We start from the raw sequence: 106,443 nt of genomic DNA, 5'->3' as shown, positions 1-106,443 counted from the left end.
CATGGAAGCTGACGAGGTTTCTCCACGGCTGCCATTCAGCCTGTACCTTCAGGCCTGGAGGATGACGACTCTGCACAAAATCAGATCCTTGGTTCCCAGTGCCGCTTCTGTTGACTTTCATGGAGGTTGACCCTGGGAAGTCTTCCTCCTCTTACCTTCGTGACCCATCAGTCACTAAGACTGTCTGAAGACTCAAAGTCAAGAGGCCACCAGTGCCTCTCCATCTACCTGCAGGCCCACACTGGCCCCTTTCTTCTCTTCTTGTCCCAGCCTCTACACCCCAGCACCCTTTTCCAGATGATAAATCTGCACAAGTTGTCCCTGGTTAAAACCTTCCAGTTGCTCTCAAGCCCACATCCCCATCACAGCCTACGAGCCCCTTGCAGTCTGATCTTTGATTATCTTTCCACCTATTCAGAGCTACATTCCCTCAGCACATCTTGTCCTCTGGTCCCCGGCTCCTGCTGTCCCCTCTTCCAGGCACACCTCTCCCCTGTTGTCTACTACTCTGGCCAACACATTGAGTACCCTCTGATTTTTCAGGTTTCTGCTTAGGTGTCCTTCCTTCCTCCCTGTCCCCCAAGTCTGGACTGGTCTATGCCTGTGTTTTCATAGCTTTTTGACTTCCAGAAACACGCATGGGGCCTGTTTACTGGTCAGGCTCTCTACCAGTTCATGGGGAAAACTTTTCTGGTGGAGGGGGGGTGTTGAGAACAGGAGAACTTCAATGCCATGTGAACTTGTCCTCAGGGAGACAGGAAGTCATAGGGAGCTTTTGGCAGGGGAGTGGCATGACTCAGAGCCCCACTGGCATTGTGTCTCTCCTTCCTGCCCCAAGTGGGTTTTCCCAGAACATAATAGTCCTAGTTGCAAATGCTTTTCATGTAACCATCAATGGCCAGGAACTCTGGCTGAGAAAGAGTAGGTGTGCGATTGGAACAGGTAAAATAGGGTAGTAGGGCAAGGGAAGACATTGGGAGAATATAAAAATCCAGATTTGATTTTTAAATGGTTCTGGGGATTGAACCCAGGGCTCCACACATGCCAAACACACTACCACTGAGTTACCCTCCCAGCCTCATCTTCCCCCAGGGAAGAGAGGGAAGAACCCAGGCACTAGGGCTGGGAGCTTGTATCCCAGCTCCTGAGTGTCAAGGCTGTAACTGGAGAAGACTGTGTCTAGTGAGTTTGCCTAGTTGCTCTGCTAAATTCTGTTCTGTGTTATGTAGGAGCCAAAACCAGGTGGCAGAGAGAAGGGGACTTAGCCTTAATAGAAGGCCTCTGGGGCTAAAATCTCGTCTAAGTTGGATCCCCCTGGTGTCCCAGGACTTCCATACTCCCGAAATGCTTTCGAAAACCACCCTCCTGGCCAGGGCAGATAACACCTGTGGGGGACTGACCATGGCTGTGGCCCCTGAGGGGCCTGAGTTCAAGTCCAACAACCATCATTCTCTGCCTGCCATTTACCCTCCAAATATCTCCTGGGTCCAGATCTTGCCTCATCCTGTTATGAATGACAGAGTAAGGTCAGGTTGATCCTCAATTTCAGAGACCTTCTCTGGTGGGGACAAAGACCCAGACATAGACAGTGTGAACCTAGGGCAGGCTGTGGTTTAATGAACACCTATTCAGGACCACATGGCTTGGGGAAGGCTGGAAAGTCTTCCTGGGGAAAGTGGTTCTCCAGAGAGCTTGAAGAATGTGCTGGAAATTGCCATGAAGCCAGTGGCAGGACATATTAGGGAGAAACAGGAACTTGTACGAAGGCCCAGAGGCAGGAAGTAGACTGGTGACATTTCGAAAGAGTGCTACACCAGTCTTGCAGAGGCTGATTGATGGGAGAGGCTGTTTTAAGGGACATGAGCCTGGAATAGCCTAGGTTAGATTAAAGTGTCTTGGCAGGAGCAGAAAAAGAGGCTGCCTTCCTGGAACTTTGATAACCTTTGGGTTGGTCCTAGTCTATAAGGCCCAGGCCTGCCTCAGAGCTCCTCTGAGACTTTCCTGCTCTTCTGCTGTTGGTGCCACTGTTGGATCCTCCTGGGGAGCGTCTCTGTCCAGAACTGCATTCGGGCCTCCTTTAGCTTTTGCTTGATTCGTGGCACCAGGCCAATCTCCAGGTATTGCTCCGACTTACTGAATTGGGGCCAAGCAGGTAGCCCTTTGCCATTGGGGTCCCTGGGAGACAGGAATGAATGAGAACCAAGGCCTTTTGTGCTGACCCTCTTGGGGGCAGATCTGAGTGTCTCAGTCCCTAAATCTCAGGTTCAAAGCCAGTCATGCTCATTCACTCACCCTGTTCGGGCGAAGTGGGTCCACTGGGCCATCATGGTGAGGCTCAGCTGCTTCTCTTCCTCTGTGGCCTCTGGAAAGGCTGGGGGATGGGGGAATTAGACCTGGATCAGGGTCAGAAGGGACATGGAAGGAATCCAAGGGTCTCTGCAGCTGGCTGGAGACCTCTGTCCCGACAAGCCCACTCTGGAACCTTGGAGCACAGCATCCCAGGAATTGCATGTCTGTCTGTCTGCCTGCCCGTACCTAGGAGGGAGCGCTCATCCATGAGGAAAGGACCCCCAAACATGAAGGCACTCTCAGCTCCATGGTCAGCCTTGACCCAGGCTGGTTTGATCTTCACAAAAGAACTGGGTAGATGCTGGAACTCATAGAAAAATACGGAGCCACCAGAATCTGTAGAAAAAGGGCAGGATCGGAGTTAGGTGCCCACAGCATGATCAGGGCTTGCCTTTGGCTGCACAAACTTGTGAAAACATCAATCTTAATCATAGAAATGATGAAGATAACATGATTAGCAGCAAGCATTACTGAACTACTGCTAGGTGTTGGGTCCCTGCTCCATGAGCTATAAGTGTGATCAGTTATTTAATCTTCATAACAATTTTGAATCAGATTATCCCAGTTTTACAAATGAGGAAAGCCAGGCACAGAATAGTTCAGTATCTTTCTGGAGGTCACTAAGTTAAGAACTTGGAGCTATTTTAGAACTGTGTCAGGGAATGACAGCCGGGCTTGATGGAAGCAAGATGTCTCCCAGGAGAAGCATGAAAAGAAGACAAAATTATTCATACGTTGAATTAACCCCTGAGGATTGTGAAGAGCCCTTCTGGGTGACCTTTGATGAATCACTGTACCTCTCTGAGCTTCTGTTTTCTCCTTTGCAAGGTATCCTGCCAGAGATACCTCTCACTACAGTGATGCTACATCCCAGAGAGAGAGAGAGAGAGGGCTTTGGGAGTGGCAGAAGGGTGTAAGACAAAGGGCATCAGGGTAATGTTACCTGTGATAACCAGCTCCTGGGCTCAAGTAGGGAGGTTGGGGCAGATGGTCAGGGATAGGCTTACCCTGGAGATTTCTTGAGAAATTCAAGGTGGGAATGCAGAAAAGGATGTCACCCATCAATTCCTGGAAGCTGTGGCGTCTGGCTTGTGCATCTGAGTGATTGTCTATATATTCATCTATGATGGTGAACATCATCTCAGGGGGCACATCCTGGGGCAAGAGGTCATGCTCAGGCCTGCTCAGTTCCCATAACTGTGACAGACCTTCCCAAGAAGCCCTATGTTCTCCAGCATAAGTTCCCTCAAATGCCAGAGCTCATATTCCAGGGGTCAGCCACCTGTCTCCCTGCTTCTCTGGGAGTTCTAGATGGTGTCTGGGTAGGATAAGCTCAGGTTTGGAGTCAAATCCTAGTCCTGTGGCCACTGTTTGACGGTGTGACTTTCCACAGGGTGACTGAGCCTCTCTGAAAGGCCGTCTTGGCCTGGCAGGTTTGTGAAGTTTCCAGCACAGAAGAGTAGACATGGACTTGGAGTGGTTGGGATAACTGGGAAAGTGACCAGGGCTGGGGTCTGACCCTAATTCCATCTGGCATGTAACAGCTTAGGCTCTGGGGTTAGACAGAGCTGACTCAAGATCTGTCTCTTCCCCTTATCTACCATGAGCTTCAGTTTCCTTATCTGTAAAATGGAGATAATAAAAGTCCCGACTTCACAGACGTGCTGGGATGAATGAAGGACATGGATGCCTATCCTTGTGCTCAGGATAGCACAGTCCCCAGCACACAGGATGTTCTACTTATTAAGGAGCAGTGACAGTGACGACGACGATGATGATGATGGTGATGATGATTTTCCTTTGAGAACCACATTGACTCATGTCTAAGGGGATCCTTCAGTGGAACTAAAATTCAGCAGTTGGGTCAAGGGGCTTGGTGAAGGTTGGGTATCTGTGAGGGTGAAGGGTAGGAGCTGAGACTGTGCTGGATCAGATACCTACCAGCTTCCTCCCCCTGCTTCTTGCTCACCAAATCAGTCAAGAAGCGTCTCAAGATGGCCTTCGTGTCCTCCTGGCTCATCTGTTCCATCTTATCCAGAATACCCCAGGCCTGTGGGGACAACCAAGGCCCTCTCAGTACAGCTGGACCACAGCCCTCCCCATTCCCAGCTCTGGGCAGGGCAGGAGCGTGTTCACAACCCTGTGTCCATACACTCATTATGGACAAACCCACAAGTCCAAAGACCTCAAAAGATAAACCTCAAATTGGTGTGGGGGGTAAAGGTGACTGGGAACAGTAACATCACATGCAACAGGCAGTGGTTGATGGTAGTACCACAGAAAATGAGAGAAAGTTTTTCAATATTTTTATGGAATAACATTAAGACTTCCAGGGGCTATAGCAGGAGCTACAGGCAAAGTTAAAAATGTCAGATGTTAGCCTTATGTAAGTTATAATTTAGAGCACTGAAGACTGAATCCCTGGGTTTAAGTCTCGGCTCTGCCACTTACTAGGTACACAACTCAGGACAAGGTACTTAAATTCTTTGTGCCTCAGTTTTCTAATCCGTAAACAAAGAATCATAATAACCTACTAGTGTGGTTTGGATCCAGAATGTGTTCCTGAAAGCTCATGTGTCAAAAGCATGATCCCCAAAGCAGCAAGGTTTAGGGTGAGGCTTTAAGGTAATGATTGGGTCATAAGGGCTGTGACCTCATCAGTGGATCAACCCCTTTCCTAGTTCATTGATAGCGGAATGGATTATTGGCAGGTGGGATCTAGTTGGAGGAAGTAGGTTGCCGTGGGTCCTGGGAGGGTTTATCTTTCCCCTGCCCCTCTCCTCCTGCTTCCCAGCTTCTGCTTTCCTCCTCCATGCCCTTCTGCCACGATGATCAGCTTCACCTCAGGCTCAGAGCGATGGAGCCAGCAGCTGCCTATGGACTAAGACCTCTGAAACCATCAGCCCCCCCCCCCCAAACTTCTCCTCTAAGTTGTTCTTGTCAAGTATTTTTGTCGCAGTGATAAAAAACTGACTAACACACCTGCTTCCCAGGACTGTCATGAAGACTGAGTGTGTTAGTGTACACAGTAGCCCGGACAGAGATTAAGCACTATGGAGATGTTAGTTATTAAAATTCATTTCATTGCTACTAGGCTCTTTGCTAATCTTGAAAGAATAAGAATGAAAAATTCACAGATGAGCACACAGTGTCTTCTAACCCTCAGATCAGAAGGTGATCTTATTTGGAGAAAAGGGTCTTAACAAAAATACTTAAATTAAGCTGGGTGTGATGGTGCATGCCTGTAGTCCCAGCTACTCAGGAGGCTGAGGCAGGAGGATCACAAGTTTGAGGCCAGACTTGTCAACTTGGAGAGACCCTGTCTCCAAATAAAAAATAAAAGGGGCTCAGTGGTAGAGCACCCCTGGGTTCAGTTCCCAGTGCCACAAAACAAACACCCCTCCCCCCAAAAAAGGGTAATTAAGATGATTACAGAGGTAACCATTAGGGTGGGATCTCATTGAAAATAATTGGTATCCCTGTTTACATAAAAATTTGTACACAGAGGCAGACACGTACAGAGGGAAGACTATGTAAAGACAGGGTGGACGGCAAGCCAAGGTATGACCATGGCTACCCACCCCAAGCTAGGAGAGAGGTCCTGAGTGATTCTCCTTCACAGCACTCAGAAGAACCAGGGAACCAGACTTGATGGCACTTTGATTTCAGACTTTCAACCTCTGTAACTGTAATTTTCTATCATTTAAACCATCCATATTGTGGCACTATGTTATGCAAAGATATAACAATTTTGAAAGAGAACAAAGGTGGAGAGTCTATGCTTCTCAATTTCAATAGTAAGTGAGATAGTGTAGTAATGTCATAAAGATAGACATATATATTAATGGAATAGAATTGAGAGTCCAGAAATAAATCTTTATATTTATGGTCAATTGATTTTTAAGCAGGGGTGCCAAGATAATTCAGTAGATAAAGAAGGTTTTTTAACAACATGGTATTAGGACAGTTGGAAAACCATATGCAACAAAACCTCTAAAATCATATTCAAAAATTAACTTCAAATAAGTCATAGACCTATATGTAAGAGCTAAAATTATAAAATTCTCAGGAGAAGACATAGGGCTAAATCTTTGTAATCTTGGATCAGGCAATCCATCTTTTTAGACATGCCACAAAAAGCACAAGCAACAAAATAAAAAATATATGAACTTCATAAGATAAAAAACTTGAGTGTTTCAAAGGATACTACCAAGAAGGTAAAAAGACAATGCACAGAGTGGAAGAAAACATTTGCAAATAATGTCTGATAAGGAACTTGTATCCAGAATATGTAAAAGACTCTTACAACTCGGGGCTGGGGCTGTAGCTCAGAGGCAGAGTGCTTGCCGAGCATGCGTGAGGCACTGGGTTCGATTCTTAGCACCACATAAAAATAAACAAAATAAAGAAATTCTGTCCATCTTTAGACTATATATATATATATAATATATATATATATATATATATAGAGAGAGAGAGAGAGAGAGAGAGAGAGACAGAGAGAGAGACAGAGAGAGAGACAGAGACTTACAACTCAACAACAACACCAACAAAAGACAAATAATCCAATTTTTAAAATGGGCAAAGGATTTGAATAGACATTTCTCCAGAGAAGGTATAAAAATAGCCAATAGGACTGGGGATAGAATTCAGTGGTAGAGCACTTGGCTAGCATGCATAAGGCCCTGAGTTCAATCTCTAGCACCACTAAAAAACAAAGGCCAATAAATACCTGAGAGGATACTCAAACATCTTTAGGAAAATGCACACTCTCTTCACACCCACTAGGGTGGTTGGAATAAAAATGAGAGAATCAAAACAAGCGTTGACAAGAATGTAGACAAATTAGAACCCTCATATACTGCTGGAGGAAATGGAAAATGGTGTAGTCACTTTAGAATACAGTCTTGCAGGTCTTCATATGATCAAATATGTTTGTCATATGACCCAGCAATTCCACTCCTACATATATAATCAAGAGAAATTAAAACATATGTGGGATCATGTAGATGTGGTTTGAGTGTCTCTGTCTCTCCACCCTGCCCCTCAGGTTCATGTGTAGGAAGTTCAGTCCCCAGTATGGCAATATTGGGAAAGAGTGGGCCTTTAAGAGGTGAGGCCTAGTTATTGGGAACATGGGGGCTGTGGGGAAGGATTAACATAGTTCCTATGGGACTCCTGTTGAGTTCTTGTAAAAAACCAGTTGTTATTAAAGAGCCCCTCCTCTCCTGTCTTGCATGTGATCACTCCTACCATTGTGTTGTAATCTGATATTAGTAATCCAGCCATGGGGCCATCATCAGAATCTGCACCATGTTGTTTGGACCTTCAGCCTCCAAAACTATGAGCTAAATAAACCTTCTTACAAATTACTCAGCTTCAAGTGTTTCCTTATAGTGATGGACAACATATTTGCACAAAAATTTATGAATAAATTTGTGTAGCAGAATTATGCACAATAACCAAAAGGTGGCAACAACCCAAGTGTCTATCAACTGACAAATGGATAAACAAAATGTGGTATATGGTATCCATATAATTGACTCTGCAGCCATAAAAAGGAATGAAGTACTGATACATGCTATCACATGGATGAACCTTGAAAACATCATGTTAGTGAAAGAAGTCAGACACAAAAAGCCACATATTTTATGTGTGCATTTATATGAAATGTCCTGAATAGGCATATCCATAGATTTGACAGAAAGTAGATTAGAGACAGAAAATAGATTAGTGGTTGCTAGAGGTTGAAGGAGGGGGAACGAGGAGTGACTGCTAATGGGAACTGGGCTTCTCTTTAGAGCAATGCAAATATTCTGGAATAAGATAGCAGTGACTGGGGTGGGGGTGGGAGTGGGGTTGTGGCTCAGTGGTAGAGCGCTTGCCTTGTATGCGTGAGGCCCTGGGTTCCATCTGCAATACCACATAAAATAAATAAATAAATAAATATGAAGATATTGTGTCCATCTACGATTAAAAAATATTAAAAAAGAAGATAGCAGTGACATCAACTTTGCAAATATACTAAAAACTAGACTAAATATACTAAAATACTAGACTTTATAGGAGTGAATTTTTGTGGTATATAAATGATATCTCAATAAAGCTCATATTTTTAAAATGATGATCTGTAAGTGCTGGTAAGTTTACTAGGAAACTTGTGGATTCAAGTTGCTGGTGGCAGTGTAAATTGGTGTAGAAATTTTGGAAAGTGCTATGCCAATGGCATTATGTAAGAAGTGGAGGGGTTTCCATGAGAGGTATCGATTACTTTCCATGGCTAAAGCTTTTACCATGGATATTTAGTCAACACTGAGTTTGTTGAAAATTTTACAGCTGTGCTACTGTGGATGACTAAGGGGCGGGGGTGATCAGCTCCTGCCCCAGATGTAGGGAGCAGCCCTCAGATTCCCTGAGGCTGAGAAATGACCTCAGCTTAGATCCTGGGCATAGGCAAGCTTGGACAGGTCTTGGGAGTCAGCCAGGTTGGCACTCTGTCATTTTTGTGCTCACAGCTGCCTGTCAATAGTGTGACGGCAAGCTGTCTGCCAGAGTCTGGGACATTGACCCGGAAACTTGTACAGTCTTTGTCCTTGAGTGTCAAGAGAACAAGAACCTTTCATGCTGTTAGCAATACCCCTCCTGGGGATTGATTGCAAAGGAATAAGCAAGAGGACAAAAGCTGTGGACATGAAGGTGTTCACTGCACTGTTTGCTGCAGTAGCGAAAACTATAAGCTGCCCAAATGCCAAAGTGAAGAAACAAGATGAGACCCTTTCTTTGTGGGAGGTTTGCGGCCATTAAAAATAATTGTTGGGCTGGGGGGTGTAGCTTAATGGTAGAGCGCTTTATCTAGCACGTTCAAGGCCCTTGATTCCAACTCCAGCACCACAACAAACAAACAAAAAAGAGTTCTGCAGAGATGAGTAGACAAGTGAGAATGATATAATAAGACGCTCAGGAGGAAAGCACATGTTGATATTTTGTGGGGAGTTCTGTGTGCAGAATGGACTGGAAAGTACATGTCCCATGACTTGATGCTGTCTGAAATCTCAGAGTCTTAGGTAGTCAGTCTCTCAGGCATAGAGTCAAACTAACCAGTCTCACAGAGTCTAATGTAGAGACAAGATCCCAACAGGAGAGTGTTGTGGATCGGAATTGCCCAGACCACTTTGTACAAAAGCTTGATCTCCATAAAGGAAATATATGCCTTATGAAAATGAAGCTTAGTGACCTTGAGAGAGTCCCTTAAACCTTTTGAGCCTCAGCTTTCTTACCTACCAAATGGGAGGAAAGGAGCGCTCAGTGCACAGGACTGTTATGAGGACATTGGGGTAGAAGCAGATTGGCTGGAAAGGGACCTGAAGGGCATAGGTGCTGGAGGACACTCACCTTGGGAATGAGCCAGCCAAACTCATGATTGTTGACACCCAGGAGGAAGGGCACAGAGTGGAATTGCCGCTCATTTATGAGCTCCTGGGGACTTTGGGGAAAGAAGGAGCCATCAATGGTGTAGGAAGAGACCAAATTATTCTGCAGGAGAAAACAAGGCAGGAGGCCCCTGAGTCAGGACCAAGCCTCAAAGGATGGGAATCCTAAGGGCCACCCAGATGCATGTTTGAGTGACTGACCCTTGAGGAGATGGAGGGTCCAGTGGGGAGTAAGGAGACCTGGAGCAACTACTGCTTCCAAACAGATGTCTTCCCTAGCAGCCAGGGCCTACCCTTGGGGCTGGGGTGGACCCTCATCTCCTTCCTCTCATGATAGCTGCCCCAAGTCTCACCCCAGATTGGTAACTTCCCCTCTGCTCCCATAGGTGCTGGACAGGACCTTTTCTGTGCTATTGTCTGGCACCATCCCCCAAGAGGCTGCATACCGACAGGCTGGTGATCAGCTCCTGCCCTTTCTTCTGCTGAAGGCATTGTACCAGCTCGGCCGGGGAGTCAGAGTTGCAAGCCAAGGAGCGTGCTACATTCTGGAGAAACACATGTCACGCCTCCCTCTCAGCCCCCCCCATCTCCATCCTTCCAGTCTACTCCTTCTCACACAGAGGGGTTGTGTTTGTAGAATACTGGGCTGTTACGTTACAGATCAGGCCCAAGCCTGGCCAGATACCTGCCACCCCCCCTGAGAGGCCCATCCCTGCTCTGTGTGGTCCTCAGTGACATCAAATGCCATTCCTTGTTGAGGGAGGATGGAATGAGTGCCCTTTGCCCCTCTGAGAACTGTGTTCTTTTCTGTGTTAATACAGTTTGGGTAGGGAACAAGGACCGGGGTAGGGTGCGGAGTGGGAGGAGCTCCATCAGGCCACAGTCTGGGGATGCAGGGGGTGCCACGATTGGAGCAGGCCAGGGGTCAGGTAGGAAGTGAGGCTGTTAGGGACAGCTTCAAGGGAGACAGGGAAGGACCTAAAGTTTGAGGTGGAGAAAATCTCCACGGTGAGGCCATCGACAGGAGGCTCCTGTTGTCCAGTTAAGAGGCACTGTGCCCAGCTGAGGTTCCTGAATCATCTTGCACCAGGGGTTAAAGTATTCAGCTGCTCTTCTACCTTAGATGAGAACTGGAGCTAGGCGAGGTTACTGACCCAGCCTCCCCTTGTCCCTGACTCTATTGCTGGCCTTGCCCTGCCTCATCATGGTCTCTCTTGCCTGGGCTCTTCCTTGACCATCTCCCGGGCTTCCTGACCTCCAGAGTTGCTCCCTTCAGCCCATCTTCCACTCCAAGTAGTTCAGACTCATCTTTGCCCTGCTTCTTCCTGTCCTCTGGATCAAGTCTAGGTCCACTGCATGGCCTGTGAGGTCTCTGCAATGCCTCCTATTTCTCCAGCACCTTTACTTCCTGCTCTGTTCCCTAACATGTCCTATTCCCTACCTGATGGCCTATTCCCTACCTGATGGCTTCCTACTTCCAGGACCTCTCACTGTCTCACACCTGCAGCCTTTGCAGGTGCATGCGGTTCCCCTTCGAGAACTCTCTGGCTTCCCCTACAACTCCTTGCAAGGCTGTCAGTGAGAATCTGGTTCGGGGGGGGGGGGGGAATCTAGAGGCTGAATGGAAATCTCTCAAGCAGCAGGGTGACTGGGAATGGAGAGTTCCCCAAGCACCCTTGGGGAGAGGTGTGCTCCCCAAGATCTCATCCTGGGGAGGGGGCCAGAGATGATCCATTTAGGGGTGGCCTCCTCCAGGAAACCATGCCTGACTGCCCAGCCCATGGAATACAGTCATTTCCTTTGAGCCTCCACGGGTACTGTGTGTTATTCATCCTGGTTTGTTCCTCTCTGACAACAGGGAGCTCCCCATCAGTGACCATCTCTCACTCTGAGACCTTAGGACCAGCACACATGGAGTAAGAGAGTAAAGAAAATGCAGACCTGAGCTTTGGGCCATGGGTTGGGTTCCATGAGCCCTGGAAGAGTGATGACCCCACTTTGTGCTATGGCTCTGTGGAACAGCCCTGTAGCCATCGGAGACAGGACCTGGATGCAGTGGAGAAGACTGATGACTATTAGAAGAGCTCAGGAGCTGAGAGGTATGGGGCTACAGTAGCTCTCCCAGCCTGGCCCCAATTGCTTGCTCCCTGTGATGACTCACGAGTGCAGAGACGATGGCACCACCAGCAGATCCACCAAAGATGGTAACACAGTTGACATCACCCCCAAAGGGGGTGATGTTTTCCTGCACCCAGTGTAGAGCAGCCACCACATCTAGGAAGCCCTGGTTGCCAGGCACATGCTTGTCCCCAGTGCTAGGGGGCAGGATGGGGCAGTAGTTAGCTCAAACTGACTTCCCAGACACATTTTCCTTGGCCATTGCAGATTTGCTTTGAATCAGCCACCAGGATCATGAACCTTCCTCTGCTCCCAAAGTCACCTGGCTATGAGCCTTGCTTGGCACCTATACACCCAGTATGTGGTGTGGACAAGCCTAGCAGGGCAGCCAGACAGGACTGGCTCTCAAGTGGCTGCCTGGGCTTGTTGCTCTTTGCCCCCAATCCCTTCCGGGACTTTGGCCCTAGCCCAGGAAGCCAATATCATTTGTCCTAGGGACCAAGTTCAATGTACAATTCCAGCTTTGGCTGGGCCCATCCCCAGAGTAAAGCCTCAGGGAGATATCCTCCTCTGCCCCAATCATCAGGGTTGCAAGGCTCTCCATTCAGGCCCTGGACATCTATTCTAGGTCCTTAGTTCTTCTCATGAGTTGACTTTTCCAGGGCAGTCAATGCCTTCTGCCAGGCTATCCATCTCACCTGAAGAAGCCAAGGAGCCCAAGGCGGTACTGGACTGTGACTACTACCACATCCCCATAGGCAGCCAGTGCTGATCCATCCTGGGACGTGGCAGAACCAACAATCAGAGAGCCTCCATGGATCCATACCATGACCTGCAGAGATAACCATGGAGCAGTGACCCCCAGCTTCTGGGACCCAGCTGCCCAAGGATTAGCTCAGGGCATTCTCAGGACCTCCGAGGTGGTTTGGGAATAGCTGGGAGCAGATGGGCAGGTGGGCAGGGTGGACACGGATCTCTGGGCTGTATACCGGCCTCCTGGTCTCTGAAGTGGTCTCAGCTGGGCTGTAGATGTTGAGGACCAGGCAGTCCTCAGAAATAGAGAAGAGCTGGTGTTTTCCATTGAGTGTAAATCTGCTGTTGTTCATTCTTTTCACATCCTGCAGGCACCTGTGGCCAAGGATGAATCCGAGGGCCAGTTGGTCAGCCCCATAACCCCTGGAAGATAGACCCCTGCCAACCTGCCTGCTTGGCCACCCCTGCCTGGGCTACTCACATGGGGGGATCAGTGCTGGCATCCCGCACGCCCTCCCAGGGCTGGGCTGGGAGTGGGGCTGAGAACCGGAGAGGGCCCAGGGGTGCCTGAGCAAATGGGATGCCCAGGAAGACATTCACCAGGCGATCTGTGCCCTTCACACCCATCTGCCGGCCTCGCACACGGCCCAGTGGGGTGTCCACTTCAGGACCAGTGACTTTGGACCCTGAGGGCAGGACGCAGAGGCCATGGGGTGAGTTTGCAGGGTCCATGAGAGGATGGGGTGAAAGATGATCTCTCAGAATGAAGGAAACAGCACCTGTTCTCTCAGCACCTGTTCCTCCAGGCTCTGTGCTGAGCACTGCCACGCAGCACCATAGTTAACCTCCCAGCAGTCTGCAAGCTGGGCCCTCTGATTACCCCTTTGAGTACCCCCAACTTCCTCCTTTTGGCTTGTCATCGTTATTGCTTCCCTCCACACCAAACCCGACTTGCTGTAGGGCCTTGGGCCTTGGGCCCACTTGTCCTCTTGAACCTCAGATTTTTCATCTGCTAAAAAAAAAGTTCTAATAATCATGTCTTTATTTTCTATATTATGTTTGACATCTGGAGCCTTGATGACCTTGGAGGGACTGCCTCTCCCAGGGTCAGCCAGTTTCTAAAGAGGACACAACATGTTGGGAAGCAAGTTATTCAATAGGAGCTTATCCAGAGCCATACCCCAGCCACCTCCTCAATGGACTTTCATAATCCTGGCCACTATCCACTAGCCCTGAGCACTCCAGGGCCAGGGACCAGACAACTTGGGACAGAGCCTCTATGCTCTAGACTCTGCTGAAATTATTCAAACTAGCCCATCCCAAGCCTGCTTAGCCCACTTACCTATTCCAGCTTGAGGAAATAATAAAGGTTCATGTCCATATTTTCCTTTCACTTCCTCTGCCACCACGGGTATGGTGCATCTCCTATTTCTAGGCAACAGTGAATAAACTTCTTTCTTTGTGACAGCCCTTTGCACATCTGCTTGTCTTACCATACCCAACTAAAATAAATCCTGAGTCCCCTTAAAACAAAGGACAATTGTGTCCCTGGACATGGTGCTCTGGGGATCACATACACAGCAAAGACAGAGCCCCTACCCATATTATATGCACACACCTAAAAGCTGTGCCCCTTCCCTGAGCTGGCCACCCACTCTTCCCCATCCCTACTCACCTCCCTCCCCTCCTCACTTGGTCTTCCTGCCAACCCAGACATTTCCACTCCTCAGACCCAGTGCTGTTCAGTGTATCTTACCAGTGGCCGTGGTAGTAAATGCCAGAAACAGAAAGCCCACCCATACCAGGGCACTGGACCCAGAATTTACCACTGTCCTCATGCTCCTCACAATGGATTGTGGGCAGAAGCAACAGAACATAAAACCATTGGCACCCTGACCTTTGGCACCATTGATATTTAAAGGGCGATGTTGTTTAAACCTCCATAGTCCATCCCACTTGGCTGGTGACCAGCTTCATGTCTCATGCTCTGATTAAGCCAGGGGCAGAACTGGGAAAGTCCCTTGCAGAGGACAAAATATGATAGCCCAGCTATGTTCAGATCCCAGCTCTTACTCTACTTCCTATTTGCCATGGGCTGAGCTGCTTTCCTCTGTAGGTTCTTCTGCATGATATTCTTTGCCTCACTTCAGGCCTGGAGCAATGAAGTAGACAGACCATCAGAACCTCTCAAACTGATTTTAGCTGTCATGCCCTGAAGATACACATGGGAACCGAAGCCTCTGGCCAACAGCCATGTGAATAAGCCATCTTGCAAGTGGATCCTGCAGTCCCAGTCAAGACGTCAGATAACCACAACTCTTTCTAACTACAAGCACATGTGAGACGCTGAGCAGGCTAAACCATCAGGCTAAACAGTTCTGAATTCCTGACCCACAGAAGCTATGAGAAAGTAAAATGTTTTTTGCTTAAAAACAACAACAACAACACAAACAACTCAGCTCTCCCACCTCAGTGATCCTCACAAGACCCTGTGTGCTCCTCAAGATGCCCTGAAGGAAGGGTGGCCAGTGATTTGGAGTGCAACTCTGAATGGGCCAGTAGGCCCCTGGGTAAGGGGTTTGCTGTTCATTCTTTCTGCTAGGGGTGTGCCTGAGCCCTGATGCCAGGTGGAGGAAACTAATTTGATTTTTTTTTAGAAAATTTAGGTGAAATTTTAAAAGTTGACAATTGAGCTGGGCGCAGTGGCACATGCCTGTGATCCCAGCTACTCGGGAGGCTGAGGCAGGAGAATCACATCACAGGTTCTGGGAAATTAAGTGGCACCCTATCTCAAAATAAAAAATAAGAAGGGTTGAGGGTGTAGTTCAATGGTACAATTCAATGTCATTTAGTGTATTCCCAATGTTATGTAACTACCACACTTCTCTAATTATTAAAATCTCATCATTCCAGCAAAACATCCTGTAAGCTAATAAGTAATCATTCTCCATTTCCTCTGGTAATCACCAATCTGCTTCTGTTTCAGTGGATTTATTTATTCTGGATATATTATATAAAAAGAATCATATGATGCATGACCTCTTAGGTCTGACTTCTTTCACTTAGCATAATGTTTTATATTGAGGTTTATCCAAGTTCTAGCATGTGTTAGTATTTGTTATAGCCAAATAAAATTTCATTGTATGTGTTTTAGTTCATTTTCTGTTATGATAATGAACCCCCTGAGTCAGACTAACTCTGTAAGAAAAAGAGATTTGGCACTGGGAGGTAGCCCAATGGTAGAGTGCTTGCCTAGTATGCATGAGGCCCTGGGTTCAATCTCCAGTACTGCCAAGAAAACAAAAATACACAAAAAACAAATAAACAACAGAGATTTATTTGGTTCAAAGTTCTGGAAGTTTAGAGGCATGACACCCACATTATCTTGGCTCTGATGAAGACCTAGTGATATATAGGACATGCAAGAGGCAAAGATCACATCTTGAAAAACAGAAATTCAGAGAGGCTGGGATCTCGCAATTCCTTCCAAGGACATGCCCCTAACGAACCTAAGGAGCTCACACCAGGCTCTTGTTACTGACAGCTCTCTTTTTCTCTCTTTTTCTTTCTTTCTTTCTTTTTTTTTTTTTTTTTGGCACCCAGGATTGACCTTAGGGGCACTCGACTACTGAGCCACATCCCCAGCCCTATTTTGTATTTAATTTAGAGACAGGGTCTCACTGAGTTGCTTAGCACCTTGCCATTGCTGAGGCTGACTTTGAACTCGTGATCCTCCTGTTTCAGCCTCCCCAGCAGCTGGGATTACAGGCATGTGAATAAGCCTCTTAAGCGCCCAGCTCTACCTCTTAAAGTCTGTCATCACCCATTGCCACACTAAGGACCAAACTTTGAGTATGTGAACTTTTTTTGTGAGGGGGGGACAAACAAAATTCATACCATAGCATTCCATCCGTGGCCCAAAAGTTCATGCCCTCACAATGCAAACACATTCCTTCCACCCCCAAGAGTTCCAAAGCCTTAACTTGTTCCTGTGTTACTAAAAAATCCAAGTGTAAAATCTCCTCTAAGATTCAAGGCAAACTCTTTCAGTTCTGAGCTCCTGTTAAAAAAAAAAAGTCAAAAAACAAAACAAGTACATATCTCCAAGATGTAATGGCAAGACAGGGAGAGGATAAATGTCCCTTTTAGCAAAAGGAAGGAATTGAGAAGCAGAAAGGAGTAAATGGCCCACAGGAAGTCTTAAACCCAGCAGGATAGGCATTAAATTCTAAGAAGTCTCCAAGTCTGGATCTTGTGCTCATCGCAGCAGGAGTGAATGGCTTTGCCAGTCCACATGGCTACTCTTATAGTTGCATGCTGATGTCCGTGGCTTTCCGAGGCTGGTGTGGCATGCTACCTTTATGGGTCTCCACTTTGGTTTCACTTTCTCAGCTCCATTAGGCATTTCCCCACTGGGGAGTCCCTGCAGGGACTCTGACTCTGCAGCAAACTTCTGCCTAGTTTCAAAGGGTTTTCTTTGAAATCTGGAAGGAAGCTATCATGACCCTATAACTTTTGCACCTTGAATGCCTGTAGAATTTGCAACGTGTACATCACAGAGATCTGCCAAGGGCTTGAGTGCTGTGGGGCCTACTTAAACTACAGCTACAGTGGCAGTAAAGCACATCATCAGACAGTTGGAATCCTGAGGTGGCCTTGCCCAGTGAATCTGTAGAGAGCAACCCAGTACTTTCCCCCAACCTGACCCCGGTACTGGGAATTGAACCCAGGGCTTCATGCAGACTAAGCAAGGTCTCTGCCACTGAGTCACACCTTCAGGCATTTTTATTTTATTTTGAGACAGGATTTTGCTGGTCTCAGATTTGTTATCCTCCTGACTCAGCCTTCTGAGTAGCTGTGATTACAGATGTGCACCATGTCCTCAACACAAAGGAGGACCTAATCCATGGGGGAGACTGAGTTAAAGTACACTTAGCTACTCACTTGACAAACATTAAATAAGTGCTTGCTTATCCCCAAACCTGCCAGGATATAGGCAACACAGCCTGGGCTCAGGAGCATATGCCAAGTCTGACTTCCTGGAGGAAGGAGTGTTAGGGGCTCAGCCTCAGATGTTCCCTGAAAACTGTCCTTGGCCCCTGCATTCCAGTCTTGCCTCCCATAGGCTCCCACAGCCCAGCACTGTCTGGGTTCCTTCTCAGCACCTTTGGGGAGCAATCAGCATTTATCCAGATGTGAGTAGTCAGCATTCTGAGAGCACTGCTTCTCTTTAACCTCCACCCAACCAGCAAGCCTGCTGTGGATTTAGTTTTCCTTCCAGTGCACTCTGCTCCAAGCCATCACTCCAGCCCCTGACTGGGCAGATGCTCTCTCTGCCCTGATTCTCCTGATCTAATTCATAGCTGGGCTGTGGGGCTCCTCCCACTCAGAGGTGTGTTACAAGCTTCTTCAAGTCTGCTAGACAACATAATGTTTCTTCCTAATCTGGAGTCTGCAGTCCACCATGGCTGGGTGAAGGTCCCAATGTGCTCTGCCACTTAGGGTACCATCTTATAGAGACCTGGTATTGAGGGTAGCCAAGATAACATTAAAAACATGAAATGAAGAAGCATCTCAGGAGTATATCTGTGTATATGTGTGTGTGTGTGCTTTTGTGTGTACATGTGTATCAATATACAAATATATAGTGAAAGAGGGAGCGAAAAGAGGGCAGAGAAAATGGAGACAGAGTCTCAAAGTCCAGGGAAGCCAGGCATAGTGGTGCATGCGTAATCCCACTGGCTCAGGAGGCTGGGGCAGGAAAATTGCATGTTCAAAGCTAGCCTCAGCAACTTAGTGAGGTCCTGTCTCAAAATAAAAAATAAAAAGGACTGGGATGTAGCTTGATGGTTAAACACCCCTGGGTTCAACCTTTACTAGCAAACCAAACCAAACCAAACAAGAACCAAAAAACAAAACAAAAGTCTAGGGAAATGAGATACTGCTACATACCCATTCAATATAATCAGATTTAAAACCCATAAAGAGGGGCTGGCGATGTGGCTCAAGCGGTAGCGCGCTCACCTAGCGTGCATGCGGCCCGGGTTCGATCCTCAGCACCACATACAAACGAAGATGTTGTGTCCACATACAAACGAAGATGTTGTGTCCGCCGAGAACTAAGAATAAATAAATGTTAAAATTCTCTCTCTCTCTCTGTCCCCCTCTCTCTCACTCTCTCTTTAAAAAAAAAAAGTCCTCAGTTAAAAAAAAAAACATAAAGAAACTGATGGTGAGGATATGGAGCAATTGGCACCCTCATATATGGATGGATGGGAGGTAAAAATGATATGGTCATTTTGGAAGACAGTTTGACAATTTTTCAAAAGTTAAACGCACATTTATCATATGACTCAGCAATTACTTTCAGGTCTTTTAAAAATATTATTATTATTATTTGTGGTACTGGAGATAAATCCAGGGATGCTCTACCTCTGAGTTATATCCATAGACCTTTTTTTTTTTTTTTTATTTTGAGGCAGAGTCTCACTAAGTTGCCTAGATTGGCCTCAGATTTACCGTCCTCCTGCCTCAGACTCCTGAGTTGCTAGGATTACAGGTATGCACCGCTGTACCTGGCCCTTTCAGGTCTTTACTGCCCCCCCCAAAAAAAACCCCCAAAAAACGGAAGCATGTGTATACACATAGTCATGTCTAAAAATGTCCAGATCATTTTATTAAATAGAGGCCCCAAATGGAAGTCACTCAGATGTGCATCAACTGGTAACTGGATAAAGTGTGGCAGATGTGTACATGCAAGGCCACTCCCCAATAAAAGGGAAGAAATGTCACTTGAATCTCAAAGTCATTATGCAAGTGACACAGTCACAAATGACTCCTGTGCTATGATATTCTAGAAAAGGCAATCTTTGGCAACGGAAATCGATCAGGCAGTTTCCAGGGAGCAGAGGTCAGTGTGATGACGAACTGTGAATGGGCATGTGGGAACATTTTGGAGCTTAAGAAACATGTGGTGTCGGTTATAGTCTCCTACATTTACTCAAATTTACCGAACTTTGTAGCTCAAATGGGTGAATTTAATTCATGGAAATGATCCACAATAAAGCTCTTAAAAAGAGCTACTGAAACTACTGAAATTCTGAAAAATACTCTGAGGACCCACTCTGGGAAGCATCCTGTGCATGCTCAGAACTGAAAACCATACAGGGGCATGTTTGCAGCAGGAGCACAATGAATGTTTTCAGCACAGAGTGGAAGGATTATGCACCAGTCCCTGTACACTAAAAGGAACTAAAAGGTCTTTTCACCTCTGCAGAGATCCAGTCGGCCCAGGCTTACCACTATCCTCGTCTGCCCCCTAGTGTCCAGTATGGGCAACACGGTAATCTTCATCTTCGTCCCTAAAGGGCATGGTGCTCTGTGGTTGGGCTTAAATGCACTGGGTGAAAGAGGGAACTTAGTTCCTTGGGAAAACTGGTGCCCCATGGAGGCAAGTTGGAGATAAGGAGGGTATAGGGAAAGTCCCAGGGTCCATGGAGTGAGGGACACAGCTTTTCCATGACAGAGAGAAAATGCTTTGGAGGAACAAAAAGGCATATTGAGCTTCATTTGGCACTTTTGATTACTGAGATAAAAGATGAGAGGGTTTTTATTGGAAGGGCCAAAAAAGTTTAGGGACATCAATGAGGTGAGAGGGAAAGTCAATCATGTGGATGCCATAGTGAGTGGGGGATGGTCAGGAGGCTGCAGATGAAATTCTGAAAGATTCTGGATGGACAGGCCCTCAGGGAGCCAGTGACAAGAATCTCTTCTGCTACCTGTCTGGACCTCCTGGCATGTCAAGGCCTCTTCCAGGACATACCCCACAGGGAAACATCTTCACAGCTGTGTTGTGATTGTGTCAGTGTGGGGCTCTCAGTGTCTGCAGAACCACAGAGAATAAGAGGCAACTTCAGGACCCCACCTGGCTCTCCAGGATGCATCCAGCTGGCCCAGGCTCCAGAAGCCAATGGAAAAGCCCAGTCCTGCTTCTCATAAGTATGGGGCCAGTCACCTCCTTGGGACAGAAATAGATGGGTGTGTGTGTGTAGATTTAAATGTTAATGATGAATGACATTTAATCTCTAGGGACAATAGAGGGGCCCGCCTCAGTGGCTAAGATGTATGCCTTGCAAGTTTGTGTGCTGCAATTTATATACTGAAAAAACAATCTCCAATATGATAAATCATTAGTATTGTGATAAATTGGAATTACTAACTGTATAAAAAAGGCCAAGAGAGATTATTCGCCACTTCTGCCAAGTGAGGATATAGTGAGAAGGTGCCATCTAAAAACCAAAGCAAGACATCCCCAGACAACAAATCTGCTAATACCTGGATTTGAACTTGACAGCTTCCAACACAGAGAGCAATAAATTTCCACTGTTTATGAGCTACTCAGTTTATTGTGTTTATTTGTTTATATTTTGGTAGAGGTACAGTGATCAAACCCAGGACCTTGACATGTTAGGCAAACACTCTACCACTGAGTTACATCCATGGCCCTTTTTATTTTGTTTTGAGCTCGGGTCTCCCCAGGTTGCCCAGTCTGGACTTGATAATTCTCCTCCTCAGCCTTCTGAGTAGCTTGGATTATGGGTTTGTGCTACTGTGTCTGGCTAGATTATTATGTTTTTGTAACAGCAGCTGGATGGACTAAGACACTGGAGCTTCTGATGTATAGGTTTTCTCTTAGGCTTTCTGAGATATGAGAACATGGGGGACTTGCTGAGAGGTGGGCAAGGGTTTCTGAAACCTAGGTCAGCACCACTTCATAAAAAATCTCTCTCAAAGTGGGAGGGTATGGAAACTTGCAGGAGAGGACAGAGAGGGTACAAAGAAAGAGAGAGGAGTAGGGAGGAAGGAACTCAAGCTCAGTGGGGGGGGAGGAAGGTGGGCATCCACTGGGCTTACCCGTCTGTCCACAGCTTCCTGGGGGGATTTACTGAGTGTGTCTAACAAAAGAGGACTCATGGCAGCCTGGGCAATGAACATGATGAGGTGAATTCCTCATTAGTATTGGCTGAATGGATGAATGAAGAGTGGATGAATGGCTACATGAACAAAGGGGTCAACCCTGGCTCCTTGGTGGGCATATGGGCACTACAGACAGATCCCATCTGCACATAGGCCTTCCCTCCCTCCCTGAACAGGGAGCTAGAGATCTGTGTGCTTCACCTTATCTCCCTTTAGTTCCTGGATCTTTTGAGGCAGGGTCTTGGTCCAGAACTGCAGCCTGTGGGCCTTCAGGGCCTTGCCCACAGCAGGCTGGATGTCCAGCTGCAGGTACTGCTGGTCCTGGTCGAACAGTGGCCAGTGGGGTAGGTCCTCTCCGTTGGGGTTCCTGTGCACATGCCCTCCCAGCAGGGTCAGGCGAGGGTCAGTCTGAGCTCTGTTGAATTCAGACCTGACCTCCCATCCCTGTTTAGGACTGGCCAGGCATCCAGGCAGGTGGGGGCTTTGAGAATGGGTAACGTTTTCCTGATGTAGGAAAGTAATGGCCTCTCACTAGTGTTGTTCTCCACAGGGCAGGGCAACCTGGTCTGTTTGGCCATTCCTTGTGAGAGGCTGGCTCTTATGGTAACCCAGCACTACGGTTCACTCTCCCGGCCACCATGAGAGTGCACCCACAAAGCAACCTCTTTCAGAGCAGGCCTTCATGTTGGAGAGGGAGCTAGGATGTGGTTAAGGCCACATGTGTGTTAATGAGATCACCTCAGACAAGGGGAGCAGTGGAGGACCTGTGCCCCGCTGGGAGGCTGAGTGTGCAGGTATCCTCACCCATTTCGAGCAAAGTTGGCCCAGTACTTCATCATCCTCCTGCTCAGCAGCTCCTCCTCCTCACTGAACTCAACTGTGGAAGGAGGAAGACAAGGGTCCAGGTCCTGGCCAACCCTGTTCACTCCTGTGCCACATTCACAACCCCAGCCATAGCCTGAATCGATCCAAGGCCCTTCTATTATAATTGGATGTGAAGTGTCCCCCAAGGCTCATCTGTTGAAGGCTTGACCCCCAGCTGGTTGCACTGTTGGGAGGTGCTGTAAACTCTATGGATGTGACCTAGGTGAAGAGGTGGGTCACTGGGGGCATGCCTCTAAAGGTATATTTTGTTCCTGGTGCCTGTATGTATTTCATTCTTTCTCCTCGTGACTGTCACGATGTGGGCAGCTCTGTTCCACTACTAACTCCCTGACAGGATGTCCTGTCTCTCCACAGACCCAGAATCAATGGAATCAAGTGACCATGAACTGAAACCATTGAAATTGTGAGCCAAATAAAATCTTCCTCCTTTAAGTTGAGTATCTCAAGTATTTTGTCACAGAAGGCTTGACTAATACACCTTCCCTACCCCAATATCCCTGGGGGACAGCCCCTCCCCTTGTCCAGCTTGCCCTTACTCATTCCAGCCTCTAGCTGAATTGTTCCTGGGCCATCTGGATCCAGAGGGCCCCCTTTTCCTTCTAAAACTGTAAGGTCATCTAAGAAACAAATATGCCATTTAAGTACCTTCCTCTGTACCCATTATGGACACCGTGGTTGGGGTGGGGCAGGTTGAGGGAGCATAGGCTGGAGTGGTGGGGCTCAGATTCTAATTAGGGACATCTTTTGAGCTGTGAGTTGGTGAACACCTGATTCTCTTTCTGAGCCTTAGTTTCCTTGTGTGGACCCCACTGGTACACATTTTCTGGAGAACAAAGACTCACCTTGCTTGCCCCGGAAAAAGGATCTGAAGATAAAGAGAATCTCATCACCGTGGTCGGCCTTCACATGGGGTGGCTTGATGTCCTTAAAAAAGTCAGGTCGATGCTGGAACTCGTAGAAGTAGACAGAGGCATGGGAACCTGGGGAATGGGGGTGGTCAGGCAGTGATAAGGTGACCCCTTACCTGGAACTCCCTTCTGAGTCACCCTAGGTGACAAAATACATAGGTCCAAAGCCGACTTTAACCTGGACAGTGAAATGGGGAACCCCAGGGTAGAGTTGAGGCCATTGAAGGGCCTTCAATAAATCATGGCCTTGGACTCTCTAGCTGTGTGATTTTGAGCAAGTCACTAACTCAGGCTCCTTGCCTATAAAATAGGATAGTTGTCTGTCACTTATACTATCCCTCAGGATTTGCTGAGATGAGGACTATCAAGTGCTTGGTATCAGGGGCCTGATAAAGACTAGTTCAGGATCTAGACATCACAATCTTCCTGTTCTCCAGACACCAGAGCTCTAAGTTGCCCTAGGCCATCAGGAGTCAGGTACAGACATACTCACTCTGAAAATGTGCTACTTGGAGTGCAGGGATCACAAACATTAAGTCCTCCATCATTTCCTGGAACTGGTCTTGAAGAGTATCTGGGTCTTCATTGTCCCCCATATACTCCTCCATCAACAGGTCACCAAATTCAGCAGGCAACATCTAGCCCAGAGGGATCGGGGAGAGTCCTGTTAGGCAGGCACTGAGGAAGGGACACAGTAGCTTAAGGGTGGAGAGATGGAATCTGGGATGGGTCAGGGTATAAGGCAAAGCTGTCAAGCTGTGGGGTGATCCCACTCACAAATGCACACAGAGATCAACCTTTGTTGCCGGAAGTTGCCTCATGGGAAGGATATCTGGGGGTATCCTCTCAATATTTTTGGTACTGGTGATTGAATGCTTTACCACTGAACTACATCCCCAGCCCTTCTTATTTTTTTATTTTGAGGTAGGGTCTTGCCAAGTTGCTGAAGGCTGGCCTTGAACTTGGAGTCCTCCTGCTTCAGCTTCCTGAGTCACTGGGATTACAGGGATACTACACCTTGATCAGCACTCTCCATTTTTTTTTTTTTTTGCAGGACCCTGAGAGTCTCACCATCTGTGCTGCTCTTCTCTGCAGAGCAGCCTGCACAGTCCTTCTGTCTATTTTCTTCTGGGGGTGAGCGGTGCCCATGCTCTGGGTGGAAAGGGGAGAGTGTGTTTTATAGTTCAGATTGGCCTGGAACTTTAAGATGTGTTTCCCCAAACACCTAGAAACTTGGAGCTAGGTCTCACCGAGGGAATGACCCAGCCATACTCATCATTGTTGACTCCAATGATGCTGGGGACAGGTTGAAAATCAGTAGAAGTCAGAAGCTCCTGGGGGTGCCTGGGCAGGAAGACCCCATCTACCACACCGGGAATGATCTTGAAGGCCTGAGGGGGCATTCAAAGTCATGAAGCACAGTCAGGTCCTAGAAAACTTCTGATGTCTTCTGAATGCTTTTCGCTCCTGTCTGGCCAGGAAACTCATAACTGCCCCAGGAAATCCTATTCCTGGTTTATTACACCCAAGCCTCATTTCCAGAATACCTGGGTGAAGTAACTGTTCCAGGGAGTTGGAAGGGCACCCAAATCATTCTGCCCCACAGCTATCAACCCTCCTTCTTCCACACCCATGCTCATTAAGCCTGACCTTGGTAATAGCCAGCATTTCCTCTTCGCTCTTGCCTCGAAGGCAGCTCATTAGAGCCTCTGACTCTACCTGCCCACAGTCAGACAGGTTGGTCACCATCTGTAAAGGCACCAAAAAAGTGCTGGATCATCCCTTCAGGCAGGGAGTGGGAATGTTGCCCAAGGTCTCAGCTGGGTGCAGGCACCACCAATATCTCAAAGGTGTGGATTGTTGCAGGTGTGAAATTGTTCTAACCTCCCTGAACCTCAGGTATCAGCCAGAGGAGCCATCACACATGTTCATGTGGTTCAGGGTACAGCTTTACAGATCATAGAACATATTCAACCACTGTGAGGTAGAGGTGTGTGGATTCTAACTCTTGAACCCCTCGCAATCCCTGGATAGGTAGCACTTCCCAAGGTTCCTCAACTGTTGTCTTCAGTGAAGAAAGAGGAGCAGTGGCTCTGAAGGTGAGGGATGAGGCAGTGGGTCTGGGCTTTGGTGGTTGAGGGCACTCACTGTAGAAACCGCTTCAGATGAGCTGGCAATGAGACTGGGCAGCAGGGCCACCCCACTCTCCATGATGGCACCATGGAAGAGTCCTTGGGACATCGGAGACACCACATGTGAGGACACACTTGTGCCACCTGCAGACTCGCCAAAAATGGTGACGCGATCAGGGTTGCCTCCAAAGTGGGCAATGTTCTGCTGGACCCAATGTAGGGCGGCCACTTGGTCCAGGTAGCCCCAGTTGCCAGTGGCATGCTGGTCTCCAGTGCTGAGAAATAGCAAGGATGATGATCACTGGATGGTCCTCTGTCTACTCAGCCTCCGTCGACCAATCCAGCCCCAAGCTCACCTGAAGTAGCCCAGAATACCTAGGCGGTACTGGATAATGACCACCACCACATCCTCAGTGGCTGCCAGAATAGAACCATCGTACATGGATGCCATGCCTATAACTAGCGCACCACCATGGATCCATACCATCACCTGGAAAATCAAGAGATATACCACATGGCTCCCACCCAGCCCAAACCCCTCCTGGGCTGCCTTATAGATTAAACACTGCTTTGAATTATGCAGCTACCCACACAGACAAAACTCCAGCAGACCTCATGACCTGGGCCATGGGTCAATGACCTAAGTTCAATCAGGAAGACCAGATCTCCCATTGGTACGTGATACATCCCATGTACCAAAACCTGGATCTATTACATCCTGAATCTTCTGCAAATTGGAAAGAAAAGGGGTGTCTACTTAGAATTTCCAAGAAACATTAATCAAAATTCTTCTCCACAAGAGCTCAAAGACAATCCATTGCTGTCATTTTTTTGTGTGACCTTAGTGTAGTCCTTGCACTAAGGGGGTCTCCTGGGAACAACTTGGTTGAATGAGAATGGTGTCCATCCAATGGCCACAGTCTCTGACCTCTGGGAGTAGCCAGGGCCCTTTGAACACAAGCTTAAGTCAGGGCCCACTGGTATAAGAGGCCTTCTTGGATCTGACAGTAAGAGGTTTCTCCTCATTGTTCATACTGCAGTAGGGCCCAAGCTGATCTTGTTCCTTCTAACCTTATAGAACAAATGTACTCCCACTCCCCTGTCAATCACATCCTGACACTCACAGGAAGGTTAGAGCCCTCATGGGCATGAGCAGGCGTGTAGATGTTGAGATACAGGCAGTCTTCTGACATGGGGATGGAAGGCAGGGTCAGATTCAACAGCTTCAGAGACTGTGTGTTCATTGCTTGGGCATCCTGCAGACACCTGGTGATCAACCATGGTAGACAGTCAACCCAGCGTGTGAACAGTGGTCAAAAGCAGACTTGGGTTCAGGTTTCTTCCAAGAAACCCCCTCAGGGTCCCTGTTACACCTGATGTCCTGTTCATACTGGATTTTTCTCTAAAGCCCCTTCCCACTGAGTTCAAGGCCTCTGGCTGGGGTGGGAGGGGGAAGCCAGGATGGAGTCCAGACCTCCAGGGAGGCCTCAAGGTTGTTAAGCACTTGCATCCAACTCCTTCTGAGGCTGGGCAATCATGACTCTAGGGGACTGTCTGGGAAACACTGGCTGCCTATGTTGACATTCACCACTTAACCCTGTCCCCATTCAGGTCTGGAACAGTATAGATGTCCCCAAATGGGTGGTGCCAGAATGGATGGAGTTTAGTTTCCCATAGAACATAGTAGGACAACCCACAGACCAAGTCTAGACTCTCAGGGAACCACAGAGTCTTCAGGTGTAAGCACATGCATCTGTTACTTGGCCACTGGCACCTGGCCCTGTGGGCTGGCATAGAGAATGCAGGTGGCAGATCCCAAAGGAGCCACTACTGCTTCCCTCTTCAGGATTCTAGAGTATGTACTGCTGGAGTCAGGGTATTTTATAGGTTCTTAGAGCCAATCTGACCCTCTCCCAGACACATGTACGTACCTTGGTTGCAGAGAACATCTGGCATAACATGAGCTGGGACAAATTATCTCCGCAACTAATGTTCTCTGGGTGCCAAGGCCAAAGACAGGATCCTAGGGAAGTTAGCAACTTCAACCCTCTGAGCCTTAGCACTCTCACTGGAAGAATGCATGTGAGAATCATCCCAATGCAGAGGAAAATTGTCTGGGCAGTGTAAATGAAGGAGCCCAGGGCTAGGAGTACCCATCCCCACCCAGCCCTGAGGTTTCCCAGACCCCTGGAGAGCTTACATGGCTGGGTGGGAGGTTCCATCCCTCACACCACTCCAAGGGTCAGGGGGCTCAGGGGCTGCAAAGCGCAGTGGTCCTACAGGTGGCTTGGCAAAGGGAATTCCCAGGAAGGTGTGGACCCCCGCATTGAAGCCCTTCACATGGACGAGGCTGCCCCGCACCTGCCCGGTGTGGGTGGTCCGGATGGGGCTGACTGAGACCTGGCCTGTGGTCAGAGAGATGCACTTCAGACTTTGGTCTGCTTAATCAGCTGTTGGCCTATAGTACTGTGGCCTGGTTGGCCTTCCTTAGCTCAATCTTGTGGAGGGACCCTGATCTGCAAACAATGGCTTCACAAACCTTCTGCCTGTCCCACTGTGACCCTCCACAATTACCCCCTGATTCTATTCTGATGACATGGCCAGAATTAGTTTATCCATAGACACAGAGAGCAGATTGAGGGTATGTAGGGTAGGGTTAGGTTCACATTGAGGGAAAGAGGTGAACTTTGAGTGTAAACTAAAAACCACTTATGTGTGTCATTGAATGGGTAAAATGTATGGTGCAGTAATTATTTTTCAAAGTTGTTATTAAAAATCTCTTTGCAAATTATGAAACTGATGTGAATTTTTTTTTGTTACTGAGGATTAAACCCAGGGGCATGTAACAACTAAGCCAAATGCCAAGCCCTTTTTATATTTTATTTAGAGGCAGTGTCTCACTGAGTTGCTTAGGGCCTCTTTAAGTTGCTGAGGCTGGCTTTGAACTCACTATCCTCCTGCCTTAGCTTCTCGAGCCACTGGGATTACAGGTGTACCACTGTGCCTGGATTAAATCTTGATTTTTAAAGAAAAGACCCTACATTATTACCATTCTAATAAATTAGAACATTTGAATAGATATTTATTTATAATGAAAACTGACACTGTTGTGGAAATACCTTTATCTATTTACCTATCTCTGTGTATATCATATAAATATTTGTATCATTCTTCCTCTTCTTTTTTTTTCAGTAGGAACTCAAGAAAAATTTACCCATGATGTGATAGCTGGGGTTGCTTTCGAACAATGGTACAAAGGACAGGGTGCATTTCAGATAATCTAGGTTGTGACAGTCCAGATACTTGTTGAAAGTGGCTGATGGATACATTGGGTTCATTAACTTTCCTCTCTGGCTCATATGAGGCTCATCCCTCTGTGCTGTGTAGCTCTTGGGCAACCACATCTCACTCTGTGCCTTAGGATACAGGGAGGTGTTCAGTAAGGCCACTGTCCCCCTGATATTGTTGCCACCTACAGAGGCTCCCACCTCTTGCACCTTCCCTTCACAGTCTCAAGTTCTGCCTCTGCAGAAATTGGCAGATCTGAGCCAGGTTCCATTAGAAAAAACAAAAGACAAGAACAACCTCAGGGATCTCCTTCTGCCCTTCCCAGGGTGGATCCTAATGCATCAATATGTGTCAACTGCTGGAGTTGAGGCTAGGCGTGGCAGCCACGTAAAGGCTCCAGAGAGGACAATCTAGTATCATCTTTCTGCTATTGTTTGAATGTGGTTTGTTCACCAGAGATTCATGTGCTGGAAGTTTGATTCCCAGTGTGGCAGCATTGAGGAGGTGGGACTATAAAGGGATGGGGTGTAATAGAAGGTGATTGGATCATGGCTAGGGTTAGATCTCACAGGAGAGCATTAATTCTCTGGAAAGTGAGATTGGATTGTTCTAACAGGGCAGCCTGGCCACTCTCCAGTCTCTTGCTTTGCTCCTGCCATATGATCTATCTCATAAACACTCCTGCTATATCATGTCTTTGCCATTTTATGACATAGCTACAAGGCCCTCTCCAGAGGTAGACCAGAGCCAGGCAAAGTGATGCACTCCAGTAATACCAGAGGCTTGGGAGGTTGAGGCAGGAGTTTTGTGTGTTTGAGACCAGGCTCAGTAACTTGGCATGAGTCTGTATCAAAGTGAAAAGTAAAGGGGCTAGGGATTTTGCTCAGTGGCAGATCACCTTTAGGGTCCATCCCCAGTAGTGTCAACCACAACAGACCAAAAAACAAAAACAGAGGCAGACCAGAGAGGGCCACCTGATCTTGATTTTTAGTATCTATAACTGTGTGCAAAATAACTATATTTTATTTATAATTACCTTGTGTTGGCTATTTTGTTATAGCAACACAAAGCAGTCTGAGACAGAAAATTACTACCAAGAGTGGGGTTGTTACTAAAACAATACCTGAAACTATGGAAGTGGCTTTGGAACTAGTTAACAGCCAGAGGTTGGAGGAGTTTGTAGGAGCAGTCAAGAAAAAGTTTTGTGTTGCTGGGTGCAATAGTGCACAGTTGTAATATCAGCAGTTCAGGAGGCCGTAGCAGGAGAATTGCAAGTTCAAAGCCAGCTCCAGAACCAGCAACTTAGTGAAGCCCTAAACAACTTAGTGAGATGCTATATCAAAATAAAAAATAAAAAGGATGGGGATATGGCTCAGTGGTTAAGTGTCCCTGGGGTTATACCCCCTGTACAAAACAGAAGAAGGAGAAGGAGAAGAGGAAAAAGGAGGAAGAAGAGGAAGAGGAGAAAGAGAAGTCTTATACTGCTGTAAATGAAGAATTATCAGTAATCCTTGTGAAAGTTCAGATAACAAAGAGACTAGGAAGGAGCTAGAACATCATAGAGATTGGTTAAGTGGTCATATTCAGAATGCTGATAGCAATGTGCTTAGTAAATGCAATCCAAAGGAGGATTCAGAAGGAAGTGGGAACCATCTGTGGAAATTAGAAGAAAGGCTCCCTTTGATCACTGCAAAAACTTGGCTACATTGTATTCATGCATAAAGATGTTATGAAAGGGCAAATATAACATTGATGACCTAGAAGATTCAGAGAACAACATTTCTGAACAAAATATAGAAGAAGCTGTGTGGTTATTTTTGGTCGTTTTAAGTGAGATTTGCAATGATAGTTGGCAAATGAAAGCCTACCTTAAATTATTGGAAATTTCATACCTGCTCACCCAAAGAGCAAAATGAGAGATTGGGTGAGAATATAGGGGATGGGAAAGAGAGTACCATGGGTGGGAAGGAGCCAGGCTCTTTGCTTCAAAACCATGGGAGAGAAGGCCTAAGGCCTACACATAATCTTCCAGGTGCCCTTGCATCAAGAGCCCCAAAGACCATGGAAGGGGCCCCAGCATTGTCTCAGGATTCTGCTCCTTGTTTCCTAGCAAAATGCTCTGGGTCTCTCCAACCATGGTTCATGAAAGCCCAGCCATGACTCCTGATACTGCTCCAAAGGGAGCAAACAACAGAACTTGGTAATGCCCAAGTGGTGCTATTTTTTAAGTGCAGAGAATCCAAGGGCTCTGCTGTCTCAACAGCCTCCCCTGGGGTTTCAAAGGAAAGTTCTGGAGGCCCTGCTTATGGGAGTGGAGTCACGGCAAAGACTGCCTAGTGAGGCCATGAGAGTGGGACCACTGCTCTTGAGACCCCAGAAGTGTAGAGCCACTAGCAGTGTGCAATGCCAGCCTAGGAAATCCACAGGCCATGGCATGCAGCGCAGGAGAGCAGCCATGTGGGCTGCAACCAGCATTACTCCCGGGGTGGGGCTGCCCAAGGCCCTGGGGACCAGTACCCTGCCCTGTTTCTAGGGGGCTGGGCTTGGAGTTTGGGGATCTAGTGTCTTATTTGGTTGTTTTAAGACTTGCTGGGAGTCTGGGAGCCCTTTCTACTTGCTATTCCTCATTTTTGCCACAGGACTATCTGCCCTGCCTGAGCCTGTTTCAAGGCTGTATCCTGAAACCATGTAACTTGTTGCAAGTCATTTGACTTGAGTTTCAGATGGGACTTGGGACTTTGCACTTTGTAGCCATGCTGGTAAGGTTTCAGCCTTTGAGAACTATAGGCACGGAAAGACTGCATTTTGCATTGAAAGAAGGACGTGAACCTTGGGGGGCGGGGGCAGAATGATATGGTTTGCCCCCCAAAGGATCCTATCATAGATGACTGGTCCCCAGTGAGGTGGTACCTTTCAGAAATAGGACCTAGTGGTTGGCTCAGGACTGCCCTGTGAAGGGATTAATGCTAGTCTTTCAGAGTGGATTATTAGATCTCATAGGAGTGGCTTAATTCCTTTGAGGTGAGTATAAGTTTTTATAATAGAGCAAGTCGGCCTCTTCCCTGTCTTAATGCTTCCTCTCTCACCATGTGATCTCTCTCCTACAAAGTCCTACTATGTCATGCCATTGCCACACTATGACATAGCTGAAAATCCCTCATCAAGATCTACCAGAGAGGGTCACCTGAGCAGAGATTTTCAGGCTTTAAAACTGTGAGCTAAATAAATCTATTTCCTTTATACATCATCCAGTGTCAGGTCAGTTATACTGTTTTAGCACCCCAAATCGAGCTAAGATATGTTCCAAGTCAAAAGGCACACTCCTCACGCACCGCATGTCTGTAATCCCAGTGACTCAGGAGGCTGAGGCCAACCTCAGAAAATTAGCAAAGCCCTAAGCAACTTAATGAGATGTTGTATCAAAATATAATGAAAAGGGCCGGGGGACATGGCTCAGTGGTAAAGCAACCTGGAGTTTCACTCAGTACGCAAAAGGGGCATGGGTGGTACGCACCTCTTCCCTAACAGGCTGCCTACACAGAATTCCTTACTGGGTGAAATTTCTTTTCATGTAATGTACACAGACAGCAGTCCCAGATGCCTCAGGTGTGTGTTGTAACAGCAATGGACAAAGTCTGCTAAAATGTCCCTGATCAGAGACTTGTTAAGTCAACAGCACATCATCCTTTCCGCTCGATGGTGGAGGAAGCTGCACCATGTAAGAGTGTGAGGTGCCTCCTGTGTTAGGAAGGGGAAAGCGTGGTGCCCCAGAGGGTGAGTTGTGGTCATGTAGATGGAAACCAGGCATGAGAAAAAAATCTCTCTCTCTCTCTCTCTCTCTCTCTCTCTCTCTCTCTCACACACACACACACACACACACACACACACACACACACACCGTCCTGGACATTGTGTGTAAGTCCCTGAGACCTTGATGGTTCCTGTGAAGGAATCAGGACTGGTTGGGACAGAAGAGGGTGTAACCCAAATCTGTGCTTGTGACTTGTTAATGATTATTTCTGATGGATGAAGCCAAGACAATATTTATAATGGCAGCCATCAGTGAAATTGGGCAGCTCTCCTTGTCTAGAAAGTCCTAGTGACTTTTGAGAGGAGCCTGGTCAACAGCAGGGAGATGGGAAAGACCCTTTGAGGGTGTGTCATGGTGGAGAGGTGAGTGTGGACTCCTCCTGGGCGTAGTGGGGAGGAGTAGCAGGAGATAAGGGGGCTGCACATTAGAACGCTTTTATGGAGAAGATCAAGCCAAGGACAGCCCAGGCATCCTGCCAACCTTGCCTAACTTCTGATGAGGGCCTGGATGCTGCCTGTAGGCTCAGAGCCCCATCACCTTTGCCCTAATGGCCAAACCATTCCCCTTTTTTGGTCAGGTGTATAAGGTGAGAGGAATCCAGTGACATCCCAGATCCCCTTTAGGACACAGTGCCTGGGACCTTCTGTATTTCTCCCAAAGACAAATAACCTTGCCTGGAGCCTCTTTGAGATGGCCAGGTCACCCTCTGGCCAAAGGCATGACCTAGAGCCAAATGGCAGCAGGAAGGGGTTCCTAAGTGGCTGTTTTTCCCATTGGCAGCTGGAGCTCCAGCACAGCCAGCACTCAGTGTCCTGAATGCCCGTCCAGAGACAGGGAAGTTGGCCCTGCTCTTCTGGGTTCCTCAGTCTCCCCTCATACCTTGCCTTCTCCTTGGTGTTGGTGACAGGAATTCTGACCCTGTCTGCACTTCAGGGGAGTCACCCTGGGCATTAGATGGAGCTCAGGGTGGCTGCACATTCCTCTCTGAACTGTCCTCTATCATTTCCACCAGCTCCCCCATGTATCATTTCCACCAGCCTACCCTCCTGCAGCCTCAGTCTCTTCCTCTACACCATTTGGCTGATAGGAGGAACACAGAGTCTGACACCCCAATCCCTATGTGAGCCTTACCCTGACCTTGGAGGAGGAGCAGCAGGAGCCCACAGGCCACGATGCCCAGCTTCCCATGAAGTCTGTGCAGCCACATGGTCATTTTCCAGGGCTGTTTCTGTGCTGCTGTGGTTGCTCTGCTTCAGAGGTCAGCACAGAGAAGGACCTGGGCCCAGGTGGAGTTTGGACCCTACAGGGAGGAGGCAGAGCAATGAGAGGTATCCTGCAAGCTGGGCACTGCGGGAGAGCCACTCTGAACTCGCAGAGGTCACAGAGGCATTGGGTACCAGACAGGACAGGGCTGCACTCCTTTGTCAGCTCCCAAGGTGCTGCACGGCCGCTGTAGCTGCTCTGAGATCTCAGGAACCCATTCCTCACCCCCGGAGTTACTAATTTATTGTCCTAGCAGCCACTGACTCTTTTAGTCTACTTTTTTTCTTTTCCTTTTCTTGATTCAAACTTTTCCATCCAAAGTTTTCCTCCCGGTTCATATGTTGACAAGAACAATATAGAGAAGGAAAAATTCATTTGAGGCTCATGGTTTCAGAGTTCTCAGACCATAGAGAGCAGGTCCATTGCTTAGGTCTCAAGGAGAAGCTGAATATCATGGTGGAAGGGTGTAGTGGAGGAGAGCTGCTCAAGACATCATACCAGGAAGCAGAGAGAGAGAGAGAGAGAGAGAGAGAGAGAGAGAGCGCTCCACTCAAAAAAGACAAAATACATACCACTAAGCCCACCCCAGTGACCCACCTCCTCCAGCTCCACCCTCCATGGCTACAGTTACCATCCAGTGAACCCTCATCAGGGGATTAATCAATGATTGGGTTAAGGCTCTCATAACCCAATCATGTCACCTCTAAACTTTCTGGAATTGTCTCACACATGAGCTTTGGGGTCATCTCCTCTCTAAACCATAACACTGGCCCATGAGGGTGTTGGGTGGAGAGAAAGGAGTAGTGGGCTGTAATTGGAGGAGACAGGAAGGCTTCTCTGAGGGGAAGCAAAATGAAGACCCCCACAGGTGAGAAATGATGACCTTGGGGGATGAGGGGACTGCCTGAGCAAACTGGGCAGTGTGACTGTGCCCGTGGTACTGGGAAGTCCTTCTTCCTCTCAGCATTCATAGTTTCCTGAGTTCCCTCCAAGGTCCTTGTAGTCCTGGTCTGAGGGTCTGTGTAAACCTGTCCCTATTCGGTCCTGGCTGCTCTGTTGAAATACACTGGTGACTGCAACTGTGACACTTCTTAAGAGCCCACCCCCTTGGGCTTGGGATAGAGTTCAGTTGGTCTTGCATGTACAAGACCCTGGGTTCAATCCTCAGCACCACCAAAAAAAGAAAGAAAGAGAAAAAAAGAAAGAAAGAAAGAAAGAAAGAAGAAAGAAAGAAAGAAAGAAAGAAAGAAAGAACCCACCCCCCTCTACTTGCTCTGTCCCTACCCTGTGGCTTCCCCTGAGGACAGCTCCCTCTGAGGTTGAATTTACTGTTATTTATGCACCTGATAAATGCTCTGAGGACTTCCTGGTTCTAGCACTGTGGACTTGGAGGGCTCTCTTGGGCATCTGGGGCCACTGGGAAGACAGACCCATAACCAGGAGATGTCAAATCTTCTGGAATCCTGCAAGGACATAGGGAATGCAGCAGGAGACAGGAGTGCCTGCTCTGCCTGACTTCCTGGAGGAAGGGGTGTGGGCTCCACCTCAGATGACTTCAGTACCTTCTCCTAACAGGCCTTGGCTTCTTCATTCTAGCTTGGGTACATTCCTACATGCCAGGATAGCAATTGGAGTCTTTCTAGGAGTGATAATATGCCCAGATGGCTGTGTCCTGGGGCTTCTCCTTGTCTTGATTCAAAGTTTTCCATCCAATGGACTGTGGTCCAAGCCACTGTCCCAGCTCCTGTCCAGGCAGATGCTTTCTCTGTCTGTATTCTCTTGACCTAATTTATAGCTGGGGCTGTGGAGGTTGAGATATTCCAGCTCCTTCCAGTTCATAGTCATGTTATAAGCTCCTTTATGTCAACTGGGCAACACAGTGCTCCTTCCTAACCTGGACTTTGCTGTCTACCTCTTGGTGAAGGTCCCCAAGCTACCGAAGCTAACAGTAAAACCCTGGAATGAAGAGTCTTAGAGTATTAGGACTTGTAGGGGGTGAGGTGGGGTGGAAAACTTACATATATATATATATATATATATATATATATATATATATAACGAGAGAGAGAGAGAGAGAGAGAGAGAGAGAGAGAGAGAGAGAGAGAGAGAAAAGAAGATCAAAGTAGAAGGTAAAAATCCAGGAAAATATCTGTAATGACAGATGGATGCTACAGGCTTAAGGTTTAAGACCCCATAAAAGCAAGTTTTGGTGAAAATATGGAACATCTGTCATCCTCATATCTGTTTGATGGGATGAAAAATGATATAGTCATTTTTGAAGATAGCTAGACATTTTCCTTAAATGTTCAACCCAGAGTTGGGAGTAGTGGCACATGCCTATAATCCTAGCAACTTGGTTTCTAAGGTGAGCCTTACTTAGAAACTTAGTAAGTCCCTCAGCATCTTAGGGAGACTCAGTCTCAAAATAAAAAATAAATACATACAAAATAGATTGGATCTGTAGTCAGTAGTGAAGCACCCAAGGGATAAATCCTCAGTACCCCCCATCCCCCCCAAAAAAAAAAAAAAAAAAAAAACAAGAGAAGAGCACATGTCCACAAAGTGATTTCAGAAAATGTCCACACAAGTTTTATGTAAAAAGTAGCCTAATCCAGGCTTGATGGTACACTTATTGCAATTCAGCTCCTCAGGAGGTCAATGGATGAGGGTTGGAAGTTGGAGGCCAGCCTGGGCAAGTTAGTGAGATCCAAATCAAAATAAAATAAAAAGAGATAGAGAAATACCTCAGTTTTAGAGTGCCCATGGGTTAAGTCTCCACTAACAAGGAAGAAAAAAAAAGGAAGGAGGAGGAGGAGAACAAATAGAAGTCACTCAGATGTGCATTAACTGGTAACTGGATAAAGTGTGGCAGATGTGTACATGCAATAAAAGGGAAGAAATGCCACTTGAATCTCAAAATAATTGTGCAAGTGACATAGTCATCATAAATGACTCCTGTGCTATGATATTGTAGAAAAGACAATCTTCGGCAATGGAAAGAAATTAGGCACTTGCCAGGGAGCAGAGGTCAGGGTGATGATGGAGTGTAAATGGGCACATGAGAATGTTTTGAAACTATTCTAAACCTGACGTGATGTTGGTCACACGTCTCCTACATTTACTCAAATTTACCAAACTTTGCAGCTCAAATGGGTGAATTGAATTCATGGAAATGATCCACAATAAAGCTCTTAAAGCTGGACATGGTGGAGCATGCCTATAATCCCAGTGGCTCAGGAGGTGGAGGCAGGAGGATTTCGAGTTCAAAACCAGCCTCAGTGATTTAGCAAGGAAAACATCTCAGTGAGACCTGTCTCTAATAAAATACAAAATAGGACTAGGACTAGGGATGTGGCTCAGTGGTCAAGTGCCCTGAGTTCAATCCCCAGTACCCCCCCACCAAAAAAAAAAAAAAAAAAAGCTCTTGAAAAGAGCTACCGAGACTACTTACAGTCTGAAAAACACTCTGAGGACCCACTCTAGGAAGCATCCTGTGCATGCTCAGAACTGAAAACCATACAGGGGCATGTTTGCAGCAGGAGCACAAAGGATGTTTGCAGCACAGAGTGGAAGGATTATGCACCAGTCCCTGTACTCTAAAAGGAACTAAAAGGTCTTTTCACCTCTGCAGAGATCCAGTCTGCCCAGGCTTACCGCTATCCTCATCTGCCCCCTGGTGTCCAGGATGGGAAACAAGGCAATCTTCATCTTGAGCCCTAAAGGGCATGGTGCCCTGTGGTGGGGCTTAAATGCACTGGGTGAAAGAGGGAACTTTCTTTCCTGGGAAAACTGGTGCCACAAAGAGGTAAGTTGGTGAGAGGGGGAGGGTCCATGGACTCCAGGGTTCATGGAGTGAGGGACACAGCCTTTCCATGACAGAGAGAACATGCTTTGGAGGAACAAAAGGGCATATTGAGCTTTATTTGGCACTTTTGATTACTGTGGTAAAAGATAAGACATTTTCTATAGGAGGGGTCAAAAAGTTTAGGGACATCAATGAGGTGAGAGAGAAAGTTAATCATGTGGATGCCATAGTGAGTGGGGGATGGTCAGAAGGCTGCAGAGGGAATTCTGAAAGATTCTGGTTGGAGAGGTCCTCAGGGAGCCTGAGACAAGAATCCCTTCTGCTATGTGTCTGGACCTCCTGACATGTCAAGGCCTCTTCCTGGACACACCCCAGAGAGAAACATCTTCACAGCTGTGTTGTGATTGTGTCAGTGTGGGGCTCACAGTGTCTGCAGAGCCACAGAGAATAAGAGGCAACTTCAGGAGACAGGACCCTGAGGACCCCACCTGGCTCTCCAGGATGCACCCAGCTGGCCCAGGCTCCAGAAGCCAATGGGAAAGCCCAGTCCTGCTTCTCATAAGTTTGGGACCTGTCACCTTCTTGGGACAGAAAGAGATGAATAGGCGTGTAGATTGAAATGTTAATGATGGATGACATTTAATCCCCAGGTGGGCTCAGGGATATGGAACTTTGGTTTTGTTTGTAGCCTGGGTGTGTAGATGTGGGAACTCTAAGTGTTTGGGCTGAAAGTTTGTGTGCTGCAAATTCATACATTGAAAGCCAGTTTCCATGGGCTGGGGATAGAGCTCAGTTGGTAGAGTGCTTGCCTAGCCTGCTCTAAACTCTAGTGCATTCAGTTCTAATACACTAGCTCAATCCCCAACACACACACACACACACACACACACACACACACACACACACACAAAATGCATAACTAATAAAATCCGTATACTACCTGAGATTTGATTGAAAAAACAAGCAAGCAAGCAAGTCTGAAAGTGATGAATCATTGGGAGTTGCCTGGGTGTAAGAACTGTGAAATAGTCCCAAGAGAACTTGTTTGCCCCTTCTGCCAAGTGAGGACATAGTGGGAAGGTGCCATCTAGAAATCAAAGCAAGACCTCCCCAGACAACAAAACTGCTAGCACTTGATTCTGGACTTGTCACCTCCAACACAGAAGACAACACATTTGCATTGTTTATGAGCTACCCAGTTTATTGTGTTTATTTGTTTATATCTTGTTGGTAGCACTGTGATCAAACCCAGGACCTTGTATATGCTTGGCAAGTACTCTACCACTGAGCTACTCTCCCAGGACTTATTATTTTATTTTGAGCTCAGGTCTCCCCAAGTGGCCAGACTGGACAGAGTATGTAATTCTTCTCCCTCAGCCTCCTGAGTGGCTTGGATTATGGGCATGTGCTACCGTGCCTCACTATATTATTATTGGAGTTGTTGTTGTTGCTGTTGCTGTTGTTGTTCAGGAGCCTGATGGAGTAAAACACTGGAGCTTCTGGTGTATAGGTTTTCTATAGAGGTCCCAGCAATATGAGAACATAGGTACTTGCTAAGAGGTGGGCAAGGGGTTCAGAAAAGTACCAGCTCTGCTTCCTGAAACTTCTCTGTCAGCATGGGAGGGTGTGGCAATTGGGAGGAGGGGTGAGAAAGGGTTGTAGGGAAGGAGAGGGGAAGAAGAGAAGGAGGGACTCAGGTATAGTGAGGTGAGGAGGAAGGTGGGCATGCACTGGATTACCCATCCACAGCCTCCTTGGGAATTACTGAGTGTGTCTAACAAGAGAGGACCCATGGAGGAGTGAATGGATAAATAACTATGTGAATGAGTGAATCAACCCATGTTCTTGGGTGGGCATGTGTGGGCACCACAGGAAGATCCCATTACACCTAGAATACCTCTCTCTTCCTGACAAGGAAGCTAGAGCTCTGTGTGCTTGTCCTCAGCCCCCGTTAGCTCCTGGATCTTCTGAGGCAGGGTCTTGGTCCAGAACTGCAGCCTGTGTGCCTTCAGGGCCTGGCCCACAGCAGGCTGGCTGTCCAGCTGCAGGTACTGTTGGTCCTGGTTGAACAGTGGCCAGTGGGGCAGGCCCTCTCCGTTGGGGTTCCTGTGCACATGCCCTCCCAGCAGGGCAGGGTGAGGGTCAGTCTGAGCTCTGTTGAACTAAAATCTGACCTTCCACCCTAATTATGGACAGGACATCCAGCCAGGCAGGCAGGGGTGTTGAGAATGGGGAGATGCGTCCTGATGTAGGAAAGCAATGACCTCTCACTTGTGTCATTTCACACAGGGCACAGCAACCTGGCCTGTTTTGCCCTTCCCTGTGAGAGGCTGGCTTTCATGGTAGCCCAGCACTATGGCTCACCCTCTGGACCACTGTACCCACAGAGACCAGTGACCTGTACCCCAAAAGTACCCTCTTTTAGTGTGGATCTACCAGTTGAGGAGGGGGCTAGGATGTGATTAAGGACACACAATTGCTAATGGGGTCACCTCAGACAAGGGGAGCACTGGAGGGCCCGTGCCCCCTGGGAGGCTGAGAGGTGCAGGTGTCCTCACCCATTTCGAGCAAAGTTGGCCCAGTACTTCATCATCCTCCTGTTCAGCAGCTCCTCCTCCTCAGTGAGCTCAACTGTGGGAGAAGGAAGGCAAGGGTCCAGGTCCTGGCCAACCCCATCCAGCTGTCCATTCCTGGGCCACACTCACCACCCCAGCCCCAGGCTTGTGTCCCTTCCCTATTACAACAGTCCTGGGGCCAGGCCCTCTGCTTGCCCAACCTGCCTTTACTACTCCCAGCCTTTAACTGAATCAACACTGGGCTCATCCTTGGCCTAGAAGTTTCCTTCTTTTGGACACTGTGAAGTCATTTAAGAAATGATTATGCCTTTAACCCCCCCCCCCCCCCCCTTCTCCTATGCTAGACACCATGGTTGGGTTGGGAACAGGTTGAAGGAGCATAGATTTGAGTGGGAAAAGTCTAACCCTGGAATAACCTGTTGAGTTGTAGTATGGTAGACTCTGAATCCCATGCTCTCTCTTAGCCCCAGTTTCTCATTGTACCATGAGAGTGATTGCCACCATGTACGCAGGAGAATGCTCCTGTGGAACAAGGAGAATTCACCTCTGATGCCGTTGATGTAGGATCCAAACACAAAAATGATTTCATCACCATGGTCAGCCTTCACATGTGGTGGCTTGATGTTCTTGAAGATGCTGGGACGATGCTGGAACTCATAGAAGTAGACAGGAGCATGGGAACCTGGAGGGTGGACAGGATGTGTCACTCTTGGTGACAAGATTGCTAGGTCCAAAGCTGGCTTGAATGTTCACAGTGGCTTGGATGCCCAGAATGGATCAGGGGCAGTTGGAAGACTGTTTGTTAATTCATATCTTGGATTTTCTATCTGTGTGGTCATGGGCAAGTCTTTGATTGCCACTACCTTAGTCCCCTCCTCTGTAAAATGAGTGTGATGTCTATGTCTTACTCTAGCCATAAGTATGTATGGAGATGAGGGCCTTCAGGTGCCTGGGACCAGGGTCTGGATAAAGACATGTGTTTGACACCAGACCTCACCTGGGACTCATAACTCTGAGCTATCTCTTAGGAAGCCAGAATTCAGCTATAGATACACTCACTCTGATAATGTGCTACTTGGAGTGCAGGCATCACAAACATGAAGTCCGCCATCATCTCCTGGAACTGGAGTCGGAGGGTGTGGGGGTCCTCGTTGTCTCCCATGTACTCCTCCATCAATAGGTCAGCACATTTGGCAGGCAACTTCATCTGGTCCAGGGGATCAGGGAGAGTCATGTTAAGCAGTCTCTGGGGCAGGGATGTAGCCACTTGATTTGTGGATGGGGTCTGAGATGTGTCAGGGAATAGGGCAGAGCTGTCAAGCTGTGGGGTGGCCCCACTCACAAATGCACATAGATCAATCTTTGTTCCTAGGGATCATTGAAAAGGAAGAGTGTCTGGCTGTACTCTTGCTTGGCAGAACCCCAGGGGCCTCACCATTTGTGCTGATGTTCTCTGTAGAACAGCTCGCATGGTCTCTCTGTCTATGTCTTTGTGGATTTCAGGGGGGCTCACAACCTGTGTGGTGAAGGGATACTCTACAGTTGGGGGTGGGATGACCAGGAGCTATGACGTCTAAAGCCGCTCCCACCTGACACTATCGTGGGGTTTTGAGAGGGGACTCACCATGGTAATGACCCAGCCATACTCATCATTGTTAACACCAATGATGCTTGGAACAGGTTGAAAATCAGCAGAGGCCAGAAGCTCCTGGGGGTGCCTGGGTAGGAAGGCCCCATCCACCACAGCAGGAATGACACTGAAAGTCTAAGTGGGCATTCAAGGTACATGATGACAGGAAGGAAAGTCTCTGTTCTAATGACACTGAGTTACCTCCAACCCATCCCAACTCAACCAATGATGCTCAAACCAACATTCAGGGATTCTACACCTGGTTTAGCATATTTTCATCTCAATTTACCATCCAGGGCTATGAGGATACAAGAAGACCAAGCCTTGGAAATGAGATCCTTGTTCCACAGTAGAAATCACTGTATTTTCCTTCCACCATAACCCCTGTCTCCTCACTAAAGTCCATTCAGCCCTACCTTGGTAATAGCCAGCATTTCCTGTTCACTCTTGCCCCGAAGGCAGCTCACCAGGGCCTCTGACTCTACTTGCCCACAGGAAGAAAGATTGGCTACCAACTGTAAAGGCATGAAAAAAGAGTGGATCATTTCTCAAGGCAGGGAGGGAGGTGTTGCCTAAGGTCTCAGCGGTGTTTAAGTTACCCATAATTCTCAAAGTGTACCCTCTGTCTATTGCTGCAGGTGTGAAATTCTTCCACATTTCCTGAAGCTCAGGTGTCAGCCAGAGGAGCCATCACACCTGCTTACATGGGTCTTCTGAGGATGAGGCCCCCAGTGTGCAGCTTTGCAGAACACAGAGCAAAATCAACCACTTGAGTCAGAGGTGTGTGGATTCTGACCTTTGAGTTCCTCAGAATTCCTGGGGTGTGGCCAGTTCCAGAGACACCTGCATGGTTTTTGTTCCCATAAAACAGACAGAGTGGCAGAGGCTCTAAACTTGAAGGGCAAGGCACCAGATTTGGCTATTGGTAGTAAAGAATACTCACTGTGGAGACATCTTTAGATGAGCTGGTGATAAGGCCAGGCAGTAGGGCCACCCCACTCTCCATGATGGCACCATGGAAGAGTCCTTGGGACATTGGAGACACCACATGTGAGGACACACTAGTGCCACCTGCAGACTCGCCAAAAATGGTGACTCGATCAGGGTTGCCTCCAAAGTGGGCGATATTCTGCTGGACCCAGCGTAGGGCAGCCACTTGGTCCAGGTAGCCCCAGTTGCCAGTGGCATGCTGGTCTCCAGTGCTGAGAAATGCAAGGATGATGATCACTGGATGGTCCTCTGTCTACTCAGCCCCCATTGACCATCCCTGTCCCATGCTCACCTGAAAAAGCCCAGAACTCCCAGTCGGTACTGGACAGTGACCACCAGTACATTTTCAATGGCTGCCAGAATAGAACCATCATACATGGAAGCTGAACCCACCACCAAGGCACCACCATGGATCCAGACCATCACCTGTGAAATCAGGAGATATACCATGTGGTAGCTACCTTCCCCAAACCCCTCCTTGCTGACCCCTACTCTGAAACCACTTTGGCCTGTGTAGCTACCCACACAGTACTCTAGTAGGACCTCATGAACTGGGACACTGGTAAGGGACACAAGTTTAATTTGGAAGATAAAGTCTCCCATACTTTGGGGTCTACCTATGAATCGAAACCTGGATCTATTATTCTCAGAACTACTCTAAAGAGAAAAGTGATGTTTCTGTGATTATCCTACCTGAACATTAATTTAAATTGTCATCTAATCTCTGGTCCAAAAAATAATCCATGGTCATTGAATTCAATGATCTCAAAGTGCAGCTTTGAGCACCTGAATGGATCTCCTGGGTACAAGCTGTGAATGGATCAGTGAGTCCCAACATTTGGCCTCTGAGAGCATCCAGGGCTCTTTTAGTCCATGCTTAGGTCAGCTATCTGCTGGCATAAGAGGCCTTCTTGAGGCTAATAGTGAGAAACTTTTCATATTGGTTTACACCACAGTGGTAGCCAGCTAACCTATATCTTCCAGTATTGTTGTTGATATTATGTAGCACTTGGAGTCAATCCCAGGGCCTTACAACACTGTGCAAGCTATCATTGAATCATGTCACAAGCTTCCTTCTAATTATCTTTCAAAACAAATGTTCTCCCACCCTTCAACTGACCATGGCTTAACACTTACAGGCAGGTTAGAGCCCTCACAGGCATGTGCAGGCGCGTAGATGCTGAGGTACAGGCAGTCCTCTGACATGGGGATGAGAGACAAGTTTTTATTCCCTAGGTTCAGAGCCTCTGTATTCATTGCATCTACATTTTGCAGACACCTGGTGACAATGAAATACAGTTATTTCAGGGGCTGAGCAGTGGTGAATTCAGACCTCAGGTCCTGACTCTATCTAGACAACCTCACTCCCTGCCTTAACTGATGCCTTGCCTCACATGATCCTTCTTTCAAGTCATTCCCCCTGACTGTTCCAAGCCACAGTCTCAGGGTATGCTGGGATGGAGCCCAGACCTCTAGGGAGGCCTCAAGGTTGTTGAGCACTTGCGTCCTACTCCTCATGAGGCCGGGCAGTCCTGACTCTAGGGCCCTGTCTGGGAAACACTGGCTGTCTGTGTTGTCACCACTTATTCCGCATTCAGGCCTGGAAAAGCATACGTGTCTCCACACAGCTGGTGCCTGAGTAGATGGAGGTTAGTTCTCATAGAAGGGTAATGGGGCATCCCATAACCCAACTCGAGACTCTCAGAAAACCTTCCCCTGCAGAGAGTCTCGAGCTGTAAGCACATGCACCTTCCCTTGGCCCTGTGGGTTGGGTCCCCAAGGAGCCATCACTGTTCCCTCCTCAGGAATCTTCAGCATCAACTGCTGGAGTCAAGGTCTTTTATAGGTTTAGAGAGCCAAGCTGACCTTCTCCCAGACTCATCTCCCCTGGTGGGAGAGAACACCTGGAGTAAGCCAAATCCAGGGACATGTGTTTCTTCTCTTGTGTTCAACAACTGGAGCTAATGACTTTGGATTTCTAAGCCCTGAGTCAGGGGCCTGGCAGTTACTCTTGCATTGGAAAAACAAATGTGAGAATTGCCCCAATGCAGAGGGATATATTTTTATATATTTGTTCATTTAGGGCCTGGGTTTCAAAGACAGTGCATTAGATTGCTAAAAACACATTACCACTGACCTACAGCCCCAGGCCTTGTAGTCCAGTTTCGATGAAGGAGCCACTGCAGCCTGGCCCAGGGCTCGGAGTACCCACCCCCACCCCAGCCCTGAGGTTTCCCAGACCCCAGGAGAACTTACATGGCTGGGTGGGAGGTCCCATCCCTCACACCACTCCAAGGTTCAGGGGGCTCAGGGGCAGCAAAGCGCAGTGGTCCTACAGGTGGCTTGGCAAAGGGAATTCCCAGGAAGGTGTGGACCCCCACATTGAAGCCCTTCACATGGAGGAGGCTGCCCCGCACCTGCCCGGTGTGAGTCGTCCGGATGGGGCTGACTGAGTCCTGGCCTGTTGGCAGAGAGACGCACTTCAGACTCAGGTCTGCCCAATAAGCTGCTGACCTGCAGCACTGTAGCCTGGTTGGCCCTCCTCAGCTCCACCTTGTGGAGGAACCCTGATCTGTCAACATCCGCTTCTGAAACTTCTGCCCAACCCTAGTCCCTATCCCCAACACCACTATCAATCCACCGGGTCACAGCCTATCCCTCCAGGCTCACCAGGCTCCTGTGACTTGCCACCATCCTTCAGCCCTAGCAACTGCCAGCAGAATACCTCTTGGGCTGACTAACTGGGCCAGGTCATGTCACGCACTGAGAGGATTGTGAGAATGGAACTAAAGTTTCCTATCCTAAAGGATCTCATGCTTGAGGGGACAAGAAATGACATAAAGAAGCATCATTCATATAATGAGAGATGGACTTGGGAGGAGAACTATGAGTTCAAACATAAAACTCCTGTCCTGCCTGGGGTTGGGGATCAGGGCAAGAAAGCAAGGCAAAGTCAACCTAGATATACCTGGCTTGTCCCAGTCATGATATTTGTTAAATGTTGATGTTGTGCACTTTGGGTTTAACTCTTCTCTCTACCCCAAAATGGTTTTAATCTTGGGTGCTGTCCCAGTCCTCTCTGTGCTTCAGGGTGCAGAGAGTTGGCAGTCAGGTCCACAGTTCTCCTGCTATTGTTGACATCGCCACAGCTCCCACATCACTGGGTCCTTCCCTCCCCCAGGCTCAAGATCTCACTCTAGAGTTTGGCAGATCTGAGCTGGTTTCCATAAGAAAAATTAAAAACTCCAAACCTCCTCCTCTCTCTCACCAGGTCCTCTAGGATCTGCCTGTTTGATGTGACCTGGTTCAAGACAGGCCAGGGCAGCAGCCACTCACAGGACCAGAGAAGGAAATTGGCCAGCATCCCTCCAAGTCCAAAGACACACTCCTGTCCCTACCAACATGCTGTCTCCACACAGTGCCTTGCCAGATGGGATCTTGGTCCAAGTAACTCACATGGCCACTGGCCACTAATGCCTGATATTTGTCACTACAAAGGACAAAGCCTGCTAAATATTCCTGCTCGCAGTCTGGTGACATTATGTAGTTGCTTCCTTGAGGAGAAGCCCTGCATGAACCAGCAGCAGGAATCTCACCCATGTATGTATGTAGTGGTGGGAAGTGTCCCCGTGTCCAGATGAAGAAAAGCTCACATCAGAAAAGATGGGTTTGTGACCATTTAGGTGAGAGACAAAGATGAATAGTGTGTAAGTCCTGGACTCTAGTCAAGACCTAGATGGGCCTGTGGAGGAGCCAGGACAAGGTGGGCAGAAGACTGTGAGACTCAATTCTATACCCTTTCATGACTCAGTTTTTTTCCCTTTGGATGTGAGTTCAAGAAAAAAGACTGTTGAAAATAGAATCTTTCAGTGAATCAAGAAAAATCTTCCTGTTGAGACAGTTCTGGTTCCCTAAGACCCCAGGCAAGGGAGGAATCCTGTCAGTGTTGGTCTAAGGGGGACAGGTGAGCATGGATTCCTCTGTGCAGATTAGATTGGGAAAGCTGGGTCTATATCCAACACCCACACTTGGAGCCTTTGGGGTGGGAGGGATCCAGGGCTGCTGACACTCAGTGGGCATGGTTCTCTCCCGCCAACACCTTCTGATAAGGGCTTAGAGACTTCTAGCAAGTACAGAGCACTTTGCCTTTGCTCTAGAACACAATCCAAGGCATGTCAGCTCAGATTTGCCATTGACAGGAACCCAGCAGTCATTCAGATCAGCATTGAGAAGTGGTACCAGGGGCTACTGTATCCCCCAGGGCCAGTAACTTTGCCTGTGGATCTGACGGAAGGTGCCAGCACTTCTCTGGCCAAGGGGTCAAAACACTCAGAGCCAAATGTAACCAGCAAGCTCTTCTTATTGCTGATGTTATTATCCAAGGGTGAGTAGTAGCTACAGCCACAGACACACACAGGAGGGAAAGGTCCCTATCCCTGTTCCTTTGCCAGCAGGCTTCTGACTTGCCCATACTGTGCTCCTCAGAATCCCCTCACACTAGCTCACTCCTCCATGGGAGTGTCCTTAGGCAGCTCTGACCCTCTCTGGCTCACCCTCCAGCCCCCTCATCTCCTTCATCTGTTTCCTCTACCAACTTCCCTACCCTGGTGTCTTCCCTCCAGGCTCAGGCTCTGTCTCTGTGCACTTTGGCAGATCCAACCTGGTCTCTCCCACCCTCCCCATGGCAGCCTCACCATGGCCCTGGATGAGGAGCATCAGGAGCCCATAGGCCACGAGGATGAGCCAGGCAGGAAGTCGATGCAGGCACATGGTCGGCTCCCAGGGCTGCTTCTGTATTCCTGGGCTTCAGCTGGAAATGCAGAGCAGCATTCTGCCAGGTGGAATTTGAACCTGACAGTGAGGAGGCGGGGAAATGGGTGGTGCCCTGCAAGGGGTGTGCTGCAGGAGAGTCACTCTGAACTCTCAGAGGTCATGGAGCCAGTGTGCAGTGGGCAGGGCCCTACCCCTCTTCTTCCCTTGGCCACCTCCCAAGGTGCCACACAGCCTCTACAGCCCCTCTGAGATCCCAGGACCCTTCTCCTCACACCTGGAGTCACTAATTCCCTGTCCTTGCTGTCACAGGCCCATGAGGGTGTTGGGGAGGAGAGGAGGAGCAGAGAGCTGGATGTAACTGGAGGAACCTGGAGGGCTTCTCTGGGGGGTACAGAATGAAGATTTCCAGAGATGGAGAAATACAGGTGACTTTGCTGGAGTGAGGGGAACTGCTTACACAGTGGCAGGGAGGTGTGACGGTGCTTGCTGTTCCAGGGAACTCCCAGAGCTTAGGTGCTTCTGGGAGATTCTGAAAGATCCTGAGCCCTGCATGGGCCAGGAATGGAAGCCAGTCTGGATTAGGAGTACCTGCTCAACCTGAATTTCCTGATGAAGGGGAGTGGGACTCAACTTCCTGAGCCCTGCGTTGGTGAATGGAAGCCAGTATGGGTTAGGAGGACTGCTCAGCCTGACTTCCCTGATGAAGGGTTGTGGGGCTCAACTTCAGGCAGCCTAGAGGTTCCCCTGCAAACCGTCCTTGGCTAGCCTACCCCCACCCCCCCATAAGCTCTCACAGCCCAGTGTTGTGTCCTTCTCAGCCCCTTTGGGGAGCAATCAGCTTTATCCAGAAGTGAGTAGCCAGCATGCTGAGAGCACTGCTTCTCTTTGACCCCCACCTAATCAACAAGGCTGATGTGAATTCAATTCTTCTTGCAGTGCACTCTGCTTCAAGCCATCACCCTAGCCCCTCCTGGTCAGATGCTTACTCTGCTCTGAGTCTCCTGATCTAATTCATAGATGGGCTTGGGCCTCCTCCAAGCTCAGTCCTATTATAAGCTCCTTTGTGGCAACTGGACAACAAGTGATTCTTCCTAATCTGGAGTCTGCTAGGGTGAAGGTCCCTATGGGCTCTGCCATTTATGGCACCATCTTACACAGGCCTTGGCTTTGACAATGACCAAATAATAATAATAATAATGTGAAATTATGAAGAGTTTCATGAGTGTATCTGTGTATGGGTTTGTATGTAACATACCTTATACATATATAGAGATGGGGGGGAATGGAAGATGGAGGCAGAGTCTAAAAGTCAAAACAAACATCTGCAATGAGATCCACCAACAGGTCCTTTAAATACAATTTGATCTAAGACCATCAGACCAAGTGTTGAAGAGGATATGGAGCAACTGGTACCCTCATAAATGGCTGGTAGGGATGCAAAGTGACAGAGTCGTTTTGGAGAAGAGTTTGATATTTCCCTTAAAAGTTCCACACACACTTGCCATGTGACTCAGCAATTCTCCTCTCAGATCTTTCTTCAACAGAAATGAAAGCATGGGTCCATATAAATAATTTCTGACTATGTTCCTAAGAGTTTTATTGTCAAATTGGTCAAAAATTGCAAGTCACTCAGATGTATAGTAACTGGTCAGTGGATAAAGTGTGGTGTGTGTGACTACAAGGAATGCCACTCCCCAGTAAAAGGAATCTGAGATCTGCTGCATCTCAAAAATAGTATGTGAACTGACAGAGCCATTCCTAAAAGTGTCCATGTGCATCATATTTGGGGCAAGGCAAACTAGAGGAACAAGCAATTAGGTGACTGCCTTAGAGCAGGATTCAGGGCAAGGAAGGACTACAAAGAGGCATGAGGAAGTTTAGGAAGTGAAGGAAACTGGTAAAACTTGTGGTGGTGGTGTCTGCTTATCTTACATGTTACCTCAGAGTGAGAAAATTGTACACTCAAGAGATGAATTTAATTGCATATAAGTTATTCCACACTGGGTTGTGAATGGATGTAGCTCAGTGGTATAGTGCTTGCCTAGCAGGCCAAGGAGGTAGGTGTGGTCCGTAACACTGTACACACTCACACACACACACACACACACACACACACACACACACACACACACATATGCTTCACACTGAAGAATTTGAAAAATCTATTAAGTATCTAAAAAATATTGTGGGAAACACTTTGGGTAATACAGCGTGCTTCTGCAGAATTGAAAGATGGAAGCTTGCTCGCAGGAACTCATTAAATGCTATAAGATTGCACCCATCAGTCTTCACCAAAAGAAAAGTCTTTCCTGTGCTGGGTCCCTGCAGGCTTAATGTTAACCTTGTCTGTCCCCTGGTGGCTCAAATGGAAAAATGGAATTGTCATCTTTTGCCCAAAATTCATAAAGGTCTTTGTTTGGGCTTAAGTGTAGTCAATGGAAACAAGGGGGTCATCTCCCCTGGGAAAAGTGGTGCCCCAGGAGGGCATGTCAGTCAGAGGATGGGGAGTGGGGGGCTCCCAAGTTCTTTGGAATGAGAAATCCAGCCTCTGAATGTCTGAGAGAAAAAGATTTGAGGGACCCCAGAGACACATTGAGCATTATTTGCTACCTTTGTACAATGAGAAAAGATGAGAGGGTTTTTATAGGAGGGGCCAGAGAAGCTTAGGGAGAGCAATGAGGGGAGAAGGAAAATCACTGATGTGGATGCCATAGTGAGTGGGGGATGGTCAGGAGGCTGCAGGGGGAATTCTGCAAGGCAGAAGAACACCTTACTGGAATGAGAAGCTCTCAGGGAACCAGGGACAAGGATCTCTTCTCTGGACCTCCTGAGTCTCCAAGGCCTCTTCCAGGACACACCATACAGAGAAGCATCTTCTCAGATGTGGTATAATCTTGTCAGTGTGGGGTTCACAGTGTCTGCAGATTCACAGAGAATAAGAACCAACTTCAGGAGATAGGACCCCGAGGACATACCTCAGGCTCTCTTGGACATACTCAGTTGGTCCAGGCTTTAGGGTCAATGGAAAAACCCAGTCCTGCTTCCCACAAGTGTGGGGATGGAAATAGATGGGTGAATGGGTTGTTTTAAATAGGCAGAGAAATTTTCCAGTAGTTTGCATTCTTGGTGGCCGAGATCTTGGGCTATAGGTACTACAGTCTGAGAACTTGTGTCCACCCAATTCACACATTGAAACCTAATCTCCAATATGATGGTATTAAGATTTAGGGTCCTAGCTGGGTGTGGTGGTGCATTCCTGTAATCCCAGTGGCTCTGGAGGCTCAGAGAGGAGGAGAGGAGGGGGAATTCAAAGCCAGCAATGTTGAGGTGTTAAGCAACTCAGAGAGACTCTGTCTCTAAAAAATTCAAAATAGGACTGGGGATGTAGCTCAGTGGTCGAGTGCCCCTGAGTTCAATCCCAGGTACCAAAAGAGTTAGGGTCCTTAGGGAATGAATAGGAAACCACCAGTTATTGTGGTGGTTCTTCTTCCTCCAATGTTTAAGTCTGAACACTAGAGAAGTGCCAAGGCAAGCCTATAAAGGAGGTTTCATTCAAAAAGTAGTAATACAGACTTCTCCTGGGAGAAAGAAGGGGGCCATAGCTGGTGGTATCCTGATATCCCAAGAAGTGAGAGCATCCTGCACCTTTTAGACATTTTAGACTTTCTTTGTTTTCCTGCTCTCTTCCCCCTTATCTCTTCCTTCCTGACGAGGCCCAGGAGATGCTGGTGGAATGGCCAAAAGGTGAGAAGCAGGTGGGCTGGAAGGGCCAAGATGGAGTGATGGGGAAGGAAGAGACCTGCATCCCAGGAGACCTTAATTAGCAGCTCCCTGTCTGTTCAGTGGGTGCTTCTTGAACCACCTTCTAGGAGGGGCAGTATAGGCAGGGAATCCTGGTAGTCCAAGTGCTCAGGAGGCATTACCATTCCAGTCTCCCAGGGGTGGTCTCCACCTTCCTGGACTCCAACTGGCCTTTATTTTCTCCATCGACCTTATTACCTGTCTACATTGACTGCCTGTCCTTAATTCTGGCTTTAATATGGTCATGGGAGGAATTATTTGTCCCTTATACCATGTAATGACTCAGTGAGAAGGTGCCGTCCATGAGTGAAAAAGCCAAAAGCAAGCTCTCCACAGACTCCCAATATGCTGGCATCTTACTTTCTTTCTTTTTCTTTCAGTACTGAGGATTGAACCCAGGGAAACTTTATTACTGAACTACATCCCTAGTCCTATTCATTTTTAATTTTGAGACAAGATCTTGCTAAGTTGGTGATATTGGTATTCTACTTGTGATCCTCCTTCCTCAGTCTCCTGAGTTGCTGAGTTTGCAGGTGTACGCTACCATGCCAGGCTGGCATTTGACCTTGGAAAAAACCTCACAAACTCTGAATAATTTTCTGTTGTTTATCAGCTACCCAATTTGTGATGATATTTGTTACAGCAGTCTGAATGTACCAAGATTAGGGGTTTAGGTAAACAGATTTTCTGGTCTAGTCTGTCTAGTGGTCAATGTCAGAGATGAGAATACATGGGACTTGCTGAGAAGTAGATGTGGGATTTTGACACTCAGGTGTGGGCAACATTTTGAAAGCATAGCCCTCCTTTGAAGAGTGTCTAGGTGGTTGGAGGAGAGGAGAAAGTACTGGAGAGGGAAAGGGAGGAAGGGAGGAATATACTTAGGTCCAGTTGGGAGTATATTCAGGCCCATTGGAGGAAGGTGGGCATCCACAGCTTCCTGGGGGGATTTACTGAGTGTATCTAACAAGAGAGAACCCACTGAACATCATGAGGTGAGTTCTTTATCAGTGTTAGCTGAATGGATAGATAAAGAGTGTATGGATGGCTCTGTGAATGAGAGGGTCAACCCTGGCTTCTGGTGGGCAAGAGAGGACAACACAGGCAGACCCCACCTGCATGCAGCCCACCCATCTCTTCCTGACAAGGAAGCTAGAGTTCTGTGTGCTTGTCTGTGGAGAGCCATTCTGACACGTGATTGGGTGACTCCCGTTAAGGGTCTGAGGCGCTCTGGCTGTGTCGGAGCTTTCCCGACCCTTCCCTGATGAGAGAGCCCATCCGTGTGGGGGTGTGCGTGACCACTGACCCCGGAGACCCAATCACTGACCCTGACCTTGGAGTGCAGCCCCCCCTCAACCTTCATTGGATAGAATTCTCCCCTGAATCTCTTGTTCCCCAATAAAAGGCTACTCCCAGGCGTGTTCGCTCTCTCTCTCTCCTGCTAGCCCAGAGTAATCCTCGCTGCCCTGCTGGGCGGCTGGAGGCGGGAACCAGGGAGGCGAGCCGTCTCGGACCTAGCAATATAAAATAAGGTACTGGTTTGTGTGTTTTATTTCGATCTCTTCTAACTAACTTAATGCCTAGAACCTCATTAATGAAACCACTGCGCAGGCCGCGTGGTAGACTTGTCCTCAGCCCCTGTAGCTCCTGGATCTTCTGAGGCAGGGTCTTGGTCCAGAACTGCAGCCTGTGGGCCTTCAGGGCCTGGCCCACAGCAGGCTGGATGTCCAGATGCAGGTACTGCTGGTCCTGGTGGAACAATAGCCAGTGGATTTGGCCTTCTCCTTTGGGGTTCCTGTGTATATGCCCTCCCAGGAACCTCCCAGGGTGAGGTTCAATCTGAACTCTGCTAAGCTCAGACTTACCCTTACCATTACCAACCCATTTTGGCAGGCCAGGTGGTCAGGCTGGCAGGAGCATTGGTAAAAGTTTCCTGTTATAGGAAAGCAATGATCTCTCACTAGTGTCGTTCCCCACAGGGCAGGGAAGCCTGGCCTGTGTTGCCCTTCCCTGTGAGACGCTGGCTCTCATGGTAGCCCAGCACTATGGCTCACCCTCTAGACCACTGTGAGAAGAGACCAGTGACCTGCTCTCACAAAGCACCCTCTTTCAGTGTGAGTCTTCAGGTTGGGGAGGGTGCTAGGATGTGATTAAGGACACATATGTGCTGATGAGGTCACCTCAGACAAGGGGAGCAATGAAGGGCCTCTGTCCCCTGGGAGGCTGAGGTGTGCAGGTGTCCTCACCCATTTCAAGCAAAGTTGGCCCAGTACTTTATCATCCTCCTGCTCAGCAGCTCCTCCTCCTCAGTGAGCTCAACTGTAGGAGGAGGAGGACAAGAGTCCAGGTCCTGGCCAATCCCATCCAGCTGTCCACTCCTGTGCCACACTCACCACCCCAGCTGTAGCCTGTCCCTGGGTCCTAAGGCTGAGTCCCTTTCCTACCCTAACCAACCTGGGTCTGGGCTCTGTGCTTACCTAACCTGCCCTTACTCATACCAGGCTCTAGTTGAAGCCACTCTTGGCTCACCCCTGGCCCAGTAGTTCCCTTCTACTTTTGGACCTTGGGGTGTCATTTTATAAATGATTATGCCTCTAACCAACCTTGTCTCCTCCTATGCTAGATACCATGATTAAGGTGGGGACAGGTAGAGGGATCACAGATTGGAGTGGAAAGGACTTACATTCTAATCCTAAAGCATCTTTATGAACTGTAATATGGTGGATCCCTCATCCTATTCTCTCTCTGAGCTAGTTTCCTCATCTTTATAGCAACATCCCTTGGGGACCCAGCTAGGGCTCTATCTAAGCTCCTAGTGAATGAGGAGTTCACTGCCCTTTAAGGATCAAAAGACAAAGATGATCTCATCATCAGTCAGCCTTCACATGGGGCAGTTTGATGTTCTTGAAGATGTTGGGCCCCTGTCTAGAAGTAGACAGGGGCATGGGAACCTGGGTGCATAGACAGGCTGTGATGTGATGGCCCCCTCACCTGGAGCTCCCCTGCTTTACCCATGTTTTCAAGATATCTAGGTCCAAAGTTGGATACAATCTGGACAATGGAAAGGGGAGCCCCAAGCTGGGGCAGGGGTAGTAGAAAAGATTCTTGGTAAATCATAACCCTGGACTTCCTTGCTGTGTTCTCATGGGGAAATCACTAAGTGCCATTAAACTGACCTCTTCATTTGTCAAAAAGAGGTGATATCTGTCTCTTACACTAACCATGAGGATTTTCTGTATGAGGGCTACCAAGTATACTGCTTCCAGAGTTTGATAAAGACATCTGTGGGAACCAGGACACCAGAGACCTCACCTGGGACCCACACTTGTGAGCTGCATTCCTATGCATCCAGAATTCAGTAAAGATATGGCCATGCTGATAGTGTGCTGCTTGGAGTGCAGGAATCAGAAACATTAAGTCCACCATCACTTTGTGGAGCTAAAGTCTGAAGGTGTGGGGGTCCTCATTGTCTCCCATGTATTCCTCCATTAACAGGTCACCAAAGTTAGCAGGCAACATCTAGCACAGGGGATCATTGAAAGTCCTTTAAGCAAGCTCTGGGGAAGGAAGGCAAAGGTCTGTGGGTAGGCGGATGAACAGGGAAGGGATGAAAGGACCAAGTTGTGGGGTGACCTCATATATTATCAAACACACAGGTCAGTCTTTTTTGCTGGGGTTTGTTGAGTGAACAGGATATCTAGTGTGCCCTCTATTGTTTTTTTCTTTCATCAGTACTGGGAATTAAACCCAGGGGCACTCTATAGCTAGCTATATCCCTAGCCCTTTTAAGACAGGGCCTTGCTAAATTTCAGAGGACAGCGTTGAATTTGTGATCCTTGCCTCAGTCTGCTGAGTCACTGGGATTACAGGTGTGTACCACTGAGCCTGGTGTCCTCTAGATTTTTTTCAGGACCCCAGGAACCTCACCAACTGTGCTGACATGCTTTGAAGAATAGACTGCACAATACCTCTGTCCATTTCCTTCTGGGTGTCAGCAGTGTCTGAGCCCTGGGTGGTAGAAAGTCTTGATTTAGAGATGGAGGAACCTGGAGCTACGAATGTGTAAAAATCTCCCCAGGGCTTCCCAGACACAGGGCGTGGGAGGATGGACCTCACTGTGGCAAGAAGCCAACTCAGTTCATCATTGTTGACACCAACGATGCTGGGGACATGTTGAAAACCAGCCAAAGCCAGAAGCCCCTCATGCCTGGGCAGGAAGGTCCCATCTACCACACGAGAGATGGTCTTGAGGGCCTGAGGGGACACTCGATGACAGGAAGCAAGGCCAAGGTTTAGAAAATTCCTGATATCCTCTGAGTGCTTTCCACCTTTACTGGCTCACTCCTAAATGCCCACCCTAAAATGTACCACGAGTAGTTCCTCAAGGCCTGTTCCACCAATTCAAAGGCAGACAATGTATGGAAATGAGGTAACTGTCCCAAGAGTTTGAAGGGCACTTGAGCATTCTGCCCCACTTAGTCTCCATGCCATTCCTCAGTACCCATGACCATTCAGCCTGATCTTGGTAATAGCCAGCATTTCCTCTTTGCTCTTGCCCCACTAGGCAGCTCCCCACAGGCAGCTCACCAAGGCCCCTGACTCCACCTTCCCACAGGCAGATAGGTTGGCCACCATCTGTAAAGGGATCAGGCAGGGGCTGGATCATCCCTCCAGGCTGGAGGCGAGTGTTGTCTAAAGTCCCAGATGAGTGCAGGTGACCCCTAATTCTCAAAGGATGTTGTGTGTGGATTGCTGCAGGTATGAAATTGTTCTACCCTCCCTGAAGCTCAGGTGTCAGCAGAGGAGCCATCAAACTTGTTTAGATGGTTCTTCTTAGGATGAAGCTCCCAGGGTGCAGCTTTGCAACCACAGAGCAAAATCAACCACTGTCAGGTAGATGTGTGTGGAAGGTGACCCTTGAACCCCTGAGCAATCTTTGGAGCAATATCAATTTCAAAGATACCCCAACTGTTGTTGTCCCCACTAAACAGACAGAATAGAAGTGGCTATGATGGTGAGGGGCAAGGCAGTGAATCTTGGCTTTGGTGGTTGAGGACACTCACCATGGAAACCACCTCAGATTAGATGAAGTGGCACCATAGAAGAATTCTTGGGACATTGGAGACACCACATGTGAGAACACACTAGTGCCACCTGCAGACTCGCCAAAAATGGTGACCTGATTAGGGATGCCTCCAAAGTGGGCGATATTCTGCTGGGCCCAGAGTAGGGCCGCTTCTTGGTCCAGGTAGCCCCAGTGGCATGCTGGTCTTCAGTGCTGAAAAGTGGCAGGGACAGTGATCACTGGACTATCATCTGTCTCTTCTGTCCCCATTGACTATCCCTGTCCCAGGCTCACCCCAAGAAGCCCAGAACACCCAGGCGGTACTGGATAGTGACCACTGCCGCAGTCTGGCTGGGCACAATTCAGGAGCCACTTGTCAAAAGAAACTAACTTTATTTTTAGAACTACAAACGCCAAACAAAACAGCTCCTCAGGGAAAACCCCTCAGAGCCCAACTGCCACCACCGGCTTTCCACAAGCCTCTCACCCCCCCACAAACCTCACCACCTCCCACAATCCTCCTGTTCTTGAGGCCGATTGGCTGGGTTGCGTGGGCGGAGCCAAAGAAGTCCCCCAATGAGCAGCTCCGTGGAGGAGCCAATCAGCTAGATGTTGCTGGGGCCGCTGTGAGCCAATCATCAGCTGGCAGTCTGAAGGGCAGGGAAACAGCCCAATGAACATCACCGCAGAGGAGCCAATCAGCTAGATGTTGCTGGGGCTGCTGTGAGCCAATCATCAGCCGGCAGTCTGAAGGGCAGGGAAACAGCCCAATGAACATCACCGCAGAGGAACCAATCAGCTAGATGTTGCTGGGGCCGCTGTGAGCCAATCATCAGCTGGCAGCTGGTTGCTGGCAGCTGGAAGTTTGCTGGGGCCCCTTTGGCTGTGGCTCTCAACATCTCCCCCTCTCTGTTTAAACAACAAGCATGTGGCTTGGGGACCGTGCCTGCCTTAGGTTGTCCAATACTACATATGGTCCTTACCCGTCATTGACTACCGGTCCAGTATACAGCCACACCTGTGGAGAGGTCTTTGTCATGAAAAGCAGAAGGGAGGAAGATACACTAAGCCAATTGATGGCTCTTGTTGGAAAAATTGTACCACCAATGACATCATCAGCAAAAATACCCCAACACTACCACAAGTCGCTGCACCAACAGATAGTTCACAATGCATAGTCTAGGCAAGTCTAGGCAAGTTCTGCAAGTTCTGCACATAGTTTAGGCAAGTTCTGCAAGCAGTTCAGTGATGGCTATTGCAGAAGCTGTAGATTAGTTTTATCTTTGTCTTCACCGGCACTGGGATGAAGATAGGAATTCTGGCAATAATGGCTAAAGAAAAAATTATGTAACATTCCAGAAGGCACTAAAAGAAAACAATTTTCTTAACAATTTACATTATCTTGAAGAGAATTATTAAATATAATGAAAAGGTAAGGTGAGAATTATTAAATATAATGAAAAGGAAAGGTGAAAGTAAACAAACAGATCTGTTAACCTTCTTTTTTGTTTACATATTAAAACAATTCTTAACAGTTATTTACCCAATTTAAATTAAACCATTTAAATCACGTGAATAAAAAAAAATATTTGGATCCATTTTTTCATGAGTGCTCATCATATATGATATATGGACATACGTACATTCAAACATATAACACAAAACACAAGTGTGCACACATAATATACATATAACACATAACATAATAGTAAAGGCCTTATAACTTTTTACAGGTGAAATCTCCATTGCAATGTTTAAAACTCTATAGTCAAAAAAAAAAATAGAACTGATCAGCAAAACATTAACCTAGGTCTGTATGAGCTCAAAAACCAAAATAGAACTTCATGATATGGGAAAGGGCAATAATAAAATAGATATTGAAAAAAGCATCCTGGTTCTGTCGCAGATGTAAGGATAGCCAAATTGGTGTTTTGGATATCAGCTATTATGGATTTGAGCCAAATCATCTTCTTTTTGGTCTGTAGAAATCGCTTTAGTTAATCTCTCTGGAATCCAAATCGGCTGCTGTTCTCCCTGTGGAAACACACAAACAGGCCCCTGACTCCAGACAATCACTGGGTCAGGATTTTAGTTAATCTTTCCGGAACCCAAATCGGCTGCTGTTCTTCCTGTGGAAACACACAAACAGACCCCCGACTCCAGACAATTACTGGGTCAGGACCTTTCCATTGTCCTGTTAGAATATCTTTCCAAAGTACCTTGGGCTTATGTACATTTTTTGGACACATATGCCTTTCTGCAGCACTAAGTCCTGATGAATCCAAATTTAAAAAGTTTAGAGTAAAAAGGGTTATTTTAAGTTTATCTTTGGGGAATATATACCCCTTCCCAATTCCGTCTTTTTGCTTTAATAAGTATTTTTTAATAGTTTGATGAGCTCTTTCAACTATGCCTTGTCCCTGTGGATTGTATGGGATTCCTGTTATATGAGTAATGCCAAATGATGAGCAAAATTGTTTAAAAGAGCTAGAAGTATAACCAGGGGCATTATCTGTTTTTAACTGTTTTGGAATGCCCACAGTGGCAAAATTTTGTAAGCAATGAGCTATAACATCTTTAGTTTTTTCTCCGGCATGAAGGGAGCCCATCAAAAATCCAGAAGAAGTATCAACTGTAACATGCAAATATTTTAATTTTCCAAATTCTGGCAAATGTGTGACGTCCATCTGCCAAATATGGTTAGGTATCAATCCTCTAGGATTGACTCCAAGATTAACTTGTGGTAAAAAGGTCACACAATTTTGACATTGTTTTATTATTTGTCTAGCTTGTTCCTTAGTTATTTTAAAACGCTTTTGTAAAGTATTAGCATTGACATGGAACCTTTTATGAAAATTTATAGCTTCTTCTAGTGTAGAGAAAATATGTATGTCATGTGTAGTTTTATCTGCTAAATCATTGCCCAAACTAAGGGCTCCAGGCAATCCTGTATGTGCCCTGATATGTCCTATAAAGAATGGATCTTTTCTGTCCCAGATTAAACTTTGTATAGTGGAAAACAAAGAGAAAACAGTAAAAGAAGGGGAAATCCTACCAGCATCTTCAAGGGATACTATAGCATTAACTATATACTGACTATCAGAAAATAAATTAAATACAGAATCTTTAAACATCACAAAAGCTTGTAATACTGCATTAAGCTCTACCTTTTGAGCTGATTGTTTGGGTACTAAAAATGTAAAAGTTTGATCAGGTGTAACTATTGCTGCTGTACCATTATTTGACCCATCAGTGAATATATTTGGAGCATTCATGATAGGTGTTTTTCTTGTCATTTTTGGAAAAATTACAGGATGCAATGACCAAAAAGTCAATAAAGGATTAGATGGTAAGTGGTTATTAAATGAAACATTAGATTTGCACATGATTATTGCCCAAGTATTTAACTCATTAGCTAATTCATCAATTTGATTCATAGTATATGGAGTAATAATTTTATTGGGAGAAATTCCAAATACTTCCTTTGTTGTTTTTATTCCTTTGAGTATTAATTGTCCTACTGCCTCAGGATACCTAGTAAGAATAGTGTTAGGAGAATAAGATAAATGTATCCATAATAATGGACCTTCTTGCCAAAATACTCCTGTAGGAATATTTTTTGTTGGTAGTACAATAAATAATAAAGGCAAACTTATATCAATTCTATCCAAATGCATATTTTCCATATATGTTTCAATGATTTTTAATGCCTTTCTTGCTTCAGGCGTTAACATTTGGGGTGAATTTGGATCTGATGGACCTTTTAGGATATCAAATAAAGGTCCCAATTCTCCTGTTGGAATACCTAGATAAGGCCTTATCCAATTTATGTCTCCTAATAACTTTTGAAAGTCATTAAGTGATTTGAGTTGATCTACTCGTATTTGAATTTTTGGTGGATGGACCATGGTTGAGGATAATAGAACTCCTAAATAATTAATTGGAAAATTTAATTGTACTTTATCTATTGCTATCTCTAGATTATAATTTTTTAATAAATTTGTAAGTGTGGCATAACATTCTAGCAATGTGTTTTTAGCTTTGTGTGCTAATAATACATCATCCATATAGTGAAATATTTGTAGTTCAGGATTTTGATTTCTAAGTGGCTGGATTACTTTGTTAACATAAATTTGACACATAGTTGGGCTGTTAGCCATCCCTTGAGGGAGTACTTTCCATTCATATCTCTGATCAGGACCTTCATGATTTAGTGCAGGGATAGTAAATGCAAAACGTGGACTATCCTCAGGATGAATTGGAATTGAAAAAAAACAATCTTTAATATCTATAACTAAAACATACCAAGTTTTTGGCAAAGCAGACAATTGAGGAATCCCTGATTGAGCAGGTCCCATAATGACCATTTCATTATTAATGGCTCTTAGGTCTTGCAATAATCTCCATTTACCAGATTTCTTTTTGATGACAAAAATGGGACTATTATGGGGAGATACAGAAGGTTGTATATGTCCTTCCGCTAATTGTTGTTTGACCAGATCATGGGCTACTTGTATCTTTTCTTTAGTCAAGGGCCACTGAGGAACCCATACTGGTCTTTCTGATTTCCATGTAATTTTTATTGTCTCAGTGGCCCTTTGTGAAAATCCAACCCATGTCTGTCTGTTCCTTGATCTATTTGTATTGGTGCTGCTATACCTTGTTCTTGTTTTTCTAATCTTTTTCCTTTCCTAAAACCTTGTCTAGCCATAATAGTGGGTGCATTTTGATTGGTGTTATTTGTTAATGTCAAACCTAATTGATCTAAGACATCTCGTCCCCATAAATTTACAGGAAGATGATCCAATACATATGGCTGTATAGTTCCTTCACATCCTTCGGGATCCTTCCAATCTAATACCATTGCGCTTCTATCGGGATTAGTCGCCACTCCTAGGCCTCGAAGCGTTTGAGTGGCTTGTTGTAATGGCCAATGTTTTGGCCATTCTTGACGAGAGATGATGCTAAGGTCTGCACCTGTATCCAGTAGCCCATTAAATTCATGTCCTTGAATATTTAGTTTTAGCATGGGGCGAGAATCTAAATTTAAAGAAAGCATAGCCCAATCTACACCTGTGGAGCCTAATCCCTTGGAACCTCTTTCTACAGCATGACTGGAAAATTTATCATGTAGGCTTGGTATTATTAGTAACTGTGCTATTCTATCTCCTGGTGAAATTATTGATATACCCTTTGGAGAACTGGCTATAATTTTTATTTCACCTTCATAATCGGGATCAATTACCCCAGGACTTATCAAAAGTCCTTTTAGAGTAGAAGAGCTGCGTCCCAGTAATAAGCCTACTGTTCCTTTGGGAAGAGGTCCTTTTACCCCTGTGGGAATGATTTGAACTCCCATCTCTGGAGTTAGTACTGATCTGGCGGAGGCGCAGATGTCCAACCCTGCGCTCCCTCTGGTTTGTCTGATGAGGGATCTGATGGACAATGTGTCCTGGTCACTACCCTGATGGGGTTGCTGGGTTCCTCCAGTGCTCCGTATATTTGTGGTTTGGGGCCCCGGAGCATTGGGGCCCCCTGTCCAGCAACCAGCTGCCAGCTGATGGACCACCACCACATTTTCAATGGCTGCCAGAATAGAACCATCATATATGGAAGCCATACCCACCACCAAGGCACCACCATGGATCCATACTATTACCTTGGAAATCAAGACAGATGCCATGCAGTCCTAACCCAGCCCAAATCCCCCCTGGGCTGATCTCTATTCTATCCACCACTTTTTGATAGTCTTTGAGTAGTTACCCACATGGACAGCACCCCAGCAGGTGACATGATATTTCTTATGGGCAAGTGACTCTGGTTCATTCAGAAATCCAAGACCACTTATGCCTTTGAGTCTTCCCATGTATCAAAGTCTGTCTGTATTATTACCAGAAGTCCTTTGAGATGGAAATAAAAGGGTGTCTCCCTGAAAGACTTACATAAACATTAACCAGTGTTTCCCATTTTATTAGCTCAATAGATAATCAGTGTTTAGGAATTTGGGTGATGTCAAAGTGCAGTCCTTGAGGTCCTGATTGTCTCTCCCTGGTATGAATGGGTTGTCTGTGTACTGGATCTACCCTAGGGCCATAGCCTAAGACCTCTGAGGACATCCAGGTCTCTATAATCCCATGCCCAGGACTCAGTTACTCACCCCAAGTAAGAAGGTTTTCTTGAACCTATTAGTAAGAGTCTTTTTTTTTAAATCAGGGTCCACACTGCAGTGGAGCTCAGGCTACTCTCATCTTTAAAAAATCTTCTTGCAAAACAGGTGTCCTCCCACTCAGCAGATGACCAAGGTTTGGCACTCACAGGCAGGTTAGAGCCCTCATGGGCATGGGCAGGTGAGTAGATGCTGAGGTACAGGCAGACCTCTGACATGGGATGAGAGGGAGTGTCAGATTCAAGAGGTTCACAACCAGTGTGTTCCTAGCCACATCCTGCAGACACCTGGTGAGAATAGCAGTTATTCCAGGAGCTGTGCCATGGGCAAAACCAGACTGTGGGTCCAGAATGAGTCTGGGTGCTCTCAGTCACCCTTGGTCCCCACTCCCCTTCAACCCTCCTCACACTTGATCCTTCTCCAGAGACTCTTCCCACCAAGTTCCAGGCCACAGGCTCGGGGGAAGCTCGGATGGAGACCAGACCTCCAGGAGGTCTCAAGGTTGTTGAGCACTTGTGTCCCACTCCCCCTGAGGCTGGGCAATCATGACTCTAGGGGCCTGTCTGGGAAACATTGGCTGCATGTGTTGACCAAATAATCCCTATCATAGGGTGTCCCCACACAGGTGATGCATGAATGGGTAGAGGAGACTCTCAGGGAATCACATCCCTCCCACAGAGTCTCCAGCTATAAGCACCTGCACCTGTTCCTTGGTCTCTGGCCCCTGGCCCTGTGGGCTGGCATAGTGAATGTAGAGGGGGCATCCCAAAGGAGCCACTATTGCTCCCTCCTCAGGAATCTAGAGTATGTACTGCTGGGTCTTTTATAGGTTCTTTTTTTTAAAGGTTTATTTATTTCTGCTATCAAAGAACAGAATTATGACAGTGTAATTTAACAATCCTAATTGGCTTCATTTTTAATTTTAAAATCAGGCAACACTTCATTCCATAAAACAGAATCAGTTTTCCTATGAGCCAAGCACTCATCAAAAATATTTTGATGAGTTAACATCAGATTATTTATTTTGCTTATACAAAATAAGGACAAGGGAACTTCAGTATTTTGCCAGTTGAGAATGGCTGTTTTCCCTCCAACCAGATTTCTCTTGGAGGACCAGATGTGTCAGCTTGGTTTGATTGACTCCATGTTGTTGTTTTTTTCCCCCTGGAATATTGTCTCTGTTGAAAAACTGGCTTCACAAAGAAGGTGTCAGCAGGAAAATTTCAGAATCCAAAGCTTAAAAATAAGTCTTGGGCAGTGTGGGGTTATTTTCTGTCTTTGGGAGGGATCATCCAGTGTCTGAGGCCTGGAGATAGAGGCAAAGTCCCCAGCCACCCATCTAGGAGATGTCACTCTCAGTAGCATCTAGTGTCCTGACCTTTGCTCGCCCAGGATGACAGTGTGTAAGGAGTAGCAGGTCACAGGGGCCCCCTGACCCTCTGAGAGCCAGAGCTCTCCCTGGGCAGACCCCGGGACTGAGGGTCAGTGGCCAGGGGAGAATCATATCAAGTACTCCCTGCCTGTGGTCCCTGAGGTCCTGGGTCAGGGATACAGGAGGCAGCTAGTGTCATAAGATGTCCCCATCCCCAGCCAGGCTGGGCGCCTGGCTAAGAGAGGAGAAAGACGGTGGCCTGGCCCCTGTGCCTGGTCTCACTTCCTCCTCGGCACCGCCTGGAAGGGGAGGAAGTGACACCCAGGGGAAGGCCACCATCACATTCAAGTTCAGGGTGCGACAGCTCAGTCTGCCCCCCAACAGGCCCCATACTCAGCTCCCCTTCATGGGCCACGTCCCTTCTGAGAGTCACGCCCTGCCCTTTATAGGCACAAGGATCAGAAGTTCCAGGGACACGTCCATGTTTAGGCCCTTGGAATCGGAAGTGCTTCAAGCGTCCATGTTTAGGCCCCCGGGTCCGGGACCAGAAGTTTCAAAGGTGCACGTCCATGTTTATGTGCCCAGATCTGGAAGTTCCTTGAGCGCACATCCATGTTTAGGCCATAGCATCCAGAAGTGCCTCAGGTGCACATCCATGTTTAGGCTCTAGGATCCTGAAGTTCCTCAGGTGTCCATGTTTAGGCCTCCGGATCCAGAAGTTCCTCAGGCGTCCATACTGAGGCCCACGGATCCAGAGGTTCCTCAGGTGCACGTCCATGTTTAAGCCCCCAGGTCTGGAAGTTCCTCAGCATCCATGTTTAGGCTCTAGGATCCGGAAGTGCCTCCGGCGTCCATGTTTAGGCCCCAGGATCTGGAATGCCTCAGTCCTCTCCTCCATGTTTAGGCCGTAGCATCTGGAAGTTCTTCAGGCGCACGTCCATGTTTAGGCCCCCGGATCCAGAAGTTCCTCAGGTGCACGTCCATCTTTGGGCCCTCGGATCCGGAAGTGCCTCAGGTGTCCATGTTTAGGCCACAGCATCCAGAAGTTCCTCAGGCGCACGTCCATGTTTAAGCCCCTGGGTCCGGAAGTTCCTCAGCATCATTCATGTTTAGGCTCTAGGTTCCGGAAGTTCATCAGTCTTCCATGTTTAGGCCGTAGCAACCGGAAGTTCCTCAGGCACACATCCATGTTTAGGCCCCCGGATCCGGAAGTTCCTCAGACATCCATGTTTAGGCCCCCAGATCGGGATCCAGAAGTTTCAAAGGTGCACGTCCATGTTTAGGTGCCCGGATCCGGAAGTTCCTCTTGCGCACATCCATGTTTAGGCCATAGCATCCAGAAGTGTCACAGGTGCACGTCCATGTTTAGGCTCTAGGATCTGGAAGTTCCTCAGGTGCCCATGTTTAGGCTCCCGGATCCAGAAGTTCCTCAGGTGTCCATACTTAGGCCCACGGATCCGGAGGTTCATCAGGTGCACGTCCATGTTTAAGCCCCCGGGTCCAGAAGTTCCTCAGCCCTTTTATAGGTTCTTAAAGCCAAACTCACACTCTCCAAGACACACATCCGCTGGTTGCAGAGAACTTCTGTCAAAACATGAGCTGGGACAAATGTGTCTCTGCAACAAATGCTCTCTGGGTGCCAAGGCCTGAGACGGGAGCCTGCGGAAGTTAGCAGCTGCTACACTCTGATCCTCTCTCATTGGAAACACGCATATGAGAATCTTCTCAATGCAGAGGAAAACTGCCTGAGCAGTTTAGATGAAGGAACCACGGAAGTACCTTTCCCCACCCCAGCCTTAAGGTTTCCTGGACCCCAGGAGAGCTTACATGGCCGGGTGGGAGGTCCCATCCCTCACACCACTCCAAGGTTCAGGGGGCTCAGGGGCTGCAAAGCGCAGTGGTCCTACAGGTGGCTTGGCAAAGGGAATTCCCAGGAAGGTGTGGACCCCCACATTGGTGCCCTTCACGTGGACAAGGCTGCCCCATACCTGCCCAGTGTGAGTGGTTTGAATGGGACTGACTGAGTCCTGGCCTGTGGGCAGAGAGATGCACTTCAGGCTCAGGCCTGCCCATCAGCTGCTGGCCTACACACTGTGGCCTGGTGGGTCCTCCTCAGCTCTGGCTGTGGAAAGACCCTGATCTGTCAACATTTGCTTCAGAAACTTTCTGCCTACCCGACTGTGACTCTCCACAACTGTCTCCTGATTGTATTCTGATGACACAGGCCAGAATTAGTTCATACATAGACACAGAGAGTGACTGGAGGGTATGTATGATGGGGTTAGGTTTACATGGAGGAAAAGAGGTGACTTTTGGGTGTAAACTAAAAAAGAAATGGGTGGAATATAATTATTTTTCAAAGTTGGTATTATGATCTACTATTTGCAAATTATGAACCTTATTTGAATCTGGGTTTTTTAGTAAAGACTATATCAGTATCATTGTATAATAAATTAGAACATTTGAGTAGATATTTCATTATAATGAAAACACACAGTATTGCAAAAATACCTTTATTGATCTACTTATCTGTATATACATATTAATATCTATATCAATCTTCCTCTTCTTTTTTTTCAGTAGGAACTCATGAAAAATTTACGATGATGTGATAGCTGGGGTTGCTTTCGAACAATGGTGCAAAGGACAGGGTGCATTTCATATAATCTAGGTTGTGCCAGTTCAGATACTTGTTGAAAGTGTCTGATGGGCACATTGGGTTCATTAACTTTCCTTTCTGGCTCATATGAGGCTCATCCCTCTGTGCTGTGCAGCTCTTGGGCAACCACATCTCGCTCTGTGCCTTAGGGTGCAGGGAGGTGTTCAGTAAAGGCAATGTCCTCTTGATGTTGTTGCCACCTGCAATGGCTCCCACCTCTTGCACCTTCCCTTCACAGTCTCATGTTCTGTCTCTGCAGAAATTGGCAGATCTGAGCCAGGTTCCATTAGAAAAAACAAAAGACAAGAACAACCTCAGAGATCTTCTGCTGCCCTTCCCATGGTGGATCCTAATGTATCAATGTGTCAACTGCTGTGGTTGAGGCTAGGCGTGGCAGCCATGTAAAGGCTCCAGAGAGGACAATCTAGTATCATCTTTCTGCTATTGTTTGGATGTGGTTTGTTCACCAGTGACTCATGTGCTGGAAGTTTGGTTCCCAGCGTGGCAACATTGAAGAGGTGGACTATAAAGGGGTGGGGTGTAACGGAAGGTGATTGGATCATGACTAAGGTTTTTGGAGTGGATTTGATCTCATAGGAGTATATTAATATCCTGGAAAGCGAGAATGTTCTAACAGGGCAGCTTGGACACTCTCCAGTCTCTTGCTTTGCTCCTGCCGTATGATCTATCTCATAAACTCCTGCTATATCATGTCTTTGACACTTTATGACATAGCTACAAGGCCCTCTCCAGAGGTAGACCAGAGCCAGGCAGAGTGATGCACTCCAGTAATATCAGAGGCTTGGGAGGTTGAGGCAGGAGTTTTGTGTGTTTGAGACCAGGCTCAGTAACTTGGCATGAGCCTGTGTCAAAGTGAAAAACAAAAAGGGCTAGGGATGTTGCTCAGTGGCAGATCATCCTTGGGTCCATCCCCAGTAGTGTCAACCACAACAACAGACCAAAAACAAAAACAGAGGCAGACCAGAGAGGGCCACCTGATCTTGATTTTCAATATCTAAAACTGTGTGCAAAATAATTACTTTATTTATAGTTACCTTGTGTTGGCTATTTTGTTACAGAAACACAAAGCAAACTGAGACAGAAAATTCGTACCAAGTGTGGTGTTGTTTCTCAAACAATACCTGAAACTGTGGAAGTGGCTTTGGAACTAGTTAACAACCAGAGGTTGGAGGAGTTTGAGGGAGTAGTTAAGAAAAGTCTTGGGTTGTTGGGTTTGAAAGTGCATGTCTGTAATTCTAGTACTTCAGAGTTCCAAGGCAGTAGGATTGCAAGTTCAAAGCCAGCCTCAGTATCAGCAACTTAATGAAGCCCTACAAACTTTACAAGATGCTATCTCAAAAAAAAAAAAAAAAAATTGGGGATATGGCTCAGTGGTTAAGTCCCCTGGGGTTAAATCCCCTGAACACAACAACAAAAGAAGTTGAAGAATGAAAAAGAAAGAAAAGTATTGTACTGCTGTAAATGAAGAATTATCAGTATTCCTGGTGAGAGTTCCGGCGATAAAGAGACTAGAAGGAGCTAGAACATCATAGAGATTGGTTAAGTGGTCATATTCAGAATGCTGATAGCAACGTGCTTAGTAAAGGCCATCCTAAGGCGGCTTCAGAAGGAAGTGGAAGCCATCTGTGGAAATTAGAAGAAAGGCTGCCTTTGATCACTGCAAACACTTGACTACACTGTATTCATGCCTAAACATGTCAGGGAAGGCCATATATAAGATTGAAGACCTAGAGGATTCAGGGAACAACATTTCTAAGCAAAATGTGGAAGGAGTTGTGTGGTTATTTTTGGTCATTTTCAGTGAGATTTACAATGATACTTGGCAAAGGCAAGCACACCCTAAAACACTGGGAATGTCACAGTCTGCCCACCTAAAGAGCAAAATGGGAGATTGGGTGAGAATATAGAGGATGTAAAACAGATTACTATGGGTGGGAGGGAGCCAGGATCTCTGCTTCAAAACCATGGGAGAGGAGGCCTGAGGCCTACACATAATCTTCCAGGTGCCCTTCCATCAAGAGCCCTGAAGACCATGGAAGGGGCCCCAGCATTGTCTCAGGATTCTGCTCCTTGTGTTCTAGAAAAATGCTCTGGGTCTGTCCAACCATGGTTCATGAAATCCCAGACATGACTCCTGATGCTGCTCCAAAGGGAGCAAGCAACAGACCTTGGTGATGGCCAAGTGGAGCTATTTTACAGGTGTAGAGAATCCAAGGCTCTGCTGTCACAACAGCTTCCCCTGGGGTTTCAAAGGAAAGTTCTGGAGGCCCTGCTGTTGGAGTGCAGTCATTGCAAAGATTCTTCACCAGAATGCTTAGTGAGGCCATGAGAGTGGGACCACTGCTCTTGAGACCCTAGGAGTGTAGAGCCACCAGCAGTGTGCAATGCCAACCTAGGAAAGCCACAGGCCATGGCATGCAGCCCAGGAGAGCAGCCATGTGGGCTGCAAGCAGCATCACCCCAGGGGTGGGGCTGCCCAAGGCCCTGGGACCAGTACCCTGCCCTGTGTCTAGGAGGCTGGACTTGGAGTTTGGGGATCTAGTGTCTTCTTTGGTTATTTTCAGACTTGCTAAGGGTCTGGGAGTCCTTTCTACTGGTTATTCTTCCTTTTTGAAACAGGACTATCTGCCCTGTGCCTGTTTCAAGGCTGTATCCTGAAACCATGTAACTTGTTGGAAGTCATTTGCCTTGAGTTTTAGATGGTACTTGGGACTTTGCACTTTGGAGTCATGCTGGCAAAGTTTCAGCCTTTGAGGACTATAGGCATGGAATGACTGCATTTTGTATTGAAAGAATGACATGAACTTAGGGGTGTAGGGGGCAGAATGGTATGGTTTGGATGGGTTTGCCCCCCAAAGGATCCTATCATGGATGACAGGTCCCCAGTGAGGTGGTACCTTTCATAAGTAGGACCTAGTGATTGGCTCAGGACTGCCCTGTGAAAGGATTAATGCTAGTCTTTCAGAGTGGATTAGCTCTCATAGGAGTGGGTTAATTCCTTTGAGGTGAGTGTGAGTTTTTATAAATAGAGCAAGTCGGCTTCTTCCCTGTCTATTGCTTCCATTCTTACTAAGTGATCTCTCTCCCACAAAATCCTACGATGTCATGCCATTATCACCTTATGACATAGTTGAAAGTCCCTCACCAAGACCGAACCAGAAACCGTCAGCTGATCAGAGATTTTTCAGGCTCTAAAACTGTGAGCTAAATAAATCTATTTCCTTTACAAATCATCCAGTGTCAGGTCAGTTATACTGTTTTAGCACCCCAAATCAAATTAAGATATGTTCCAAGTCAAAAGGCACGCTCCACACGCACTGCATGTCTATAATCCCAGTGACTCAGGAAGCTGCGGCCAGCCTCAGCAAATTAGCAAAGCCCTAAACAATTTAGTGATATTCTGTATAAAAATACAATGAAAAGGGCTGGGGGACACGGCTCAGTGGTAAAGCAACCCTGGATTTCACTCAGTACCAAAAAGGCGGCATGGGTGGTACGCACCTCTTCCCAGTAATATGTTGCCTACAGAATTCTTTACTGGGTGAAATTTCTTTTCATTTAATGTACACAGACAGCAGTCCCAGATGTCTCAGGTTTGTATTGTGACAGTCATGGACAAAGTCTGCTAAAATGTCCCTGAACTTGTTAAGTCAACGGTACATCATCCTTTCCACTTGATGGTGGAGGAAGCTGCACCATGTTAAGAGTGTGAGGTGACTCCAGAGGGTGAGTTGTGGTCATGTAGATGGAAACCAGGAAAGAAAGAAAGAAAGCCAATCTGAAAGTGATGAATCATTTGGAGGGGACTGTGTTTAGGAACTGCCAAAGAGGCCCAAGGGAACTTGTTCACCCCTTCTGCCAAGTGAGAACATAGTGGGAAGGTGCCATCTAGAAACCAAAGCAAGACCTCCCCAGACAACAAATCTGCTAACCCTTGATTCTGGACTTGTCACCTCCTCCACAGAAGACAACACGTTCACATTGTTCATCAGCTACCCAGTTTATTGGTTTCTATTTTGTAGCTAACACTGTGATCAAACCCAGGACATTGTGCCTGCTTGGCAAGTACTCCACCACTGAGCTACTCTCCCAGGACTTGTTTTATTTTGAGCTCAGGTCTCCACAAGTGGCCAGCCTGGGATGCATATGTAATTCTTCTCCCTCACCCTCTTGAATTACTTGGATTATAGGCATGTGCCACCGTGCTTCACTAGATTATTGTTGTTGTTGTTGCTGTTGCTGTTGTTGTCACTGCAGCCTGATGGAGTAAAACCTTGGGGCTTCTGGTGTATAACTTTTCTACAGAGGTCCCACCGGTATGAGAACATGGGGTACTTGCTGAGAGGTGGGCAAGGGGTTCAGAAAAGTACCAGCTCTGCTTCCTAAAACTTCTCTGCCAGCATGGGAGGGTGTGGCAAGTAGAAGGAGGGGGAAGGGATTGTAGGGAAGGAGAGGGGAGGAAGGGAGGGAGGGACTCAGGCACAGTGTGATGAGGAAGAAGGTGGGCATGAACTGGTTTATCCATCCACAGCCTCCTTGGGAATTACTGAGTGTGTCTAACAAGAGAGGACCCATGGAGGAGTGAATGGATAAATAACTATGTGAATGAGTGAATCAACCCATGTTCTTGGGTGGGCATGTGTGGGCACCACAGGAAGATCCCATTACACCTAGAATACCCCTCTCTTCCTGACAAGGAAGCTAGAGCTCTGTGTGCTTGTTCTCAGCCCCCTTTAGCTCCTGGATCTTCTGAGGCAGGGTCTTGGTCCAGAACTGCAGCCTGTGTGCCTTCAGGGCCTGGCCCACAGCAGGCTGGATGTCCAGCTGCAGGTACTGCTGGTCCTGGTCAAACAGTGGCCAGTGGGGCAGGCCCTCTCCGTTGGGGTTCCTATGTACATGCCCTCCCAGCAGGGAGGGGTGAGGGTCAGTCTGAGTTCTTTTGAAGTGAGATCTGACTACCCACCCCAATTTTGGACAGGGAAGCCAGTCAGGCAGACGGGGGTGTTGAGAATGGGGAGAGGTGTCCCGATGTAGGAAAACAATAACCTCTCACTAGTGTCATTCCACAAATGGTAGTGCAACCTGGCCTGTTTTGCCTTCCCTGTGAGAGGCTGGCTCTCATGGTAGCCCAACACTATGGCTCACCCTCTGGTCCACTGTGAGAAGAGACCAGTGATCTGCACCCACAAAGCACCCTTTTTGAGTGTGGGTCTTCCCATTGGGTAGAGGGCTAGGATGTGATTAAGGACACATATTTGCTAATGGGGTCACCTCAGACAAGGGGAGCTGGAGGGCCCGTGCCCCATGGGAGGCTGAGAGGTGCAGGTGTCCTCACCCATTTCGAGCAAAGTTGGCCCAGTACTTCATCATCCTCCTTTTCAGCAGCTCCTCCTCCTCAGTGAGCTTCACTGTGGGAGGAGGAAAGCAAGGGTCCAGGTCCTGGCCAACCCCATCCAGCTGTCCACTCCTGGGCCACACTCACCACCCCACCCCCAGGCTTGTGTCCCTTCCCTATCACAACAGTCCTGGGGCCAGGCACTCAGCTTGCCCAACCTGCCTTTACTACTCCCAGCTTTTAACTGAATCAACACTGGGCTCCTCCTTGGCCTACCAGTCTCCTTCTTTTGGATACTGTGAAGTCATTTAAGAAATGATTTGGCTTTAAACCAACCTCGTCTTCTCCCATGCTAGACACCATGTTTAGGGTGGGAACAGGGGTAAGGAGCATAGATTGGACTGGAAAGATTTAACCCTGGAATGACCTGTTGAGTTGTAAGATGGTAGACACTGGATCCCATGTTCTCTCTAAGCCCCAGTTTCTCATTGTACAATGAGAGCAATTGTCACCCTGTAGTCATGAGACTGCTCCTGTGGAACAAGGAGTGCTCACCTCTTATGCCATTGATGAAGGATCCAAAGACAAAGAGGATCTCGTCAGCATGGTCAGCCTTCACATGTGGTGGCCTCATGTCCTTAAACATGCTGGGTGGATGCTGGAACTCATAGAAGTAGACAGGAGCATGGGAACCTGGAGGGTGGACAGGATGTGTCACTCTTGGTGACAAGATTCCTGGGTCCAAGCTGGCTTGAATCTTCACAGTGGCGTGGAAGCCCAGAATGGATCAGAGGCAGTTGCAAGGCTCTTTGTTAAGTCATGTCTTAAAGTTCCTGGCTGTGTGGTCACGGGAAGTCCTTGAGTGCCACTACCTTAGTTTCCTCCTCTGTTAAATGAATGTGATGTCTATCTTTTACCCTACTCATAAGGATTTACTGAGATAACAGCCTTCAGTTGCTTGGGACCAGGGTCTGGATAAAGACATGTGTCAGGACCTGACACCAGACCTCACCTGGGACCCACAGCTCTGAGCTGTCTCCTAGGAAGCCAGAATTCAGGTTCAGATTCACTCACTCTGATAATGTGCTACTTGGAGTGCAGGCACCACAAACATGAAGTCCGCCATCATCTCCTGGAACTGGAGTCGGAGGGTGTGGGGGTCCTTGTTGTCTCCCATGTACTCCTCCATCAATAGGTCAGCACATTCGGCAGGCAACTTCATCTGGTCCAGGTGACCAGGGAGAGTCATGTTAAGCAGTCTCTGGGGCAGGGAGGCAGGAGCTTGAGGGTAGGGATTGGGGTTTGGGATGTGTCATGGAATAAGGCAATGCTTTCAAGCTGTGTGGTGACCCCACTCACAAATGCACATAGATCAATCTTTGCTCCTGGGGATTACTGAAAAGGAAGAGTGTCTGGCTGCACTCTTGCCTGGTGCAGGACCCAAGGAGTCTCACCGTCTGTGTTGATATTCTCTGCAGAACAGCTCGCATGGTCTCTCTGTCTACGTCTTTCTGGATTTCAGGGGGGCCCAAGAGCTGTGTGGTGAAAAGATAATCTAGAGTTGGGGGTGAGATGACCAGGACCTACGAAGTCTGAAGCTACTCCCACCTGACACTATCGAGGAGATTTGGAGATGGGATTTACCATGGGAATGATCCAGCCATACTCATCATTGTTGACACCAATGATGCTTGGAACAGGTTGAAAATCAGCAGAGGCCAGAAGCTCCTGGGGGTGCCTGGGTAGGAAGGCCCCATCCACCACAGCAGGAATGATCTTGAAGGCCTAAGGGGACATTCAAAGTCCATGATTACAGGAAAGAAAGTCTCTTTTCTAATGATACCTGAGTTAACTCCAACCCATCCTAACTAATCCCTTGAGTCTCAGACCAACATTCAGAGATTCTATACCTGGTTCAGCATATTGTTGTCTCAGTTCCCATCCAAGGCTATGAGGATACAAGAAAATCAGGCCTTGGAAATGAGATCATTTTTCCACAGTGGAAAGCACTGTGTTTTTCTTATACCATAGCCCCCGTCTCCTCACTAACGTCCATTCAGCCTACCTTGTTAATAGCCAGCATTTCCTGTTCACTCTTGCCCCGCAGGCAGCCCACCAGGGCCTCTGACTCTACTTGCCCACAGGCAGACAGGTTGGCCACCATCTGTAAAGAAAGGGCAGTGTTGCCAAAATCTCAGCTGTGTGCAGGTTGCCCTTAATTATCAAATTGTATCCTGTGTATAATGCTGCAGGTGTGAAATCCTTCCACCTTTCCTGAAGCTCAGGTATCAGCCAGAAGAGCCATCACACCTGCTTCCATGGATCTTCTGAGGATGAGGCCCCCAGGGTGCAACTTTGCAGATCATAGAGAAAAATCAACACTTGAGGCAGAGGTGTGTGGATTCAGACCTTTTAGCTCCTCTGAAACACTGGGATGGTGGCCAGTTCTGGAGACACCTGGATGGACTTTATTCTCATGGAACAGACAGAGTGGCAGAGGCTCTGAAGTTGAAGGGCAAGGCACCAGATTTGGCCTTGGGTAGTAAAGGATACTCACTGTGGAGACAACTTTAGATGAGCTGGTGATAAGGTCAGGCAGCAGGGCCACCCCACTCTCCATGATGGCACCATGGAAGAGTCCTTGGGACATTGGAGACACCACAAGTGAGGACACACTAGTGCCACCTGCAGACTCGCCAAAAATGGTGACCCGATCAGGGTTGCCTCCAAAGTGGGCGATATTCTGCTGGACCCAGCGTAGGGCGGCCACTTGGTCCAGGAAGCCCCAGTTGCCAGTGGCATGCTGGTCTCCAGTGCTGAGAAATTCAACGATGATGATCACTGGATGGTCCTCTGTCTACTCAGCCCTCATTGACCATCCCTGTCCCAGGCTCACCTGAAGAAGCCCAGAACTCCCAGGCGGTACTGGATAGTGACCACCAGTACATTTTCAATGGCTGCCAAGGTAGAACCATCATACATGGAAGCTGAGCCCACCACCAAGCCACCACCATGGATCCAGACCATCACCTGTGAAATCAGGAGATATACCATGTGGTAGCCACAGTGCCCAACTCCATCCTGGCTGAACCCCTCATCTAAAAACCACTTTGTCTTGTGTAGCTACCCACACAGAATGCTAGTAGGACCTCATGACCTAGGGTACTGGTGACAGAGTAAGTTCAATTTGGAAGATCACGCCTCCCATACTTTGGAGTCAAACCTGGAAACAGAACATGGATGTATTCCTCTCAGAACTACTCGGAAAGGAAAAGAAAACTGATGTTTCTGTGATTATCCCACTTGAACATTAATTTAAAGTGTCATCTAATCTCTGGCCCAAAAAATAATCGATGATCATGGAATTTAGTGATCTCAAAGTGCACCTTTGGGCACCTGAATGGATCTCGTACAAGCTGATGAGTTGATCAGTGGGTCAGAACATTTGGCCTCCGAGAGCATCCAGGGCTCTTTGACTCCATGCCTAGGTCAGCTTTCTTCCTGCATAAGAGGCCTTCTTGGAGCTGATAGTGAGAAACTTTTCATGGTAGTTCACACCACAGTGGTGGCCAGCTGGACCTGTGTCTTCCAGTGTTGTTGGTATTGTTATGTAGTACTTGGGGTCAATCCCAGGCCTTCACAGCATTGTGCTAGCTCTCTACCTTGAACCATGTCCCAAGCCCACTTCTAATGCTCTCCCCAAAAAAGTTCTCCCACCCTTCAACTGACCATGACTTAACACTCACAGGCAGGTTAGAGCCCTCACGGGCATGTGCAGGCGCGTAGATGCTGAGGTACAGGCAGTCCTCTGACATGGGGATGGGAGGCAAGTTTATATTCCCTAGGTTCAGAGCCTCTGTATTCATTGCATCTGCATTTTGCAGACACCTGGTGACAATGGAATACAGTTACTCCAGGGGCTGAGCAGTGGTCAATTCAGACCTCAGGTCCTGACTTGATCCCAGACAACCTCACTCCCTGCCTTAACTGATGCCTTGCCTCACATGATCCTTCTTTCAAGTCATTTCCCACTGAGTTCCAGGCCATGGGCTGGAGGGAAGCAGGGATGGATTCCAGACCCCCAGGGAGGCCTCAAAATTGTTGAACACTTGCGTCCAACTCCTTCTGCGGCTGGGCAATCCTGACTCTAGGGCCCTGTCTGGGAAACACTGGCTGCCCCTGTTGACATTCACCATTTATCGCTGTCCCCATTCAGGCCTGGAACAGCATAGGTGTCCCCACACAGCTGGTGCCTGAGTGAATGGAGGTTAGTTCTCACAGAAGGGTAATGGGGCATCCCACAGCCCAACTTGAAGCTCTCAGAAAACCTCACCCCTCCACTGAGTCTCCAGCTGTAAGCACATGCCCCTTTCCCTTGGCCCTGTGGGTGGGGTCCCCAAGGAGCCACCACTGTTGCCCTCCTCAGGGATCTGCACCATCGACTGCTGGAGTCAAGGTCTTTTATAGGTTCAGAGAGCCACGCTGACCCTCTCCCAGAATCATCTCCCCGGTTGGAAGAGAACCCCTGGAATAAGCCAAATCCAGGGACATGTGTTTCTGCTCTGTGTTCAGCACTCGGAGCTAATAATTCCTTTTGGGTTCCACTCTCTGAGGCAGGAGCCTGGCAAAGTTACTTCTGCATTGGAAAATGAATGTGGGAATTGTCCCAATGCAGAGAGATATATTTCTATATATTTGTTTACTTAGGGCCTGGGTTTCAAAGCCTGTTTATTATGTTGCTAAAAACACATTACCACTGACCTACAGCCCCAGGCCTTGCAGTGCAGTTTAGATGAAGGAGCCACTGCAGCCTGGCTCAGGGATTGTAGTACCCATCCTCACCCCAGCCCTGAGGTTTCCCAGGAGAACTTACATGGCCGGGTGGGAGGTTCCATCCCTCACACCACTCCAAGGTTCAGGGGGCTCAGGGGCTGCAAAGCGCAGTGGTCCTACAGGTGGCTTGGCAAAGGGAATTCCCAGGAAGGTGTGGACCCCAGCATCGGTGCCCTTCACATGGATGAGGCTGCCCCGCACCTGCCCGGTGTGAGTTGTCAGGATGGGGCTGACTGAGTCCTGGCCTGTGGGCAGAGAGTTGCACTTCAGGCTCAGGTCTGCCCACTCAGCTGCTGACCTGCAGCACTGTGGCCTGGTGGGCCCTCCTCAGCTCAGCCTTGTGGAGGGAGCCTGATCTGTCAACATTCACTTCAGAATCTATCTGCCCATCCCTGTCCCTATCCCCACCACCACTATCACTCGACCGGGTCACAGCCTATCCTTCCAAGCTCACCAGGCCCCTATGACTTGCCACCATCCTTCAGCCCTAGCAACTTCTAGCAGAATGTCTCTTGGGCTGATGGGGCAAGAGTGTCCATTGCACTCACTGTGCCAGGTCATGTCAGGCACTAGAACTGTGGGAATTGAACTAAAATTTCCCATTCTCAAGTATCTCATGCTTGAGAAGACAAGACATGACATAAAAAAGCATCATTCATGTAAGGAGAAACAGACATTAGGAGGGGAGCTATGAGTTCAGACCATACAAATCTTGTCCTGCCTGGGGTTGTGGATCACAGCAAGGAGGCAGTGGAAAGTCAAACTATATATACCTGGTTTGTCCAAGTCATGATATTTGTTAAAAGTTTATGTTGGTCATATTGGGTTTAACTCGTCTCTCAACCCCTAGAATGGGCCTGATCTGGGTGCTATGCAGCTCTCTGGCTGTCCCATTGCTCTCTGTGCTTCAGGGTGCAGGCAGTTAGCAGTCAGGTCTACAGCTCTCCTGCTATTGTTGACATCTCCCCAGCTCCCACATCACTGGAGCCTTCCCTCCCCCAGGCTCAAGTTCTCACTCTAGAATGTGGTAGATCTGAGCTGGTTTCCATAAGAAAAATTAAAAACTCTAAACCACCTCCTCTTTCCCACAAAGTACACTAGCATCTGATGTTTGAAGCTACCTGGTACATGACAGGCCAAGGCAGCATGCACTCACAGGACCAGAGAAGGAAATTGGCCAGCATCTCTCTAAGTCTAAAGACACACTCTTGTCCCTACCAACATGCTGTCTCCACACAATGCCTTGCCAGATGGGATCTTGGTTCATGTAATTCACGTGGCCACTGGCCACTAATGCCTGATATTTGTTACTACAAAGGACAAAGCCTGCTAAATATTCCTGCTTGAAGTCTGTTGACATTATGTAGCTGCTCCCTTTAAGAGAAGCCCTGCTTGAAACAGCAGGAGGAATCTCTATCATGTATGTAGTGGTGTGAAGTTTCCTCATGTCAAGATGTGGAAAAGGTCACACCAGAAAAGATGTGACCATTTAGGTGAGAGACAAAGATGAGCAGTGTATAAGATCTGGATCCTATTTAAGACCTAGATGGGCCTGTGGAGGAGCCAGGACTTGGTGGTCAGAAGACTTTGGGACTCAATTCTATACCCTCTCAGGACTCAGTTTTTTTTTTTTTTGGATGTGAGTTCAAGAAAAAAAGACTCTTCTAAATAGAATCTTTCAGTGAAGCTAGAAAATCTTCCTGCTGATATAATTCTGGTTCTCCAAGACCCCGGGTAAGGGAGGAAGCCTATCAGTGGTGGTCTAAGTGGGACAAGTGAGCATGGATTCCTCTGTGCAGATTAGAGTGGGAAAATTGGGTCTATGTCCAACGCTCACAATAGAAGCCTTTGCCTTGGGACGGATCCAGAGCTGCTGACACTCCCTGGGCATGGTACTCTCCTGCCAACACTTTACGATTGGGACCTCGAGAATTCTAGAAGGTACAGAGCACTTCACCTTTGTTCTAGAACACAATCTAAACCATGCCAGCTTGGGTTTGCAAGTAAAGGGAACTTACCAGTCATTCTGATCAGCTTTGAGAAGTGGTACCAGGGACTCCTGTAACCCCCAGCGCTAGTTACCTTTCCTTTGGATCCTACAGAAGGTGCCAGCACTTCTCTGGCCAAGGGGTCAAAACACTCAGAGCCAAATGTAACCAGCAAGCTCTTCTTTTTGCTGTTGTTATTATCCAAGGGTGAGTAGTAGCTACAGCCACTACCACACACAGGAGAGGAAGTTCTTCTATCCCTATTCCTTTGCCAGCAGGCTTCTCACTTGCCCATACTGTGCTCCTCAGAATCCCCTCACACTAGCTCACTCCACAATGGGGGTGTCCCCATGCAGCTCTGACCCTCTCTGGCTCACCCTCCAGCCCCTCATCCCCCTCATCTGTCTCCTCTACCAACTCCCCCGCCCTGGTGCCTTCCCTCCAGGCTCAGGCTCTGTCTCTGGGCACTTTGGCAGCTGCAACCTGGTCTCTACCACCCTCCCCATGGCAGCCTCACCCTGGCCCTGGATGAGGAGCATCAGGAGCCCATAGGCCACGAGGATGAGCCAGGCAGGAAGTCGATGCAGGCACATGGTCGGCTCCCAGGGCTGCTTCTGTATTCCTGGGCTTCACCTGGAACTGCAGAGCAGCATTCTGCCAGGTGGAATTTGAACCTGACAGTGAGGAGGCGGGGAAATGGGTGGTGCCCTGCAAGGTGTGTGCTGCAGGAGAGTCACTCTGAACTCTCAGAGGTCATAGGGCCAGTGTGCAGTGGGCAGGGCCCTACCCCTCTTCCCTTGGGCACCTCCCAAGGTGCTGAACGGCCTCTGCTGCCCCTCTGAGATCCCAGGACCCCTCTCCTCACACCTGGAGTCACTAACTCCCTGTCCTTGCTGTCAACCATGAGGGTGTTGGGGAGGAGAGGAGGGAGCAGAGAGCTGGATGTAACTGGAGGAACCTGGAGGGCTTCTCTGGGGGGTGCAGAATGAAGTTTCCAGAGATGGAGAAATACAGGTGACCTTGCTGGAGTGAGGGGAACTGCTTGCACAGTGGCAGGGAGGTGTGACTGTGACCTTCATAGCTGACTGGGTGCCCTTCAATAGTTCCTAATCTCTTATAGAGGATGTTCTAAGAATCTCTGAGGGCCCCTTCCTTATCCGTCTGATTCTTCTTTGTGAAGACATTTCTGTAGATACCTCTCAACATTTGATCTAGGTCCAGTTTACAGTCACTTATCCACTGGAAAGATGTGAAATGAGTGTCTGTTAGTCCAGGGAACTCTCAGGGATTAGGTGCCTCTGGGAGATTCTGAAACATCCTGAGCCCTGCATGGGTGAATGGAAGCCCGTCTGGGTTAGGAGGATCTGCTCAACCTGACTTCCCTGATGAAGGGGTGTGGGGCTCAACTTCAGGCATCCTAGAGGTTCCCCTGCAAACTGACCTTTGCTAGCTTCCCCCATCTGCCATAAGCTCTCACAGCCCAGTGTTGTGTCCTTCTCAGCCCCTTTGGGGAGCAATCAGCTTTATCCAGATATGAGTAGCCATCATGCTGAGAGCACTGCTTCTCCTTAACCTCCACCCAATCAGCAAGGCTGCTATGGATTCAGTTTCCCTTTCAGTGCACTCTGCTCCAAGCCATTGCCCCAGCTCCAGCCTGGGCAGATGCTTTCTCTGCCCTGAGTCTCCTGATCTAATTCATAGATGGGCTTGGGCCTCCTCCCAGCTCAGTCCTATTATAAGCTCCTTTGTGTCAACTGGACAACAAGTGCTTCTTCCTAATCTGGAGTCTGCTAGGGTGGAGGTCCCCATGTGCTCTGCCATTTATGGCACCATCTCACACAGGCCTTGGCTTTGACAATGACCAAGATAATAGTAATAATGAGAAATGATGAAGAGTTTCAGGAGCGTATCTGTGTATGGGTTTGTATATATTATACCTATACATATATAGAGATGAGAGAGAGAGAGAGAGAGAGAGAGAGAGAGAGAGAGAGAGAGAGAGAGAGAGAATATGAAAGATGGAGGCAGAGTCTAAAAGTCAAAACAAACATGAGATCCCCCAACATGTCCTTTAAATATAATTTAATCTAAGACCCATAAGACCAAGTGTTGAAAAGGATATGGAGCAAATGATACCCTCATAAATGGCTGGTAGGGATGCAAAGTGACAGAGTCATTTTGGAGAACAGTTTGTTATTTCCCTTAAAAATTCCACACACACTTGCCATGTGACTCAGCAATTCTATTCTCAGGTCTTTTCTCAACAGAAATGACAGCATGCGTCCATATAAACATTTTCTGAAAATGTTCCTAAGAGCTTTATTAGAATTGGTCAAAAAATGGAAGACACTCAGATGTATATCAACTGGTCAGTGGATAAAGTGTGGTGTGTGCCTACAAGGAATGCCACTCCCCAGGAAAAGGAGTCTGAGATCTGCTTGTGTCTCAAAAATAGTATGTGAAGTGACAGAGCCATTCCTAAAAGTGTCCATTTGCATAATATTTGGGGCAAGGCCAACTAGAGGGATAAGCAATTAGGTGACTGCCTTAGAGCAGGATTCAGGGCAAGGAAGGACTACAAAGGGGCATGAGGAAGTTTAGGAAGTGAAAGAAACTGGTAAAACTTGTGGTGGTGGTGTTTGCTTATCTTACATGTTACCTCAGAGTGAGTAAATTGTACACCCAAGAGATTAATTTAATTGCATACAAGTTATTCCACACTGGGCTGTGAATGGATGTAGCTTAGTGGTGTAGTGCTTTCCTAGCAGGCCAAGGCAGTAGGTGTGGTCCCTAACACTGTACACACACACACACACACACACACACACACACACACACACACACTTAGACTCAACACTAAGGATATTTAAAAATCTATTAAAAATCTACAGCATATTGTGGGAGCCCCTTTGGATAATACAGTGTGATTCTGCAGAACTGAAACATAGAGGCATGCTCGCAGGAACTCAGTAAATGCTATAAGGATGCACCCATCAGTCTTCACCAAAAGGAAAGTCTTTCCTGTGCTGGGTCCCAATAGGCTTAATGTTAACCTTGTCTGTGCCCTGGTGGCCCAAATGGCAAAATGGGATTGTCATCTTTTGCCCAAAATTCATAAAGGTCTTTGTTTGGGGGCTTAAATGTAGTGAATGGAAAAAGGCATATCTCTCCTGGGAAAAGTGGTGCCCCAGGAGGGCATGTCAGTCAGAGGTTGAGGAGAGGGGGATTCCCAAGGTCTTTGTAATGAGAAATCCAGCCTCCTAATGTCTGAGAGAAAAAAGGGAACCCAGAGGCAATTGAGTATTATTTGTTACCTTTGTACAATGAGAAAAATGAGAGGGTTTTATAGGAGGGGCCAGAGAAGTTTAGGGAGAGCAATGAGGGGAGAAGTAAAATCAATGATGTGGATCCATAGTGGGTGGGGGATGGTCAGAAGGCTGCAGGGGGAATTCTGCAAGGCAGAAGGACACCTTACTGGATGGAGAGGTTCTCAGGGAACCAGGGACAAGGATCTCTTCTTTGGACCTCCTGAGCCTCCGAGGCCTCTTACAGGACACACCACACAGAGAAACATCTTCTTAGGTGTGTTATAATCATGTCACTATGGGGCTCACATGTCTGCAGATTCACAGAGAATAAGAGTCAACTTCAAGATATAGGACCCTGAGGACCCCACCTGGCTCTCCTGGACATAACCAGCTGGCCCAGGCTCGAGAGTCAATGGAAAAACCCAGTTCTGCTTCTCACATGTGTGAGGCCTGTCACCTCTCTGGGATGGAAATAGATGGGTGAATGGGTTGCTTTAAATAGGCAGACACATTTTCCAGTAGTTTGCAATCTTGGTTGCTGAGATCTTTTGCTATAAGTGCTAGGGTGTGAAAACTTGTGTCCACCCAATTCACACATTAAATCCTAATCTCCAATATGATGGTATTAAGATTTATGGTCCTTGCTGGGCCTGGTGGCGCATGCCTGTAATCCCAGTGGCTCTTGAGTCTGAGATAGGAGGATGAGGAATTCAAAGCCAGTCTCAGCAATGTTGAGGGGCTAAGAGACTCTGTCTCTAAATTAGAAAAGAAAATAGGACTGGGAAGGTGGCTCAATGGTCAAGTGCCCGTGAGTTCAATCCCAGGTACCAAAAGAAAAAGAGTTAGGATCCTTAGGGGATGAATATGAAACCACCGGTTATTGTGATGAGTTCTTCTTCCTCAAACATTTAAGTCTGAACACTAGAGAAGTACCAGGCAAGCATATAAGGGAGGTTTTATTCAAAAAGTAGTAATACAGACTTCTCCTGAAAGTAGAAGGGGGCCATAGCTGGTAGTATCCTGGTATCCCAAGAAGTGAGAGCATCCTGCACCTTTTAGACATTTCAGACTTTCTTTGTTTTCCTGCTCTCGTCTCCCTTATCTCTTCCTTCCTGAAGAGGCCCAGGAGATGCTGGTGGAATGGCCAAAAGGTGAGAAGCAGGTGGGCTGGAAGGGCCAAGGTGGAGTGATGGGGAAGGAAGGGGGCTGCAGCCAGGGGATCTTAATTAGCAGCTCCCTGTCTGTTCAGTGGGTGCTTCATGAACCCCCTTCTAGGAGGGGCAGTATAGGCAGGAATCCTGGGAGTCCAAGTGCTCAGGAGGCATTACCATTCCAGTCTCCCAGGGGTGGTCTCCAACTTCCTGGACTCCAACTGGCCTCCATTTTCTCCATCGACCTTATACCTGTCTACATTGACTGCCTGTCTTTAATTCTGGCTTCAATATGGTCATGGGAGGAATTATTTGTCCTTTATACCATGTAATGACTCAGTGAGAAGGTGCCGTCCATGAGTGAAAAAGCTAAAAGCAAGCTCTCCACAGATTCCCAATCAGCTGGTATCTTAATTTTTTTTTCTTTTTTTCAGGTCTGAGGTTTGAACCCAGTAGAATTTTACTACTGAACTACATCTCTAGTTCTATTCATTTTTAGTTTTGAAACAGTATTGGCATGAGATCAATATTGACATCATGTCTGCCATTTTAGGTCAGGAGCCATTTTATCTAGGGACTCCCAGGCTTCGATTCTGAATGTGTCCGCTAAAAGATTCACCCCACCCCAGCCCATAATGCAACCCCTACGCATGCTTGATGCTGCTCTCCTAGGAAAGACAGCATTGCCAGTTTGCTCCATGCTACTGACAATAAATCTCTCGCGTGAGATTTCGGTGTGTGGGGTGGTCCTTGGACTTTGCATGGACTTATGAGTGTCCTTTCACTGGTGCTGGGACCTGGGTTGGCTCTTGACCTTGCTCTCCCTTTGGGGACCTGCTTTGGGATCATATCCTGGATCCTTAGTCCACCCTCAATGCAACTCATGTTCCATTTCACTAAGCACTTGACTTCTCATCCATCACCTCCTTTAGTGAATTCAAACAGCCTGTTGGTCCCAAGAGTGACCGTGGAACATCCAGCATTCCCAGGGTTCCCATTTGGTCAGGGGCACCCCCGACCATGGCTTTGAAAGCTACAGTTGGTCCCTACCATCAACTGAATCCATAAGGTCTGAAGGTCTCACCTCTAGCAGAAGATCTCTCTCTGGGTCTTGGATACTCTTTGGGCTCAAAGCCCTGGTGCCAGGCACTGAGAAACCCCTATGGGCCTTAGCCCCAGCTGCCATCCTGAGGTTATCTCTTGCTCATTCAGTATGAGAAGACACAGAGGGACACCTCTGTTCCTCCCTGGGAACTCTCTCTCTCTCTCTTGCCATGGGTGCAGCCACCTATGCCATCCCCTGGATACCCCTTGGGTTGCCTTTTAGCAAATTTAGACTCACTCCACCTTACCCCTGACTTAAAGGAACAGAAACAAATTTGTCTCTGGAACCAAATTTAGCCCCTCTGTACCTTAGACAATGATTCCTAATGGCCACTTAACAGCTCTCTAGATCCCAACAATTTTGAGGGAACTTTTTAAATTTTGTGAGCACTTGAGGAAATGCAGAGAGATCCCCCTATGCTCAGGCCTTCTCTTTCCTTTCTTGCAAACCATCACTCTCCTCTTCCAGTTCTCTAGCCTAGGTTTTGCTGGCTTTTAAAACCTCTTTTCTCGACCTCAAGACTCTCCCGAAAACCCAGACTTTGACCCATTGATAGACCTTCTCCCTACCATTCTCCACCTTCTGCTCTGACTCCTCTGGGACCTCCCTCACCTACTTTCAGTCTACCTGTTACTCGTTCTTGCTCGACCCCCTCTACCCAGCCCGCACCTTTGCTTCTCTCTTGTGAAGTAGCAGGGTCAGAGGGAGTTGTCCAGGTACATGTCCCTTTCTCCCTTAGTGACCTCTCCTAAATGGAAAGGAGGCTAGGGTCCTTTACCTCCAATCCTTCAGGGTACAGTAATGAATTTCAATACCTAACCCAATCATAGGATCTATCTGTCCATGATCCTATCCAACTGTCTCCTACCCTAGGAAGGCAGGAGAGTTTGGAAGCAGGGTTGGGGAATAGCAGTTTTACCCAGCTCATTCCAGACCTAAGTCAGGACTTACACTGAAATGTAAATGGAAGAAGCCGCAGTAGGAGAATGATCTGAGGCCCTGGGGGGGGGGGAGTAAAAGTATCTTTTACCTGAATTCATACTATACTAATCCAAAAAGTTAAGTGTATGGCACTTTTTAAATTACCAGCTGTTTTTTTTCTAGGACTCTTTGTAAATATTTTAATTTTCCAAATTCTGGCAAGTGTGTGACGTCCATCTGCCAAATATGGTTAGGTATCAATCCTCTAGGATTGACTCCAAGATTAACTTGTGGTAAAAAGGTCACACAATTTTGACATTGTTTTATTATTTGTCTAGCTTGTTCCTTAGTTATTTTAAAATGCTTTTGTAAAGTATTAGCATTGACACGGAACCTTTTATGAAAATTTATAGCTTCTTCTAGTGTAGAGAAAATATGTATGTCATGTGTAGTTTTATCTGCTAAATCATTGCCCAAACTAAGGGCTCCAGGCAATCCTGTATGTGCCCTGATATGTCCTATAAAGAATGGATCTTTTCTGTCCCAGATTAGACTTTGTATAGTGGAAAACAAAGAGAAAACAGTAGAAGAAGGGGAAATCCTACCAGCATCTTCAAGGGATACTATAGCATTAACTATATACTGACTATCAGAAAATAAATTAAATACAGAATCTTTAAACATCACAAAAGCTTGTAATACTGCATTAAGCTCTACCTTTTGAGCTGATTGTTTGGGTACTAAAAATGTAAAAGTTTGATCAGGTGTAACTATTGCTGCTGTACCATTATTTGACCCATCAGTGAATATATTTGGAGCATTCATGACAGGTGTTTTCCTTGTCATTTTTGGAAAAATTACAGGATGCAATGACCAAAAAGACAATAAAGGATTAGATGGTAAGTGGTTATCAAATGAAACATTAGATTTGCACATGATTATTGCCCAAGTATTTAACTCATTAGCTAATTCATCAATTTGATTCATAGTATATGGAGTAATAATTTTATTGGGAGAAATTCCAAATACTCCCTTTGCTGTTTTTATTCCTTTGAGTATTAATTGTCCTACAGCCTCAGGATACCTAGTAAGAATAGTGTTAGGAGAATAAGATAAATGTATCCATAATAATGGACCTTCTTGCCAAAATACTCCTGTAGGAATATTTTTTGTTGGTAGTACAATAAATAATAAAGGCAAACTTATATCAATTCTATCCAAATGCATATTTTCCATATATGTTTCAATGATTTTTAATGCCTTTCTTGCTTCAGGCGTTAACATTCGGGGTGAATTTGGATCTGATGGACCTTTTAGGATATCAAATAAAGGTCCCAATTCTCCTGTTGGAATACCTAGATAAAGCCTTATCCAATTTATGTCTCCTAATAACTTTTGAAAGTCATTAAGTGATTTGAGTTGATCTACTCGTATTTGAATTTTTGGTGGACGGACCATGGTTGAGGATAATAGAACTCCTAAATAATTAATTGGAAAATTTAATTGTACTTTATCTATTGCTATCTCTAGATTATAATTTTTTAATAAATTTGTAAGTGTGGCATAGCATTCTAGCAATGTGTTTTTAGCTTTGTGTGCTAATAATACATCATCCATATAGTGAAATATTTGTAGTTCAGGATTTTGATTTCTAAGTGGCTGGATTACTTTGTTAACATAAATTTGACACATAGTTGGGCTGTTAGCCATCCCTTGAGGGAGTACTTTCCATTCATATCTCTGATCATGACCTTCATGATTTAGTGCAGGGATAGTAAATGCAAAACGTGGACTATCCTCAGGATGAATTGGAATTGAAAAAAAACAATCTTTAATATCTATAACTAAAACATACCAAGTTTTTGGCAAAGCAGACAATTGAGGAATCCCTGATTGAGCAGGTCCCATAATGACCATTTCATTATTAATGGCTCTTAAATCTTGCAATAATCTCCATTTACCAGATTTCTTTTTGATGACAAAAATGGGAGTATTATGGGGAGATACAGAAGGTTGTATATGTCCTTCCGCTAATTGTTGTTTGACCAGATCATGGGCTACTTGTATCTTTTCTTTAGTCAAGGGCCACTGAGGAACCCATACTGGTCTTTCTGATTTCCATGTAATTTTTATTGTCTCAGTGGCCCTTTGTGAAAATCCAACCCATGTCTGTCTGTTCCTTGATCTATTTGTATTGGTGCTGCTATACCTTGTTCTTGTTTTTCTAATCTTTTTCCTTTCCTAAAACCTTGTCTAGCCATAATAGTGGGTGGATTTTGATTGATGTTATTTGTTAATGTCAAACCTAATTGATCTAAGACATCTCGTCCCCATAAATTTACGGGAAGATGATCCAATACATATGGCTGTATAGTTCCTTCACATCCTTCAGGATCCTTCCAATCTAATACCATTGCGCTTCTATCGGGATTAGTTGCCACTCCTAGGCCTCGAAGTGTTTGAGTGGCTTGTTGTAATGGCCAATGTTTTGGCCATTCTTGACGAGAGATGATGCTAAGGTCTGCACCTGTATCCAGTAGCCCATTAAATTCATGTCCTTGAATATTTAGTTTTAGCATGGGGCGAGAATCTAAATTTAAAGAAAGCATAGCCCAATCTACACCTGTGGAGCCTAATCCCTTGGAACCTCTTTCTACAGCATGACTGGAAAATTTATCATGTAGGCTTGGTATTATTAGTAACTGTGCTATTCTATCTCCTGGTGAAATTACTGATATACCCTTTGGAGAACTGGCTATAATTTTTATTTCACCTTCATAATCGGGATCAATTACCCCAGGACTTATCAAAAGTCCTTTTAGAGTAGAAGAGCTGCGTCCCAATAATAAGCCTACTGTTCCTTTGGGAAGAGGTCCTTTTACCCCTGTGGGAATGATTTGAACTCCCATCTCTGGAGTTAGTACTGATCTGGCGGAGGCGCAGATGTCCAACCCTGTGCTCCCTCTGGTTTGTCTGATGAGGGATCTGATGGACAATGTGTCCTGGTCACTACCCTGATGGGGTTGCTGGGTTCCTCCAGTGCTCCGTATATTTGTGGTTTGGGGCCCCGGAGCATTGGGGCCCCCTGTCCATTTTTTGGCAACGGAGCCCGATGCCTTTGTCCACGATATTGTGGATAAACACCTTGTCCTTGTTCGTTTTTTGATAATGGAGTACCCTCTATGGTGGTTTGAGAACGGCATTCATTAGCCCAATGTAATGGAGTACCCTCTATGGTGGTTTGAGAACGGCATTCATTAGCCCAATGTCTCCCTCTATGGCATCATGGGCAAATACCCGGTATTCTACTCCTTTGATACCTAGTTTTGTTAAACCCTCCTCCTATGGGGCAATTCCTTTTAAAATGTCCTGTTTGTTGACAATTGTAGCATGTTCTTGGCCTGGTATATAAAGCCTGTTTTACTGCAGCTGCCACAATTTGCCCTTGTTCATTAATGTCTCTGGCATCTAAAGCCTGTTTTACTGCAGCTGCCATGACTTGCTCTTGTTCATTAATGTCTCTACATAATTTAATATATGTGTTTAAATCTTCCTGTTTCCATGGTCTAATGATATCTCTGCACCAACGATTCGCTTGGTCATAAGCCAGTTGTTTTATTAATGGCATTGCTTGTTCTGTATTCCCAAAAACTCTGGTAGCTGTTTGAATAAGCCTATCTACAAATTCAGCGTAAGGTTCATTAGCTCCTTGTATTATCTTAGATAATTGACCTTGTAAACCTCCATGTCCTTGTAAAGTCTTCCATGCCTTAACTGCATCTACAGCAATTTGTGAGTATACGCCAGGATCATATGCAATTTGTTGCTGCCGATCCTCATAAGGTCCCTTTCCTAACAACATATCTAGATTTCTCTGAGAATAACCAGCTGCTGCATTTCGCCTAGCCGTCTCCTTGCAAAATTCCTCATTGGCAACCTTCCATAACAGGTATTGTCCTCCATTTAGCACAGCTTTACAAATATTAGCCCAATCTGCTGGCGTCATGTTTAAGTTGGTAATGGATTCGACCAAGCTTACAGTGAAGGGTGCTTGAGGACCAGAGGTTGTTACAGCCTCTTTTAGCTCCTTCACTGTTTTGAAATTTAAACCCTGGTAAATTCGCTGCCCTCCTACCTCAAATACAGGGCATACTTGAGATCCTGTCTCAGGATCCCAACTATCAACTGCGGGGGTTGGGAGTCTCCTAGCATATGGAGATGGTGCTGTTGATTGGACACTTATGTCCTCTGGTGATAGAATGCTGTTAGTAGCAGTCTCCTGTAGAGGTGGTGCTGATGGTTGGACACTTACGCTCTCTGATAGAAAGGTGTTATTAGCAGTCTCCTGTTGTAACTTTTCCCCTGATGGCTTTTTCTGCTCTAAACTTCCTTCCTTTGTCTCACTAGCTTGAAAGACCTTCTCTTTTACTTGAATCTTTTCCTCTTTCTGACTAACTTGAGAGACCTTCTCTTTTACTTGAATCAATATGTCTTCTCCTTCCTCTACCTTTGTCTGAATTGAAGGCTTTGGACTAAGCAAACCAGATACAAGTGTCCACAATGGCAATGTGCCAACTGGCAGAGTCCCTGGGTTGTTCTTTTCTATTCTTTTTAAATCTTCACCATGATGGTTCCATTGTGATATATCTAACAACTCCTCCTTAAAAAGCCATGGGCTACATTGTTGTATTGTATCAACGTATGCCCTGACTGTTCTTGATTTTACTGAGATGCCTCCTTCCTCTAACAATTTACTTAACAGTCTTTCGGTTTGTTTTTTATTAATTGCTGATCCCGTATTTCTGCTATAATACAACCCAACAAGATGACGCCAAACAAAACCGAGACAGAATGAAATAAAAATGGAACCATACAAAATCATTATATCAACCTTTCTATCCTCCTGAAATGTCCATCCGTCCTTTCTCCCTATCTGTTCCTCAGACGCAATAGTTTTTCCTCAGATGTGAGCGGTTTTTCTTCCGTCTCACTCATCTCCAGGGACAGGCAACTTAAAACAAAAATGAAGCAAAACAAAAGAGGAATCTTAGAATGGCTACCCATCCTCTCACCCTGCCCTCAGGGGCGAGCAGTTTACTTACCCTCAGTTGCTCCCCGTGCGAGCCACCAAATGCCGCAGTCTGGCTGGGCACAATTCAGGAGCCACTTGTCAAAAGAAACTAACTTTATTTTTAGAACTACAAACGCCAAACAAAACAGCTCCTCAGGAAAAAACCCTCAGAGCCCAACTGCCACCACCGGGTTCCCACAAGCCTCTCACCCCCACACAACCCTCACCACCTCCCACAATCCTCCTGCTCTTGAGGCCGATTGGCTGGGTCGCGTGGGCGGAGCCAAAGAAGTCCCCCAATGAGCAGCTCTGTGGAGGAGCCAATCAGCTAGATGTTGCTGGGGCCGCTGTGAGCCAATCATCAGCCGGCAGTCTGAAGGGCAGGGAAACAGCCCAATGAACATCACCGCAGAGGAGCCAATCAGCTAGATGTTGCTGGGGCCGCTGTGAGCCAATCATCAGCTGGCAGTCTGAAGGGCAGGGAAATAGCCCAATGAACATCACCGCAGAGGAGCCAATCAGCTAGATGTTGCTGGGGCTGCTGTGAGCCAATCATCAGCCGGCAGCTGGAAGTTTGCTGGCAGCTGGAAGTTTGCTGGAGCCCCTTTGGCTGTGGCTCTCAACACCTGAATTCATACTATACTAATCCAAAAAGTTAATTGTATGGTACTTTTTAAATTACCAGCTGTTTTTTTTCTAGGACTCTGTTTCTTTTTTTTCCCTTAAATTCCATATTTTTTGAGCTCATGTTTTGATCCTACATACCGAGGTTAATGTTTCTCTGCTCAGTCCTATTTTTATTCAACTTTTTAAACATCTGTAACTTTGCAATGAAGATTCACCTACAAAAAGCTACAAGGCATTTGTTGTTGTGTTCTGTGTGCACACTTGTGTTATGCGTTGTATGTCTATATGTGTGTACGTCCATATATCATGTTCATGATATCCAAATTGGCATATATATAATGAGCGCTCATAAATTAATAGAAATGGATCCTTTAATTCACTTGATTTAAGGAGGTTCAATCTAAATTGGTAAACAGATGAAAGTAGTCTTTAGAATTATTTACCTCACATGTCTCTCCAGGTGGTCAAAGAACTAATAAAATATTGATGTCTACAAAATGTCTTATATTCATTGTTTCTAGGACTTTTCTTCAACAAGGGAGAAATGGCTAATACTGTTCAATACACTTGTCTGATATCTTGGTAAAAATAAGTAAGTTAGATTTGACATGGGATTACTCATAAGTGTGTTTATTAGAACATTTGATTAATCTACAAAGTTAAAATGTTAACTGTTAAATAGAACATAAAGTACTCTTAAGTCCTTAAATTCCATTAGGTAACCTTATTATCGTTTTCATAAACTGATAAATTAAAAAAGGGTTTAAAATTGCTTTGTCACCACTGAAAACAAGGTTACTAAAAATTTAAAGTCCCAACAGGTATAATTCTATATACTTGAACATTGTATTTTCATGAAATGGTAAACAAATGTTATTCTCTATTCAAAGAGGTCCAAAAGTTTTAATTGTTTCAATTAGAGTATTTTAAATAACATGAAGTATTGCTTCTCATTAAAATGGAATAATTTGTCTAAATTCAGAAGTTTTGAAGGATTGTTTCAAAAAGTGAATATAAAAGGGGGTTAACAGATGGGAAAGAGAAATTGGAAGGTTCTAGGTATGGAGCCATATTTAATAGAAGGAAAAGAAAATGTTTCTGGATAAGAAAGTCTTTATGTGGTGAAGTAAATAAGTGGGTTTAACTAAGTAATAAAGAGATCTGTATAAATTGGATGTGTGTGTGTGTGTGTGTGTGTGTGTGTGTGTGTGAGAGAGAGAGAGAGAGAGAGAGAGAGAGAGAGAGAGAAGAGAGAGAGAAAATCAGTCAAAGCTATTGAAGGTTTTTTTCTTAAGGCCAAATATTAATGTACTGATATAAACCAAAGTTTAATCTGTGTGTTAAAATGACAAGGATTTCTTAAAACATTAATTTACCTATAACACTGTGTTTATTATGTTTTACTTTTTAGAACAAATAATCTTGAAGGAATTTAGGTTAATACAACTGTTAAACAACAACTTTACAAAGTCTAAGTTTTCTTTAAAAGCTAAACTTAGTTAATATAAAAACATCAATGGAATTATGGTGCTATTCCTCTTCTTTGTATATGAAATGTGTTCATATCTTCCAGGTATGCAAGTCTTTAAGGTAGAAGGTTTTAAAGAATATTATATCAAGCTGGTGTTCACCAAACTAAAGTTGTATGGTAATTTTAGAATCATAGGGATAACAAATTTTATTGGGGATTTATTTATATCATTTAATGTTCTACAACTGAACCTGTTATCAGTAAGATATAAAGGTTTATGTTACTTTTGACAGTGGGAAACAGTTTAAATGTATTTTTAAGTTAATGAGAGCCTAATCTATTTAAAGGTTAATATTGTAAAACACAAAAGCATTTTGCTACTTTTCCACGAAAAAGTTAAAATCTCTCAGCCTGTTTTTAAAATTTATGTTTTAATTGTAATATTATATTGTGTTAGCTAACATTCATATGTGTTAGGTCTGATACCCCTCTAAGACTTATGATCTTACCTGGCATGACTTCTATGTTGTTGTCTCCTCCACCCTTACCCCAGGTGAGTGAGCCCACATCAAGCAGGCTGCACAAGACCATGCTGATCAAATTTGTCTAAAAGATATGACTCTCCGCAGAGGTAAAGCAGCTGCTCCCCTAACTGAACCAACTGAGACTATCAAGATGGCCAATGAGGTCACCCTCACTGCACTCGCATGGTCCAATATCTTATAGCAGGCATGCAGGTGGTTTCTAATAAGGTGGATAACTTTAATGAGCTGAGAGAAATTGCCCAGGATCCAGATGACAATCCAGCCTTATTTCTCAACCAACTTACAGAGGCCCTCACCAAATATACTAAGCTGGATCCTGAGTCTCCCTCCGGGGCTACAGTGTTAGTAACCCATTTTATTACTCAATCAGCCCATGATACTAAAAAAAAAGCTCAAAGGAGCCAAGGAGGGCCCTCAGACCCCTATCTGAGATCTGGTGAAATGGCCTTTAAAGACTATAATGCCCGGGAAGAGTTGGCTGAACCATCCAGGCAGGCTCAATAGCAGAAAAAGGTAACACTCCAAACTCAGGTCTTGGTGATGACCCTGAGGCCTATGGCTCCAGTGAGAGCTTCACTGGGGAACAGGATTCCTCTCCACCAGAGCCTTCAAATGTGTATGCAATGGTCCCTAGGCTTGCCAATGCCCAAACTCACGGCACCCATTCCAGGCCGTGCCCCACCTGTAAGCAGACAGGACATTGGAAGAGCAACTGCCCCATGGCTGGCTCTTCCTCATCACCTCCACGTGTGGGTATAACCAGCCAGGCAGTCCCTTCTCTTGAACTATTGGGGTTCGTAGAAGACTGAAGAAGCCTGGACTCAAGGACACCCATCACCCTTGCTGAGCCCAGGGTAAGGCTCCAGGTAGTGGTTAAGTCCATAACCTTCATTGTGGACATGGGGGCTACCTATTCTGTCTTACCTGCCCAGTCTGGGCCTCTGTTTCCTTCGCAGGTCTCAGTTATGGGGATTGACAGCAAACCCTCCTTCCCAACTGAACTGCTAAGCTGACCTGTGCCCTGGAGGGACACCTTTCATACACTCTCTTCTGGTCATTCCATCCTGTCCGGTTCCTCTCCTAGACAGAGATGTTCTCCAACTACTAGGAGCCACCCTCCAACTACACCCCAAGAATACTACCACCCATCTTCTTCTGCCTCTAATCCTTACCCTCTCTAATAACCTGACAGTACCTATGGTGCCATTTCCCCCTGACCTAGTTGATCCCCAGGTCTGGGACACTTCCAAAGCAGTCACAGCCTCCCACCACAAGCCAGTCTGTATCCAGCTGAAACTCCAAAGTAAATTTCCTTTGCGTCCCCAAATTTCCATTTCCAAAACCCATAGGGAGGGACTTAAACCCATCATAGACTGGTTACTTGCCCAGGGACTCCTCATCCCTACTGACTCCCCCTGCAACACTCCCATATTGCTGGTATGCAAACCCTCAGGAGCCTATCGCTTAGTCCAGGACCTCTGCCTAATTAATGAGGCATTTATTCCCATCCACCCACTGGTTTCCAACCCTCACATTTTTCTTTTGCATATTCCCCCTTCTATTCCCTTTGACCACTCACTCTATTGTCCTGGATCTTAAAGATGCCTTCTTTACAGTGCCTCTCCATCTTTACTCTTATTACCTCTTTGCCTTTCTATGCGAAGACCCTACATCCTTTAGGTCTCAACAGCTGACATGGACAGTCCTACCCAAAGGTTTCAGGGACAGTCTGAACTTCTTTGGGCAAGCCTTGGCACAGGATCTAACTGCTTGTGACTTGGGGGATAGCACTCTCTTATAGTTGGATAGAAGCCTTCCCTACCTCCAGGGAAACTGCTGACACCATCTCCTCCATCCTCATCATGCAGATCATTCCCAGGTTCAGACTTCCTGCCTCCATCCAGTCAGACAACCATCTGGCATTCACTTCTCAGGTTGTTCAACTAGTCTCCAAAGACCTCAACATCACGTGGAGGCTCCAAATCCCTTTCTGACCCAAATATTTGGGTAAGATTGAGAGGGCTAACAGCACTCTCAAGGATCATCTCACTAAACTTGCTATTGAACTCAGGCTGTCTTGGCCCAATCTCCTTCTCTTGGCCCTCACACAAATTTGGGCAGCCCTAGAGCTCTGTCAGGCTGAGCCCCTTTGAGCTACTCTATGGGCGCCCTTTCTTAATCAGCCAAAGCTTTCCACTTATTCCTTCTCCCCTTGTGTCCTTCCTTCCCTATCTCATACTTCTACACAAACTCCTAAGGGAACACGCAGACTGTTGCCTTCCTGGGCCATCCATTGCCTCAATCCCAGTACAGCCACAAACTGAATTGGACCCTTTTCTATAGGGTGACACAGTCTTACTTCAGGAACTGCATCCTTAATCATTGGAACCTTGTTGGACAGGACCCCAAAAAGTCATACTTATTATCCCATTGGTGGCCAAGCTTTTGGGCCACTCCCCCTGATACCATGTCTCCCACCTTAAAAAAAGGGCCTATTCCAAATGTTCACTCCTGGTCTTCTAGCATGCTGGGGCCCACCAAACTCAGGATTTCTTGCCAACCCTCTTTTTCTTTTAGTAATCATTACTCCTCTCAAGCTTCTAACCCAACCCAAAGATGGTTCTTCTATATCCAAAAGACATGGCACCAGGATGGCACCACCTGCTCTCAGTTTATGGGTCAAGGTGATTGTCCTTCCATTGCTGCAATGGGGCGGTCACCCTTAACATTACTGGATTCAACTGAGCCACCTGTCCCACATATGTGCGGCAATGCTATGCTTCATATCAGACCAAACTGAGGAATCTGGTAAGCGCTGGCCTGACACCTATGGCGGGTGCCCATATATTTCATGCAAGAAATGGTTCCTAGATCAGCCTTGCTATGAGAAACGAGCAAACACCAAATTAACTCTTTGGGAACCATGGGACCCAAGTTGTGCTTCCAGCGTTGGTGGTAGATTTAATTCTTGGGGTTTTCCAAGTATCCCTCAGCCTCTATCAGAATCTGGAGAACTTATATACAAGTGTTCCCTCAAATTCACAAAACCATCCAGGAGCAAGAGAAGGAACTCCAACATCAGCTGGATGCAGTTGCCCATCCTAAAGCTGTCCCTTTCTCATGGATGGCCCTAATATGTTCAGGGCCTTCAGCTTCTCAATTTATCCAAAGTTAATAACATTTAAGACCATTTCTTCTGGCAGGTTTAGATCATACTCCGTTAACTGCTATCCCAATTGATCTTCCTCTCAATACCTCAACCATACTCCAATGGCCCTCTCTCCAGCTTTTAAGGAAGCCCCTCTTTTTTATAACTCATCAGGGAATTTCCCCTGCTGCTCAACTTCCTCAGGTTCAGCACCCTGTGACCAGATCATTTGAATCTCTTTCCCAAACTTTGCTCCACTGGGTTTCTTTTTATGGTGCAATGGTACCCTAACAAAAACTCTAAGCCTCAACATGCCCTTTGCTTTTTATGTTCCTTCCACCTTGGTCCTTCAATTAACTCTGTACAGTGAGGCTGAATGAATATGACTTGTTACTACCTCCCTTTCCAGGACAAGGTGGGCTGTCTTTTTCTAGTAGTTGGACTCTCTCAGGCCTCCTCACTCGCTGCCTCCAGACTGGGGGGCAGGAGGACTTGATTATGCAATAACCGCTACTCAGAAGCTTGAACAACAACTTTGGGAATCCGTAGAGGCATTGGCCATGTCTCTTGGCCACCTCTCTCGCTTCCTTACAAAGGCAAATCACATCTATTGCTCAAGTTTCATTACAGAACCTTCGAGCCCTAGATTTCCTGATGTCAGACAAAGGAGAAACCTGTCTATTCCTGAAGGAAGAATGCTGCTACTATATCAACGAAACTGGATTAATCTAAAAGAATGCCGACACCCTCCATCGTTTGGGTGAATGGCTTAAATAGCAACAATCAAATGACCCTTGTCCAGGCTGGCTAAATTCAACCCTCATTACATGGCTGACTCCCATTCTCACTCCTATATAGGTAATAGGACTCCTATTAATGATTGCTCCCTGCCTCCTCAGGTTTGCCCAAAAGCGCATGGGTGAAATTGCCAGAGTGACCTACAACCTGATGCCCCTATACCCCTACAGTCGCCTCTCTACCGAGCCAACACCTGAACCGTCCCCTTCCCCCCAGTGCCCCTAGGCAGCAGTAAGTAGCCAGATGGATGTCGCCACCATATATCATCAAAAAGGCCAGGACGTTAGGTCAGTTTGAGGTGATTAAGCAGCCCATATGCACCAAAGAACCACGAATCAGGCATTGACAGAACCACCTTTCAATCAGTGGGGTTTCCAGACAAATCCTGGATCTTAGCAAGCTCCCCCAGCCAACCTTAGTAGGACAAGAGACTTCAAAAAACCCCTTTTTTTTCTGTCCCAAGCCCTCCCTTCCTGCCCTAAGCCCAATAAAAATTTCAGTCTGGTCCAGCCCCGCTTACTTCTCCTCGGACCTGCCCAGTTGATCTGAGGGTCTTGCCCAGGAGCAAAATCTCAAAAAAATCCTCCTTCAGCAGCCTTTTAAATCTGCTTCCTTTTGGTCACTGCTGTCTGACCTTACAAAATGGACTTTAAAAAGAGACAATATATGCTGACTTTGTAAAATGATATTTAAGAAAGAGGCAAAGATCAGCTTAAGAGCTAGAACACTTCACCTAAGATATACACATCTGTTCGCCCCAAGAACATATAAGACTGCAGGCTGTAAAAGAGATGATTAGGCCAGAATGCCCAATAAAAATCTAGAGAAACTGCCAAAGCCAGAAGTTTTTAGTTTTAAGGCCTACAGATATTCCTAACCTAAACACATAGGCTTGAAATTCACTAGTATGAGTATCCAGCCCTAAGTAACAAAAATAGATATTTTACACAATCTGATGACATTAAATAGCTTAACTACATCTTGAGAAGATGGACATCTGTGACATTAAAGTTAAATATTGGGCTGGGGCTGGGGCTGAGCGGTACAGCACTTGCCTAGCATGTGCGAGGACCTGGGTTAGATCCTCAACACCACATAAAATAAATGGATAAAATAAAAGTATTGTGTCCAACTACCAGTACAAAAATATTTAAAAAATTGTTGTGTTTACATTCCTGACAACTCTGGCTATGTTAAAGATTTATATTCCCAAATAAAGTCCTTGTCCTCTCCATCCTTGGTATGGGGACAACTTCTCAGCCCTCACACTTCCTGGAGAGAGATTTTTGGCTTCTCTCATTTAATATTAGGTCTTCTAGGCCTAAAGAGCTCCTTGGTAAGTCTGTGCTCATATGAGCCCTTGATACAAATGGGCTATTCCATTTGTCTCCCTACATGCCAGCCTGGGGTTACAGCAGGCCTAGCCACGGGAAGGGCAGGAATAACCACATCTGTTTCCCACTTTCATCAGCTCTCCAATCAGCTGATAGGGGATATCCAATAGGTAGCCAAGTCTATAGTAACTCTCCAGAATAAACTGGACACCTTAGCCTCTGTGGTCCTACAAAACTGCCATGGATTGAACCTATTAACAGCAGAAAAAGGAGGCCTTTACCTATACCTACCAGAGTAGTGTTGTTTTATGTCCACCAGTCAGGGGTAAAAGGACAAGATCAACTACTACAAGAGCGGCTAGAAAAGAGGAAATAGCAAGTAGGCCACCAGTTTCCTTGGGGAGTATGCAATCTGGTGTGGCCTTGGCTTCTCTCCCCAACAGGCCCCCTATTAGTCCTCTTTATGTTTCTCCCTCTAAGGACCATGACTGTTAAATTGCCTACAGAAGTTTCTGCATGATCAGATACACAAATTCACCAACAGTTGGTCAATCAACATCTTCTCCTTCAAGACTACCAGCCCCTGACTCCCAAGACAGAGCCCTATGACTCATGGTCAATTGCTCCAACTCCAGAGACTCTGGCCCCACCTAACATCCTCCCTGACCCCCTTTATAGGAATGAGATCCTGTGCCCCTAAGCAGCAGAAAGAAACAACAGAAGAAAGACCATCATGCCCCCCCAAACCCCGTATCTATGAAAACAAAATTGGAAGAATATTGGATGAGATATTGGCACCAAATCTGCCATTTTATGTCGGGAGCCATTTTATGTTGGGAGCCATTTTTATATAGGGACTCCCAGGTTTCGATTTAAGAGTGATTTTATCTAGGGACTCCCAGGCTTCAATTCTGAATGTGCCTGCTAGAAGGTTCACCCCACCCCAGCCCATGACGCAACCCTAAGCATGCTTGTTGCTGCTGTCCCAGGAAGGACAGCCTTGTCAGTTTGCTCCATGCTACTGACAACAAATCTCTTACATGGCATTCCGGTGGACTTTTTGAGTGTCCTTTCAGAGAAGGTCTCAGTAAATTGCTGAGGCTGGCCTTGTACTTGTGATCCTCCTTCCTCAGACTCCTGACTTACTGGGATTACAGGTGTGTGCCACCATGTCAGGCTGGGCATCTTGACTTGGAAGTAACCTTGCAAACTCTGAATAATTTTCTGTGGTTTATAAGCCACCCACTTTGTAATGCTATTTGTTACAGCAGTCTGAATGTACCAAGATACTAGGGCTTTAGGTAAACAGATTTTCTAGTCTAGTTTGTCTGGTGGTCAATGTCAGAGATGAGAATACATGAGACTTGCTGAGAAGTAGATGTGGGATTTTGACACTCAGGTGGGGGCAACATTCTCACAGCATAGCCCTCCTTTGAAGAGTATCTAAGTGCTTGGAGGAGAGGAGACAAAAAGGATTGGGAGGGGAGGGGAGGAAGGGAGGAATATACTCAGGCCCAGTTGGGAGTACATTCAGACTCAGTGGAGGAAGGTGGGCATCCACTGGGCTTACCCATCCACAGCTTCCTGGGGGAATTTACTGAGTGTGTCTAATGAGAGAGGACCCATGGCAGCCTGGACAATGACCATCATGAGGTGAGTTCTTCATCAGTGTTGCCTGAAGGACAAATGAAGAGTGGATGAATGGCTCTGTGAATGAGAGGGCCAACCCTGGCTCCAGGGTGAGCAACTGAGGAAAACACAAGCAGACCCCACCTGCACGTAGCCCTTCCCTACCTCCCTGAAGAGGGAGTTAGAGCTCTGTGTGCTTGTCCTCAGCTCCCTTTAGCTCCTGGATCTTCTGCATCAGGGTCTTGGTCCAGAACTGCAATCTATAGGCCTTCAGGGCCATGCCCACAGCAGGCTGGATGTCCAGGTGCAGATACAGCTGGCCAGTGGCCAGTGGGACAGGCCCTCACCATTGGGTCCCAGTGCACATGCCCTTCCAGCAGTGTTGGGCGAGGGTCACTCTGAACCCTGCTAAGCTCAGACTTACCCTTACCTTTACCTTTACCTTCCCATTTCAGCAGGCCAGGTGACCAGCCTGGCAGGGGCATTAAGCACGGGTAAAATTTCCTGATATAGGAAAGCAATGTGTGACTCTACTCTTTTTACAACCAAAGATAGGAAATATTGTGCTCTATATGTGTCATATGAATTGTAATGCATTCTGCTGTCATATGTAACAAATTAGAAAAAAAATAAATAAATTTTTAAAGAATGAAATAAAAATAAAAAAGATTGAGGATATGGATCAGTGGTCTAGTTCCCTTGGGTTAAAGCCCCTGTACAACAACAACAAAAGAAGTTGAAGAATGAAAAAGAAAGAAAAGTCTTGTATTGCTATAAATGGAGAATTGTCAGAAATCCTGGTGAAAGTTCAGTAAACAAAGAGACTAGGAAGGAGCTAGAACCTCCTAGGGATTGGTTAAGTGGTCATCTTCAGAATGAGGATAGCAATGTGCTTAGTAAAGGCCATCCTAAGGAGGCTTCAGAAGGAAGTGGGAGTCATCTGTGGAAATTAGAAGAAAGGCTTCCTTTGATCACTGCAAACACTTGGCTACACTGTATTCATGCCTAAAGACGTCATGGAAGGGCAAATATAAGATTGAAGACCTAGAGGATTCAGGGAACATTTCTAAGTAAAATATGGACGGAGTTGTGTGGATATTTTTGGTAATTTTCATTGAGATTTACAATGATACTTGACAAAGGCAAGCATACCCTAAAACACTGGAAAATTCACAGCCTGCCCACCTAAAGAGCAAAATGGGAGATTGGGTGAGAATATAGAAGATGAGAAAGAGATTACTATGGGTGGGAAGGAGCCAGGCTCTTTGCTTCAAAACCATGAGAGAGAAGGCCTGAGGCCTACACATAATCTTCCAGGATGCCCTTCCATCAAGAGCCTGAAGACCATGGAAAGGGCCCCAGCATTGTCTCAGGATTCTGCTCCTTGTGTTCTAGCAAAATGCTCTGGGTCTGTCCAATCATGGTTCAAGAAAGCCCAGGCAAGACTCCTGATGCTGCTCCAAAGGGAGCAAGCAACAGACCTTAGTGATGTCCAAATGGAGCTATTTTTCAGGTGTAGAGAATCCAAGGGCTCTGCTGTCACAACAGCCTCCCTTTGGGTTTCAAAGGACAGTTCTGGAGGCCCTGCTGTTGGGGTGGAGTCACGGCAAAGATTCTTCACCAGAATGCCTAGTGAGGCCATGAGAGTGGGACCACTGCTCTTGAGACCCCAGAATGTGGAGCCACTGGCAGTGTCAATGCCAGCCTAGGAAAGCCACAGGCCATGGCATGCCGCCCAAGAGAGCTGCCATGTGGGCTGCAACCAGCATCACCCCAGGGGTGGGGCTGCTCAAGGCCCTGGGGACCAGTACCCTGCCCTGTGTCTAGGAGGCTGGACTTGGTTTGGAGATCTAGTGTCTTCTTTGGTTGTTTTCAGACTTGCTGGGGGTCTGGGAGCAACTTTCTACTCGCTATTCCTCCTTTTTGGAACAGGACTATTTGCCCTGAGCCTGTTTCAAGGCTGTATCCTGAAACCATGTAACTTGTTGGAAGTCATTTGCCTTGAGTTTCAGATGGTACTTGGGACTTTGCACTTTGGAGTCATGCTAGCAAGGCTTCAGCCTTTGCATGCAATGACTACATTTTGCATTGAAAGAAGGAAGTGAACCTTGGGGGGCGGGGGCAGAATGGTATGGTTTGGATATTGTTTGCCCTGCAAAGGATCCTATCATGGATTACAGGTCTCCAGTGAGATGGTACCTTTCAGAAGTAGGACTTAATGATTGGCTCAGGACTGCCCTGTGAAGGGATTAATGCTAGTCTTCCAAAGTGAATTAGATCTCACAGGAGTGGGTTAATTCCTTTCAGGTGAGTGAGTTTTTCCAAAAGAGGAAGTCTGGGGCCAGTGTTGTGGCTCAGTGGTAGAGCTCTTGACCAGCATTTGTGAGGCACTGGGTTCGATTCCCAGCACCACATATAAACAAAGAAATAAATAAAGGTCCATCAATGACTAATAAAAACATTTTTTTTTGCAAAGTGCTCCTTGTTTTTTTTTATTGATTGTTCAAAACATTACAGAGCTCATGATATATCATCTTTCATACATTAGACTCAATTGGGTTTTGAACTCCCATTTTTACCCCAAATACAGATTGCAGAATCACAACTGTTACATACTCACATTATTACATAATGGCATATTAGTGACTGTTGTATTCTGCTACCTTTCCTATCCCCTTGGATGGCATTAGAGCAGATTATGCTAAGAGAAGCTAGCCAAGCCCTAAAAAACAAATGCCAAATGTCTTCTTTGATATAAAGAGAGCAAATAAGAACAGAACAGGAAGGAAGAGCATGAGGAAAAGACTAACAGTAAACAAAGACGAATGGGGGGAGAGAAAGGGAGAGAGAAGGGAAAGCATATGGAAATGGTAGGAGACCTTCAATGATATACAAAATTATAAGAGGTTATGAGGGGCAAGGGAGGGGGGGAAAACATTAAAAACATTAAAAAAAATAAGCAAGTCTGCCTCTTCCCTGTCTATTTAGTCTTCCTCTCTCACCATGTGATCTTTCTCCCACAAAGTCCTATGATATCATGCCATTACCATGTTATGACATAGCTGAATGTCGTTAACTAAGACCAAACCAGAGAGGGTCACCTGGGCAGAGCTAAATAAATCTATTTCCTTTTTACCTCATCCAGCTTTGGGTCAGTAATACTGTTTTATCACCCCAGATCGAACTAAGATATGTTCCAAGTCAAAAGGCACACGCATGTCTGTAATCCCAGCGACTCAGGAGGCTGAGGCCAGCTTCAGAAAATTAGCAAGGTCCTAAGCAACTTAGTGAGATGCTATATCAAAATACAATGAAAAGGGCTGGGGGACATAGCTCAGGGGTAGAGCAACCTGGGGTTTCACTCAATACTCAAACGGGGGCATTGGTGGTACGCACCTCTTCCCAGTAACAGGCTGCCTACACAGAATTCCTTACTGGGTGAAATTTCTTTTCATGTAATGTACACAGACAGCATCCCAGATGCCTCAGGTTTGTGTTTTGACAGCTATGGACAAAGTCTGATAAAATGTCCCTGATCAGAGACTTGTTAAGCCAACAGCACAACATCCTTTCCACTTGATGGTGGAGGAAGCTGCACCATGTAAGAGTGTGAGGTGACTCCTGTGTTAGGAAGGGGAAAGCGTGGTGCCCCAGAGGGTGAGTTGTGGTCATGCAGATGGAAACCAGGCATGAGAAAAAAAAATCTCTCTCTCTCTCTCTCTCTCTCTCTCTCTCTCTCTCACACACACACACACACACACACACACACACACACACAATGTCCTGGACATTGAGTGTAAGACCCTGAGGCCTGTGAAGGAGCCAGGACTGGTGGGGACAGAAGAAAATGGAACCCAAATCTGTGCTCCCCTGTGACTTGTTAATGATTATTTCTGAATGGGTGAAGCCAAGACAATTTTTATAATGGCAGCCAACAGTGACGTTCAGCAGCTTTCCTTGTCTAGAAAGTTCTAGTGGCTTTTGAGAGGAGCCTGGTCAACAACAGGGAAGTGGGAAAGACCCTCTGTGGGTGTGTCATGGGGGAGAGGTGAGTCTGGACTCCTCCTGGGCACAGTGGGGAGGAGTAGCAGGAGATAAGGGGACCCCATGGTAGAAGCATTTTATGGAGGGTATCAAGGGCTAAGGACAGCCCAGGCATCCTGCCAACCTTGCCTAACTTCTGATTAGGGCCTGGATGCTGCCTGTAGGCTCAGAACCTCTTCACCTTTGCCCCAATGGCCAAGCCATACCCTTTTTTAGTTCAGGTGCATAAAGTGACAGGAGCCCAGTGACATCCCACATCCCCTTTAGGACACAGTGCCTGGACCTTCTGTATTTCCCCAAAAGACAGGTAACCTTGCCTGGAGCCCCTTTGAGAGGGCCAGGTCACCCTCTGGCCAAAGGCATGACCTAGAGCCAAATGGCAGCAGGAAGGGGTTCCTAAGTGGCTGTTTTTCCCACTGGCAGCTGGAGCTCCAGCACAGCCAGCACTCAGTGTCCTGAATGCCCGTCCAGAGACAGGGAAGGTGGCTCTGCTCTTCTGGGTTCCTCAGTCTCCCCTCATACCCTGCCTTATCCTTGGTGGTGGTGACATCAGAAATTCTGACCCTGTCTGTCATTCAGGGGAGTCACCTTGGACATTTGGGGGAGCCTTGGGTGGCTGCACATTCCCCTCTGTTCTCTCTTATTTCCACCAGCCTCCTCCTCCCTTGTGCCTCCCCCCTGCAGCCTCTGTCTCTTCCTCTGAACACTTTGGCTGATGGGACTCAGACTGGGTCCCGCCAAACCCAAACTGGAGCCTCACCCTGGCTATGGAGGAGGAGCAGCAGGACCCCACAGGCCATGATGCCCAGCTACCCATGAAGTCTATAGAGCCACAAGGTTGGCTCCCAGGGCTGTTTCTGTGTTGTTGCAGTTGCTCCGCTTCAGAGGTCAGCACAGAGAAGGACCTGGGTCCAGGTGGAGTTTGGACCCTACAGGGAGGAGGCAGAGCAACGAGTGGTGTCCTGCAACATGGGCACAGCGGGAGAGCCACTCTTAACCCACAGAGACCCCAGAGCCAGTGGGTACTGGCAGGACAGGTCTGTGCCCCTTTGATCTGCTCTGAGATCTCAGAAGCCTACTCGTCACCCCTGGAGTTACTAATTTAATATCCTAGCAGCCACTGGCTATTTAATCAACTTTTTTTTTGATGCTGTACTCAAAATACCTGACAAGAACAACATAGAAGAGGAAAAGTTCATTTTGGGCTCATGGTTTCAGAGTTCTCAGCCCATAGACAGCAGGTCCAATGCTTAGGTCTCAAGGAGAAGCTGAATATCATGGTGAAGGGTGTAGAGAAGGAGAGCTGCTCAAGACATCATACCAGGAAGGAGAGAGAGAGAGAGAGAGAGAGAGAGAGAGAGAGAGAGTGCTCCACTCAATAAAGACAAAATACATACCCCCAGGCCCTCCCCAGTGACCCACCTCCTCCAGCTCCACCCTCCATGGCTACAGTTACCATCAGTGAACCCTCATCAGGGGATTAATCAATGATTGGGTTAAGGCTCTCATAACCCAATCATGTCACCTCTAAACTTTCTGGTATTGTCTCACACACGAGCTTTGGGGGACACCTTCTCTCTAAACCATAACACTGGCCCATGAGGGTGTTGGGGTGGAGAGGAGGGAGCAATGAGCTGTAATGGAGGAGCCAGGAGGACTTCTCTGAGGGGATGCAAAATGAAGATCCCCCACAGGTGAGAAATGATGACCTTGGGGGATGAGGGGACTGCCTGAGCAAACTGGGCAGTGTGACTGTGCCCGTGGTACTGGGAAGTCCTTCTTCCTCTCAGCCTTCATAGTTTCCTGAGTTCCCTCCAAGGTCCTTGTAGTCCTGGTCTGAGGGTCTGTGTACACCTGTCCCTATTTGGTCCTGGCTGCTCTGTTGAAATACACTGGTGACTGCAACTGCGACACTTCTTAAGAACCCACCCCCTTTCACTTGCTCTACCCCTACCCTGTGGCTTCCCCAAGGATAGCTCCCTCTGAGGTTGAATTTACTGTTATTTATGCACCTGACAAACATTCTGAGGACTTCCTGGTTCTAGCACTGTGGACCTGGAAGGGCTCTCTTGGGCATCTGGGGCCGCTGGGGACACAGGCCCATTACCTGGAGATGTCAAATCTTCTGGAATCCTGCAAGGACATAGGGAATACAGCAGGAGACAGGAGTGCCTGCTCTGCCTGACTTCCTGGAGGAAGGGGTGTGGGCTCCACCTCAGATGACTTCAGTACCTTCTCCTAACAGGCCTTATCTTCTTCATTCTAGCTTGGGTTCATTCCTACACACCAGGATAGCAATTGTCTTTATTGGTGTCTTTCTAGGAGTGACAATATTCCCAGGTGGCTGTGTCCTGGGTTTTTCCTTGA

At 46.8% G+C, this 106,443-nt stretch overlaps 3 protein-coding genes and 1 pseudogene across 6 annotated transcripts; all 4 read right to left on the bottom strand.

Annotated features, from left to right (window-relative positions):
* Window positions 1–1,612: 1,612 nt before the first annotated feature.
* CES3 (carboxylesterase 3) lies at window positions 1,613–14,488 on the bottom strand (the record flags this gene model as incomplete). Its single annotated transcript, XM_081275671.1, is given in 15 exon segments — window positions 1,613–2,175; window positions 2,293–2,371; window positions 2,536–2,685; window positions 3,357–3,504; window positions 4,319–4,399; window positions 9,742–9,882; window positions 10,226–10,324; window positions 11,721–11,825; window positions 11,941–12,094; window positions 12,596–12,729; window positions 12,887–13,025; window positions 13,132–13,336; window positions 13,993–14,058; window positions 14,061–14,081; window positions 14,407–14,488. Coding segments are annotated over 15 exon segments (1,800 nt in total). The 3' UTR covers window positions 1,613–1,979.
* Window positions 14,489–21,591: 7,103 nt separating this feature from the next.
* On the bottom strand, window positions 21,592–33,857 carry LOC308637825 (cocaine esterase-like; the record flags this gene model as incomplete). 2 transcript variants are annotated; one of them, XM_081274668.1, is made up of 13 exons in its annotated part: window positions 21,592–21,672; window positions 21,828–21,993; window positions 22,431–22,503; window positions 23,354–23,491; window positions 23,913–24,057; window positions 24,491–24,571; window positions 24,670–24,810; window positions 25,070–25,168; window positions 25,568–25,826; window positions 25,908–26,041; window positions 26,676–26,817; window positions 27,752–27,956; window positions 33,782–33,857. In XM_081274668.1, the coding sequence occupies 13 exons, from the start codon at window positions 33,855–33,857 to the stop codon at window positions 21,592–21,594; spliced, it is 1,740 nt and encodes a 579-aa protein (XP_081130794.1). The 2 variants fall into 2 exon arrangements, with proteins under 2 accessions (XP_081130794.1, XP_081130795.1); XM_081274669.1 differs by lacking the exon at window positions 21,592–21,672 and having other exon boundaries at window positions 21,807–21,993.
* Window positions 33,858–38,972: 5,115 nt separating this feature from the next.
* Window positions 38,973–80,411, bottom strand: LOC308637793 (cocaine esterase-like; the record flags this gene model as incomplete). 2 transcript variants are annotated; one of them, XM_081274619.1, is made up of 13 exons in its annotated part: window positions 71,470–71,656; window positions 72,104–72,176; window positions 72,659–72,796; window positions 73,178–73,325; window positions 73,558–73,638; window positions 73,748–73,888; window positions 74,169–74,267; window positions 74,661–74,919; window positions 75,000–75,133; window positions 75,850–75,991; window positions 76,977–77,181; window positions 79,442–79,557; window positions 80,366–80,411. In XM_081274619.1, the coding sequence occupies 12 exons, from the start codon at window positions 79,515–79,517 to the stop codon at window positions 71,470–71,472; spliced, it is 1,683 nt and encodes a 560-aa protein (XP_081130745.1). The 2 variants fall into 2 exon arrangements, with proteins under 2 accessions (XP_081130744.1, XP_081130745.1); XM_081274618.1 differs by lacking the exons at window positions 71,470–71,656; window positions 72,104–72,176; window positions 72,659–72,796; ... (8 more) ...; window positions 79,442–79,557; window positions 80,366–80,411 and adding exons at window positions 38,973–39,824; window positions 40,277–40,349; window positions 40,839–40,976; ... (7 more) ...; window positions 45,171–45,375; window positions 47,609–47,684.
* LOC308637286 (pyrethroid hydrolase Ces2e-like) lies at window positions 53,801–69,499 on the bottom strand (annotated as a pseudogene). The gene is made up of 7 exons: window positions 69,475–69,499; window positions 65,916–66,120; window positions 62,866–63,003; window positions 62,120–62,209; window positions 56,845–56,888; window positions 56,549–56,763; window positions 53,801–53,804 (listed from the first exon to the last, which is right to left on the bottom strand). The product of its transcript is annotated as a pyrethroid hydrolase Ces2e-like (transcript).
* Window positions 80,412–106,443: the final 26,032 nt, after the last annotated feature.

Source organism: Spermophilus citellus (genome assembly GCF_964194105.1).
Source record: "Spermophilus citellus genome assembly, chromosome: 18".
Classification (NCBI taxonomy): domain Eukaryota; kingdom Metazoa; phylum Chordata; class Mammalia; order Rodentia; family Sciuridae; genus Spermophilus; species Spermophilus citellus.
This window is presented reverse-complemented; position numbering and strand designations above follow the sequence as displayed.